Source organism: Haliotis rubra, unplaced genomic scaffold (assembly GCF_003918875.1).
Source record: "Haliotis rubra isolate DU_JTF1 unplaced genomic scaffold, ASM391887v1 Scf324, whole genome shotgun sequence".
In the NCBI taxonomy this organism is placed as follows: domain Eukaryota; kingdom Metazoa; phylum Mollusca; class Gastropoda; order Lepetellida; family Haliotidae; genus Haliotis; species Haliotis rubra.
The window spans coordinates 355,207-499,385 of record NW_025766996.1 but is presented as its reverse complement, the minus strand read 5'-3'; the positions used below and the strand labels follow the sequence as shown (position 1 = coordinate 499,385).

General features: G+C 40.1%; 1 protein-coding gene across 4 annotated transcripts; it reads left to right on the top strand.

Annotated features, from left to right (window-relative positions):
• The first annotated feature begins 72,787 nt into the window (after positions 1–72,787).
• Positions 72,788–139,727, top strand: LOC124283873 (probable nuclear hormone receptor HR3). Of its 4 annotated transcripts, XR_006900424.1 has the most exons (12): positions 72,788–72,925; positions 83,143–83,265; positions 112,204–112,289; positions 113,033–113,174; positions 114,886–115,054; positions 121,306–121,505; positions 123,347–123,468; positions 124,579–124,711; positions 125,725–125,832; positions 126,583–126,699; positions 129,941–131,506; positions 139,717–139,727. XR_006900424.1 is itself a non-coding variant. In XM_046719895.1 (11 exons), the coding sequence occupies exons 1-11, from the start codon at positions 72,907–72,909 to the stop codon at positions 130,198–130,200; spliced, it is 1,395 nt and encodes a 464-aa protein (XP_046575851.1). In that variant the 5' UTR covers positions 72,788–72,906; the 3' UTR covers positions 130,201–137,058. The 4 variants fall into 4 exon arrangements, 3 of the variants coding, with proteins under 3 accessions (XP_046575851.1, XP_046575850.1, XP_046575853.1); XM_046719895.1 differs by lacking the exon at positions 139,717–139,727 and having other exon boundaries at positions 114,886–114,970; positions 129,941–137,058; XM_046719894.1 differs by lacking the exon at positions 139,717–139,727 and having other exon boundaries at positions 129,941–137,058.
• The last annotated feature ends 4,452 nt before the right edge of the window (positions 139,728–144,179 follow it).

Here is a 144,179-nt window from a genome sequence, read left to right as displayed (position 1 = left end):
GGGCAGTGGGGTAGTCTAGTGGTTACAGCGTTCGCTCCTCACGCTGAAGACCAGGTTCGATTCCCCACATGGGTACAGTATATGAAGCCTATTTCTGGTGTCCCCCGCCGTGATGTTGCTGGGATATTGCAGAAAACCATACTCACTTACGAGCATCAATCTATGCAGTTGGGATACCATCACAAGTATCAACATGATCAGTGGGACTACATCATACATTAAGAAGTCACATGCAACCAAAAAATCAAACATAATTAAAACACAATTATCACTTCTTCATGACATATAATATGCATTTGCTGATTATGAAAAACAAATAAACAAAATTATGAGCGTATAATCGCAAATCAAAAGTGCAATATTTTGTACTTGGGTTTACCTCCCTCGAAACGAAGCAGCCGGATACCGAACCCAGTCAGAGCGGGTGGGTGTGCACTCAAGTGTAACGGCTGGTTCATTAGCAGATGCCGCCTTCACGGCTCATTGTGTGTGTATATATAGAGATGTTGGGTTTTGTAAATACATGCTCATTTTTTGCGTATAACATTTTGCAATCAACAGACATCATAACATGTCATGTGTTCAAGTATCACACCTGCCTGTCTGTGTAATTACATAATGTGACAGAGACCGAACTCGGGCCATAAATCAATGCGTTTTGTTTATGGTGTATAGCCTGATTGGTGTTAAGTTCAAATTGCATGTGGTCAGTGATCGCAGTTGTGTATTGAATATTGTCATTAGCAGACAGGCAGGCAGACACACAGGTGTCAATAAAAGAAGACATTGAGTTTTGTCTGTGACAACGACATATCTATATCACAGTTAGAAATTGTGTCAACGCTAAATAATGACATTGCTTTTAAGTTTAGAACTGAGAAAGTGACTCGGTAAGAAGAACGTGTGGTGAAATAGACAAATGAAATTATATAAACAGTTTATTTACTGTCATAACATATAAAAAGCTCGCGCCTGTGAGATATCAACAAAACATTATGAAAATAGCTCACACCAAAGCCTTCACCGAGTATTCACCAGACAGCCCGCTTCCAAGTTGCGCGAACCTATTTCACTGCGCACGTGCTATGAGCGCAGCCCAGCTGTTGAAACCCGTATTCCCCAGAAAAAGTCTGGGGAAAATTAGTGAAACGTTTGAACTCCGATTTCGCGCGTTTTTTTCATCGCGTTATTTTTCAACTTTATAAGTTGAATTTGCATTTTTGACGCTTTGTTTCGGTAAGTCCATACCGAAAGGTATCAGAATCTGCAAAGTTGTGTTTTACGTTGCATGTGACCTTTAAGAATACAAATTGTATTAAGAATAAGTCAAGTGAAACCATCAACAAACAATTTGTGAGTAACATCACTACTGATATCTCTAATGTGCTCCTTGATGCTGCTGGGTCTACTTATGGTGTTAAACGTAATAATGTTCATGTCCCATGGAAGGTTAAACATACTAAAAGCAAAAAAAGATGTTGGAGTAAAATTATGCGAAATCGCTTCTATAAAACAAAACGTAATTTTAACAAAATAGGTCGTTGTAAAATAGAACCAAATATAAACGTGCATCAAAATCTTATAAAAAGTGCATAGATAAACATATTAAAAAATATAAATGTAAGACAAGGACTATTTTACGTCACAATAAAACTTATGCTCCAAAGGATTACCGGAAAACTTTGAATAATGGTAAGAATAGTAAACAAGAAAAACAACCTGATCTGAACAACGTTCAAATTTTCAAAGAAATAAATGATCGGAATGATCAAAATTCATCACAAGATTTTGTTAACCATAATCCAATCGAGTCAGATTTCTTTAATTCAGATAATACGTGCGATGAAATAATTTCTTCAGTTAAAAAGCTAAAAACAAATAAAACGAGCTCTTTAAATATGACCTCGACGTGGTCCATACTGGTTAAACTCTTTAACTCATCTGGATTTATACCAGAGGATTGACTAATAGGAATGATTAAACCTTTTTACCAGAAAAAAGGTGGTAACTTAGATCAAACTCATGTCGTCCCATTACTATTTTTAGTTGTTTTGGTAAGCTGTTCACAAGTATTCTAAATGTTAGACTAACGAAATTTCATGGAATATGAAAATACCATAATACCCGCTCAAGCCGGTTTTCAGCAAGATTTTTCAACAATGGATAATATTTTCGTAATGTCATTATTACACGACATTCTCAAATGTGCAAAACAAAAACTATATTGTGTGTTTATTGACTTTCCTAAGGCATTTGATTCTGTTTGGAGAGCTGGTTTATGGCATAAAATGCTTAGTAACGGAGTTTCAGGCAGGTTTCTCACCCTTATCAAATATATGTACAAGGATATTAAATGAACAATGCTTGTAAACAACAAGATCTCGCCTTTTTTCCAAGTAACTCTAGTGTAAGTCAAGGAGAGAATCTATCCCCTCTGTTGTTCGCTTTCTTCATAAATGATATTGAATCCTACTCAGTAAACAATTGGGTCTCAGGGTATAAAACTACAGTACTTTTCAGATGTCTATGTATCTCTTTGGCTTCACCTTGTGATATTATTGTACGCCGATGATACAGTCCTGTTCGGTGATGATCCTCGTGATCTTTAAAAATCTCTCGATGCATTCTACTGTTACTGCAATGAATGGAAATCGTCTGTCAATTTTTCCAAAACTAAAGTTGCTGTGTTTGGTAGTGGTCCTGCGAAGTCATCTAAATTGAAACTTTACTGTGGTGATGAGCCTCTTGAGGTAGTAGACTCTCAATGTCCTCTTGGTATTTCCCCTCATCGTAATAGAAGATTTATTCATGCACTTAAAACATTTGTAAACGCGGGTACAAAGGCAATGTTTTCTCTTCCGAAAAAAATCACGTAACATAAACTTACCCCTTGACTGCATTCTACCATCTTTCGATGTAATGATAGAACCAGTTTTATTGTATGGATGGGGATTCGAAAACATCAACTAATTAAAAGAATCCATATAAAACTTATGATACTTGCTGCAGGTCTCCAGACGGAGAATTTGGTCGATGTATAGTAAATTAAACAAAATTTGTTTTTGGCATAAAATGGCAACACACACCCGCCAAGCCAAACTATCATATATATCTATATATTGTATCATGTTGCAAGTTATTAATGTATTTCCCTGAATTGAATTTGTAAGAAAGACACTAAATGACTGTGGTTTAACTAAAATATTTAATAATCCATTTCACTGTACAACTAAGTTTCTCTCTTTTAGATCGAGCAGATCCTCAAAGAGAAGTTTCTACAGAAATGACACACCTCCGTGATACAGAGCTCCAAATCTTCTTTTTATCGTATCTTAAAAACCAGTATAGAAGTTGAGAGGTATTTCTTTCTGCCAAAACATATCTGTTTCCCGATTTTAAGATTCAGAACAAGTAATAACCACCTCCCTATAGAAGTTGGCCGTTGGGCAAATGTTCCTAGAGAATATCGTCTTTGTAATTCATGTAACTCTCATGCAGTGGCAGATGAACTCCATTATCTGTTCTAATGCGAAACTTTACTACTGTATAGAGCAAACATATTTACCTTCTTACGTGAATTAACTTACTTTATGGAAAGTCGTCAAATTGTTCTCGTCTAAACAAACGCGTAATCTTAAAAATCTTGCTACGTACATTAATGTAATATTTAAGTCTACCAAGATACATTAACCTTTGGTTCTTTTTCGCTTTTATCTGCCATCTTGTCATGAATATATTTATATGACTATAGTAATATTGTATTCTCATGTACCACCGTTTGTGGTGTTTTGAGTAATAAATTGAATTGAATTGAATTGAAGGGTGGAGTTGACATGTGTGCAGATTGGTGAATCGTTTGATTGCATTTGATATCTTACAGTGGGATTTTATTGTCCCCCTGAGAGGGTATGTAAGACCACGTCTTTCAAAGTATGTTTAATCTCACCACATTTTTAATCATAGTATATATGTTCGTTTAAATTAATGTCTAAACTGTCAACAGCTGAGGGGATGATGTAAATCCAGCTAGGGTCCATGCAGGTAGCAAAAGTACTGTAACCCGTCCCCATCTACCTTCAGTTGTTGGCAACCTATAGCCCATTTTTATGTTGTATTGTTCTACTTAATAATATCGTTTTATGATAGCGTGCTAATTTTACTTTAATACATGTGATATACTAGCAGTTTTACTGTTCTTCGACAACAGACTTTTAATTTCTAATTGTATTGATCTATAACAATAAATTGTTCTCGTCACGATATAGCTGAAATATTGCCAATCTCACCCACTCACTACAATTGGATTTTGCAGTTGTTACATTTATTATAACTTACGTAATTCATCATGGCAAATATCAATTAAATGTATCCATAACAATGTAAAGTTATTTTGGAATCTCACAAAAATATTTTTTTAGGTCAATATTTGTAAAGTTCTGCATAAAACATTTTATCGGGAACTGTGTTAATGAATAAAGTATCTTGCAGTTGGAATTATCCAGGAGATAACTTTATGCGCAATGAAATTCCAAGTGTAATTCTAGAAAAATAAATGTAATGAATTAAATAATAATTTAATTATGTGGAAACAATGATGATTATATCCACACTTTGATTGATGCCAATATCTCTGAATAGGTGTCTCTCACAAATGTATTCTGTAATATGAGCTTGATTATCACAAACCCATTAAGCAGGGCTCCAGATAATTTTTCAACATCAGGAGTACGTACTCCTTATTTTTGCAATATAGGAGTACTGGAAAAACTTAAGAGTACATTTAGAGTACTGAATGGAATTTTGCGAATCTATAATCTTGTGTTTCGTTTCATATATGCACCACAACATTGCTACTCTTGTGTAAACAGGTCAATAAACAATAAAACAATACTTTTTCAGATAAATACGTCTGTAAATGATTCTAAAACAGTGCAGCAATGCAGTGGTGCGTATCTGCTACGTTTTCTAAATTATTTCCTACCGTATCGTGCATTTTTTTTATCCGTACATACGCCGATACGGCCTTTATCTGTACCCTGCATTAAGCATTTGTTTATGGTGCAGTATGTTCAGGTAAACATAACACATGCTTAATTTATCAATAATATCTTGATGTCAACATTGTAAGGAACTGTTTACATTTTTTAAGTATATCATACTTGGTCTCACATGTGTCATGCATTTTTTCAGTTGCAACAGATGCACATCTTTAAGAGGAGAAAGAAGGAGGAATGGATCACCACAATTACCATTGACATCAAGAGCAACACAAACTGAAACAGATCTTCAGATTTCTTTTAACATCTGGTGGTCAAGCAATTTACTTGAAGAAACAGCAAGTAATTGAAGTGTTGTATATACAGTTATAAAACATATTAAAGCTCTACACATCATCCTTTGGACACTTGCTTGAACAGGAAATACTTGTCATCAGCAAGGTGTTGTGAACTTCTTGTGACATCTTGGGACTCTCAGATAATTCAGTGAGAATTTAGATGAGTGACCATGAAAATATTCCAGTTCATACTGTTACAGTATTTTTTCAGGTTTAGCATCTGGGAAATGCAAAGAATGTTTGATATGTTATGAGTAATTATGTCTTTGGAATAAAATTGCAGAATAGTTCTTAAACTTGTTTATTGTTTTTTAAGTGTGGATAAAGCAAGCACAAATTGAATGGTTTGGAAGATTTCTGCTTTTAGCCATGATATTGATTTGACATTAAATATATAATGATGAATGTATGAGATTAGATTTTCAGTTGATATAGCAAAGGTTTCCAGGTGAGTGAGTTGGGTTTTACGCCACTTGTAGCAATATTCCAGCAACATCATGCTGGGGAGAGCAGAAATGGGCTTCACACTTTGCACCCATGTGGGGAATCGAACCCGGGCCTTCAGTGTGACAAGTCAACAGTTTAACCACTACGTTACCCTACTACCCCAGTTTCCATGAAAAAACATGTTTACCAATGAAAATTAAACTTAATCAAGGCATGTATTTCTACATGATATGGAATTTTTGTTGAAATATGAAATTCTTTGTTTTTATTTGCTGTAAGATTACAACACTGGTTCATAGCACAATAACCAGTACACCATTCTTTTCCAATATTTTAAAACATATTGGTCTAGCTGTAAAGTGGAAAATATGGAATGTCAGTTACCAACCTTGGCCTCAATGGCAGAATATTTGGAATATATAAGTTACTAAAAATGGATGTAAAACACTATGTTTCATGACAAGTAATCATACTCATGCTGCTATGAGCCAGTGTCTGCAGAATCTACAGTCATGACATAGTATATATGCACTTTTAGTTTCCCCATGTATTGGTCAGTATATTTTACAATACAGGAAATGACTTTGAGTGATTACTCCATATTTGAGTATATTTAGTCTTGCATTTTTGCCAATTTTGCTTACAGCACAGCAGAACCTCACCCCTGCATAACCAAGAACTAAGTAACACGCATGTACTGTAGATCATAGTACATAATTCACAACATCCAACCACCATAAAGTTTTTATATATCACCCCACTATAATAATGTTTACATAATTTGATAAATAATTGTTTCATGATGAATATTCATATGGCTGAAGGTTTTCACATTTTTGTTTTGAATATCTGACAGTAGTAACCGACATAATTGTAACCATGCCATCAAGGTTATTTTGTCGAGCTGTTGATTGATTTGTGACACTATGACTTCTTGTGTGAATAAAAACGTCACCATAAATGGCAAAGTTCATATATTTATATTTTCTTTAAAATAATGTTACAAGAACCGCTATTTATTCAATATATCATTATCAATATATTTACAGCATGGCAAAGAAACAATTTGACACATGCAGATCCCTGTCATCTATCCAAAGTAAAATTTATAATGCATTTTCTTTCACATTTGCAAAACAACAAACAATTTATTTCTTGTATCTTTGAGTCATTCTGTCACCTGAACTTGCATACAGTCATCCCTTAGACTTGGAAGAGAGTAAATTATATGTTAAGCCTACCAACTAGTTAACACATGCATTTTACATTGCATAAAGCCAATTGTCTCCATTGATTATATCTATTAAATAGTTCCTAACAAATATAAATATTGATATGTAAAAATTAGCTTTTAATTTGGAATAGTTACTGAAAATATTGCTGCAGCATAACAAATGTATTTAGAAAATAAATAACAAATTAAACAAACAAAAATATTCTAATTTGAAAATTACATACTTTAAATGAAAATGGAAATGACAGAGTCAATGTGGCCAAATATGAATAGAACATCAACTTGATAAAGTTGGTAACACGTGACTCTTTTATGAATAGCAGTATATTAATTAATAGTTTTATTAATTCAATAAATAAAGTTTACTCAAATACATTTTACGTTTATCATGTCATTGATTCCCGAAATATATTTTCTGACAAACACTGTCTGCGATACTGAATTAGTGAATAGAAACACGTTTAGCGATAGAACTGCACTGGTTGTAAAAATATATTATAGCTAAAGAAAGGTACTCATATGTTTTCGAATTGACTCATGGTTGTCGGTTGTCAGTAAGGAACCGATAATCCTTGAAGGAATAATAATACATGTATTTCGATCTTATCGTCCAAAATGATCCAATTATTCCGACTGTCACCAGCTGTGACAGCCAAGCATGGTAGTACACCTGGTCCGGTCTAGTAAGGTGATATTTGGCGGTCGCGCAATTTGGCACCAGAACTGGTTCTTGAGTATTCGCTTGTCACCGGAAATCTAGTAGGGGAAGAAGCACCTCGCGAGACTTAGGGCCCTATATTCCAGCTATATGACGGCGGTATGTAATTAATCGAGTCTGGACCAGACAATCCAGTGATCAACGTCATGAGCATCGATCTACGTAAATAGAATACGATGATATGAGTCAACCAAATCAGCGAGTCTGACCACCAGATCCCGTTAGACACCTCTTACGACACGCATGGTTTGCTGAAAACATATTTAAACCGGATCTTCACGGATCGTCTTAAGGTTACTGACACGGGTGTAACGAACGTTATAAGGCGCTATTGTGTTTAAAGGGACAAGCGCCGTGGGCGATCCGTGCTATAGGATTAACTCTTTTGTATGTTACATGTTGGAGACGGAAACAGGCGATTATGTAAAAAGAAGATCAATAGTGTTGGGAGAATGTGTACGGTGACGTTTATAGGCCCAGCAGGCGTGAGTCAGGGTGACTTCACTAGAAGCAGACTGTTTCCAATAAGAATTTTTAAAATTAAAACAATACAAAATACATATCTTGCCCGTGTACACAAAAACCTTCAGAAACAGAGATAATATTTTTTAATCTTGCTTTTCTTTCCCATTTTCTTTCTTTTCTTCTCTTTCCTCATTTGTATTGCTTAGTTAATGTTGAGACACTAACTCTCCAGAACACTGTCACAAAACAGTCTCAGCGCTACAATTATGTTAAATCCTAAAGATCGAGCATGGTTTTTCTTTGTAGGATTTCGTCACCACTCGCTCCTTTCCGTAATCCTCAAGCCTATCGATGAATGTTATGTGCGAAAATACGACAAACCAATCAGAACGCGCGTAAGGATTGAGGTACTTTGATAAAAACAGTACAGATTACTTAAATCGCTTTTGGCACTATGTGGTTGTTTAAAAAAATCATGAAAAAAAGATTTTGACAGTACAAAGACTAGAACATATCTCACAGAATAGCGTTGCCTAATTTCAAGTTTTTAATAAGGATACGGGCATGAGCGATTCGAGATTCAAATAAACACACCGGCGTTAGGGCTGGCCTATTTCCAATGAAGTGTTTTCTCCGCCGATTTGCGGGCATGCTTTGGATATTTGGAGATTTCACGGCTTGTTCCGGAATATTGAGTGAGTATGGTTTTACGCCGCTTTTAGAAATATGCCAATATTCCAGCAATATTACGGCAATATTCGGGGGAGACCAGAAATGGGCTTCACACATTGTACCCATGTGGCGAATCGAACCAGGGTCTTCGGCGTGACGGGCGAACGTTTAAGCACGAGGCTACCCCACCGCCCTGTTCCTGAATAACACGAGTTTTCACGAATGCCTTTGTAGCTCCCATGTTAAAGGGCGCCATTCGACTCATGATAGTATGCAGCTTGACAAAGGCTCTGTTGTTATTATCTCCATGTTACTACAATTACCAGGAACGGGACTACAGGACTGTTTTCTATTTCCTCTTCTTCATTTATTCGGATAGTTTTGTCAACTGCAGTGTTTGGAATTAATTTTTTATTTAGTTGCTTTTTATTTTGTGCATTTTTGCTTTCTTTTGTTTCTGTGTGTGGGGAGTGTGGGGTATAAACGGTTCTTCTTTAACGCAGAACCCAGCAATATTTTAGCTGTTGCAGTGATCGGTAGCTTGTTGCGTCTGGATCAACCAATCCAGTGATGGACATCATCTATCTTTCTTGTTTAATTTAAAGCTGCAGCCAGCAATATTCAAAGCTATATGACACTATCTAAGTCAAAACATTGATTACACAACAGTTTCGTTTACTGTTGACTGGGTCCCGTCCTATTGCGCAACTTAGTACAATAACCAGTCCAGAATTTTGAGACCAATTCATTTAACTGGATGCATAATTATTAATCAGTATTATTTGATACATCTAAGCACTTGTATATTGCACTACGCTCCTTCTAATCCTTGCAAACACGTCGTGCAGCGTGCTCTGTCGTACAGGGTGCTCTGACAAACGGAAACATGGAAATCGTGGAAATCTCAAAACGAGGCTCTCCCGCTAGAAAAGTTTGGCGGTTTGGTACGGACTTGATATTATATCAATCGCATTGTGCGTTATAGAACTACACTGTATAAGCGCAAAAAACAAATAACAGGTGTAACCAATGAGCCAGATGCATATTGTGAATCATTTTACGATCAAACAGGGGCAGTCTGTGACGTCTTAGTTAAGGTCATGCTGCCTACACCTCGCCATAAAATATAGAAATACGATGTTATTACAGTTTAAAATTAAACTTCATTGGTAAATACCATTTTCCTATGAAACAAGGAATTGGAATTCAGTGTAACCATATTTGTTTGTGATGTCTATTTTCACTTTCACGCGAGAAAATTCGGATCGGCTGAAAAGTAGGTCAATGTCTGAATAAGTTCATGAGACTCATGTTTCGGTTTGGTAAATAATTTCTAGTTACTATATGGCTGAAATAATGGCGATGCCATGGACAGTGTAAAACCACTCACTCACTGTACATAATCGCGTCTGGATCAGACAAACGGATCAACATCATGAGCAATTGGAATACAATGATATGCATCAGACCTGGATCACATTTACCACATTTCTGGTGTCCCCCTCCGTGATATTGCTGGAATATTGCTAAAAGCGGCGTAAAACTAAACTCAGTCAGTCACATTTACCATGGGCGCCGTACGATAATGTAGTCTACGATTTTCCGTACGACATTTTAGGCATCGTGGATGACCCCGGGCTACGGCGTTTGTGTTCACATTGTCTACGGGCATAGTGCTTTTCCTTGGGGACAGGTAGAGGCAAACCTGCACGGGGGCTGCACAGAAATCGTACGGAGAGGGTACGGAGATCGTGCGATTTCCGTGCAGTTTCCGCAGCTACTGCACGGACATCGTACGGAGCCCGGTTTACCATGTCCAACTGGTAGGGATTGTTAATGTATATACACATAGTAAAAATGATTGGTCCATCGCAAGGCTGTCGAACGGACATCGCAAGGCTGTCGCACGGACATCGCAAGGCTGCCGCACGGACGTCGCAAGGCTGCCGTGGAATCACTGCACAATGTCCGTGCGATTTCACGGGCACCGTACAGAGGCCGCACGGTGATCATGCGGTAATCGTGCGATGGTCGTGCGGATATTCCACGATCCTACGATCGCAGTACCCGTGCGATGCCACCTACGGGCTACTTCGCTGTTTGACGAAATCGTAGAGGTTACGTCGCCCGTAGAATCGTGCGATAACAGTTACAGATAACACGGCGACCGCCCGGAAATGGAGCAACGGGCGCTTTACGGGCGCCGTAGACCCATCGCAGGCCAAATGTGAGCCAGGCATAAGTCATCAAGATTGACCACCCGATCCCGTTAGTCGCCTCTTACGACAAGCATGGGTTACAGGGCTTCAGATGTCTGTTTTCACTACCCATTACTCCGTATCACAACATATAAAACGAAAAGAATCGGCATATTATCATGTGTGAAAATACAGAGTGAAGAACAAGATTAGGCATAGGTTTGTATATCTTGGCTAATCGACAATAAAAAGCTAAACCAGAAACTAAGGGCAAAAGAAAGTTATCACTTTTGCCTTGGCCAGTACGTTCTCCAGACACGAACCCCATCGAACATCTCTGGGATCATCTAGATCGTCAGCTGAGACAGCGTGTAGCACCTTCAGCGAACCATCAGGAACTGGAACAGACTCCGCCGACTGACGACGTCAATGAGGAGACGTGTGTTGGCGTGTTTGGATGCCCAGAGCGGTCACACTCGCTGTTGATGATGTGTCCCCTGACTCATTATGGGACTCTTAATGCACTCTCTGAATCAACTCTGATTTGTGTAATTTTCAGTTTTGACCCGTTTACTATTGCGGCAAGTGTAATGCAAGCATTACAATGAATTTGCAGTCAAATTATTGGAAAATGATTTCTCTTTGTAACATAATTATCATAAATCTCATATACGTTTTTGTTTCTATTTTTAGGTCAAAGTAAGTCGGTGAGAATTTCTTTTGAGCGGTAGTTTATATTACGAAAATAGTAAAAAAAGCGTTTCCACTGATTTTGAGTCACGTTGGGGATTTGTATAAGTTTTACATTGACCTTTTACTGTTATAAAACTGAGGCGACAGTTTAAAGAACACGAAAACACAACTATTATATATTATATGCAGAGATTACACTGGCTTCCCATATCAGATAGAATCCAATACAAACTCAACCTTCTTGTTTTCAAGTGTCTCAATAACCTAGCACCAAAGTATCTGTCTGACCTGATCACGAGATATCAGCCCAACCGAAGTCTCCGATCTGAAAATCTTGGTCTTCTTGTTGTCCCACACTTTAGGTCCAGTACCAGGTTTGGGGATCGATCATTTCAGGTGGCAGCACCAACTCTCTGTAATCAACTTCCACTGGAGTTAGGGACAATTAACAACCTGAAGATTTTCAAATCTAAACTGAAGACATACTGTTTTAAGAAAACATACAGAGTCTAACTTTTCATTCTCGAGTTGTTCGGAGAGCGCTACTGAGCAGTACTTTTGGACAGGAACTGGCGCTATATAAATGATTTGATGATGATGATGATGATGATGATGAACTGGCGCTATATAAATGATTTGATGATGATGATGATGATGATGATGATGATGATGAACTGGCGCTATATAAATGATTTGATGATGATGATGATGATGATGAACTGGCGCTATATAAATGATTTGATGATGATGATGATGATGATGATGAACTGGCGCTATATAAATGATTTTGATGATGATGATGATGATGATGATGATGATGATGAACTGGCGCTATATAAATGTTTTGATGATGATGATGATGATGATGAACTGGCGCTATATAAATGATTTGATGATGATGATGATGATGATGATGATGATGAACTGGCGCTATATAAATGATTTGATGATGATGATGATGATGGTGATGATGATGATGATGATGATGATGATGGTGATGATGATGATGATGATGATGATGATGATGATGATGATGATGATGATGATGATGATGATGAACTGGCGCTATATAAATGTTTTGATGATGATGATGATGATGGTGATGATGATGATGATGATGATGATGATGATGGTGATGATGACTGATGATGATGATATATGTAAATCGATCGGATGATTTGATGATGATGATGATGATGATGATGATGATGATGATGAATGATGATGATGATGATGATGAACTGGCGCTATATAAATGATTTGATGATGATGATGATGATGATGATGATGATGATGATGATGAACTGGCGCTATATGAATGATTTGATGATCATAATGATGATGATGATGATGGTGATGATGATGATGATGATGATGATGATGATGAACTGGCGCTATATGAATGATTTGATGATCATAATGATGATGATGATGATGATGATGATGATGATGATGATGAACTGGCGCTATATGAATGATTTGATGATCATAATGATGATGATGATGATGGTGATGATGATGATGATGATGATGATGATGATATACTTGGTTTGAAGTCATAAGCCAAGCAATTAACAACCGCCTCCGGGGTTAAACTGAAGCTGGCTAATTTATCATTCTAAATTTTAAATTAAATTTATTTAAACAATAACCCAAATTATATGTATATTAGTTTTCGAGTTAGATTGCAATTCATCGGTCCGCTTTTGAGCCAAACGGACTATAATCGATCTTTCTGACGAGGACATGAACGCCTTCAACTTAATCACAAAAACACCGATGGCCAAATGTATAGCAATGATAGTGATCGTTAACAAGCGGGGAAACAGTCGTATTAGTTTGGCATATAGACTGCGAAAATAGTACCCGAACAAGACACGAAAAACTCAATTTTCCCAGAACGTCAAAAAATCCAATTAAATAACAAACAACCGGCTCTAGAAGCGGACGTAAAATGCCTGCGAATCTTCGGTATGGCGTTGCTGGTTCGTCCTTGGCCGCCTTCAACCCATCCTCGATAATCTCAAGGGTATAGGCATACGTTATCATGGTGATGTATGGCAAGCCCATTTCACATTATGTAATTATCCATATTCGATATAGTTTAATTCGTATCTTCTATTCAATTCTAGATATCTCTATTTTCAATTTAAAACAATGGAAGATATCTTTAATTTCAACTAACAGGATCGGGTGGTCAGGTTTGCTGACTTGGTTGACACATCTCATCGTATCCCAGTTGCGTAGAACGATGCTCGTGCGGTTGATCACTGGCTTGTTTGGTCCAAACTCGAATATTTACAGAAAAAATAGCCGGGATATTGGTGATTGCCAACCAACCAACCAGCCCGTACACCTCTCTATGTAAGTGTAATATTCATAAGCTCGACGTTATAGTCTTATGATCCATAGAGCAACCAACCCATGTGGTCTTATAATCTACACAGCAACCAACCTACTGATCTTATAATCCATACAGCAACCAACCAATATCGTCTTATAATCTACACACCAACCTACCCACTGGTCCTATGATCCATACAGCACCAACATACTGGTCTCATAACCCATACAGCAACCAACCTACTGGTCTTATTATCTATACAGCAACCAACCTACTGCTTCCATGACCCATACAGCAACCAAACCATTAGTCTTGTAATCCATACAGCAACCAACCAACTGTTCCCATAATTCATACAGCAACCAACCAACTCGTCTCATAATCCATACAGCAACCAACCCACTCGTCTCATAATCCATACAGCAACCAACCCACTCGTCTCATAATCCATACAGCAACCAACCCACTCGTCTCATAATGCATACAGCAACCAACCCACTGGTCCCATAATCCATACGGCAACCAACCCAGCAATCCATAATCCATACAGCCCAACCCACTCGTCTCATAATCCATACAGGAACCAACCCACTCGTCTCATAATCCATACAGCAACCAACCCACTCGTCTCATAATCCATACAACAACCAACCCACTCGTCTCATAATCCATACAGCAACCAACCCACTGGTCTCTTATAATCAATACAGCAACCAAACCCATCAGCAAGCAACCATAATTCATACAGCAACCAACCCACTGGTCTCATAATCCATACAGCAACCAACCCAAATGGTACAGCAACCATAATCCATACAGTCAACCAACCCAATGGTCCCATAATCCATACAGCAACCAACCCAACTGGTCCCATAATCCATACAGCAACCAACCCACTGGTCTCATGATCCATACAGTAACCAACCCAATGGTCCCATAGTTCATACAGCAACCAACCCACTCGTCTCATGATCCATACAGCAACCAACCTACTGCTACCATGACCCATACAGCAACCAAACCATTAGTCTTGTAATCCATACAGCAACCAACCCACTGGTCTCATGATCCATACAGTAACCAACCCAATGGTCCGATAATTCATACAGCAACCAACCCACTCGTCTCATAATCCATACAGTAACCAACCCACTGGCCTCATGACCCATACAGCAACCAACCCACTGGTCCAATAATCCATACAGCAACCAACCCACTCGTCTCATAATCCATACAGCAACCAACCCACTGGTCTCATGATCCATACAGCAACCAACCCACTGGTCTCATGATCCATACAGCAACCAACCCACTCGTCTCATGATCCATACAGTAACCAACCTAATGGTCTCATAATCCATACAGCAACCAACCCAATGCTCTCATAATCCATAGAGCAAACAACCCACTGGTCTTATGATCCATACAGCAACCAACCCAATGGTATCATAATCAATACAGAAACCAACCCAATGGTATCATAATCCATACAGGAACTAACCCAATGGTATCATAATCCATACAACCCAATGGTATCATAATCCATACAGCAACCAACCCAATGGTATCATAATCCATACAGAAACCAACCCAATGGTATCATAATCCATACAGCAACCAACCCAATGGTATCATAATCCATACAGAAACCAACAATGGTATCATAATCCAACCAACAATGGTATCATAATCCATACAACAACCAACCCAATGGTATCATAATCCATACAACAACCAACCCAATGGTATCATAATCAATACAGCAACCAACCCAATGGTATCATAATCCATACAGCAACCAACCCAATGGTATCATAATCCATACAACAACCAACCCAATGGTATCATAATCCATACAGCAACCAACCTAATGGTATCATAATCCATACAGCAACCAACCCAATGGTATCATAATCCATACAGCAACCAACCCAATGGTATCATGATCCATACAGCAACCAACCCAATTGTATCATAATCCATACAGCAACCAACCCACTGGTTTCATAATCCATACAGCAACCAACCCAATGGTATCATGATCCATACAGCAACCAACCCAATGGTATCATAATCAATACAGGAACCAACCCAATGGTATCATAATCAATACAGCAACCAACCCAATGGTATCATAATCCATAAAACAAACCAACCCAATGGTATCATAATCCATACAACAACCAATCCACTGGTATCATAATCTATACAACAACCAACCCACTGGTATCATAATCTATACAGCAACCAACCCAATGATCTTATGATCCATACAGGAACCAAGTTATTAGTATCATGATCCAAACAGCAAAAAACCCAATGGTATAATAATTCACACAGCAACCAAGTTATTAGTATCATGATCCATACAGCAACCAACCCACTGGTCTCATGATCCATACAGCAACCAACCCAATGGTATCATAATCAATACAGGAACCAACCCAATGGTATCATAATCAATACAACAATCCACCCAATGGTATCATAATCAATACAAAAACCAACCCAATGGTATCATAATCAATACAACAATTAACCCAATGGTATCATAATCCATACAACAACCAAACGAATGGTATCATGATCCATACAGCAACCAACCCAATGGCATCATAATCAATACAGCAACCAACCCATGGTATCATAATTCATGCAACAACCAACCCAATGGTGATCCATAATACAACAATAACCCAATGGTATCATAATCAATATTGCACCAACCTAATAGATCAATATGATCCATACAGCAACCAACCCAATGGTATCATGGAATATTAGCAACTAAACCCAATGGTGGTCAATCCATACAACAGCAACCCATTGGTATCATAATCCATACAGCAACCAACCCAATGGTATCATAATCAATACAGCAACCAACCCAATGGTATCATAATCAACACAGCAACCAACCCAATGGTATCAATCCATACAACATGTAATGCAACATACATAATTCATCATAATCATACAAACCAACCCAATGGTATCGTCATAATCCATGGCAGCCAACTAACCTAATGGTATCATAATGGTATCATATCCAACAACATCAACCCCAATGGTATCATCCAATCCAATACATCGCAACATACCAGCAATGGTGGTCATGCAATCAATACAGCAATTAACCCAATGGTATCATGATCCATACAACAACCAACCCAATGGTATCATGATCCATACAACAACCACCTAATGGTATCATAATCAATGGCAGGAACCAAGTTATCAGTATCATGATCAACAGCAACCAACCCAATGGTATCATAATCAATCAATACAGTAACCAACCAATGGTATCATAATCGCATACGGCAACCAACCCAATGGTAATCATAATCCATACATGTAACCAATACTTATGGTATTATAATCCATAAGCAACAACCAGCCTAATGGTATCATAATCTCATACAACAACCAACCCACTGGTAATCATAATTCATACAATCAGCAGCAACCTAATGGTATTATAATCCATACAGCAACCAAGTCTAATGGTATCATAATCATGCAGCGACCAACCCAATGGTATCATGAACATGCAACAATGGTTATTATTAATGATCCATGCAATGGCATGGTATCGCGTTCATAGCCAATGGTATCATGATCCATACAGCAACCAATCAATGGTATCATAATCAATATTGTCATGATCTCAATGGTATCATAATCCACCCAATGGTATCATCATAATCCATACAACCAACCCAATGGTATCGTAATATTCGGTATCATAATCTATACAACAACCAACCTTATGATCCATACAGGAATAGTTATTAGTATCATGATCAATACAAGCAATTCAAATCATGATCCATACAACAACAAGATATTAGTATCATGATCCATGGTTCATGATCAATGACAGCAATACCAACCCAATGGTGTCATAATCCACAATCTAATGATCCATAGGAATGACCAGCAATGACCGACCAATGGTTTATCTCATAATCCATCTGGCAATGCTGCCATGTTACCAGCCCAATGGTATCATGATCCATATGGTCGATATTCAGTATCGTCATAATTACAATGCAACCCAGTAATATGACCCACTGGTATCATATCCATACAATGAACCAATGACCCCAATCAGTAATCTAATGGATGTATCCATGCTCATGATCCATGGAACCAAGACAATACACTAGTCCATACATGCAACCAACCCAATGTGAATTTGTCATGATCAATGCGGCAATATTGATATCATAGTCCATGCAATTCAGTAATACAAACAATAATGGCATGATCCATGCAACAACCAATAGCAACCAATGAATTAAATGCAACAACCAATGATGGTGTCATGGTCCGTACGGCAATGACCCCACGCAATAGTAACCCACTCGTTAATGGTAATCATAATCATACAGCAACCAACCCAATGGTATCATGATCCATAATTAGTTTCATGATCCATGCAATAATAACCAATGGTAATGAAATCAATGCAGGAACCAATAATGGTATCATAATGATCCATTATTAATATTAATGGATCTATGGTTCGTACAGTAACCAACCAATCATCTCATGATCCATGCAGCAACCAACAATGGTATCATGATCCATAGAAGTTATCCATGCAGCAAGCAATCTCATGATACAGCAATAAGCAATGGTATCATAATTCATACAACAACCTACCCAATGGTATCATAATCCATACAACAACCAACCCAATGGTATCATAATCCATACAACAACCAACCCAATGGTATCATGATCCATACAGCAACCATGTTATTAGTATCATGATCTATACAGCAACCAACGCAATTGTATCATGATCCATACAGCAACAAACCCAATGGTATCATAATCAATACAGGAACCAACCCAATGGTATCATGATCCATACAGCAATCAAGTTATTAGTTTCATGATCCATACAGCAACCAACCCAATGGTACCATGATCCATACAGCAACCAACCCAATGGTATCATAATCAATACAGGAACCAACCCAATGGTATCATAATCCATACAGTAACCAACCTAATGGTCCCATATCATACAGCAATCAACCCCACTCAACCAACCATGCAGCAACCTGCTTTTACCGTCATGCATACGGCAGCAAACCATCCATGCAGCAGCCAACCCACTGGTCTCATGATCATATGAAACCAACCCAATGGTATCATAATCAATACAGCAACCAACCGACTAGGCCGCACATAAGGCCATGGTCAATAATCCAACCAACCCACTCGGTCCAATGGTAAGTCCATCCAGTCAATACAGCAACCAACCCAATGGTATCATGATCCATACAGCAACCATATCCACTGGTCTCATGATCCATACAGCAACCAACCCACTCGTCTCATGATGATCCAACCTATTGGTCTCATAATCCATACAGCAACCAGCCCAATGCTCTCATAATCCATGGTATCAAACGATCCACTGGTCTTATGATTCATACAGCAACCAACCCAATGGTATCATAATCCATGCAACCAACCCAATCATCGTCATAATCAACTCATGACCCCAATGCAATCATCAACCATACAACCTTCAACACAATGGTATCATGATCCATACAGCAACCAACCCAATGGTATCATCAATCGTCTGTACAACCAACTCCAATGGTATTCATAATCCATAAAGCAACCAACCCAATGGGTAAACCTAATGGTCAGCAATGCCCAAGTAAATCAACCCACTCGTCCCAATGATGTCAATCCCATACAGCAACCAACCCATTAGTCTCACGATCTGTACAGCAATAGCCGTGGTATCATGATCCATACAGCAACCAATGCGGTATCATAACCAATGCAGGAACCAACCCAGTGGTCTCATGATCCATGCAGCAATCAACCCAATTAGTTTCATGATCCATACAGTAACCAACCCACTGGTCTTCATAATAGCATCCAACCCACTGGTATCATAATCCATACAGTAACCAACCCACTGGTCTCATAATCCATACAGTAACCAACCCACTGGCCTAGTTCATACATAATCCATACAGCAACCAACCCACTGGTCTCATAATCCATACAGCAACCAACCCACTGGTCTCATAATCCATACAGCAACCAACCCACTGGTCTCATAATCCATACAGCAACCAACCCACTGGTCTCATGATCCATACAGCAACCAACCCACTGGTCTCATAATCCATACAGCAACCAACCCACTGGTCTCATAATCCATACGGTAACCAGCCCACTGGTCCAACCCAATATCATACAGCAACCAACCCACTGGTCTCATAATCCATACAGTAACCAACCCACTGGTCTCATAATCCATACAGTAACCAACCCACTGGTCTCATAATCCATACAGCAACCAACCCACTGGTCTCATAATCCATACAGCAACCAACCCAATGGTCTGGGTCATAATCCATACAGCAACCAACCCAATGGTCTCATAATCCATACAGTAACCAACCCAATGGTATCATAATCCATACAGTAACCAACCCAATGGTCTCATAATCCATACAGTAACCAACCCAATGGTCTCATAATCCATACAGTAACCAACCCAATGGTCTCATAATCCATACAGTAACCAACCCAATGGTCTCATAATCCATACAGCAACCAACCCAATGGTCTCATAATCCATACAGTAACCAACCCACTGGTCTCATCATCCATACAGTAACCAACCCACTGGTCTCATAATCCATACAGGAACCAACCCACTGGTATCATAATCCATACAGCAACCAACCCAATGGTATCATAATCCATACAGCAACCAACCCAATGGTATCATAATCCATACAGTAACCAACCCACTGGTCTCATGATCCATACAGCAACCAACCCAATGGTCTCATAATCCATACAGTAACCAACCCACTGGCCTCATAATCCATACAGTAACCAACCCACTGGTCTCATAATCCATACAGTAACCAACCCACTGGTCTCATAATCCATACAGCAACCAACCCACTGGTATCATAATCCATACAGCAACCAACCCACTGGTATCATAATCCATACAGCAACCAACCCAATGGTATCATAATCCATACAGCAACCAACCCAATGGTATCATAATCCATACAGCAACCAACCCAATGGTATCATAATCCATACAGCAACCAACCCAATGGTATCATAATCCATACAGCAACCAACCCAATGGTATCATAATCCATACAGCAACCAACCCAATGGTATCATAATCAATACAGCAACCATCCCAATGGTATCATGATCCATACAGCAACCAACCTAATGGTCTCATGATCCATACACCCACCAACCCAATGATCTCATAATCGATACAGCAACTATCCCACTGGTATCATAATCCATACAGCAACCAACCCACTGGTCTCATAATCCATACAGCAACCAACCCAATGGTATCATAATCCATACAGCAACCAACCCAATGGTATCATAATCCATACAGCAACCAACCCACTGGTATCATAATCCATACAGCAACCAACCCAATGGTATCATAATCCATACAGCAACCAACCCAATGGTATCATAATCCATACAGCAACCAACCCAATGGTATCATGATCCATACAGCAACCAACCTAATGGTCTCATGATCCATACACCCACCAACCCAATGATCTCATAATCCATACAGCAACCAACCCAATGGTCCATACAGCAACCAACCCGCTGGCTATCATTAATAAGAAGAAATACGTTATTTTAAGCAAAGTATATTTATCTGATATATTCAAATTTAAGTGTCAAAAAGACTTTGTCCAGCCATTGAAACTTATAAAATAATCAATCATACAAAATAAAGCTCACAATACTTTTTTACAAAATTCAGATGCATCTGTGGTTTGACAAAGCTTTTGTGCTCAGCATAACAATACATATTTAGGTTCACTTAACTGCATGTTTCAATGATCGGCATATTTCTCTTTCCAATTAACTTTGGCCAAAATAGCCTGTTTCTGAAAAACCCACTCACGTGTGCGAGCGTTCAGTAATATAAGGGGCGGCGTGGTCCAGTGGTTAAAGCGTCCTTCGTCACGCCGAAGAACCGGGTTCGATTCCCCACATGGGTACAATGTGTGAAGCCCATTTCTGGTGTTCCCACCCTGTTATTGCTGGAATATTGCTAAAAGCGGCGTAAAGCCAAATTCACTCACTCAGTAATATAGGCGGCATGGTACGAAAGGCACAATCCATGAACGATGGTACCACAAGAGTTCTCTCCCTTTGGCCGTAACTTGTGCTTGTGATGCATTTATTTACATTGTTTCTCGTTTCACGGACTTGTGAAGTCACTGTGCCATGACGAACAGGACAAAGTTTTTGACAAAGTTGGCTGCAAGTTTATTTTCTAAAAGGTTGCTTTTAGGTATACAGTGTATTTTAAAATTCACAAAAGACGACCTAAACGTCTTTGAAAATAGCATGTTTCCAGAAATGCACACCGCCAAAGAACCCAACCACACTGATATAGTTTGTTATTTAACACCACATTCAGCAATATTCCAGCAATATGCATATATAATGGACTCTTGGTTTGACAACCCAGTGATCGATGTTGGAGTCTTGGATGACTCCTGTCCAACCGATCCACTTTGTTACCTCTTAAGGCCATCCGTATTTTTTAAGTGTTTCTCATCTACGACATCAGCCATCAAGAGACTGGGCCAAAAACAATAAATTAAAAGCCGTTTTTTCAAAAAAAAATCTGTAGATTCTTTGTATTAAATTACAAAATTTAGACCACTTCGTAAAAGTCTTTTTAATTAATTTATGATGTAGAGTCCATACGCTTTGCTTCAGAAACAAGGTTTTAGGTGTGTGTTTTTTCAAAAAGAATGTTTTTTTTGTGTGAGTGTGGAGGTTAAGTGTAGTTGATAGCTATCACATCAGGATATAAGTTTCCATAGCAGAGGGAAAATTTGAGAAAAGAAAACTTCTATTATTTTACTTTAGACTGAAAATTGATTGCGGACGGGAGATGGGAAACGCCAAAAATTATTGATAGGCTTACAACCAGTGTTGGTTGCTTGGCACCATTTCCAACCCAGAATCCATATTGGGTGCCAGACTACAAACTATACACATTTCGTGTTCGATATAAGCCTACGTGCGTCCTCTCCGTGTTCAGTATTAGCGTACGTGCGTCCTCTCCGTGTATATTAGAAGCGCTAGTATGTCCTATCCGTATCGTGGTAGTCTAGTAGTTAAGGCGTTCGATCGTCACTCAGAAGATCCGGGTTCGATTCCCTACATGGGTACAATGTGTGAAGCCCATTTCTGGTGTTCTGGTGATACCCGTGAAGGTCCGGGTTAGAATATTGATCTTCAGTAACCCATGCTTGTGGTAAGAGGCGGCTAACGGGATCAGGTGGTCAGACTCGCTGACGTGGTTGACACATGTCATCGGTTCCCAAATGCGCAGATCGATGCTCATGCTGTTGATCACTGGATTTTCTGGTCCAGACTCGATTATTTACAAACCGCCGCCATATAGGTGGAGTGAGTGAGTGAGTTTAGTTTTACGCCGCACTCAGCAATATTCCAGCTATATGGCGGCGGTCTGTAAATAATCGAGTTTCAGAGACTAGGCGTTAGTCTACACTTGTACCTGAGAGTATCATTGGTCTGACATTATGACGTTAAAGAACGAGCCTGTCATGGGCTGTCTGAGCCACGTGATGTGATATATCACACTTTAGGTAGAAGATTCTCCCAGTGTCAGGTAAACACACAACGCGCACTAATGTCTCTTGAAACAACACTTTAGTTCCACATTCCAGTCTTGCGCACACATTTGATCCATTTAAATCCTTTGACACCAGATCTCCACCCCGCCATGTTCTCCAAAGCAGTCCACAACGCGCATGTCCGAACCCCCTGTCCCAGACCGCAGCTTAGTATTACAAAACTGTTAACCCGCGTTTAATCGCTTCTAACGTCGAATCACCTCCACCACCACCGTCATCACATCGCCATCACTATCACCATCATCAACTCCATCACCGTCGTCATCGGGTCATCACATCACCATCACCACTTTCATCACCATCATCCCTGCCATTATCACCCCCCATCATCATCGACCCGTGAAGATCCGGGTTAGAATGAACCTTCAGCAACCCATGCTTGTCGTAAGAGGCAACTATCGGGATCGGGTGGTCAGACACTCTGACTTGGTTGACACATGTCATCGGTTCCCAATTGCGCAGATCGATGCTCATGCTGTTGATCACTGGATTGTCTGGTCCAGACTCGATTATTACCGACCGCCGCCATATGGCTGGAATATTGCTGAGTGCGGCGTAAAACTAAACTCACTCACTCACACTCACCCCTATCGCCATCGTCGTCACCACAATCATCCCCATCATCACCACCACCATCACCGCTAGCTCCGCCAATCACCCACTAAAGTTAAACCTATTCCATCATCAATATCTTTCCCTTCACCCCTACTTCTACCTTACCAAACCCACCCCGATACAACAGGCATAACCCAACCCCTACCCAACTCCCATCTTATCCCAACCCCTTTCAACACCCCAGAGTCTCAACAAAAATAAATAGTGAGTGAGTATGGTTTTACGCCGCTTTTAGCAATATTCCAGCAACGTCGCAGCGGGGGACACCAGAAATGGGCTTCACACATTGTACCCATGTGGGGAATCGAACCCAGGCCTTCGGCGTGACGAGCGAACGCTTTAACCACTAGGCTACCCCAACCGTCACAATAAAAAAATCAATAAAACAAAAACAAAACAACAAATCGATAATTCTCCACCGTACTGCTCAGCTCGCTTTCAAACATACAATCCCCCGTATTTGCTGTCTAAATGCAGGCCACACCCTCTATCCTGTACACCCCCCGTCCACGCACCCACCGGCCGAACCTCTCCACCCCCTGCGAACACCTCGCCCACCCCAAAAACTCAGCCACACCACACACAATAAAAGTACAAAAATGAAATATAATCTACAAAAATACACCATGGATTATTTTATCTGTTAGCGTCAGTCCCGACTGCCGTACAACCTGGTGCACACATTATAACTCACAGTACATCTGTCCGTGGTTGTTGTTACAATACAATACAATACAACACAATACAATAGATAGAATGTGCACTTATATTCAGAACAAAAAACCCAGATAAATTAATATTCTGTGCATCCAACCATAGAAATAATGGAAGAACGACAACAAGCTACAACAGTGCGACCATCACTCGTTGCGTAGCAATCGATTTTATTCCACTTTTTCATCCTAAAATCTCAAATTTCACATCTGCAAAATCGCATTCTAAACACTCGCTGTGCTGTCGGCTCGCTTGGGTATCCATTTCAGGGTGAGCCGCGGGTGACCTTGAGACAAGTGGAGGTCCTTCACCTTGCAATCACGTGATACTACAATGCTCTCGACAGCGAAACGAGAAGCGCGAGGAGTGGTGTATTGACTGAGAGAGTGGTTGTGCTTGGTGGTGGAAGATTTTGTTCATATTGAATGCCTGGATATCTAATATTTACACGGCTTGGAACTACAAGGGTAGTTTATGTATCCAATATACTCAGAACACTGAATAGGATTAATTGGATAGACTACGTTTATAACGAACCCGCTTGTGTCGAATTAACGGATATATCGAACTGGTGTTTAGTGGTCCAGGCCATGTTTATTTTAGTGGAAATGCTTGTAACGAAATACGGTTGTTACGAACTAAAATATGTGTTATAACCGTAGTTAAACCCTCACACATACACACACACACGCACGCACGCATACACGCGCATACACATTTGATGTGACGAATTTTCGGTTTATAGAAGTATAAACGTGGTCCCTGCGTACCATAATGAGTGAGTGAGCTTAGTTTTACGCCGCTTTGAGCAATATTCAACAATATCACGGCGGGGGACACCAGAAATGGGCTTCACACATTGTACCCTAGTCTGTCTCACAGTCCCTGAACCACATTATTTTCCCTACTGCCAAGCCCTCTCTGCAGTGCTAAAGCCCTAAACGAAGCAAGTCTAGATTTCCTCAGGTTCAGGTTCTGAATCTCTGGTCTCCCTAGGGCTCCTTTTCAATATTAATGGGCTTGTTTGTTACTATCAAAATTATATATATTCAGACACTAAGCCTTAGTCTAATTGTACCCATGTGTTGAATCAAACCCGGGTCTTCGGCGTGACGAGCGAACGCTTTAACCACTAGGCTACCCCACCACCCCTAGAAATAATGAAGTTGTTATCCATAAAGTGTGTCACTGTTGTACTTGCCAACTTCTAAAATGCAACTCAAAGAAGCTGAAGGTGTCTGTTTGGAAACCGTGATACGTGACGATTTAGTTGAATAAAAGGTTCATCCTACAGCAGCTAGGTGCGGCGGGATAGACCAGTGGTTGAAGCGTCCTTTGTTTAGAGAGTGCGACGTTTCTATACAGATTCCTGTACGTTGACAAGCACGAATGTAAAATGAGTGAGTGAGTGAGTGAGTTTAGTTTTACGCCACTTTTAGCAATATTCCAGCAATATCACGGCGGGGGACACCAGAATGGGCTTCACCGAATGTAAAATGAAGTGGAGGCGAAGCATATATACTGAATGTAACAAAGAAACTATATAATTAATAGGGATGCATCGATACATCGATACATCGATGCATCGATACTTTTTCTAAGACGATACAATTATCGATAAATTCAAAACTGTGTCGATATTTAGTTTTTAAAGTATCGGTTTAAATATGTTTATGTATCGTTTACATTTTGCAATTGTATCATGTTTTTTGCTGGTATGACAGTTATAAATGATTATTTTTCATGCACAAAGATGGGAAATTAGAACCTCGTTATTTTTGAGAATAAACAGTGTTGATCTTTTCATGGTCAATTATAAAATATTAAATATTAATGTTCAAAATGTAACTAAATTTACGCAATAATTAGGCGAAAATAGGTATCGTGATTTGTATCGCATCGTGACATGGGTATCGTGATACGTATCGATTCATGAAACTTGTGTATCGTGACATCCCTAAATTGATTAACATAACTGGCTTGGCAGTAGGTTGGTAAAACAGGTGAGTTGACAAAGGGAAAGACGTGGAAGCCAGAGATGTACAAATCAAAGGGGTAGTTTATAAAGGGGGAGATGTTTATACAGTTGATTGGGCTTGGTAGAGGAATGCATCAAAAGCGGGTGGAATGACGAGTCCTTGGTGTCAGTTGATGGTGGGCGTTTGTCGTTTAATTAGACCAACATCTAGTCTCTGAAATCAACACATTTTACAGAAAACAATTGGTCCTAAATTAGATTTATGATATAATAAAAAGGAGTCAGTATTTTCTTCATTTTCAGCCTGATTCTGTGGTATTCTAGACTTGCAAGGGCTGTAGTGGGCATGTTTGTTTCAGGGTCTGTATGACAGACTAGCGGTTGATGTGAAAATGTTGATGCTGAGTTTGGTTGTACGACGTTTTTAGCAATATTCCAGCAATATCACGGTAGCGGACACCAGAAATGGGCTTCACACACAGTACCCGTGTGGGGGAATCGAACCCGGGTCTTTGGCGTGACGAGCGAACGCTTTAACCACTAGGCTATCCCACCGCCACTGTGAATGGCTTCAGTAAGTTTGCTTTTGGTGAAGTCCGTTTGGTTGTTGGCAAGAATGGTGATGTCAGACCATTCTATTTGGTGATTGGGGTTTGATTTTTTGTGATCAGAGATGGATGATTTCCTGTCGGAATTGGTAACGGAAGACTGCTGTTCTTTCTTTCGGGTGTTTATGGTCGTGGTTTTACGAAGCGTTAGTCTACGATAGAATCGTAGAATCAACAGTCTACGATAGAATCGTAGAATCAACACCTGGAATCAAGTACACCCATCATCATACAACACATCAATATCGCTGCGTTGCGGGGTACAGTGTGTGAACCCCATTTCTAGTGCCCCCCTCAGCGATATTGCTGGAATATTGATAAAAGCGGCGTAGAACTAAACTCACTCACTCACTCGCTGCCTCGCATTTCAACCAAATCACAATTCAGTCCTTGTTCTATGCAGACTCTTTTGGAATATACTCATGCCAATAATGGTTGTCACCCCCCTCCCCACCCCAACCCACACACACACCTCACACCCCCACCCCCTCTGCAATTAAAACAATTGAAAAGGGTGACAGCCATTATTGGCATGAGTATATAATCCTACTGCGAGTATAACAGTCTGTCATACAGACCCTAACCCTAAGTAAATAGATCCAAGAAAGCCCACGCAAGTCTAGAAAATGTGGCAAGTTTAGATTTCCACAGCATAGGAATTATCAGGGCTTCTCTTCATTATATTTAATTTTTTTCACTTTGAGCTTTTTTCCTGTAAAATATGTTCATTTCAGAGTCTAGTTGTTAGTCTACGTGTATAATTGATGGTATTAAAACGATCGACGTGTTCACTTTTCTCCATCTCCGAGTATTCAGGGTATTTGATTTATAATCGGACGGGAAAATAATACTCTGCAACATGGAAGATGATTCGTCTTTCATAATGTATCCTGCTGAGTTTGCAAGGAAACTAGATAATATATATTTCCGTAACAACTATTGTCACAAAATGCGGGCGATAATTACAAACTGGCGTTGTAAAATGATCCCTAAACACGACTAGGAAGAGAATAAGACAGGCCGGCTTTGCCTGTATACAGAACGTGATTTACTACAGTTCTCCTACAGACAGGAGAAGACAGCAACAGGAGACTTCACTGTATCCAACCTGTAGCTGTCGGACAGAGTGGGGCCTGACCACGGCGTTGTAAATCGCCTACAGCTGGTGTAAGGTTCGGTCCACTAACATCGTCTTTTCTCCGTCTCTGCACTATAAATACTCAGTATAATGTTATCGCGAACACTCGCTCATGAAACCCAGGCTGTACAGTTTGGGGTACTGGAGTAGATCAGCTATTGTATAATGTTACAAGGAACACACTCGTTCTTGAAACACGAGACTTTTTAGTGCTCAAGTTTTTGGGTAGATCACATACTAAATCTCTTTCATTCTCTCTCTCTCTCACTTTGTCTGTCTCTCATTATCTCTTCCGCTCTCTCTCTCTCTCCCTCTTTCTCTCTCTATCTCTCTCATTATCTCTTCCGCTCTCTCGATCTTTCTCACTCACTCACACTCTTTCCCTCTCTCTCTCCCCCCTCTCTCTCTGTGCCTCCATGTCTATCTCTATCTCTCTCTCTTCTCTCTCTCTCTCTCTCTCTCTCTCTCTCTCTCTCTCTCTCTCTCTCTCTCTCTCTCTCTCTCTCTCTCTCTCTCTCTCTCTCTCTCTCAGATCTTGGGTCACAGTGCTGTAGTTTTGCGTAAATTATAAACCACCGTATTAAAATCGGTTGCCTTTTGTTATTAATTTCAGATTAAAACTGGGATATTGAGTGTGGTTTCGAGTATTTAAACATAAATGGTGAAAAGTTTTAAGATCTGTAAATTGTAAATTAATATCAATAAAATGTGTTTGTTGTTTAATGCCGAAGTGGGCGGTGGGTAGCCTGATGGTTAAAACGTTCGATCGTCACGCTGAAGACCGGGTTCGATTCCCACATGGGTACAATGTGTGAAGCCCATTGTGTCCCCGCCGTGATATTGCTGGAATATTGCTAAAAGCCGCGTAAAACAAAACTCACTCAGTAACTGAATGCCGAACTGAGTTGTATGACCGCGGTAATCTAATAATTGAATCTGTGCCAGACATTCCAGTGACTGACAGCATGAGCATCGATAAAAGATACAACTGGTTTTCGACCGGTTGGCGAGTCTGACAACCAGGTCCACTTGTCGCCTGTCACTAGCATGGACTGCGGTATGGACTGCATATATTTATAGTATATACTTCCTCGTAGAATTAAGGATGTAGAGGAATGTTCCTCAAACTTAAAAATCATCTCCTGTTTATCTTGACAGTAATTGAAAATATTTCAGGAAAAAGTTTTAAAATATGTTTACCAAACTGTATTTTTTTAGCTGGCTACATGTGAGCCCAGTCTAGGATTTCAACTTCCGCATATTTGGTTTCCGAAGGAATTGTCAGTTTCCGCTGGTGAATGTCAAGCAGACTCGCCTCCCGCATGTAACGCAACACGCCAAGGCTATACGCTGGGCTCCCGTCTATACAGTATGGCATTATCGACTGAAGGGGCGTAAACTCTTCCCGCAAATAATCAAAGAACCAGATTAAAAGCCGGTCATTGACTTCGTCCATTCAAGGCGTTAGACTTGCTTCAAGGCTCAAGGTTGCCCATTAATATAGAACGGTAAACAACCTATATCAGTTCCCGTGCCTACATTACGTTGGTGGTCACTGGAGGACATTTTTGTATGCATGGTGTCTGTGTCGGATTACTGCGGGTGCGTCGGGTCGGTTTTTGTAAACGTTTAACGGTCGATAAAGTCTACGTCAAGCAGTGACGAAACACTGATACAACACGCTCTTCGGATCGCCCCAACCCAGTGTAATTGCACCGACAAAAAGCGGCGATTTTAAATACAGCGGGCTTTTAACATAGCGTTTTTCGTTTCATTAAACGGATCTGGCCGATAACTGGTAACACTTGAGTCCGAAATAGAGCCGTGTGTAAGCATGGATAAAAACTATTTCTATTAAGGAACGATTGAATTTCTTTTTAAGTCCTCAAATCAACCAGCTTCAGTTCTGAGAAGAGATTGAGAATGGGATGCTTTAGCTGACGAGGGATGTGAATGAGGGGCTAGATCTGTTGAAGGGATGTGAATGTGATGCTAGATCTCAGAAGGGGTGTGAATGGGATGCTAGATCTCACAAGGGATGTGAATGGGATGCTAGATCTCACACGGGATGTGAATGGGATTCTAGATCTCAGAAGGGATGTGAATGGGATGCTCGATCTCAGAAGGGATGTGAATGAGATGCTAGATCTCAGAAGGGATGTGAATGGGATGCTAGATCTCAGAAGGGATGTAAATGGGATTCTAGATCTCAGAAGGGATGTGAATGAGATGCTAGATCCCAGAAGGGATGTGAATGAGATGCTAGATCTCCAGAGGGATGTGAATGGGATGCTAGATCTCAGAAGGGATGTGATTGAGATGCTAGATCTCAGAAGGGATGTGAATGTGATGCTAGATCTCGGAAGGGGTGTACATGGGCTGCTAGATCTCAGAAGGGATGTGAATGGGATTCTAGATCTCAGAAGGGATGTGAATGTGATGCTAGATCTCAGAAGGGATGCTACATCTCCAGGACAAGGAAATGGGATGCTGATCTCAGAAGGGATGTGTGATTTACTACAGTTCTCCTACAGACAGGAGAAGACAGCAACAGGAGACTTCCTGTATCCAACCTGTAGCTGTCGGACAGAGTGGGGGCCTGACCACGGCGTTGTAAATCGCCTACAGCTGGTGTAAGGTTCGGTCCACTAACATCGTCTTTTCTCCGTCTCTGCACTATAAATACTCAGTATAATGTTATCGCGAACAGTCGCTCATGAAACGCAGGCTGTACAGTTTGGGGTACTGGAGTAGATCAGCTATTGTATAATGTTACAAGGAACACACTCGTTCTTGAAACACGAGACTTTTTAGTGCTCAAGTTTTTGGGTAGATCACATACTAAATCTCTTTCATTCTCTCTCTCTCTCACTTTGTCTGTCTCTCATTATCTCTTCCGCTCTCTCTCTCTTTCTCTCTCTATCTCTCTCATTATCTCTTCTCTCTCGATCTTTCTCCTCACTCACACTCTTTCCTCTCTCTCTCCCCCCTCTCTCTCTGTGCCTCCATGTCTATCTCTATCTCTCCTCCCTCTCTCTCTCTCTCTCTCTCTCTCTCTCTCTCTCTCTCTCTCTCTCTCTCTCTCAGATCTTGGGTCACAGTGCTGTAGTTTTGCGTAAATTATAAACCACTGTATTAAAATCGGTTGCCTTTTGTTATTAATTTCAGATTAAAACTGGGATATTGAGTGTGGTTTCCGAGTATTTAAACATAAATGGTGAAAAGTTTTAAGATCTGTAAATTGTAAATTAATATCAATAAAATGTGTTTGTTGTTTAATGCCGAAGTGGGCGGTGGGGTTAAAACGTTCGATCGTCACGCTGAAGACCCGGGTTCGATTCCCCACATGTGTACAATGTGTGAAGCCCATTGTGTCCCCGCCGTTATATTGCTGGAATATTGCTAAAAGCCGCGTAAAACAAAACTCTCTCACTAACTGAATGCCGACCTGAGTTGTATGACCGCGGTAATCTAATAATTGAATCTGTGCCAGACATTCCAGTGACTGACATCATGAGCATCGATAAAAGATACAACTGTTTTCGACCGGTTGGCGAGTCTGACCACCACGTGCACTTGTCGCCTGTCACTAGCATGGACTGCGGTATGGACTGCATATATTTATAGTATATACTTCCTCGTAGAATCAAGGATGTAGAGGAATGTTCCTCAAACTTAAAAATCATCTCCTGTTTATATTGACAGTAATTGAAAATATTTCAGGAAAAAGTTTTAAAATATGTTTACCAAACTGTATTTTTTAGCTGGCTACATGTGAGCCCAGTCTAGGATTTCAACTTCCGCATATTTGGTTTCCGAAAGAGATGTCAGTTTCCGCTGGTGAATGTCAAGCAGACTCGCCTCCCGCATGTAACGCAACACGCCAAGGCTATACGCTGGGCTCCCGTCTATACAGTATGGCATTATCGACTGAAGGGGCGTAAACTCTTCCCGCAAATAATCAAAGAACCAGATTAAAAGTCGGTCATTGACTTCGTCCATTCAAGGCGTTAGACTTGCTTCAAGGCTCAAGGTTGCCCGTTAACATAGAACGGTAAACAACCTATATCAGTTCCCGTGCCTACATTACGTTGGTGGTCACTGGAGGACATTTTTGTATGAATGGTGTCTGTGTCGGATTACTGCGGGTGCGTCGGGTCGGATTTTGTAAACGTTTAACGGTCGATAAAGTCTACGTCAAGCAGTGACGAAACACTGATACAACACGCTCTTCGGATCGCCCCAACCCAGTGTAATTGCACCGACAAAAAGCGGCGATTTTAAATACAGCGGGCTTTTAACATAGCGTTTTTCGTTTCATTAAACGGATCTGGCCGATAACTGGTAACACTTGAGTCCGAAATAGAGCCGTGTGTAAGGATGGATAAAAACTATTTCTATTAAGGAACGATTGAATTTCTTTTTAAGTCCTCAAATCAACCAGTTTCAGTTCTGAGAAGAGATTGAGAATGGGATGCTTTAGCTGAGGAGGGATGTGAATGAGGGGCTAGATCTGTTGAAGGAATGTGAATGGGATGCTAGAGCTCTGAAGGGATGTGAAGGATGTGAATGCGATGCTAGATCACACAAGGGATGTGAATGGGATGCTAGATCTCACAAGGGATGTGAATGCGATGCTGAATCTCACAAGGGATGTGAATGGGGTGCTAGATCTCAGAAGGGATATGTGAATGGGATGCTAGATCTCAGAAGGGATGTGAATGCGATGCTGAATCTCACAAGGGATGTGAATGGGGTGCTAGATCTCAGAAGGGATGTGAATGGGGTGCTAGATCTCAGAAGGGATGCGAATGGGGTGCTAGATCTCAGAAGGGATGTGAACGGGGGGCTAGATCTCAAGAGGGGTGTGAATGTGATGCTAGATCTCAGAAGGGGTGTGAATGGGTTGCTAGATCTCAGAAGAGATGTGAATGGGTTGCTAGATCTCAGAAGGGATGTGAATGGGATGCTAGATCTCAGAAGGGATGCGAATGGGTTGCTAGATCTCAGAAGGGATGTGAATGGGATTCTAGATCTCAGAAGGGATGTGAATGCGATGCTAGATCTCACAAGGGATGTGAATGGGATTCTAGATCTCAGAAGGGATGTGAATGTGATGCTGGATCTCAGCAGGGATGTGAATCGGGTGCTAGATCTCAGAAGGGGTGTAAATGAGATGCTAGATCTCAGGTGGGATGTGATTAGGGTGCTAGAGCTGTGATGATTGACAGACATGGGATGCTGGATCTCAAGAGGGATGTGATTGGGGTGCTAGAGCTGTGATGATTGACAGACATGGGATGCTGGATCTCAAGAGGGATGTGATTGGGGTGCTAGAGCTGTGATGATTGACAGACATGGGATGCTGGATCTCAGGAGGGATGTGATTGGGGTGCTAGAGCTGTGATGATTGACAGACATGGGATGCTGGATCTCAGGAGGGATGTGATTTAGGTGCTAGAGCTGTGATGATTGACAGAACATGGGATGCTGGATCTCAAGAGGGATGTGATTAGGGTGCTAGAGCTGTGATGATTGACAGACATGGGATGCTGGATCTCAAGAGGGATGTGATTGGGGTGCTAGAGCTGTGATGATTGACAGACATGGGATGCTGGATCTCAGGAGGGATGTGATTGGGGTGCTAGAGCTGTGATGATTGACAGACATGGGATGCTGGATCTCAGGAGGGATGTGATTGGGGTGCTAGAGCTGTGATGATTGACAGACATGGGATGCTGGATCTCAAGAGGGATGTGATTGGGGTGCTAGAGCTGTGATGATTGACAGACATGGGATGCTGGATCTCAGGAGGGATGTGATTGGGGTGCTAGAGCTGTGATGATTGACAGACATGGGATGCTGGATCTCAGGAGGGATGTGATTTAGGTGCTAGAGCTGTGATGATTGACAGAAATGGGATGCTGGATCTCAGGAGGGATGTGATTGGGGTGCTAGAGCTGTGATGATTGACAGACATGGGATGCTGGATCTCAAGAGGGATGTGATTGGGGTGCTAGAGCTGTGATGATTGACAGACATGGGATGCTGGATCTCAGGAGGGATGTGATTGGGGTGCTAGAGCTGTGATGATTGACAGACATGGGATGCTGGATCTCAGGAGGGATCTGATTGGGGTGCTAGAGCTGTGATGATTGACAGACATGGGATGCTGGATCTCAGGAGGGATCTGATTGGGGTGCTAGAGCTGTGATGATTGACAGACATGGGATGCTGGAGTGGTGAAGTTCGTTTGTTTGATTGTTGTTTGACGACGCACACAGCACTATTCCAGCTATATGGCGGCATAGACCTGCGAACACGAGTAGGGGTGAAATGGGACGATTGTTTATAAACTATACGCTGAAAGAGAGGTTATGTTCTAGTCTCTGGAGTTTGAGAACCTCGCCGAGGAGACAGTTGCGGTGAAGAGCTTGTCATGTGTTGGGAGATAAGACCGTTGAAGTTTATCATACCGTGAGATAATGCCAACTGGCTTCCAGACAGTATAACCCATTGCCCTATCTGAAACAAGCTATTTTTTAAAGATTGTATACAGTTACGGCTTTATTTCTAATAGATAACGCGACACCTCCAAGTAGAACTAGCGCCTCGTGGTGTAGTGGTTAGAGCGTCCGCCCGGAGAGCGGAAGGTCGCGGGTTCGATTCCCGGCCGCGTCATACCCAAAGACGTTAAAATATGGTACTTATTGGTCCCTGCCTGGTGCTCGGCATTAATGGGTACAACAAGGACTGGTCGGCTCGGAGTCAGCATAATGTGTCTGAGTGGGGTATTCATGCTTCACTGCGGCATGGTATCTCAGTGGGCTAGCACTATAAAACCAGCTTCAGTCTGGGCTATAGAGATTACTAAACGAGTATCTGTCAGATACCATTTATCTTACAACTCGTTGTTTCAAAACGTATTTAACAAGCGAAAGCGAGTTAAATACGTTTCGAAACAACGAGTTGTAAGATAAATGGTATCTGACAGACACGAGTAGAGTAATCTGTTTCTTACACACCATAAAATCGCACCGTTTTATGGTCGAATACATTCAAATTTCATATTTTCTCATCGTAGCTGCGCAATAATTTACACAACGTTTATGGATGAGTGACGTCACCTGGCTTCCTAATCACTACTCATCCCCATGGTGACCCTCCACAAAAAAGTTTCTGCCACCTCCTCGCATCATAAAGGCAATAGTGATAATGAAAACTAGATAACATCACAGAAAGTTAATTAAACACTCTAAAACGATGATGTTACCGTGCAAATGTGGATGATTTTAATTCTTGCAAGCAAAAACTATTTCAGCATGGTGCGTCATCGTTATCGCTTGGTGGTTGTCGTCATCGGAAGACTGTTTCGGATATCTCTGCACATTTGTGATCTGTACTTGTGTACCAGTTTACGTTCAATGTTCTCCCATCGACCGGAGCCAAAACTATTGAGTGTGTGTAATTAGGTGCACCCAATGTGCTTGAATGTGACATTGCTGAGGTTACGTTCACTGTCAATGGGGGACTAGACTTCTTCGTCACATCCTTCTCGTTTTCCCGAGCCATAAACTGCCACTTGGAATGTAACGACATTTACGGAGTTGTCAGTATGAAATGTGAGTTGATTACATCCTGTATGTTATCAAGACATGAACTTTGCATTATCATGCGTCGGAGGAATCTTGAGCAATGACTTATGTGTAGATCAACCGTTCCTGTACATGTTCGATTGAATAGAAAGGACGTGTGCCGCCATTTGCACTCATGAAGCCTAGCAACGTTCCATGTTGTACATTGTGTTTTTGTTCTGATTGTCATGAGTGAATTTGAATCACATAGTAGCTCGAAGTTGGAAGTGGGTCTTCATCATACTGTATCAGTGAAAAATGTCATCTTCATCAATGCATCAAAGAAACGACGAGGCAAATCGATCTCACAATGGACAGGCACTGACGTTATCGTGTCAGGTATTTTTGCAAGACGATACATGACACTTGTCGCATCTCTCCAGTAAAAGTACCAATGTTGTACATTTTGAATATTCGAAGGGAATCCCGGTCTTAATTTCTAACGGCGATTTTCACATAATTGTTTACACGGGTATCATCATGCTGTTGATCACTGGATTGTCTGGTCCAGACTCGATTATTTACAGACCGCCGCCATATAGCTGGAATATTGCTGAGTGCGGCGTAAAACTAAAGTCACTCACTCACTCACACAGGTATCACTGATTGTTCGAGCCATTTTGAATTCATGACTGGAAATCTAAAGTGTTAATAAAAGGAATTATAAAATAAATAGATTCGTGTTATATTTATTCTAATTGTGTTTCATGGTATAAATACCTGTTTATGTTACAATCGTGAAAATAACAGGTAGGTGTAAAGAGGTAATTTTTTGCACGAGTAACAGGTTTCTGTTCGATTGAATCCCAAGTAACTTATCAATGAATTTTAATCAGGAAAGTAGTCCGTCATAACCTGACCCTAGGTCATCACCATGGAGTAGCCAATCACGGGATTAGAAATCGATCTCACACATATGTGTGATACCAGTTTTCTCACATGGGTTTTCTCACCCACAGGTGTGTAAGAAAGTACAAGCAGCCACACATACGCATGCACGTCGTCATATGAGCGAAATATTCTCAAGTGCGACGTTAAACCCCATGTCACCTCAGCTCGAAGTAGAACTGAATACTCTACGGTTTAATGACACGATTATGTAACTGAAGGAGCTGGGGTTTATAACGTACAGTACCGGGAAAAAGTAAATACACACGCGTTTGATTTGGGCTTAAATTAAATAAACAAGACATTTTTAGACTAACCTAGGTAGTTTATTTGAAACGGATGTGTTTTTGACAATTTTGCTGTGCTTGGGCGGCTGTTTTCGGCATCGTTATGTTTTGATTATATTTGTATTGTTTCGGTCAAATCCAATTTTCAAGTGTATAGTTGCTTTTGTCCGGCCTTTTAGATTACCATGCTGTCTATGATACCTGTCATTACACAACACATTTCTATCCTATGATATATAGGTACCGGTTCTGTCCGGGTCATTCCGTGCGGGATTGTCTGGATTTTGAATACTCTTAACCAACGCGTGACAACATGGTTACCCTTTCGGTAACATTTCGCTGCGCGAATGGGTGACGCTGTAAGGAGCTTTTAATGTTCCTGTAAAGGGAGACAACTCTCGCTGGCTGCAGGGTTACATTCAACGAAATGAGGCTTATATTTTCATTAGAACAAATCCTCTACGACGCTTATAGTTAAAACTGAACACAGTCAGAAACTAATAAGAAAGATATTAGCGCATATATGATGTTATCATTGAGCTACCGGGCGGAGGGGTAGCCTGGTGGAACAGCCAAGTAATCAACAAGGGTGTTTAATGACATTTCTATTTTTACACGTGCAACGCGCAAACCTGGTTGTTCTACCAGCAAGCGTCCCCCCTCGTATGAAATAGCGAAAAGTGACAACAAAATAATGATCGTTTGTCAAACAACTTTTCTATTCAGGTGTCCTAAACTATGACACAAATCTTCAGAGTTGGTCTGTCGATTTCAAGTGGTTGTGCAAAATGTGGTTTTGTTGCATTTATTAGATTTTGTGCTAGTGAGCAATTCGTCGGTCTCAAATGAAATCAAACGGACTGTAGTCGGGAACCAGACCGGAAGCGGGTAGTTGGACTATCGCTTACATCATTTCAACAGGAGAGTTATCGCCCTTCGGAACAAGACGATCGCCCATTTCAATCAAACATGGAACTCTACCGTGGTCTGTCACCGATCAACTAACTTATGTAATTGTTTAATTCCTTGTCCAATCAGACTCCACGTGTCCTAAATTATAGTCCAGTGGTAGACTAACGCTTAGTCTCTGAAGTCTTCAAGATATGTAATTTTGATAGTAACAAATGAACCCATTTAAATTGAAAAGGAGCACAAGTGAGATGGGAAATTCAGAACCTGAACCTGAGGAAATCTAGACTTGCTTCATTTAGGGCTTTAACATTGCAGGGAGGGCTAGGCAGTAGGGAAAATAATCTGGTTCAGGGACTGTCAGACTGTGACTACACTAAAGACTGCTTGTTGAAGTACGGATTCTGGATTAATTTCAGGCCGCACAATTAGTCGCGAACCAGACCGGAAGAGAGTAGTTGGACTGTCGCTTACATCATTTCAAAAGGAGAGTTATCGCCTTTCAGAACAAAAAGATATATCCATATATGGTCTCTGATCAAACATAGAATTCTATATCAGTCTGTCTGCCTATCAACTAACTTATGTAATTTTTTAATTCCTTCTTCAATCAGACGTGGATGACCGTACTGTAGTCGAGTGGTTAAGGCGCTCGTTAAACAGAGACCCAAAAGTCGATTCCCAAATGCATGGATTCTTGTAGTCTCTCGTACAGACCCTGAAGCAAATATATCCAAGAAAGCCCACACAAGTCTAGAAAATGTGGCAAGTCTAGATTTCCACAGCTTCAGGGCTCCTTTTCATTATATATATATTTTTTTACTATGAACTTTTTTCAGTAAAATATGTTGATTTCAGAGACTAGTTGTTAGTCTAGGATTCTTGTGTCCGGTGACATTATTTTCCTTCTACTTAAAACGCTGAATTGCGGGATTAGGGTTAGGAGGGGTGTGTCCATGTTCTGTCATGTATGCACGGTGTTCCTGTCCCATACCCTTCAGGTTACCCCAGGCACTTTATCCGTCTCCCGCTGGGCACGTGGTCAGTGGGTACGAGATCGCATGACCCGCGGCCATCTTGAGAGCGGTGGCGCATGAAATCCAGACTAAGACTGAGCGCCTATCTTTCATTGTACAAGATGAGCTTCTACCTGCGCGTTAGGGATTGTGTTTTATCTGTTCCGAGTAGGACCTTGACGGACGGAGACAAACGAGACGCAAATTATCCTCAAACAAGACAACTTCTGTCAGCATGGCGTCGGATGAATCAGCGCTGGCTCAGTGTACAAAATTCATGGCTTCGGATGTCGTTATCTAATGCGAAGTGATAGTTTAGGTGGACTGGTGATGTGTTTGAGTGCGTGCGTGCTCGTGTGCTTAGTGTCTTATGTTAGCAAATACTTTCCAGTTAGGGACCGTTCATAATTTATGGCTAGGCGGGGTGATGGGGATTATTATGGAGAAACATGTACAATGTGGATGACCCCCACCCCAAAAATAAATAAATAATAATAATAAAAATAAATAAATAAAATAAAATAATAATAATAATAAAAATATGTACAAAATAAGTGACCCCCCTGCATGTCATGTACAAAATCAATGACACCCTCCCATTCTCATAATTTCTAAGCATAATTTTAAACATATTTTTATGCACAAAATTGCTGACCCCCTGTATGTGTGTGTACAAAATTGCTGACCCCCTAGCTCCCCAGAACAAAATGGATGACCCCATTATTAAAGTCATTATCGCACGCACGCACACACACACACACACACACACACACTTGCCATAAATTATGAACGGTCCTTTAAAGCCTTCGTTGGTCACCCGAAGGCCTGGGTTCGATTCCCCACACCGGTACAATGTGTGAAGCCCATTTCTGGTGCCCCCCGTGTGATAGTACTGGAAGATTGCCTCAAACGGCGTAAATTAAACCCACTCATTGACTCTGTCTCTGATCGAATCCGACCGCCTCCGTGGTGTAGTGGTTAGAGCGTCCGCCCGGAGAGCGGAAGGTCGCGGGTTCGATCCCCGACCGCGTCATACCAAAAGACGTTAAAATACTTGTTGGTCCCTGCCTGGCGCTCGGCATTAATGGGTACAACAAGGACTGGTCGGCTCGGAGTCAGTATAATGTGTCTGAGTGGGGTATTCGTGCTTCACTGCGGCATGGTATCTCAGTGGGCTAGCACTATAAAACCAGCTGAAGTCTGGGCTAGTACAAGCAGCCGCACATACACATACACACGCATGCACGTCGTCATATGAGCGAAATATTCTCAAGCACGACGTAAAACCCAATTTCACCTCACCTCACCTCTGATCGAATCCAGAGCATAGCAGTGTGAACCTTTGTTTGTGTCTGATATCACCTTAGCTTCATGCTACAGGCCGCCAACTTCACAGAAGCTTAGCGTCAGACTATAACTTTACTGTAAAGTACCATTCCGTCAAAGTTCACGCTAATGATATCACATAAGCCGGGATATAGACTAACGCTTAGTCCTTGAATATATATAATTTTGACAGTACAAATAAACCCATTTACTGTAATCGTAGTTATTTTCGCGTGGGATTAATTTTCGCGCTTTCAGCGCAAAAAGATTGTGCGCCAATAATTATACCAAGCGAAATATTCATGGTGAAGTCATGGACTGTGAGACAGACTAAAGGAACAGGGATGCAATTTAGGTTTATTCTAATGTGGTTCAGATAGAGAACACTAAAGCAATTATTGTGGTTCAACTGTGACACAGACAAGACTACGAGATCAAACAATGTCAAGAAGTCCATTAGATGTTCGCCTAGAAAATAATGTCCTCATGGGACGTATACATATTTTGTTTCGACAAGGCAGTCATAACAGGGTGTAGCTGGACGATCACATGTCAACAAACGACTTTCGTAGTGGAAATAGCGAGATCGCACGAAACCTCATCGGTGACAGGTTAAATTGTTCCATGCATAAAAACTATCCGGCTAAAAGCCATAACCTTAGTTATGATTTTTAATATTTTACGTTTATAGAGCACAGCCTGAATAATGTTCAGGGAAATGACAGACAAAACTAGTAAATTAAAAAGGGGCCCTTGTGAGTTGGGAGAATCAGTCTGAACCTGCCTTAGCCTTAGCAGTAGGGAAATAATGTGGTTCAGGGACTGTGAGACAGACTACATTTAGGGCTTTACCATTGCAGAGAGGGCTAGAAAATAATGTGGTTCAGTGAATGTGGGACAGACTACACTGTGGCTTACATCGGCAACGACGCGACCATCACAACATCGCCAACTAAAGCTATTTCTGTTTCATTCACATCTTGACTCAATCTCATTCCGGACTTCAAGGGAATGTCCCGCGCTATAACGGGGCGTTATAGGGTTGATTGCTTCCAGTTCTTGACCAACACATATCAGGGATCAAGCAATCACTCCGGCCTATGTCAGGACAATCGTCTTATAGCTGCCTCGGCTGGAATTGGATATTTGTTGGAGTCCCACCGATAACTGTATGATCAGTTCAACACCGCGACAGGACGACGACGCTAAGGTACATGGACAGGTTTGTCTTTGTCTCAAGTGAGTGAGTGGGTTTGGTCGACACCGTCTTTAGCAGCATTCCAGCAATATCACGACACAAGAACTGAGTTTCCCACATTGTACCCATGTGGGGAATCGAACCCAGGTCTTTGTAGTACGGGCGAACGCTTTAACCACTACACTACCCCACCGCCCCAGTGTATCAAGACCGGCGCTAGCCCAATTATGAAACGAATACAAACAGTTAGGGACAAATATTTGTTTCGATGACTTTTTGACATTTTGCTCGGAGAGGAGCAAGCCAGTTATTACGATACATTGTTTTCATGAAAATCAGCATGTCCGGCTACTTAATAACTAACTAAGCAAACAAACAAATAGATAGAAAAATAAAATAAATAAACCCTGTAGCACTATTATCACATCTGACGTATTACTTTAAAATCGAAGCCCTCCGTGCCTCGCCTGAAATATATCCAAAACCCGCCCATGCAAATCTATAATAGACCGCAGGTCACACAGATCATCAAACTCATATAGATCATACACTGTAACCAAGTCTATAATATAAGGCAAATGTAGATTACTGTCATACATACATGAAACAAATAAACCCCAACAGTGAGAAGTCTATAATAATATTACAGCCATAAGAACATGAAACAAATGTAGTGAAAGTCTATAATTTTAGGCAAATGATCATTACAGCCATACAGAACATGAAACAAATAAACCCCCAATAGTGAAAGTCTATAATTTTAGGCAAATGATCATTACAGCCATACAGAACATGAAACAAATAAACCCCGAATAGTGAAAGTCTATAATTTTAGGCAAATGATCATTACAGCCATACAGAACATGAAACAAATACCCAAGCAAGTCTGTCATCTTTGGCAAGGCTAGACTGATGCGATTTCTGGAAATTTGAAACTAGAAAGTCTCTGGGCTCCTTTTTATTGCATTATATCAATGTGGTATAAAAACAATGTTTCTGCAAAAAATATAGCGCTAATATCCATCCTTCGGAAGGTTGCTCAAAAGCGCTGTTGGGTGTGGTAGGCTGCCGAGAATAAATGAATCATTAATTTTGATTTGAAAGTTCTCAGCTGCTTTTCTGATCGTAGAGACAGTGGTAGCTTGTTCCATAAAGATGGACCCCCAGATTGAAAAGACCTGTCTCCGAATGTCTTTGTCCGACCAACAACTGACTTTGACATATGTTGTGTTGATGATCTAAGGTTCCTTGGCGGCTGATATTCATGCACAAGATCAGATAGGTATACTGGCGCTTCTCCGTGCAAGGATTTGAACATTAATACAAGCATTTTGTACTGGATACGTTCTTTGATTGGCAGCCAATGTAATGCCATCAGAACAGGAGTGATATGTTCTGACTTCTTAGTTCGCGTCACGACTCTTGCAGCTGAGTTCTGGACCTTCCGTAGCTTCATCAGGAGGTATTCTGGAAGTCCGTGAAGAAGAGCAGTGCAGTAATCCAGTCGAGATGTAACATATGCTTGAATCAGTGTTGCTGCCGTTTTTCCTTGGTGATGTATTTCCTTATCAGTCCAATATTGCGGATGTGATGGTAGCCACTTTTGCACATGTTGTTCATGTGCTTCCCAAGACTCATGGTTGTATCGAAGACGACTCCTAGGTTGCGAGCATTTTCACATGGTTGCACGGAACAGTCTGCTATTTCCTATTTCATGGGAGGCAGTCTTCACAGCGTTGAACGGGAACACAGAACAAGCATTTCTGTTTTGTCTTGGTTTAATTTAAGGAAGTGAGTAGTCATCCATTCTTGGATATTTGCAATGCAATTTTCAATTGCAGCACGAGCAGAGTCCCAGGTTGTAGGTTGCAGAGGTTTAAAGCCGATGTAGAGCTGGATATCGTCCGCGTACAGGTGGAATTGTAGATCATGTTTCCGGGCTATATCTCCGAGTGGCGACGTATAGATTACAAAGAGAATGGGTCCGAGGACAGATCCCTGAGGTACTCCGAATCGAAGTAGTTCCTTTTTGTGAAAGTGTGCCGTTTATACATACAGATTGATGCCGGTCTGACAAATAGGACTGGATCCATTTCAGTGCAAGTCCAGTAACACATATCCTCTTTTCATGGATAGAGAGTGAGATCTTGTGATCCACGGTATCAATCGCAGCAGATAGGTCCAACAATACCAGAATGGCCCCACGAGTAGAATCTATGGAACACAGTAAGTCGTTCTGTACTAATGCAGTTTCGGTGCTATGGCCCTGTCGGTAAGCGGACTGCATTACCTCAAACAAACCATTGGAGTCCATGTCTTTGAGTCTTGAGGCAACATCCCGCTCCAGGAGTTTGGAGAGGTAAGACAAGTGAGACACTGGCCTGTAATTCTTCAACACCTCTGGGTCAAGGTGGCTTTTCTTAATGAGAGGAGAGGCCAGCTCTTCTTTCATTGACGATGGCACCACTCCTTCTGATAGTGACATGTTGACAGTGTGGGTCAACAGAGGAGCAGCCGAAACCAGGTATTCCTTCAGAAACCATGTTGGCACGGGATCGAGGGCGCATGACTTGCAAATACGTTGATTTGAAAGTATAGATCGTAGTCTATATCTCACCACCAGTAGATAAGAAACGGCCTTGTTTCCATATATAAAAAGATAGGATACACCCATGTTTGATAGTGTCTAGGATTAAAACAAACGAAAATTTGTATTCGATGGTGGTGTATTTGATATTGTGTCCTAGATTACCACATGCATTATATCAATCAGTATCTTGCTTGTTGCCGGACCACCTCTGTGGTGTAGTGGTTAGAGCGTCCGCCCGGAGAGCGGAAGGTCGCGGGTTCGATCCCCCGACCGCGTCATACCAAAAGACGTTAAAATATGGTACTTGTTGGTCCCTGCCTGGCGCTCGGCCTTAATAGGTACAACAAGGACTGGTTGGCTCGGAGTCAGTATAATGTGTCTGAGTGGGGTATTCATGCTTCACTGCCGCATGGTATGTCAGTGGGCTAGCACTATAAAACCAGCTTCAGTCTGGGCTAGTACAAGCAGCCGCACATACACACACACACACACGCGCATGCACGTCGTCATATGAGCGAAATATTCTCAAGTACGACGTAAAACCCAATTTCACCTCACCTCACCTCGTCACCTCACCTCACCTCACCTCACCTCACCAGTTACATTTATCCTGAGTGCAGGTGCTTGTATTAAGCAACATTTTATGAAATGTAAAATATATTTTGGTATAGTTTAATTAAACCATTTGACAATGATGGTGCTCTCAATAAACACGAGGTGGTGGTGTAGCCTAGTGGTTAAAGCGTTCGCTCATCACGCCGAAGACCCGGATTTCCCACATGGGTACAATGTGTGGAGCCTATTTCTGGTGTCCCCCGCCGTGATAATGCTGGAATATTACCAAAAGCGGCGTAAAACTACACTCACTCACATGCATTATATCAACTAGTATCCTACAGCAGGTGGCCCGGTGGGATAGCCTAGTGGTTAAAGCGTCACGCCGTTTCATTCCCCACATGGGTACAATGAGTGAAGCCCTTCTCTGGTGTCCCCCGCCGTGATGTTGCTGGAATGTTGATAACAGCGGCGTAAAAGCATACCCACTCACTCACGACAGCAACACTGGGGTCACAACGTCACGGTACACAGTAAGGATCAGAGAGAAACAGGTATTGTCAGGTGTATACTTAGTGCCCGCCAATAGTGCAAGCAGTTTTCGCATATATTAGGAAATTGCTGACATCTTCAATTGTTTTAAACAAATCGGTATTATATTTAGATATTAATAAGATTTAGATTTTTAACTTATCAGTAAATTGAAGAGATCTTTAAATGATTTCTGATATCCAAAGAAGAATTATTGATATTTTAAAATGTTACACTACTGAAATAAAGTAACTGTGCATTATTTGATGTTATACCATTTTTTTAATGCAAAATGATAATAACATGATTTGTTGTGTTTTCCTTAATCACTGTTTAACTGTTGACAGGGTGGTATCTTCCCATATGACAGACCGCTTAAAACAACACATTTTATGGTTGGTTGCATAAGGCTTAATTAACCTGTGCCCTTGATAATAATGGTATGTGCCCAGATAAAAAAGAAAACCTTAGGTATTAACTATAGTTTTATCAATTCATGTAATGAATTATGGGTTTTAAATTAAGACATATTGCATCAACATATATGTACATCAACATATATTTGCCAGATCACATTTACTTGTGAATATTATCAAAAACAATAATTTATACACATGTACCTATCAAACATATGAGACCAAACCGTAAGTCCCAAAACATCAAACTTTTAATCGCAGTATATTTGTTATTTTTTGTAATGGCTAAAACTTTTAATAATAAAGGGGGTGTAAATCCAAAACTCAGCATAATCGCCAGCATGTTATAAATTTATTGATTTTAATATTCACATAAATTAACTTGTTCTTGTCACGATATGGCTGAAATATTGCCGATGTGACGCTAAATATTAACTCACTCACTCACTCACTCACTCACTATGAGACCAAGCACCATATTATTTTACATCACATGTTTGTCAGTGCACAGATAACACTTATTAGAAAGTCACTTGAACATCATCATTTTCTCCTTTCACCTTGTTCTTGGCATACAGGTAGCCATCTTGAAGAGTGCTCGGAAAAAATCATGAGAAAAAAGTCATGGGAAAAATAATAAGTAATAAAAACATCCTGTTCTCCGGTTATTTGCAAAACTAATTTAACAACAACAGTTATAAAAACGTTCTATTCTCCAGTTATTTATACTTGTATAATACTTGAATAAATACATGAAAGGTTGAAGTTAGGTTCAAATGTGGTTCAGAGAAATTGATGATAATATTGTTATGACTTTTTGAATAAATACATTATCAATACTGATTATTTTTGAGCTTATGACTTATTTTTCTCCCAAAATCAATGAATTTTTTCCTATCACTCTTTTCCTACAACCTCTAGAAGCACCTGGGGCATGGGACATACTCTGCTCTTCTTAGGCCAGCCCATTAATTAAATAGGGGTGGACAGCATGGCTCAGCTAATTATTGTACTCATTGAGTCTGTCTTATGGGAGGTCTGTCTTTTGGGGAGTCTGTCTTTTGGGAGTGAACCGACAGGATAATATCGAAATCTGTATGATTTGCTGAAGCGTGAAGTTACGTCTCTGTCCTGCACGTGAGGCCTAATGATCTCATCCCTGTATCGCAGACCTGTCAGATTGCCATTGGCAATGACAAGTTGTGTCCGACCATGAGATGTGATGCTCCCCACACCATAGCGCTTCGCCACTAAACGGTCGATGTTGAACAACGCCCGCGTCAGTATACTGTTCACCGCGCAGTCTGTACACTCTTGCTCTGCCATCTGAGCTGTCCAGATCTCGACTCGTCAGTGAACAAAACACCATAACAATCTTGTTTGCTGTACCGTAGATGCTGTCTGCACCATGCAAGATGTGCCTGTTGGTGACGTTGTTACAAAATTAGACGTATTGCAGGCCGTCGGGATGTTGTGCTCCATCAGTCGGTTCCGTACAGTCCTGGAACTGACTGGACGTAAGCCAGGAATGGTCCGAGCCGAATACTGACAGTCTGGAATCGAATCTTTAGATGGGACAGCCAAATGTGGTTGTCTTGCTCACCTGACGCGTGGACGGCCGGTCCGAGGCAAATCTCTCGTGTTCCATTTATGTTGAAAACGTCTCCATAAAGATGAGATCGTGTTTCGATGGACACCAATATGTCTGGCCACTTCAGTTTGGGCCATTCTAGTCTCCAGCATGCCCACGGCGCGGAGACGCTGATTTTCTGTAAGCCGTGGCATGACGTACGCGCAAATTGACGCGTTTTCCACAACATTCAGAGAGAGAGATAGAGAATAATCAACGGTTCTTCAATTTTCAATATTGAGAGTGTGAACTTCAGGTGTCAAAAATGTAAGTCCATTGTGCTCGAAATGCTCGTGTCACGCGCGATATGTGACATCAAATTTCATGCAAAGTGCTTTGCTACATGTTTAGTTAGGGTTATTTTAATAAATTTTCAAATAACTTTTATTTCATGCAATTTTATGTCATGCACAGTTACTTTTTGCCGTTAGTATATTTCGTGATATTTCTAAATGTGTTTAAGATATTTTGAAATAATTCATACATATCAACACATACGCAACACATATATCACTTAAAGGTATTTTTAATTCAATAAAAGAGATTCTTTTCAAAATAATACTTATCACCTTTGGGAATAAAATCACCCATTCAAGATATCAATAAATAATTAATGATATCCGTATTTATTTGCCATATATTAGAATTAAATATCCTTCATTTCACTTCCTGAAAAAAATGTATTCTAATGCACATATAAATGATTATCTATATTTGATTCTTAAATTCCAAGTTTTCTCTAAATTAATTAAGTTATCTTGAAAACAATTGAAGATATTAGCATATCTCTTATCATACGGCAGTTTATGAAGTCAACTCTCGTTCAGTTGCTAAACATAGATAAAGAAATACAAACTGAGTTGAACCAAACACAGACATTGCCTCAGCTTCAACGGGGGCAAAAGCAAAAACACATTTTGTCTTGACTATGTTAGATTAAATACACATTCAGTTGAATTATTTTCTCGTCATTTAAATTTAAACCTATGGAAACAATGTTATATTTTGCCAGTATATTAATTACGTTTCCTCAAACTGAAGTGAAGGCTGTTCCAGTCTAATAAGTAGGGGACACAGGGTATCACTGAGAGGATTCGAACCTGACCGTCAGTGAAACAGGTCAACGCTCTAACAACCGAACTACTCTTGCTGTGTACCGTGTTCAATATATACATCCTGGTACACTACAATATTTCACATTTATCTGGGAGGTTTCAGGCAGGGTCGAGCAGTATCACTGAAGGGGTGGCAGATAGAAATATATTACCGAATTTATAACAAGAATAACGCCCCTCGATTTATTCTTATTTTATCCATAGTTTGTCTGTCCATCTATTTTATTACTTTGTAGATACTTTCAGTTTACTTTTAAGCTTTTCTGCCCCGTTCATAAAGGCACGGTTCCCAATTGCGCAGATCGATGCTCATGTTGATCACTGGATTGTCTGGTCCAGATTCGATTATTTACAGACCGCCGCCATATAGCTGGAATAGTGCTGAGTGCGGCGTAAAACTCAACTCACTCCCTCGCTCATAAAGGCCAAACGTGAGATATGCTCATCAAATAAAGAAAAGCTCGATGTTATTTATATACATAGTACCTTTATGAAAGATATTAGCGCGCATGCGTGATATCATTCAGAAATCTGATCATGCGTGTCTTTTGGGGGAGTCAGGTTTCGAGAGAAAGTACAGTTCAATATGCAAATCCAAAGTGTTCGGGTATTAGAAAAAAACAAACAAATAAAGTTATCATTTCCTAAAAGAAGGGGGAATGAATCTGGTCCAGACATTCCAGTGACCAACAAGTAACATATTTTAACGTCTTTTGGTATGACGCGGTCGGGGGATCGAACCCGCGATCTTCCGCTCTCCGAGCGGACGCTCTAACCTCTACACCATGGAGGCGGTCTTGATAGTATATGAATCATGACAGGGAAAATTCCCTGGATGACCGGGGATGGTCCAGGATAATTTTCATAACGTAGTGGTGATAAACACTGAACAAATGAGAGAGATCCGGGGTATCAATCATATACAGAATAGACGTAAAATTCACTGGATGACCGAGGATGGGAGCGCGTTAAAGTGACGCTTAGTCTTTGAAAACATATAATTTTGATGGAACCAAATATTTTCATTTTATTTAAAAGGACGAGGCACTCGATTCAAATGTAGACTTGCTTTATTTTGGGCTTCTGCGTTACAGAAAGGGCTGGCCGGTAGGGGAAATAATATGGTCCATGGACTGAGACAGACGAGGAGAGTGAGTGAGTTTAGTTTTAAGTGCTGCAATGTTCCAGCAATATCACGGCATGGGACACCAGAAATGGGCTTCACACATTGAACATAGTGTTGAATCGAACCCCGTCTTCGGCGTGATGAGCGAACGCTTTAACCACTAGGCTACCCCACGGCCCACAGATGAGGAGTGAGTGAGTGAGTTCAGATCGGCGATATTTCAGCCATATCGTGACGAGAACAATTAATTTATTATATTATAGATCAATAAAATTAGAACTTAAAAACCTGTTGACGAAGAACAGTGAAACTACTTGTGTCCACAATCGAGGACAGCGCGTATTAGGGGAAATACTGTAATACACTTGGACCAGTTGGTAAACTCTGATATCGCAGTCTTCGAGTTCCGAATGACAGGCCATGTCTTTCTCTGTGTTTATGGCAGCTCTCCAAACCGGGGACACGATGAAGTGGTTTTATTGATTCGCACACATCAAACGCTGCGATGATATATGATTATAGCCACGGCGTCATCTTTACAGGCCAGTCCAGCAGTATAACGGTTTCTTCGCGTCCGCACCCCGCCACGTTCTAAAGCCACCCTCACCCCTACCCATCCAATATATCTGGTCCTCAAAGCTCGTCCAAACCGTATAGGCAATCTATAAATAGCTACGCCGTTGCCACTCATCTCGCCAGGTGCGTTGTTTACATGGCAGATTACGAGATATAACGTGATAACCAAGCCGCACAGCAGTCACCTCCCTTTGTATGAACAGTAACGTTTTTGTATTTTTGTGGCAAATAGCAGTTACCTCCCTTGCATTGTTACTCCCGAAAAAGATACTCGCTTTCAGAAGAGAAATACAACATGTTTTCTTCCCGACACGGGCTGTGGGCTCAAGGATCGTCTTTCATTCTTGGGCAAATAAATCTGGGATTGGAAGACTTTCTGGGGACTAGTTGCCATTAGGACTGAAAGCGCTCAAATATAACCAGATACCATCGACAGGAGAGGCTCGCGGTGACTTAGGATTTGATTAAAGCCTTTGAGTGCGTGAGTGACTGACTGGCTGACAGGCTGACCGACTGACTGAGTAAGTGGGGTTAGTTTTACAGCGCTTTTTTGCAATATTCCAGAAATATTACGGCACAGGGCTTCTCATTGTACCCATGTTGGGTATCGAACCCGGGTCTTAGGCGTGACGAGCAAACGCTTTACCCACTAGGCTACCCCTCCGCCCTTTTGAAAACTCATGAAGTTTATTTTCAGATTCAGACATTCAGATTCAGACATTGATAAACGTGTTCCTGGTTTATGTTTGTAATAAACAGTTTACAAGATATTCCAATTTTACATTTCTACATAAATAGCCATCTTCCTGTTGTTGTGTAACGCCGCGCTATTTCAGCTATACGACGCCGGTCTGTAAATAATGGAGCCTGGTGGACTCGCAGGCCAGTGATTGATATCATTAGCATCGATCTAGGCAGTTAGGATACGACTTGCAACAATCAACACCTCCCGATCCCATTAGTCGTCTCTTACGACAAGCATGGTTTCCTCAAGGCGAGTTTCAACCCGGATCTTTACAGGTTTACATAAATATTCAGTTGGTTGTTTGGTTTGTTGTATAACGCTGCTTCAATATGAATATTCATAACCCATGCTTGTCGTAAGAGGCGACAAACGGAATCGGGTGTGGCTTCCTGACTTGGTTGATCTTATACTAGCCACATAAAGAAACTGTGCACACAGAAAATTCCTTCAGAATTGGAATACAACACAGAAAAGACGACATGATGTAGACACTTTATAAGCTGAAGTATCGGGCCTCAACAACATGTCAAAAGAACATGAACAATATCCGTAACGATGACGTCAGAAGTTCAAAATTGAGTCGGGGGTCACACGTCGAAGTCACAAAGTCAATAACGGGTATGACCATCATGCGCGTGAAGCACAGCAGTGCATCGACGACGCATAGAGGCTACCAAATTTTCCAAATGAAGGCCTGGGGAATGGTTTGGGACGTGGTCACTGCCGTCTGGAACCTGTGTCTGATATGAGTCACCCGAATCCATCTGTCCTGTCTTGGCGTCGTTACTCGGGGACGCCCAGAACGTGGGTGGTCGGCGACGTCATTACTGTTTCCCTAACGCCTGACCAATGCAGATATCGTGTTACGATGGCATTGGAAATGTGCTGCCACCTGTTGTTGGCTCATGCCTGCTCGAACCATTCCAATGGCTTCATGACGTTGAGCACATGTTAATCTTGGCATGATGTGCATGTGACTTTTCATGTGAATTTGTGAACGTTTGAATGACCAAAGATCAAGCTTTCGACAGTGACATCAATTTCTGAGTTTCACATGTTGTGTGCAGCTGCACAGGCTGCACGTGCAGTAACACATTGCAAGTCCATAGGCCACCATCAATGACGTCACGTCGCCTGGCACCTGCATGAGCGTTCGATAGTCTCCAATACTTGCTATGTTCACACCTTTATTTATGCATAAAGACGCTGTCTGCCTATCTTTATATTTTCTGTGTGCACAGTTTCTTTATTTGGCCAGTATATAAATCCCAATTGCGCAGATCAACGCTCATGATGTTGATCACTGGATTGTCTGGTCCAGACTCGATTATTTGCAGACCACCGCCATATAGCTGGATAATGCTGAGTGTGACGTTAAATAACAAGCAAACTGTACAACACAGCACATATATTTGATTCGCCATTCCAACATTGTAAAGAGACTTCGCACGACAATGAGAAAGATAAAAAACAGACACCATTTATAGTCGGTCTGGCACTGCGAGAAATGTCAGTGTGTATATTTACATATCAAGTGGCAACGAGTCAGGAATAATTGCAGTATTCAATAGTGATAATCACAATCAGCCGGCACGCATGCAGTGGGCATGATTGGGCATGGCTTCCAGGCGGCCCACGGCCGGGAGTAGACGGAAATACGGGGTGTTTTGGTGAGTGAGTTGGTTTCATGTCGATTAGAATTTGAGTTCTTTTACTGTTGACTGAGGGACTCAACCTGAGGTGATGCTGGTCTTTGACGGTTTTGTGACGCAAGTATGGCCCAGACAAACCTGGGATCGAACCCACGATCTCTGTATATACTCATGATGAAGTACGCACACTCACTCACTCACTCACTCGAGCCACGCCACGCCACGCCACGCCACGCCACGCCACGCCACGTCACGTCACGCTAAGCCACGCCATAACGTACCACCGCGCCGTGCCGCGCCGTGCATAGTCAATCACCATTGTGTCGAACTATAATTTGACGAACTTACGGTTGCTCAAAGTAACAAATTCCTTACCTTGTAATGGGGTGGTCAGGCTCACATGTCATCGGTTCCCAATTGCGCAGATCGATGCTCATGCTGTTGATCACTGGATTGTCTGGCCCAGACTCGATTATTTACAGACCGCCGCCATATAGCTGGAATATTGCTGAGTGCGGCGTAAAGCAAAACTCACTCACTCACTTACCTTGTAATCGTTTTCCGGCATTACATGTATTTCTTTGTATGCGCTGACTGTTACGTGCAGGTGTGCGCAAATGTGGGTGGTACGTACGTGTGTTATTTCCACGTGTGTGTTAAAAAAATACAGTTCAATAGATTATTTGTAATAATATAAGCAGAAAAAACGCATTTTGTTCTTCAAGAAGCATTCGCCATAGAATAAACATTAGCACGCACTATCTCATGACCTAAAAAAACGAGTAATTTTATTCAAAGAAATGCATTTTTGTTGCACCCAGAGTAACCTTCATTCAGGTGTCGGCCTTGACTCAAGCTTTGTATGCCCGTAACCCTCGCCCCTGCGTTTTTTTCATTCTCCCCCCACTCCCTTCGCACCTTCCCCGACTCCACATCTCAATACAATATAGCGCCTCAAGACCACAGAAAGTAAATATTTCTATATCAGCAATTTAAACAACGCGCAGGGTACATTCGTGCTATACCTGCTGGCGACACAATACGCCGATGTAAACCACTTAAGTCTGGGAATGTACCGTGATCCATTCACAAGTCACGCGTCATTGCGCTGTAATATAAGACCGCTCAGAGGGAGACGAGACATGATAGTTTGAGGAACGACAACATGGTTCTATCTTACACTGGGGGAAAATACTTTTTCCGGTCTTTTGGTTTGGCCTAAAATGAACAGAAAGAACAATTTTGTTTTGCTTTTTCGTGATTTTTGCTTTTATTTATTTATTTCTGTTGTTGCTTTTTAATCTCACGTAGGCGTAATATTATTTTATTATATTTCAAAACGTCTTTCACGATTGCACGCACGCACGCACGCACGCACGCACGCACACATGCCGACCTTTCCCAAACCCACAACAGACTTACACAACAAAATGCCTTATATAAAGCGTAATATATGCTTTATTTGGGATAAACCCATATCGAACCCATACTTTAGGAGTGACGCACCTAATCGTCAGCACACTCAACGATCTAACCCACTCAGCCACCGCCGCTTCCAGAAGAATGGAAGTGTGACAAGTGGTAGCAAAGATGTTTGTTCGATGTTTGACGCCGCACAACGGCCCTGTCAGCGGACTTGAATATTGTGTTTTCATCACCATAAGCATGCCAAACTTGCCTATCGAGAAGGCATTGAAAGTGCAGAGCACCGCTATTTCGTAAGCCAGCAATGTGTGGACATTCTGATAAACACGAGCAGGCCTTGCCACTCAGTCAATTAGCCTCTACTATGCCGTAACATTGCGCTTTGTGACGCAGAAAATGTTTGTGCCAGAGTCTGAAGTCATTATTGTCCCCAAAACTTTAAATAGGCTCACTCAGTTTATTTCTGCCGTGATGTCCGCAAATTATGCATTGCTGCACGTTACCGTTACGTTACCGAATGTTTGCTGACGTCGTGTACATTTCAGCAAGCGTAATGGTGCGTCGCTCAAATTTGAGATCAAGAGAACACGCATACGAAGAATCGAGACGGTAATACGGCTTGTCATAACCCCTGTGTGAGGGGTCCAACCAGAAATTATACCCATGTAGGGAATCGAACCCGGGTCTTCGGCGTGACGAGCGAAGACTGGGATAATCAGGTCAGTTAAAGTCCGAAGTTGACAAATTCAGTATAATCATATGAAATGCAATAGGTGGCATAGGTGTCAACGGCGGCTTAATTTGGGATCCGTGAAGATCCGGGTTAGAATTGATTTTCACCAACCCATGGACCCGTGAAGATCCGGGTTAGAATTGATCTTCAGCAACCCATGCTTGTCGTGAGAGGCGACTAATGGGATCGGCGGGTCAGTCTCGTTGACTTGGTTGACACATGTCATCGTATCCCAATTGCGTAGATCGATGCTCATGCTGTTGATCACTGGATTGTCTGGTCCAGACTAGATTATTTACAGACCGCCGCCATGTAGCTGGAATATTGCTGAGTGCGGCGTTAACTTAATTTTGGCTACATGCGGAATGTTTGAAACTAAATACAGCGCAGATATTTCTTAAATTTGAAATCACATATTCATCTTTTCGCACTGCCAACGAGATCAAATGATTAGCAGCTTCACAAGTTTCTGTAGACGGTGTACTAGTTCCTAACACTGGGTCTACATTGATGCTTTTCACTATCTCCTTACGACAGACCAAACCTGATTGGCAAATCGATTACGGCGGCGTACGGTCTAAAGTGATTAGGGCTGATTGGATTAGTTGATTTAATTCGCATGTAGACGTGGCAGCAGTCTGGACTGGTATGGTACTTGTGTCATCCTAAAGACGGTGGGGTAGCCTAGTGGTTAAGGTATTCGCTTGTCACGCCGAAGACGCGGGTTCGAGTCCCAACACAGATAATAATAATTCGTTTTAATAGCGCCTAGTATCCATCTCTCTAGTTGCTCACTGGCACTGATTATTATCAATACCACGGATGACCGAAGCTGTTAGGCGCTAGAAGGTTATAGTCACATGACTTATCCCACCGGGTACCCATTTTCTGCTGGGTGAAACAGAGGCAATTTTGAACACTCACTTGTGAGATCACATGCATCACATGTGCTTCGTTGTGGGGCAGGACTAAAGTCCTAGAAACGTTCAGGAGTCAAGCTGCCAAACAAGGTCACCCATCCAAGGACTCTCCGCGCCCAACGTTGCTTACCTTCAACTGATTTGTGATCTGAGCTCTATATGCACAGGACCACACGGCCACCATTGGTACAATGTGTGAAGTCCATTTCTGGGTCCACCGCCGTGATATTGCTGGAATATTGCTAGAAGCGGCGTAAAACTAAACTCACTCACTCACTTGTGTCATACATAGTATACCGATATACCACTTGCCATCGAGACTATCGAGATTCGGAAATATTCGACATAACACTACGCAGTCGTGTAGGCCAGAGGCCACATACCAATCGATAATCGATCTCCTATTTGGTCTGAGGGTGCCCGTCTCTCGGTTTTGGGCCTCTGTGTTGTTGCGTTCTTGAAATCTTGTAGACGGATCAAATGATATGGATTTCTAGAGGAAACTTGATACAATAACACAGACGACAAAAGAGTGATAGAACTGTATTTTGAGGACGCCGCATCAGTCTGATGAGTGAGTGAGTGTGTGATTGGTGGGTGGATGAGTGAGTGAGGGTTGTTACGGGTGCAAAATATTCGCAAAGAGCTTAAAGGTCACATGCAACCAAAAAATCAAACATAATTAAAACACAATTATCACTTCTTCATGACATATAATATGCATGGCTGATTATGAAAAAACAAATAAACAAAATTATAAGCGTATAATCGCAAATCAGAAGTGCAATATTTTGTACTTGGGTTTACCTCCCTCGAAACGAAGCAGCCGGGATACCGAACCCAGTCAGAACGGGTGGGTGTGCACTCAAGTGTAACGGCTGGCTCATTAGCAGATGCCGCCATTGTGTGTGTATATATAGAGATGTTGGGTTTTGTAAATACATGCTCATTTTTTGTGTATAACATTTTGCAATCAACAGACATCATAACATGTCATGTGTTCAAGTATCACACCTGCCTGTCTGTGTAATTACATAATGTGACAGAGACCGAACTCGGGCCATAAATCAATGCGTTTTGTTTATGGTGTATAGCCTGATTGGTGTTAAGTTCAAATTGCATGTGGTCAGTGATCGCAGTTGTGTATTGAATATTGTCATTAGCAGACAGGCAGGCAGACACACAGGTGTCAATAAAACAAGACATTGAGTTTTGTCTGTGACAGCGACATATCTATATCACAGTTAGAAATTGTGTCAACGCTATATAATGACATTGCGTTTAAGTATCGAACTGAGAAAGTGACTCGGTAAGAAGAACGTGTGGTGAAATAGACAAATGAAATTATATAAACAGTTTATTTACTGTCATAACATATAAAAAGTTCGCGCCTGTGAGATATCAACAAAACATTATGAAAATAGCTCACACCAAAGCCTTCACCGAGTATTCACCAGACAGCCCGCTTCCAAGTTGCGCGAACCTATTTCAATGCGCACGTGCTATGAGCGCAGCCCAGCTGTTGAAACCCGTATTCCCCAGAAAAGTCTGGGGAAAATTAGTGAAACGTTTGAACTCCGATTTCGCGCGGTTTTTTTCATCGCGTTATTTTTCAACTTTAAAAGTTGAATTTGCATTTTTGACGCTTTTTTTCGGTAAGTCCATACCGAAAGGTATCAGAATCTGCAAAGTTGTGTTTTACGTTGCATGTGACCTTTAATTAAGCACCCCTGTATATTTGCAATGATATGGTTTTAAAACGTACACAAACTTCTGGTTGTGACCACGATGGAAAAATATGAGGTTTTTTTTTGATCCTTTGACTCATAAGAAACGACAAAATGAGTGGAATCCATGTTGATTTTATGATGATAATTGCTCATTTAAAAAAAAAAACCCACTGATTTTCATATAAAAACATGTCTGTACAAGTATGGCCCTGGAATGTTTAATGCAGAATTTATTGGTGAATGTGAACATTAAAAATGGCATTTAGCGTGTGTTACACGATTCAAGGTCAATACCGAGTGCAACCTTCATATGACTGCGACAGCCAGCACTCTCCTCCTCATACCCCCTGTCAGCCTCCTGATCCTGAAGGGGCAGGCGACGCCATTCCTCGTGTAAAGTAGCTTCCAGTTGGACCAGGTACTGTACAGGAGGATCCGTAACGTCTAGAAAAGTTGCTGTAACCCGCGAATTACCGACTACCCTCGGTTATCCAGCGTTAATCATTCATTCAATCACGCAAAGTAATGGAGATATTTTGCGCTGGATAATCGAGGGTGGATGCGATCATGGCATGCGCAATTACAGATGACATGCGGATTATTTCACCTAAGACACCGCCTTTAAGATGCATCGCTTTCGCGTCTCGCCTCGAGAGTCGGATTCTCGTAATTTCACGCCTGAGATCTTGCTCATGGACGAGATTAGGCAAATATTCTGTCTCCGATCCAAATGTGACCTTGCAAACAAGATGCAATTTCAAGGTCGGAACAATCCTTCTTAATCGTGATTTGAGGGACGCCTATGAAACAGTGGGTGGGTAATGGATTCTGAAGTTGACTCACATAATATACCGTGTTATATAACACGACGTTCTGGAATTATTTTGGGAGAAAAGACCAACCTGCTCTGAGAAAATCTGTCTCAAGTGACACAGTGGAGCCCGCCACGTGACTTCGATGGCATTCACTCCCAAGCGACGAATAATTCGTCATTCTGAGTTTCGAGTATTTTCTTCTGTATATAATTAATGGGGCTAACGGTCTGTCTCACTGACTTGGTTGACGCGTCATCGTATCCCAACTGCATGCTGTTGATCACTGGATGGTCTGGTCCAGACTCGATTATTTACAGACCGCCGCCGTATAGCTGGAATCTTGCGGCATTAAACAACATACAAATAATCTATACATCATACTACTATTTGTTGTATACTACTCACACTTTGCTAAGGATCACAAAAATTCGCAACTTTTCTTAAACGTAGATTTACAATTTGAAATTGTATCCATTTAAAACTGGATAAATAATGATATGGTAACACATCTTTAGGAAAACAGCCACTTTAAGCTAACCGTATGCACTTGATACTTGAGTAACCATGAAAATGGTTTTCATGGCACCAATCAACCATTTTGCAAATCATGGCACGGGTCATTGATAAGTACACAACGCCAGGTTTTGGATCCACCAGACGAAATGATATACAGAAAACTTGGATCCATGCTTGCAATAGGATTAGATATTTAAACCAAATTTGACCCCACATCACAGCTTTCTGTTGAATCAATGATTTGATCCTTAGCAAAGTGTGAATAGTATGTTTTAGGAAAGATAATGTTTGTTTGTAGGTTCGGTTCTCGGTTAACGCTGCAGTGAGCAATAATCAAGCTCTATGTTTTAGTGACTGATATCAAATGACTATTTTTCACGGGGAAAAAATAAAAATAAGGAATTATAACGAATGACATTCCAACTGCACGTGTGTATGTAAACGACAGCTGGAAATAAGATAGAGCAATACTAAACGATGACCAACAAGTACCATATTTTAACGCCTTTGGTATGACGCGGTCGAAGATCGAACCCGCGACCTTCCGCTATCCGGGCGGACGCTCTAACCACTACACCACGGAGGTGGTCTCAAACCCGTGTAATACCATATTTATGAAACGAGTGAATGGTTTGGTATCTAACGAGCGAAGTTCACGAAGTTCACGAGTTTCATAAATATGGTATTACACGGGACATAGTTTAGTATTTTATTTATTACTCACCCAACATTAGCAAAATAATATCGAGCAAAGTACTTCTTTCCTAAGAATTCAACGAGTGTGATGACTCAGCTTTCCGCGAGTCAAGCAAGGCCTAATATACTAATGTGACAGAGGTATTAGTATTGTGACGTCATAACTGGAAACCATTATGACGTCATACATACGGCATCACGCGATGTTATTACACAATGTGTGAAATTATTAAACAGTGATATCTTCAGCGGGTGAGAAATAAGGCAGCATATTGTTCAGATGACGCAAGGTATTTGTGACGTCATGCACAGTGACGATTGTCTTCTCAACAATGTGGCGTCATAATGATTGCTTGTTTGTTGTTTAACGCCGCACTCAACAATATTCCAGCTATATGGCGGAGGTATGTAAACAATCGAGTCTGAACCAGACAATCTAGTGATAAACGTCATGAGCATCGATCTGCGCAATTGGGATACGATGACATGGGTCAACCAAGTCAGTCACCCGATCCCGTTAGTCGCCTCTTACGACAAGCATGGGTTGCAGAAAACCGCTTCTAAAACGGATCAAAAGGTCAATGACAAATAGTTGGAATAATGCGACAAGACACAACATTATCACAGAAACCCAGCACAGTGTTTGGGTTGGAACCGACCAAAATGCGGAAAGTTTTTAACACGCTGTTAGTTGGGTGGTTAGTTTTAGTCTCATACAGTCTGCGTCATTCTCTCTGTGTGTTTCTGTGCCTGTGTGAATGATTGAATGCAATATCACGCCACTTTTAGCAATATTCCAGCAATATCACGGCGGGGACACCAGAATGGGCTTCACACATTGTGCCCATGTGAGGAATCGAACCCGGGTCTTCGGTGTGATGAGCGAACGCTTTCACCTCCAGGCTACCCCACCGCCCCTCTGTGCCTGTGTGACCGCGTGAGTATGTGCGTGCGTGCGTGCGTGCGTGCGTATGTGTTCGTACGTAGGTACATGCGTGTGTTCATACTTAGCTGCATGTCTGTCTATCTGCCTGCGCGTGTGTAGATCTATATGTGTTGATAATTGTATTTATCATGTGCGTGAGTGTGTTCGTGCGTTAATTCGTACGTGCGTACATGCGAGTTTATAAACATACGCTGTACGCAGGGAACCACTACAAAATATGTTACACCACATTAAACGTCCTCAAGTATCTTTCTTTGGCATCCTGTGGGTGGTCTGACTTTACAGTTAGTGTCGACAACAAACCATACCTAACAGTAAAGCCTCCCCGGGGATAACAGTAAAACATTAACCAACACATAAACATACATATTATACATTTAATGAGAGTCAGTGCTCGCTGGTCTGGTCGCTCATGGTCTGGTTCCTGTACAGGTCAAGACAGTGGACATGAATGTCTCGTTAACAAATCTGTCCAGATTAACTCCAGATTAAGATTATCCAACAAATGAATTATTCCCTGAGTATAACAAACGAAAACAAAAAAATAAAATTGCAGGAGTAACGACTCTGCTTATATGCTTATAATAGGCTGAATGAATGAGTGAGTGAGTGAGTGGGTGGGTGATGTTTACGCCACTTTAGCAATATTCCAGCAATACCACGACGAGGGGCACGGGAATCGAACCCAGGCCTTCAGCGTGACGAACGCTTTAACCAATAGGCTACCCCACCGCCCCAGGGGTAACACAAACTATGTTTATTTGTTTTTGTTTTTCATGAAATTAAAAAATGAAATATTTAATATTTTTAAACTGATGTCTTATTAACCATCAGGCATCCTACTATACTTTGTGAAAGGTAATCTGTATCCATTTTTTGTAATATTGTACATTGCTAATAATAAAGACGTCTCGGATAGGAAATACATTTGCAACGCATGACCCCTGCCATGTTTAAAATGTTATTAATTTGTGAAAAAAACGTAAATGTGTGGATTTGCAGCGACAAGATGTGGAAGGTATCCAAATCAAATTACATTTTGAAAACTACAACCAAGTTCAAGCACTCTCTGAGTGCTAAGTGGCAGTGCTAATAGATCTCTGTTTGAATATATATTGGACAAAAATAGTTAGGGATATATGTAAATTTTGAAATTATGAATACTGATCTATTTATTTATTTACACACTGATAAAATATCAATCATAAAAATACCAATATCCCTAACTTATTTTGTCCAGTATAATATCGCTAACTCAATATTTCAAATTAAAATACAAAATAGAGGCTGTCCTCAGTATATATATGGTGTAGGGAGTAAACAAAAGAGGAAGAATTATAAACATATTCAAATATCGAAGTGTCTTTGTTTTCTCGAAGTAAAGGCTTGGTCTTTCGTATTCGTTTTATTCATTTATTTATCGGTTGTGTCGAACTAGGATACCTGGAAGAGCATACGTAGGTGTCACCTTCGACACAACCGCTTTAAACTGCATTTAAACAGCAAGAACACAGTCAATTCTTCTTGACTACAATTTCAGTCATGAAGAATTAATTTCTTTATGTTTTCATACTTATTTAAAAACACATGACAACGTTTTGACGATGAAGTTTGGCAGACGCTGTGGGGACGTTGTGACGACGTTATGACGACGCTGTGACGACGCTGTGACGACGTTATGACGACGCTGTGACGACGCTGTGACGACGTTATGACGACGTTATGACGACGCTGTGACGACGTTGTGACGACGTTATGACGACGCTGTGACCATTGAACTCATCGACACAAAGCGGAATATGTCCAGATTAACCAGTGGTCCGGATTAGTGAACAGTAGCTGGAGTTGCGTCCCCTCCACAGCTATATTAGTGAGTTGGGTTTAACACCGCTTTGAACAGTATTCCAGTAATTTTCGTGTGTCTGCTTCATGTGGGAGAAAAGCCCGTAGTAAGCCTTGAACACATGTCTATACATACTACCCATCAAAAGTTTAGACTCACAACAAAAAACAGTCCGTTTGAGTCAGAAACGGACCGATGAATTGCAAATTTTATCATTGTACAAAATTGCCACATAAATATAAATAGTACACATGTTTATCATTTACTAATACCCAACAGCTTTCTTATATTTGAAAATTTTCCGGACTCCACCAAAAATGTTCTTTAAGAAACTATCATTAAAATTTTGACACAGTTCACTATTTGTTACGAGGGAGGAGTGCAGAGAAAGGGACAGCCAGGTGTGCGAGAAAGGATGGAGACGGCACAGCACAGGCTAATGAATCAATAACTTGGTGGGCACTTGTGCACGTGCTTCTCTAACACCTGGCTGTCCCTTTCTCTGCACTCCTCCCTCGTAACAAATAGTGAACTGTGTCAAAATTTTAATGATAGTTGCTGTATAAAAAATTCGATCAAACAGAGGCTATACAACAGATAGTTTCTTAAAGAACTTTTTTGGTGGAGTCCGGAAAATTATCAAATATAAGAAAGCTGTTGGGTATTAGTAAATGATAAACATGTGTACTATTTATATGTATGTGGCAATTTTGTACAATGATAAAATTTGCAATTCATCGGTCCGTTTCTGACTCAAACGGACTGTAGTATAAATGTAGCCACTTACTTCAGTCAACTGTCCTTAACTAGATTTTGCAAATATTCCATACTGTTTAAAGGTACTGTTTACACTTGAACTGATGTATTGTAAAACAAATTCCTAACGTTGAAAAGATTATTGTCATGAGTTCAATAAATGATGAAACTCAGTGAAAATTGGCGAATTTTTAACAAATCTTTACACCAAAACGCAGCTGTTCACAAGCACGGTATTTGCACATGCTTTTCAGCAGTTTGAAGTATAATCCTCGTGCAATTCATCTGCTTAAGGTTTGCAGTTGGTCCCCCAAGTTAGTGGAGAAATTCATCTTCGATGTAACCATATATATATATGTATACATAACATATAGTGAGTGCTTTAAGTGAGTCTAAACTTTTAATGGGTATTATATAATATGTTGCACAAATGTTGGTGAATGAATGTAGTAATAATTGTCGAAAATCCCAAAATCAGCATTGACTGATTTCACTGTATTATAAACATTAACAATCGCTACATATGCATCAAATACCTTGGAACAAAAAATCATCAGATCTTTTTTGTATTAATGACGAAGTATATTTAAAACATTAATATTGTTTTGGGGTTTTTTTGCGGACAAATATTCATTACACGTGAATTCTTTAACTCGATATAATAAAAAAAACATCTTACCGGTCAGTTATATTGTGTATTATTAATGAAATATTTTTAAAATGTTTTTTGTTTATTATTATTAATTACACGTGTATGCACTGTCTCGAGACAAAGACAATCTACGTCTCGGAGTTTTCATATAGTGTGTCACAGTACAGCTCGTTTTACAATTACATTTGTTGTGTGGCTTCATGCATACACAAAGCGTCATTACATTTTCTGCTCGTGCATATGTATATAGCGACGTCTTTCTCGGTGCGGAGCCCTTGTTCTCTGTAAGGCATGTATATTATTTGCGAGAGTGCAATATAAAAAAATTCCGATGAAAGCTGCAAAGTTTAGTTTTTGATATATTTTTAAAATCTATGTTCTGTTTACAGGACAAAATTTGTTTCATAGCAAGGGTTACTACTGGGTAAAGGAAAGTAAATACTTCACAGAATGGATTTGATCAAACTGACTGACTGAGTTTAGTTTTACGCCGCTTTTAGCAATATTCCAGCAATATCACGGCGGGGGACACCAGAAATGGGCTTAACACATTGTGCCCATGTGGGGAATCGAACCCGGGTCTTCGGCGTGAGGAGCCAATGCTTTAACCACTAGGCTACCCCACCGCCCCGATTTGATCAAAACATTACATACGGTTGACTTCTTTGATGGGCATTTTAGAAGTTGACAACGACATTAGAATCTATGTCGAAACGTCGCCTTTCACGGAATAAAGAAGTTGTATATCCATAAAATTATCATCACTATTCATTACAAACGTAGCTTAAGATCCAAAAACGACTATGATACCGTAGGATGTATTCATTCATTCTAAACATTATGAATATTTTATAAATATTTCTTGTTTGTTTATTCACCGTATTTCGCCACTACAGAACATTGGTGTGTACTTTATTTTGTTTATTTTAAACTGCTAATCGAAAACCAAAAACATATTGTTCAAAGACAAATGTAATCATTATGTAACGCTAAAGAATCATATTTCGTTTTAGCATTTCTATAGCAGTTCTGTTTTGTTTGGGTAAATAAGCCTAATTTATAAGCATTGTAAACCCTCTGTTAGTCAGTGTAAAATACAGCACTTCTTTATAACACAATGGGACTTAAACAAAAGGCTGGCTTTGTCATTACCGTCATAATCATCTGAAGAATTCGGGCTAAGAAAAAGATATTTGATTTGTGATTTGTTTCTCATTTATTGCTTCTTTACGTTTTGTATATTTTTTATGCCTTCTTCAGTTATATCCCAGATATGTGGAGGCAGTCAGTGAATAATCGCGTCTGGACAACACAATCCAGTGATTGACATTGTATATCTCAGTCCATATTAAACTGCGACATTGTATATCTCAGTCCATATTAAACTGCGACATTGTATATCTCAGTCCATATTAAACTGCGACAGTATATATCTCAGTCCATATTAAACTGCGACATTGTATATCTCAGTCCATATTAAACTGCGACATGGTATATCTCAGTCCATATTAAACTGCGACATTGTATATCTCAGTCCATATTAAACTGCGACATTGTATATCTCAGTCCATATTAAACTGCGACATTGTATATCTCAGTCCATATTAAACTGCGACATTGTATATCTCAGTCCATATTAAACTGCGACATTGTATATCTCAGTCCATATTAAACTGCGACATTGTATATCTCAGTGAAGCAGTTTATAGATCTGCCGTACGCCCCGATGAGCGCACACGCACGCACGCACGCACGCACGCACGCACACATTTCAACCCCTGTGCAGGTAACTTGTCAACACAAGTCATCGTATCTGAATTGCGTTGATCAATGATCTCATGTCAGTCACCGGATTGTCTGGTCCTGAGTCGATTATCTACAGGCTGCCGTCATATAGCTGGAATATTGTACGGCGTTAAACAACACAAAAACCAAACCGCACATCTCAAATATACCAATAATCCTGAGCGTAACGAAAGTAATCCTAATTACCTACACTCTTCATGGGATATGCAATAAAGCGTGCACCCACTGAAAATATTCATTGTGAAACCTGTCATGATTCGAGACGTTGTAATTTCGACAGATACCCCAATGCCCGCAAAGTATCCTTGTCTGAAAAAGGTTGCATCATATTATCATTGCATTTTTGGGTAACTTGATTTCAATGACATCCTCCAAACACCGAGCACAATGGCTGTGCTTCCCCCCGTCGAATGTCAGACAATTCATTCAGGTCTTAATTAATCTTCCCTCCAATGAAATACGTCAGGGCATCGACTCATGCTATCATTCGTTCTATCCACGCACGAGTACGCTGTACAATCGGCTTCGCTCAAGTGAAACGGACCATGAATAATATATAGATGAACGTCAACAAACCCTACAGCGGTTGTCTCCCTTCGAATGTCTCGCACGAACCCTGAATGCGATGTATGTTTCGTCACGTTCCCGTTTGCCTATCACGTGTATTTTGCATTGTATATTTCAACAGCCTGAGGATGTTCTGTCACCAACAAAACATGTATAATGGGAAATCTATTAATAGATCGCCACTAACATCGCATTTCACAAAGCTAGCCGATTAAACGTGCATGTAGCCTCCCCGATGCGTCATTACAAGATGGACGGGCTTGTCAATCATTCATGAATGCTTCCTTCCAGCATACCACCGCCATTGTTGTCTTAAGAAATTGACAACTGCACGTGGTCGTTCGCGGTAAAGATTTGCTCAGTGGTGAGATTCTCCCTGTACAGATTAAAGCATTTGGACAAACACCTTGCATACAAATATTTACAGGTTTAGGAATAACGTGTTAAAATGGAACAAATACATAATTTTTAAGCATCATTTTATGGTGATTTCATCGTTATACGGTTTACGTTCCAAGTAAACATCATGCATTTTATACTTTTTTCTTAAATCATGATATTCCGAAAGATGGGGTGAATATTTCGTGGTGGGGATTTAGGGGTTGAAATTTTAAGGAATAAATAGACAGAGATTTTCATGTATCAAATGAAAATAATATTTATGTGTACATACACGAATAATCGAATGGAAAGCTGATTAAAGCCATTTGTGGTATATAGTGCATTAATGAATAAAATCATAATGAAGATAATTATAGAAAAATAATAATATTTTATTAATGTGAGACATGGTATATAAATAGTACATAATGGCATAATGAAACACTGGATGAAATATAGCATCCACACAAAGGGGCAACGAGACACAAAATGACCTTACTGCGTTCATTAAATAGTTAGTGGTATCGCTATTATAATATTAAAAGAATAAAAAATACATATACGTAAAACTCACTGATTATACCATGCACTATTTCCAACAGCATATCCGAGTTTAAGATCAGTTCAATAACTGGCATCGAAAATGTCCTAAAGATGGAATAGATGGCAAAGAAAATATAATATTTTCTCATAAAATATAATGGAGGACTGCAAAACAACAGAACAAAATGCATGGGTGAACAATAAAGAACTAAATTCGAAATCGGATATTTCCAATTAAAATCAGTTGACTTTATCAAGGAAACTTTTCCACTTACATTTGTAGCTCGGAAACAGTAAATTTAACACATCCATTTCGACGCATACATGCACCTTCTGCAATCATCAACTATAACAGTTACGAAGCGGCAAGGGGTGAGTGAGTTTAGTTTTACGCTGCTTTTAGCAATATTCCAGCAAGATCACGGCGGGGGACACCAGAAATGAGCTTCACACATTGTACCAACGGTGGGGAATCAAACCTGGGTCTTCGGCGTGACGAGCGAACACTCTAAGCACAAGGCTACCCCCCCGTCCCTAAAGCAGCAAGGGACCCGTGAAGGTCCGGGTTAGAATATTGATCTTCAGTAACCCATGCTTGTCGTAAGATGCGACTATAACTGGATCGGGTGGTCAGGCTCGTTGGCTTGCTTGACACATGTCATTGGTTCCCAATTGCGCACATCGATGCTCATGCTGTTGATCACTGGATTGTCTGGTCCAGACTCGATTATTTACAGACCGCCGCCATATGGCTGTAACATTGCTGAGTGCGGCGTAAAACTAAACTCACTCACTCACTAAAGCAGCAAGAGGGGTGGAGGTAGGGTCATTTTTAGCTGTGATGGCCACAGTTTAAACGCATCAGTGACTTTGCGATTATCGATCATCTTACTTGAACATACAGGGAAATGAATGAAATGTGACGAAATAATCTAACATAGTCTCTCAGCGAATATTACCATCCATCATTTATTTCTCGGTAATTCTGTAACGTAAGTACGTGTCCGCATGCAGTAATTACAATCAATGATTAATGAGCGCAGATTAATTGAGCTGTGAGTGTGAAGGGAGTGTTGGGCTTACTCCGCAGCAGTAATAGATCAAACGACACCAGCATATCGCCAAGATCGAAGATGACTGCAGCGTGATTCGGTATTTACTGTCCATGGAGTATACTGTAAATCTTCCAGTCCGTTCCTGGCTGCAGGCGTCTTTAGTCGACGGTATTTTCTTGTCGGTGGGGAAGCCTAGTGGTTAAAGCGTCTCCTAGTTCAGCGAAAGGCCAGGTTCGATGCCCAGTTGTGTGAAGTTTGTTTGTTTGTTGTTTAACGCCGCACTCAGCAATATCCCAGCTATATGGCCGCGGTCTGTACAAATATCGAGTCTGGACCAGACAATCTAGTGATCAACAGCATCAGCATCGACAAGGGGTATACCCAGCCGTATCAAGCGGCGTAAAACCATAGTCACTCACTTATTTCTTTGCGATATCGCCTCCGTGGTGTAGTGGTTAGAGCGTCCGCCAGGAGAGCGGAAGGTCGCGAGTTCGATCCCCGACCGCGTCATACCAAAAGACGTTAAAATATGGTACTTGTTGGTCCCTGCCTGGCGCTCGGCATTAATGGGTACAACAAGGACTGGTCGGCTCGGAGTCAGTATAATGTGTCTGAGTGGGGTATTCATGCTTCACTGCGGCATGGTATCTCAGTGGAGCTAGCACTATAAAACCAGCTTCAGTCAGGGCTAGTACAAGCAGCCGCACATACACATACACACGCATGCAATATGAGGGAAATATTCTCAAGCACGACGTTAAACCCAATTTCACCTCACATCACCTCATTTCTTTGCGAGGTGGAGTAAACTCGAGCATAGGGGCTTGTAATCCCAAAATAGCACAAATATTATACAGTAAAGAGGCTTTATACTTACAGTAAAGGGACTTTATATTGTGCTGAGACCCCGTAAGCGACAATAGCACACACACGCACGCACGCACACACGCATATATATATTTATCATTGATGCGAGCTTTGAGTTACAAGCCAATGCATGTGTACCCTAGTTGTTAAAGCGTTCGCCCGTCACGAAGATGAAGACATGAAGACATATGTGTAAAACCCATGTTCCACGTCGTGATATTGTTGGAACATTGCCATAAACAGAGTAAAATCAAATCACTTACTGAAGAATTCACCCACTCCCTTAAGACTCAGTTGTGTTGTGGGGGCGGTGGGGTAGCCTAATGGTTAAAGCGTTGGCTCGTCACGCCGAAGACCCGGGTTCGAATCCCCACATGGGCACAATGTGTGAAGCCCATTTCTGGTGTCCCCCGCCGTGATGTTGCTGGAATATTGCTAAAAGCGGCGTAAAACCAAACTCAGTCAGTCAGTTGTGTTGTGTGCTGTGTGGACTTGTGTACAAATCAACGACTTCAGAGACAGAGCTGAATTCAAATACAGAATAATCATGTCCTTAAACAACCTCAAAATGCAAAACAAACCTTTAACAGACTCTCTGACACAGTAGTGTTATAACGGGTATTGTATATCTATTGTCAAACCTCGTCAATCCGAACAGAACCGCTTCGAACAAAAATGTCCGGATTAACAGGTGTTCTGATTAACCAGACATGGTATATTGAGGGTTGATCCATCGTGAATAAGTGACGTTTCCAAGAGTCATTTCCACCGCCCGATTGGCGAGTTTCCAGTTTAAAGAGGGTCCAATGTTCAAAGTAGAACACGAAAAGCAATGAAAACACATCTTGGCACGGTATAGATGCTCATACAAAACCCGACTGCGAAAACCAATCGATGCTGTGTAAGTCAACGTCAAACTACGAATCAAGCCCACAGGCTTAAACATATACACACATTTACTGCCGTCCAGATATACACCATAACGCTCTATGGACAGTGACGTAACCACGCCCCCCTCCTCCGCACAACCGGCAAACATCAAAGGCTGTCATTGACACGAGGTCAGCTTGAGCCGTGTCTTTGGGTCAGTGGAACAAACTAGCTCATTTTGGGGTCATCGACGGGGAATTCTCTTTCTAACTATTTTTGGGTCACTTTGGGTGTTTCCTGGGAATCTCGGTCACATGAAATGATTTGCTTACGAGCCACGTGTGATGCGGGGCTAGTTGACTGGCCCAGGCTCCTCCAGACGCGCAGTCTGTTATTTACTGTTGTACAATTACGTAACCAAGTTAACAGATGAATGAAATCGCCAATATTTCCAAGTGGGCGGGGAATTCCAGGAAAAGCCAGGTGAGGGATGTAAAGCATATATCATTCCTACCAATATCGTTTTATATAATATTCATTTTTCAGGGTTATAAATAGCATCAGTAACACAATGCGTGAAGTCAGGCATAACCTACATAGCGTTGATCAATATTTAATAATGCGATATTTGGAGGAAAAAGCTACATTATGTGAGGTTACAAGTTACAGTTGTATTGTAGCATTCAGTTAGGCTGTACGTTTCACCACACAATACATTAAAAAATATTACTAGCTTTGCAGCAGAATAAAATATAACTCGTAATGATATCACAGGATATACACAAATTCTACCATACTATGTCCTATTCAATGAGAAACTGTTAATTTACAATAAATCACGCCGATCTGAATTATGTTTTAATTTATAAACAGATTGGAATGGACTTTAGATAACGGGTAACAAGGATAAAGACTATTCCACTTATCGCCAGTATGGCAGGGTGATACAAATGTATAAGGTGATGATACAAATATATAAAGTGATGATACAAATATATAAGGTGATTACAGAAATATATAAGGTGATGATACAAATATCTAAGGTGATGATACAAATATCTAAATATACAAATATAAGGTGATGATACAAACATATAAGGTGATGATACAAACATATAAGGTGATGATACAAACATATAAGGTGATGATACAAACATATAAGGTGATGATACAAACATATAAGGTGATGATACAAATATATAAGGTGATGATACAAACATATAAGGTGATGATACAAATATATAAGGTGATGATACAAACATATAAGGTGATGATACAAATATATAAGGCGATGATAAAATATATAAGGTGATGATAGAAATATATTAGGCGATGATACAAACATATAAGGTGATGATACAAATATATAAGGGGATGATACAAAATATATAAGGTGATGATACAAACATATAAGGTGATGATACAAATATATAAATTGATGATACAAATATATAAGGTGATGATACAAACATATAAGGTGATGATACAAATATATAAATTGATGATACAAATATATTAGGTGATGGTACAAATATATAAGTTCCTGATACAACTACATAAGGCAAAAATATATCAGGCGAAGATACAAATATATAAGGCGATGATACAAATATGTAAGTTGATGATACAAATTCATAAGGTAATTAGTTAGGATCTTTGTTGTGTTCATTTCTAGTACTTGAGAAGGCGCAGCCCAGTGTTACAGCTAGTCAAACTGTGCAACTGGGCAACATGGTGACTTTGGAGAATGTGTGAATACGTTATCTTGTGAATCTATCTAGCCACTTGCTGGCTATCATTAATACCGGTACTACGCGGACATGACTACATCTTGAGCACTGACTGCTGATTTAACGTTCTGTACAAAGAGAAAATATTCCCATTTATAGTACCAAATTGAACCACCCGATGAAAATTGTTGGGATAGTATTTTTAATTATGCCATAAATATATATATATATATATATTTTTTTCTGAGAGAGAGAGAGAGAGAGAGAGAGAGAGAGAGAGAGAGAGAGAGAGAGAGAGAGAGAGAGAGAGAGAGAGAGAGAGAGAGACCTAAGAAAATTTTAAGTTTGTTGTGTTACATATGCCTGTTACATGGCCTGTTCAAAGCGAACTCCCCAGTTCTGTGAGGTTTACCGTTAGGCCTCAAAGCGACATGCAAAAGATATGTCTAAATACATAGCACATGCGGATGTCTCAAATATCAATGTCGTAGCTGAAGAAGAAAAATGCAACTGCAGCCGTTGAGAGATCGGGTTTACACATTTTTTCTCAACTTCGTAAAAAATTAAATGCCTCTCCATGCCAGGGGAAACCTCGCTCCTCGCGCCCTCTAGCGAGTAAGACCTTAAAAGTAGGTCGGGCAACCCTGTGTTCCTACGCATATTTGACCTAATATAGTGCGTGGTATTTTCTTCACGACAACACGTGAATCAGCTACTGCACATGACACACGTATTAGGTGTACAACGTATAGATTGTACTCGATATCTTTTCATGTTTTTAAGCGTTGACATTCCAGAATCAAAACATAAGCGTATGTACTTTTCGCTGTTGGAGTGAAGCGGTCTCCCAGCTAACAAGTAGTGCGAGTTATTTTTATCTTCAACCTGATGTTGGTGTTTTGAGTCTAAATATTCCTTTAGTACGGGGAGATTCAAGAAAAATTTACGAATGCTGAGTTAAAAGAATGTCAACTAATATGAAAGGTAAGTTCTTTAAGCGATCGCCTAGATATTTGCAACTTCAGAAAGTCAACAAGTTGTCGTTTAGTCTGCCTACGTGTTGGGGAAAATGGCGCTAAAATGCATGCGATATTTCGAGCCACCGGCCAGTTTGCATTGCATTTTGACGACAACTGGGCAATGCTCTTACAGTGACAATATTGCATATATCTCAAAGAATGACCACTATTTGCAGATTTCATACACGCCTGTCCATATTGAGAATCAAGGGGATTTATTTGCCTCAAAACGAGGAACTTGCATCTGGAGCTTGGCAGTGGTTGTAGTATTTCTGACACACCCCCAATTCGCAACAAACGGCAAAATGAACGACTCAAATGTGACATTTATTCTGACGCTTGTGTATTAAATCAGACTTCAACATAAGCTTCAGTTGTGTCCGTAACTTTCCAGCTCTCCACAGCACCCCTATTCAGCTACATAATCTCTCACCTCGCTTTATTTACATAGATAGAAGTAGGGGTTTGAACTTTGATTTCAACCTCACTGGGCGATGCCAAATTCATTCAGGGGGGAGGACAGTGTTCATATCGGTTGTTGAGGTTTCTAATGACACGTACAGTTCGCTATACATTTGGTCAGATATTTATTCCGAATACAGGTTTCCACTAGATGATGTGTCTATCTCCGTGTGTGGAGATTAAACATGTGGTCGACAGATAGTGGAGATACCGCAAGCAATGAGGCAGCTGTCACGTGACCAGATAAGCTCTATGGTCTGTTTCAACAAATGAGGAATTGTGCTATGCGTTTTGAAATTTGTCATTTCTATAAATGTTTTTTGAAAGCAGATATTTTTTGCAGAGATTGAAATAAGTTTCCCTTGTTTAGGCAGGTTAAATGAGTGAGATTTTTAATCCAGGCATATCACTTCCATTTTTGTGGAAGCCACCGGCTGAGCGGTCTAGGCATCTGACTTTGTGTGCTGGCGATTAGGTGGCTGAGGGTGTGGGTTCGAATCCCGGATGGGACTCAACCCCAAAAGTACTAGAATAAGTACTTTACTAAGAAAGTGTAATCCCAAATATAACATACGTTACATATGACTGTTTGATTCATATTTCACATCAGAAACTGACATATCTATTTTCTATTATATTAGTGACATTGGAAGTAGACTGTTGGTGTTGATTAATGACTGTTTTTCATCAACAGCTGTTTTCTGTGTCATATGTGAAATAGTTAAATTGTTTGAGATATTGGCAATTGTGGATTATATTGATTCTGATTTTTTAAATGATATTTCAAATCCATCTGTAATGTATTTTTTATAGGTTGGTGTGCATGTCAAAGTAAGTTTACAAGTTTTGTAGTTGCCGTGGTTCTGTGAAAATTACATTAGAAAGTGACACAAGATGTCAATTCTCTTATCTATTGTTAAATATAGTTCTGTTAACATTGTAAATGGGTATTGGAATAAATAGCTGGGCATAGTGAACACTTAATGTGTTCGGGCGATGGGGTAGCCTAGTGGTTGAAGCGATCACTGGTTTGATGCCCACATTGATACAATGTGTGAAGCCCATTTGTGGCATCCCCGCTCTGATGTTGCTGGAATATTGCTAAAAGCGGCGTAAAACTGAACTCACTTACTCCCTGTTAAAATGTTTTTACACCAATGTAATCATGTAACGGGCTACATGGATATATTGTATCCCAAGTCTTGTATCAGGTTATGATACTATATGTTGTATCTTAACATCATTCCTGACTACTGTTGACAGTGCTGCAGGTGAAATAACTTGCCTCCAGTCATTATCATTGGAGACAAGAAGAGGGTATTGATGTCCTCTTGTCAAGGAATCCCCCAAGGAGACAAGCAGGGTTCTACATGACACGTGATTCCTGCGTATTTGACGCAACGATTTTGTAAAAAGACTCTCAAAATATTATCATACGAGTCAAGCTTGACGCAAGGTTTATGAGTAACCCTCACAATTCAGTTCAGAGTCAATAAAATCGATCTGATAAGCAAACAATGATAGTCTTCGTTAATTTAGATATTTCTTTCAATTCATGTTAATAACTGTATGTTACAGTGAATAAATCACAAGCCTGATTATTTGTTCAGTATACTGGAGTTTGTTATGACTGAACTGTGAAAAATATACTATTTATTAACTAACATATAAATGACAATGCAACACAAAACAATAAAATCTTTGCCTTTAGATATACACACATAAATATTACGCTAAAATTTTAATGACTCCCAAATATTGAAAATGACTCCCCAAAATACATACTGTGGGTCACCATGACTCTCTTTTTTCAAAGTCTCTGTAAAACCCTGGACAAGTACTGATTGGGTACTTAGAAGATCATGGGACACCCAGCATCCCATGCTTCACATGTGACTTTAAGGGAGATAACTCCATCAGTTCCTGCTCTGTTTATAGCATATAACAATCTCATAGAGTTATGATCTAAGTATTGCATATTCCTAAGAATTGATGGCATCACAGTTATATACTACTCAAAAGATGTTGAGGATCACAATTTTCTCTCAGTCATGCAGTTACTTTTTCGTGCAAACCCGTGAAGGTCCGGGTTACAATATTGATCTTCAGTAACCCATGCTTGTCGTAAGACTAAGAGGCGACTAGCGGGATCAGGTGGTCAGGTTTGCTGACTTGGTTGACATCGGTTTCCAATTGCGCAGATCAATGCTCATGCTGTTGATCACTGGATTGTCTGGTCCAGACTCGACACAGGAATAGACGCTGCCAGACCACTATAGCAGGAATATTGCTCACTCACTCACTTAACCTGATCCTCAGTGAACTTGCTGTTTTGTTTTTGTTTGTTTGTTGTTTAACTCTGCGATATGGAGGCAGTTAAAACATCCGGGTGAGAATTGGTAAACTGGGTTAGAATTGGTCTTCAGTAACCCATGCTTGTCGTAAGAGGCGACTAACAGGATCGAGTGGTCAGGCTTGCTGACTTGGTTGACAGTAGTGGTGGTCCGATTAATTGAAATAATCGAAGATTGGTTGCAGTGACTAAACGACCAAGCAATCGAACATGTTTTCTCGTAATCGAACACGACCAATCTTGGAACACATGTTTGCATTAACAATATTTTTCACAAAGCTGGTTTTGTCTGTGTCATTAAATTTACATTTCATAAGCACCACAAGCTCGTTCCAAGTCATGATTGAATTTATCTTAAAGAATCCAGGAAACATGTGTTCCTAACATACTAATCATCATTTAAATATGCAAAAATAACAGGAACATTTGATAAATGACACTAACCAATTATTTTCGATGATTGATCGGTTGTAATGGACAAATCATCAATGATTGACTAGTTGGTTATTAGATTTTGAATCCCAATTCCCAACACTCGATGTTGAAGTTGATCACTGTTCACATGTCACTACCAAATAACTGGAATATTGCTGAGTGAGGCTTTAAAACAAGATCGATGTCTCATGATGTTGATCACAAAACAATGATCACCAGATGGACATAGCTGAACCCCCAAAAACATTTAAATATATTTTTGAAAATTGTTGTACAGATTTGTCTATCGGTGAACTGGTGTGTTTTTATGAATTTGGATTTTAAAAAACACTGAAAAGCGTTGTATATTTGTTCTCTCACTTTACTGAAGGTATCCAATGACAGTGAATCAAATGTAGCGTGTAAATAGATAAACTCCATTTGCGATTTACATGAGCCTGGAGGAATATTTGGTCTGATGACTTTGTCTACAGAGAAACCTTTTTATTATTTCTTAGGGGCAGTGGGGTAACCTAGTGGTTGAAGCGTTCTTTTGTCACGCCAAAGACCAGTTTCGATTCCCCACCACACCTTATAACATTAAAAGGCAGTTGGGTAGCCCAGTGGTAAAAGCATTTGCTTATAATGCCGAAGACTTGGGTTTGACATCCTACATGGATACAATGTGTGAAGCCCATTTCTGGTGTCCCCTGTCATGATATTGCTGGAATATTGCTAAAAGCAGCGTAACACCATACTCACTCGATATAATTTCTTAATTTGCACAACGTTAAATTCATTGAATCAGGTGTTTCTGATAGTCGTCAGGTGAGAAAAATGACTTCCTGACTTTTTAATCATTATGAAATACGAATGAGTTGGTTACATCCCATGCTTACAAATGAGCATCGCTGGTGACATCAAGTTGTTTCATGGTATTGCAGAACACAGTTGTAATTCAAAGTATTGATTTATTATCATGGTTAATTAATCCTGTGGTGAAAAAATTAATTAGTTTCAATGGGATCAATTAGACAGACAAGACATCCTTACCTTATAATGAAGGTGTTTTGCCTTATAGCGAGGAAGTATTAATGAAGAATTAATGTGAAAGAATACACGGCTTTCAATGTATTTTTCTGGAGACAAAGTCATGAGTACGTTCTCATGAATTTATCGTCCTTGACGTCACATTCAGATGTTGTTAGTGTCAGTAAATTTGGAATATAAAATTTTATGAATATTGATCCTAATTTTAAAATTCACAAAAGTTCGCATTTAAGGTTGCCATTATCATGATGGACTGTAATAAGGCATAAATTTCAATTTTAAACACAATGGTTCAGCCTTGTTCTTGTGGAGTGAGTGAGTAAGTTTAGCTTTATGCCGCTTTTAGCAATATTCCAGCAATATCACAGCGGAAGACACCAGTTATGGGCTTCACACATTGTACACATGTAGGGAATCAAACCTGGGGTTCAGCGTGATGAGCAAACACTTTATCCACTAGGCTAACCCACTGCCCCTGTCATGTGTAGAATTGAATTCATTAATTGCTTCTGTAGGTAAGTTATGTGTATACCTCATACATGTGATACAAGATGATTAAATGATTTATCAATATGTCATGATACTTTTGAGTCGAAACAACTAAACCAAAATTTCTATTCATTGACACCTGTACATTCCATTTTACATCAATACAAAATGTGAAAGAAATATTTAGAACATTGTTGAAGACCAAACCCTGCATATAACCAGTGTTAATATTTCGATTAATTGATACACTCAGAAATATTCAAGTTATATGACAGAGGTTTGTTAATATACGAGTCTGGTCCTGACAATCCAGTGATCAACATCACGAGCATCGATCGTTGTGACAACCAAGTCAGCAAGCCAGACCACCTTTGTTTTACAATATTGTAGTATGGGGCTTTCTTCCCCATCTACCCGTGACGGTCTGGGTTAGAATATTGATCCTCAGTAACCCATGCCATGCATGTCGTCAGGCTTGAAGAGGTAACTCCCAACGGGATGGTGGTCAGGCTTGCTGGCTTGGTTGACACATGTCATCGGTTCCCAGTTGTGCAGATCGATGCTCATGCTGTTGATCACTGGATTATCTGGTCCAGACTTGATTATTTCCAGACCGCAACCATATAGCTAGTATATAGCAGAGTGTGATTGGCGTAAAACTAAACTCCCTCACTCTTCCCCATCACTTCAGATATTCCCCTTCCTTGTGAAATACCCACTCAGCTCATTCTTATCTGGAGCTCTGGGTACAATGTATGAAGCCCATTTCTGGTGTCCCCCACCATAATATTGCTGGAATATTGCTAAAAGCGGCATAAAACTAAACTCACTCACTCACTCATTTATACCTGGCCTGAAGACCCATCTGTTTAATAATCACTGACAAGTGTTCATCTATTTTGTGTATGCGCTCAGAACATGCCCTGTGTAGTGTGGAGTTAGTGCCCTGTGTAGTGTGGAGTTAGTGCCCTGTGTAGTGTGGAGTTAGTGCCCTGTGTAGTGTGGAGTTAGTGCCCTGTGTAGTGTGGAGTTAGTGCCCTGTGTAGTGTGGAGTTAGTGCCCTGTGTAGTGTGGAGTTAGTGCCCTGTGTAGTGTGGAGTTAGTGCCCTGTGTTGTGTGGAGTTAGTGCCCTGTGTAGTGTGGAGTTAGTGCCCTGTGTAGTGTGGAGTTAGTGCCCTGTGTAGTGTGGAGTTAGTGCCCTGAGTATAATTGTTGTTATTGTATTAAAACAATTGTTAAAATTTCTCTGCAATACAAAAAAATGGGACTGTCAAAAACAAATATCACAACATGTTTTCCCTAATTTTTGCACAAAGGGTGCCTAGTCAGGAATCCTGAATGATCCCAGGGTGATATTGCTATACATAGTATATGGCCTTGTCGACAGGTAAATAAAAGTCACTGTGCCCTGGGATGAGTGATTAGGACGCCGGTACTATCATAGTACTGTTCTGTTTTGCTCTGGAAAATTTATAATCGGAAACGTTTTTTGTTTAACGCCGCACTCGGCAATATTCCAGTCAGATGCCGCTGGTCTGTAAACAATCAAGTCTGGACCAGACAATCCAGTGATCAACATCATGAGTATCGATCAACGCAATTAGGATACGATGGCGTGTAAATCAACCAGTGATAAACATCACAAGCATCAATCCATGCAGTGGACTTGTGTAAACCTAGTTAGCCTGATCACTCTAATCCGTTAGTTGCCTCTTACTAGTGGTGGTCCGATTAATTGAAATAATCGAAGATTGGTCGTAGTGACTAAACGACCAAGCAATCGATCATAATTTCTCATAATCGAACGCAAACAATTCTGGAACACTTGTTTTCATTAAAAGTATTTTTCACTGGGTTGGTTTTGTCTGTTACATTTCATAAGCACTACAAGATCGTTCCAAGTCCTGATTGAATTTATCTTAAAGACTCTAAGAAATTTATGTTCCTAACATATTAGTCATCCTTTAAAGATGTGAAATTTTGCCAAAAAAACCCCAAAGAACTACGTTTTTTTCCGTATTTTTTGTGTATTGACAAATTTCATAAATGATGCTAACCAATTATTTTCGATGATTGATCGGTGGTAATGAACCAATCATCAATTATGAGATTTTAACCAATTCCCAACACTACCTCTTACGACAAGCATGGGTTGCTGAAGACCAGTTCTAACACAGATTTTCATGGGTCATAATTGGATACAGGGTTTTTTGCTTTTAATAATTGTATATGATATACAGTGCACCATGGTTATAATGCCCCTGGTTATAATGCCACCCTGGATATAATGCCATGTTTTTGCCAGAACGGATTTCCTGCCTATATAATACCCTGGTTATAATGCCAAACTGGATATAGTGCCATTTGCCAATGTTTTTTGGAACAAAAGAAATTTTCCCCTGGTTATAATGCCAATTACACTGGCTGCATGTAGTATACATACCTTAATTGGTTAACTGACATGACTCAAATTTATTGACCAAACTCATTAATGCTTCATGTGGTCATGTAATCCCAGATAGGATAACACATGTGACAATACACTTCCTGCCACCTATTACAAGTCACCAGTCATGTAGTCATGTAATCCCTAGGATAACGCTGGTACTTCCTGCCAGTCTATAACAAGTCACCTGCAGCCCCTACGCGCTGGTATTATCCAGTCATTCAAGGATCATTGCAGGAGACATCAGCTCAATTACCTTGTTGATTACACGGGTCCTCTAACTGTCCTACCTAGTTCAGGGGTGGAAATAACTTTTAAATTGCTAGTGAACTCCGGTACAGTGGCACGTGTAAAATCACTTGCCCTGATCATTTTTCCACTATACCGACCGTTTTCTTGTTGATTTTTTAAATAAACAACATTATTAACATTGGAAAGTCAACTGGACACCGGTATAGCGTGATATACAAATTTGCTTGCCCGACAAAAAAGCACTGGACTCGGACGTCGGGCAATGTGTTATTTTCACCCCTGTGGTTATAATGCCACCCTGGATATAATGCCATATTTTCTTTGGACAAACAGTGGCATTATGAGGCCCCCAAAAAGTATATGTCCGTTTCCTAGAACATGCTTTTTAAAAATAGGGTAGGTGGGTTGATTTTATCTTCTTTTTTAAAACTTTTTTTTTATCCCCCGCTGCGCGTTTAGCGTTGGAATATCTTAAGAACCGTTGACTGGATTCTTTTCATATTTGGTACCTAGGTTCATCACAGTAAAAGAAAGGTCCCAGTCAGGTTTGGTGACCTTGACCTTCATTTCAAGGTCACAAAGGGACTTTAACGTTTTACCCTTGTCAGCGAGATATCTCAAGAACCGTTCACTGGATTTTCTTCATATTCAACACCAAGCTTTATCTAGGGAAGGCGTAGGGCCCAGTCGATTTTGGTGACATTCACATAACTTTCAAGGTCACGGCGATACTTTGAAGACTTCAGCATGTTAACCTGCATGTAAAGATTGTCAGCGAGATATCTCAAGAACCATTCACTGGACTTTCTTCATATTTGACACCAAGCTTCATCTAGGGAGGTCCAAGTTCCAGTCGATTTTGGTGACCTTCACATAATTTTCAAGGTCACGGCAACACTTTGACGATTTCAGCATGTCAACTGCGTGTTAAGATTGTCAGCGAGATATCTCAAGAACAGTTCACTGGATTTTCTTCATCGACTTTCAAGACTTCCCTTGAATGTTTTTCAATAAGCCATTTCTTTATTACTATTTTTGCATATTTCATACACTAAGACATTCATGTCAAGGTCAAAGTGAGTCTTGAAAATATTTGTGCGTTTGAATAACTACAGAGCAAGATATCAAGAGAGGTAGACTGGTCATGTATTTGTGGACATTTAACTCCATCTTAAATTACGACCTTCACTTTCATTACTTTTTAAGTTTGATTTGATCATTTGCGGCGGGGGATTATGTCACCTTAGTGACAATGCTTGTTTTAGTAGCACCAGGTGGGCAAATGAGAATGTCTTCAAGGATACCATTTTGTGTTGTTACAATGCCTTGTGATGAAACATTGAAAGATTTCTATATCAAATCATTATTCATGTTATTTATTTGCAGATTTTGTCAGTGAGATCCCATTATGCCAATTCAATGCAATCCATTTTATCCCTACTTACACTGAAATACATGACAATATTTTTGTTCAAGAAGTGGAATCTCAGCTGATTTTCTCCCGAGCATTAGTATATATTTTTCATCTATTCTGTACATTTGTACTGGACACATTTCTATGTTGCGTAAAACCGTGACATGCGATATGAACGATACTCATGATCGGAAGAATGAATTCATTTTGAGTGCAACTTGTGTGTAATGGTAGAGCAACAACAGACAGCGTAATTTGTTTTCGCCTTCAAAGCACGTTTGATTATGTGTGTGATTCTGTTCAAGGCACATATTTAATGACAATGTTTTAACGTCCTTGTGACCAATATTTCCATTGGCAATACACAAATACTGTATCACTAAACTACTTTTATGAACTTTATATTGCCAAGATTGAAAATTAGCTTTCTATGAATGTTAATATTTATTTACCGTTGTAATACTGGTGAATAACAATTCCATTGTTTGTTTCTTTTGCTTGCAGATACCGAACAGAAGTGATATTTTATAATACCTGGATACTGTTTGAAACAAAAGTGCTTTTAAAGACTTTCTGTTACTCATTAAAAAGCTAGTTGGTTGATACTTGCATTTACCAATTTTAGTGTGAATTTCTTTTGCTTGCAGATCAGAACAGAACTGATATTTTTTATACCGTTTGACACAAAACTGTTTTTAAAGACTTTTTGTTGCTCAGATTGAAAAGCAAGTTGGCTAACACATGCATTTATCAGTTCAAATGTGCCTTTCTTTGTTTGCATATCACAACAGTTCCGACATTTTCAATACCAGGACACTGTTTGACACAAAACTGCTTTCAAAGACCTTCTGTTGCTCATTTTGTAAAGCATATTGGTTAACACTTGCATTTATCAGTTCTAGTGTACCTTTCTTTTGCTTGCATACATCAATGCAGAACTGATATTTTTAATACGTGGATACTGTTTGACACAAAACTGCTTTTTAGGAATTTTTGTTGTTCATTGGAAAGCATTTATAATTGAGTTTACCAAATCCAGTGTGCCTTTTTTGCCCCATGTTGAGATGGTACCAACAGTATTAAGACCAATATTCATTCAGTTCCCAGGTGATATTTAATGACAATCTGAAGCTTTGGGTGTTGATGTGCCAAATATCTAAATTAACAGTACTCTCTGTACAGTGTTGCAATAAACTGCCTTAAAGACTACATATCGCCCACTTCAAGAATCATCTGTCTATGAATGTTCCCATTGGTCAATACTTCTGCTTACCAATTCCAATGTTCCTTTTTTGCCCCCAGATATCGAGACAATACCGACTACAGTCCCAGAAGGCACCCCATTACCCATAGAAGCACAGTCAGTCGAAAACTTTGGTTCCTGGGTTCCCACTCCAAGTAAATCATCATCGTCAGGCCGATTTGGTAAGGGATGTTTCTAAACTCGTATTGCAGGGATGTTTAAAAATCTAAACCTTATTTGAAATAAGTCTTTGTTAGTCAGACAATCACTTAACTTTCCATTTGACCTTGACATTCCTAAATTTGACCTTGACTTACCTGATACTTTGACCTTGACCTACCTGACAGTTTGACCTTCACACATGTCGAAAAAGGGGTCCTGATAGTTTGCTTCTGTCGTATTTAATTTAAGCCTGCATACCTGTTTCTTTAACCCATTCAACATCGCAGGCCGAATAATCGGCCATAAGGTTATGAGTCCCCAGACACCGGAGGCCGATTAATGGCCAGGCAGTAGTCACGTCAAAATGAGACATTATTTTAGGAACCTACCTGACTTATGATTCATATTTTAAATCTATCACATTTCACAATGTCTGAAAACACTTATTAAATTTCAATGGATCATATATTATCGTCAGAAATAAAATTAAAAACTATTTTTCGCAATGTTATTGAAAACAACTATTCTCGGGACACATGCTTTGGCAGCGGGTCCACAATAACATTGTCAAAGAGCAAAGTAACGATGTTTCGAGGAAATCATTAAATAAAGTGAATAAACTAATGAATAAAATCAACAATAACATTCATAAAAGTTGTCAAACGTACATATAAAATTACTATTTCCATCTTTTTGTGCGATCATGTTATATAAGTCAAGTCACTGACAAGTGACATCTCGGCTTTCGCCGTCTCAATCTTCACGCTTGGACGCGATGTTTAATGCGAAAATATATGCATGAAACAATTTTGTCAATTTTAGCACGATACGTCCAATAAGTTCCATAATTTACGTATAGGTAGCGATTTCTTGCTTAATATGTTCAGAATAGCATTATTTTACCCAAAACATTCGTCTAAATCTAAAGGTTTTCTACGTGTACGAGGACAGTATCCATTGCCATAATATGATTGGCTGCCTTAGGTCACATGTCTGATTTTGACCAATCATGACCCTTATAGCAGACTGGCGAAAATGCATCATTAGAAACCAATCTTTATCCAATAAAATCGCTTCTTACAACTGTGAAAATACTCTCAACAAGGGTACAGTGATGTTGTTGATGTTCAGAGCTTTCAAACGATACCCCCCATCAAACGATTCGCCTCCCATGTTATTCATACGAAGCTTCGAAAACGGAGGTATTTTCCATTGTTGTGTCATGTTACCGAGCGGAAAACCACTGATATCGTGAAATAGGCGACCATACATATTTTTTAAGAAATCTTTTTATGATAATTTTCTGATTGCGTAAAAATAAATACATAAAAGAAAAAGTCACGGGGATGTTATGACATGTCACAAATGGAAAATAATCGCCATAGTTTTTGCTTCTTTCGTGGTTTATCTGGACATTATAAATGTAAGCTTGCAGTTTCATTAAAAATAAATTTAAGTTGTAGTTGTATTATTTGAATGATATGATAAAAATAAATTTAATATTTATCAACAGTAGGATTAGATCTCTTAAATGGTGTATGAGATGTAGTAGCAATAACGTTTTACAAGCTTATAATTTCCTTCATAAACATAGGCTTCATGTATGACCTTAGAGTCTCTGGGAGCTCGTTGTCATGGCAGTAAAAGCTTCTGGTTGACTGGTGTTGAAAGAGTTAACCTGTAAAGTAGTACAGATGTTGGGGTTCCGGCATCAGTCTCAATACATCATGATATAGTTTTATGCAGAGTGATACGGTACTCTCAACATCTGTACCATCTTTATTATGAGGCGGGGCAGTGGGGTAGCCTAATGGTTAAAGCGTTGGCTCGTCACGCCGAAGACCCGGGTTCGAATCCCCACATGGGTACAATGTTTGAAGCCCATTTCTGGTGTCCCCCGCCGTGATGTTGCTGGAATATTGCTAAAAGCGGCGTAAAACCAAACTCAGTCAGTCAGTATTATGAGGCATACCTTGACGTCCATACACAATCGTAAATGTTAAGGAAGATATGTCCATTGTTTAACTTATTTGCACTGGGTGTTTGATTTGAAGAATAGGTCCACAGTACCCAAGACTTGTCTTTGGCGTCCACTAATAAGATTGGGTGGTGACACGTTACTAGGGCTGCATCGATTCACCCAGACCTTGATTTGATTTGATTTTCGATATTGGACCCTCGATTCGATCCTTTTCGATTCAATTCTTCGTACAAGTAAAAACATTAGATTTCATTTGTCTGTCAGGGTCAGCTTTTTAAGCGTGAAATCCGTTGTCAACTTGGCGATGTCTACCAACAACAATTCTCATTGGATAATTAGCTTGGCGTCAACCAGTCGCGTTTTTGCCTTATTTCAGCTATCGTCCAAACACAATCGTAAATGTTAAGGAAGATATGTCCATTGTTTAACTTATTTGCACTGGGTGTTTGATTTGAAGAATAGGTCCACAGTACCCAAGACTTGTCTTTGGGGTCCACTAATAAGATTGGGTGGTGATACGTTACTAGGGCTGCATCGATTAACCCAGACCTCGATTTGATTTGATTTGATTTTCGATATTGGACCCTCGATTTGATCCTTTTCGATTCAATTCTTCATACAAGTAAAAACATTAGATTTCATTTATCTGTCAGGGTCAGCTTTTTAAGCGTGAAATCCGTTGTCAACTTGGCGATGTCTACCAACAACAATTCTCATTGGATAATTAGCTTGGCGTCAACCAGTCGAGTTTCGCCTTATTTCAGCTCTCAAAACAGCTCGAGTTGGAGTCAACATTACGTTGTGGCTGTGTAGAAATAGGTATTCAAATATCAAATCGAAATAGTGATAATGGTTATCGAAAATCGATACAAAGGTGTCAGATGCGATTTTCGATGAATCGAACCGAATCGTTGCAGCCCCTACACGTTACCCTGGCAACATGGAGCCTGATTCTTATTTATTATTGGTTCGTCCATCCTCAACATTACATGTTATCTTGCTGTAATGCTAGAGCTGAACTGTCTGACTGTCGTGGCATGTAAAAACTTTCAGACTGGCTCAAAATTAAGGAAGGATGCTGATATCAGAGATGCCAACCTCTACGATTTTTTCGTAGTCACTACAAATTTTAGCCTCAAACTACGCCAATATGATTGCACTAGATATTCCATGATATTTGAAGAAAATTAATTAAAATTCTGATATATTAACAAAAACATATATTTTCATCGATTAAATACATTTTCGCCAAAAAGAGACAAGATGAAACATAATGCAGATAATTTGGAAATCTGCTGTTGGAGGTATGTGAAATTAAAGCTTCACTCTTGACTAGTGTCATATTATCTTTCTCAGAGTCCATCATGATATTAAGTATTTTGTTGACTACAAAACTTTATGGTCAAACTACGAATTTTGATCCTTGAAAGTACTATTTGCAACACTTTGGGATTGGCATCTCTGCAATATATGGATGAACAACTTCTTTGCTGCAGCGAGAGTAAAGAAGATGTTCATCCATAGATTGTTTTCCTTCCTTACTCCCACATGGGTACAATGTGTGAAGCCCATTTCTGGTGTCCCCAGAAATTTGATGAAGTACCCGAAACTGATATTGCTGGAATATTGCTAAAAGCGGCTGAGTTTGTTATGGTATCCCATGAAACCAAAAACAGTCAGTCAGTCAGTCCTTCCTTACTATAGTCTGTTTGCAGTGAAAACGTACCGATGAATTTCACTTTAAACAAAAACGTAAATCAAATAAAGTGAAAACACTTGATGGTGGAACATGTCACAGGTGTTGTCCTGAAAACGGGTTTAATTCTTAGAAAACTCACTTCATTTACTGAAAAGTCATGACTGAATATTTCTTGAAGAATCTGGGAGGTTTATGTTCATGATGTATTAGCCATCACTTTAAGTAGCAAGCTGCATCATTTTACATTGGATGTGCAATTTGCGCAATATCTAAGTGAAACAACAAAACAAGGAAGAACCATGTTATGCTTATCTGCAATAACAACATCAACAGGAAGATTTTAAAAATAATGTTAACCCATTTTTTTCGATGATTGCTCGTTGGTAAAAAAACAGTCATCAATTGTAAGATTTCAACCAATTCCCAACACTATTCATTACTGCTCCAACCTCTAAAAGCCGCTCAAAGACTAGTTTGTTTGTGTTTTTGAAGTGTTTTTTGATAGATACAGGAGAATACTTTTATAATGAATACGGATATAGCGAACTGACGGCTATAGCAAACTGTTTTAAAAGTCCTGAATAAACCTTATATTATCATATAAAAAAGTGAATAGCGAACTATGGATATAACAAACTAATTTCAGTGGTCCCTTGGAGTTCGTTATAAAGGTATTTTACTGTACTAGAATTTTTGACAAATATTGAAGATTTGAATTGAAGAGGCTGGAAAATTACTTCCTGTGTCAGAAGACGTCCAACAGACCCTGTTCTCAAGACAAATGTCAATTGTTTACCTAATAGTACCTACCATTCAGGACAAGGATCAAATCAAAATGTGCTGATTTCGTGATATGAAGTGTCGCTGTTGTGATTCATGGTGTTACAATATATTCCTAAATCACAGGGCACGGTGGGGTAGACTAGTGGTTGAAGTGTTCGCTTGTCACGCTGAAGGCCTGGGTTTGATTCCCCACATGGGTACAATGTTAGAAGCCCATTTCTGGTGTCTCCTTCTGTGATATTGCTGGAATATTGCTAAAAGCGGCATAAAACCAAACTCACTCATCTAAATCATATAGTCACACAGACACCTAGGCAACTTTCATTTTTTGAAATTATTTTCAATGAAGTAATTATCATCCTTTTTCCTTAAAACAGACATAAAGAGATGACTTTTATCATTTAGCAAAACTAATGTTTAAACAAGTTAGCTATTTCTTCCTGTGTTTAATATTTTATTAACAACGGGGAGAGTTCTATAGATATACAGCTTCTTTATTATTAAGATGAGCGATGTTTATCAAGCAAGTGATGGATACAAAAGAAGTTGTATATCCATAGAACTCTCCCCGTTGTTCATCACACTGACTTCTAAATGCCACTCAAAGAAGAATTTTTTATTGTTACTTATTGAAGGTGTGTATGATTTCTTGACGAGCCCTTTGAATAGGCCACAAAACAAGTCAAATGAAAACTTTGGATTCTTAATCAGAAATATTTGTCTGTCATCCATGCAGTACACAGGGACTGGGATAGAGAACTTTTGACAGTGGGCCATTTTTCAGGATTATTAGCCATTTTCTGAATTTAGAATGGGCACCTCCCTTGTATCAATAGTAAAACCTTTTTATTCTAATGTGCAAAATGGCCCATGGCCTCTGCCTTCCCAATCCTGAGTACAGAAAATGTCCAAGTCTTCATCGACAAATCTCTCTTGCTGTTGATGTGTAAGACATTGGGGTAAAAACAGGGAATTCATATTCTGCTGTCTGTCGATTTAGCGCTAGTTGCAGACCTTTAATAGGTTAATGTGTTAAAAAAGTGAACAGTTGTTAATTGTGGTGCTTGGATTACCCAAATCAGATTGGCAGTTCGATATTATCAGAGCTCTCGGTGCACATAGAACTGGCCAGCCCGTAAAACAATGGTTGCCGATTCCGAGGTCTGCGTGGTGACCATTCACCACTGGCATTGATTACTCATCAGGATTGTCAGTCACAAGAAATTACTACATTGATTCCAGTACCGCTGAGAACCGGGCTGGCGGAGCACTGGGCTTGAAGCACGCTATGGCTGGGTACCAATCACTCACAGTGTGGCACTGTTGGGGGGATTCTTTGGATAGTTGTTGGTGTCTCTGAACCTCTGTTGGGATCTCTGTAGACCTTTGTTTTGTTCCCTGTTGTTGGGTTCATAGTGGACTGTTGTTCAGATCTCTGTGGGGTTCGTAGTGGACTGTGGTTCAGGTCTCTGAGGACCTCTGTTGGGATCTCTGTAGACCTGTGTATTGTTCCCTGTTCTTGGGTTCATAGTGGACTGTTGTTCAGATCTCTGTGAACTGTTGTTCAGATCTTTGTGGACTGTTGTTCAGATCTTTGTGGACTGTTGTTCAGATCTTTGTGGACTGGACTGTTCAGATCTTTGTGGACTGTTCAGATCTGTTCTTGGGGACTGTTCAGATCTCAGTGGACTGTTGTTCAGATCTTTGTGGACTGTTGTTCAGATCTTTGTGGACTGTTCAGATCTTTGTGGACTGTTGTTCAGATCTTTGTGGACTGTTCAGTTCTTTGTGGACTGTTGTTCAGATCTTTGTGGACTGTTCAGATCTTTGTGGACTGTTGTTCAGATCTCTTTGTGGACTGTTCAGATCTTTGTGGACTGTTGTTCAGATCTTTGTGGACTGTTCAGATCTTTGTGGACTGTTGTTCAGATCTTTGTGGACTGTTGTTAAGACTTCTGTGGACTGTTGTTCAGATCTTTGTGGACTGTTGTTCAGATCTTTGTAGACTGTTGTTCAGATCTCTGTGGACTGTTGTTAAGACCTCTGTGGACTGTTGTTCAGATCTTTGTGGACTGTTCAGATCTTTGTGGACTGTTCAGATCTTTGTGGACTGTTGTTCAGACCTCTGTGGACTGTTGCTCAGATCTTTGTGGACTGTTCAGATCTTTGTGGACTGTTGTTCAGATCTTTGTGGACTGTTGTTAAGACCTCTGTGGACTGTTGTTCAGATCTTTGTGGACTGTTGTTCAGATCTTTGTAGACTGTTGTTCAGATCTCTGTGGACTGTTGTTAAGACCTCTGTGGACTGTTGTTCAGGTCTTTGTGGACTGTTCAGATCTTTGTGGACTGTTCAGATCTTTGTGGACTGTTGTTCAGATCTTTGTGGACTGTTGTTAAGACCTCTGTGGACTGTTGTTCAGATCTTTGTGGACTGTTCAGATCTTTGTGGACTGTTCAGATCTTTGTGGACTGTTGTTCAGATCTTTGTGGACTGTTGTTAAGACCTCTGTGGACTGTTGTTCAGATCTTTGTGGACTGTTGTTAAGATCTCTGTGGACTGTTGTTAAGACCCTGTGGACTGTTGTTCAGATCTTTGTGGACTGTTGTTCAGATCTTTGTGGACTGTTGTTCAGATCTTTGTGGACTGTTGTTAAGACCTCTGTGGACTGTTGTTCAGATCTTTGTGGTGTTCAGATCTTTGTGGACTGTTGTTCAGATCTTTGTGGACTGTTGTTAAGACCTCAGTGGACTGTTGTTAAGACATCTGTGGACTGTTGATCAGATCTTTGTGGACTGTTGTTAAGACCTCTGTGGACTGTTCAGATCTCTGTGGACTCAGATCTTTGTGGACTCTGTTCAGATCTACTGTTTTAAGACCTCTGTGGACTGTTGTTCAGATCTTTGTGGACTGTTGTTCAGATCTCTGTGGACTGTTCAGATCTTTGTAGACTGTTGTTAAGACCTCTGTGGACCGTTGTTCAGATTTGTGTCAGACTGTTGTTCAGATCTCTGTGGACTGTTTCAGATCTCTGTCTGCTGTTGTTTAAGACCTCTGTGGACCGTTGTTCAGATTTGTGTGGACTGTTGTTCAGATCTTTGTCTGACTGTTGTTCAGATCTGTTGTGGACTGTTGTTCAGATCTCTGTCTACTGTTGTTTGGACCTCTGGACTGTTGTTCAGATTTGTGTCTACTGTTGTTCAGATCTCTGTGGACTGTTCAGATCTCTGTCTGCTGTTGTTTAAATCTCTGTGGACTGTTGTTCAGATTTGTGTCTACTGTTGTTCAGATCTCTGTAGACTGTTCAGATCTCTGTCTACTGTTGTTTAAACCTCTGGACCGTTGTTCAGATTTGTGTCTACTGTTGTTCAGATCTCTGTAGACTGTTCAGATCTCTGTCTGCTGTTGTTTAAACCTCTGGACTGTTGTTCAGATTTGTGTCTGCTGTTGTTCAGATCTCTGTAGACTGTTCTACCACTGATCTCTGTCTACTTTGTTGGGTCTGCTTTTTAAAACCTCTGGACTGTTGTTTAGAGTTTGTGTCTACTGTTGTTCAGATCTCTTTGGACTGTTCTGAACTCTGTCTACTGTTGTTTAAACCTCTGGACCGTTGTTCAGATTTGTGTCTACTGTTGTTGCCCACTGTTGTTTCTCTGTGGACTGTTGTGAACTCTGTGTTTGCTGTTTGATTCTGGACTGTTCAGATCTCTGTGGACTATTGAGATCTCTGTGGACTGTTCAGATCTCTGTGGACTATTGGGATCTCTGTGGACTATTGGGATCTCTGTGGACTATTGGGATCTCTGTGGACTATTGAGATCTCTGTACTATTGGGATCTCTGTGGACTATTGGGATCTCTGTGGACTATTGGGATCTCTGTGGGATCTCTGGACTATTGGGATCTCTGTGGACTATTGGGATCTCTGTGGACTATTGGGATCTCTGTGGGATCTCTGGACTATTGGGATCTCTGTGGACTATTGAGATCTCTGTGTACTATTGGGATCTCTGTGGACTATTGAGATCTCTGTACTATTGGGATCTCTGTGGACTGCTGTTGGATTCAGAGTGGACTGTTAATTTTTATTCAAGCATTGGTTAATGTTATTTCATCATTTCATGAACTGTTTTGCACCTTTCATGATAATTGATCATACCCTTTTTAGTTTCTAAATCACAGGATTATTTAGTAATTCATACCATCCTTTTAAAACAAGTCCATGTTTTCCTTCTTCGTGTGGGATATGGGGTAGCCAAATGGTTAAAGTGTTTGCTGGTCACGCTGAATACCCGGGTTTGATTCCCCACATGGGTACAATGTGTGAAGCCCATTTCTGGTGTCCCCAGCTGTGATATTGCAGGAATGTTGCTAAAAGCGACATAAAACCATACTCACTGACACACTCCTCGATTTCAATTTTTGAAAGGACATCTATCTCCAGCTTCATAAAATATTCATTTTGTGAATTGCTGAAAGATACTGTTTCTGAGTGTGTCCTTCAGGCACCAGGAACGTCATAACTCAAATGCATTGTAAGAAGAGGAGTAAGCTCCCTTGGCTTATTTTGCGTCTGCCTTGAGGGAGTTATTTGGCAATACTATAATATCATACCAAGACACCTTATCGGTTGGTTTTTCTCCAGATGTGAGTTATAGTCTTTCTGTTTAGGACAGACCAGTACATTTGGCTGATCAATAAGACAGTTGCATGATGAAAAATGTTCAGCAGGTTCTGAGTTCTCCAAGGAAGGGTATTAGTGGGGATAAATAGCATTGCGATTTTTTCATGATTTTATAACATTCTAAAATGCGACTAGTCTCTATTGCTGGCTAAAATTATCAATAATTGGAAATATCGTCGATAGAAAAGATTATTAATGATTATCAATATGAAAATTGTGTCATCGATGATAGTGTACATTAACTTTTGTGATAGAAGAAAGTTTTATTTTTTTAATACAATATATAAACTTTGGTCTCTATTCATGGGCTGAGTCAACCAAGTCAGCGAGTTTGACTATCCAATTTTGTTAGTTGCCACTTACGACAAGCATGGGTTATTGAAGACCAATTGCATCGTCTTAAAACATTATCGATGTATCGATGGATCGTGGCATCCCTAGTTACCAGTGCTGTCATCTTTCCTACTTGTAATACGTATCATATCTATAGAAGCCAGATTCTAGTTACATATGTGGTACTCGACCGCCTCCGCGGTGTAGTGGTTAGAGCATCCGCCCGGAGAGCGGATGGTCGTGGGTTCAATCCCCAACCAAAAGGCGTTAAAATATGGTACTTGTTGGTCCCTGCCTGGCGCTCGGCCGTAATGGGTTGTACTGGTCGGCTCGGAGTCGGTACAATGTGTCTGAGTGGGGTATTCATGCTTCACTGTGGCATGGTACCTCAGTGAGCTAGCACTATAAAACCAGCTTAAGTCTGAGCTAGTATGCATGCACGTCGTCATATGAGCGAAATATTCTCAAGCACGACGTTAAACCCAATTTCACCTCACATTGGTACTCAATATTTGGGACCAGTAAAATGCCTCCCATGTTATAATAACTGAAACTAGCCACCGACTTTAAGCAAATTCTGAATGCTCAGGTAAGCTCAGAAATATTCATCCTCATAATATGATCTAAAATCGACTATAAATAATGCTGGCAGCTAAGTTCGGACAATTTGGCTAAGATCGGACTGGACTAAAGCAACATCAAGCCCCCTGGCAATCACTGTGTATTATTTTTTCCTGTTTTAAGTCCCCTATCAAGGATTAAGGCTTATTATGGACTGGTAGTTAATTGATTTATCTGTTAAATTGTTAATGCTAGTTCAGATGATTATCTGCAGTTCACTGGTTGCCCTGAAAAGCGAGACTGTTGAACTTAATGAAATGTGCAGGAGGACATTGTGTCCGAATTTCCTGTCTGTCCTTACAACTTACAGTATGGTAATATATGCTGTTAATGCTGGTTCACCCTTTGCACCTTTACAAATAAGCTGATGAATCTCTTCATGCATCCCATTTCTGACAAGCCTCCTCATTATAACGCAGCCTGCTTTAACGCAGTGTCGTTGTACAAAACAACCTTAGCGCTAAGACTACCTTAAGTCTATGTTAAGGTATGGGAGTTCGGTCACCTTAGTGCTAAGATCGCTTTCTACAACGGCACCCAGGCATTTAAAACCTGTAGTGGTACCTCCATTCAGAGAGAGTATGTACCCCTTTATAAAGCAAAAGTGGTATTATGAGGGCTGACAATGAACGTACTTAAGCGTTAAGTCATGAGTACCTTCACTGTTTATCGTAGTTCTGTAGGCTTACATTGTTCGATACGTTGGTATGCGGTGTAGTTGTTAACCCATGTCCTCATTATACCACCAAGTTGGTATACAGTTGATTCGTGCATGTACCCTGGTTGGATTGTGGGGGTTTGTGGGTAGGGCACCACCCTCAATATAAGAAGGTAGTTCGTGTTTGAAATGGTTGTCAGTGCCCTTTTACTATTTTCATTGGAGTGTAACGTTTATTGTCAGTATTGTCGGCTAACATTTTGGTTATGAAACATGCTCAGCGGTGTCCACATTAAAGGAAGTTTTGCGGTCATTGACATTTTCTCCTATTGTATCTCAAGGAGAAGCCATTGGTCATGACAGACTAGCTTACAGATCATTTCAAACTAACAGCTGAATAACTATAACTAGTAGGTCCGCATAATCGGCTTTATCCTCATTGGGAATGAATTATTAATGATTATAAATATGAAATTAATATTGTTGAGCTTATTTAAGTGAGTGAGTGAGTATGGTTTAACGCTGCTTTTAGCAATATTGCAGCAACATCACGGCGGGAGACACCAGAAATGGGCTTCACACATTGTACCCATGTGGGGAATCAAACCCAGGTCTTTGGTGTGACGAGCCAACGCTTTAACCACTAGGCTACCCCACCGCCCCGTATTTAAGTTATTGTGATGAAGTCAAGTTTTGATTTACATGCACAATACAGAAAGTTACGACTTTAATCAAGGCTCGCTTCTTGTTTATGTTCAGAAGGCTGTTTTTGTTTGTTTGTTTGTTGTTTAACGCAGCACTCAGCAATATTCCAGCTATATGGCGGCGGTCTGTAAAACATTGAGTCTGGACCAGACAATCCAGTGATGAACATCATGAGTATTGATCTACGCAATTCTGACCTCCCGATCCTGTTGGTCACTTCCTACGACAAGCGTGGGTTGGTGAAGATTAATTCTAATCCCAATCTTAATTAGTGGCATATTATCTTTCTCAGAATCCATCATTATTTTAAGTATTTAGTTGACTACTATAGTACTAAATTTGTGGTCAAACTACTAATTTTGATCCTTGAAACGTGATACGTATCATATCTATAGAAGCCAGATTCTAGTTACATATGTGGTACTCGACCACCTCCGTAGTGTAGTGGTTCGAACATCCTTGAACCGGGCGAGCAGAAGGTCATATGTGGTGGTTCAATCCCGAAGGTCGTTCGCCATACCAAAAAGACGTTAAAATATGGTACTTGTTGGTCCCTGCCTGGCGCTCGGGCTTAATGGGTACAACAAGGACTGGTCGGCTCGGAGTCAGTATAATGTGTCTGAGTGGGGTATTCATGCTTCACTGCGGCATGGTATCTCAGTGAGCTAGCACTATAAAACCAGCTTAAGTCTGGGCTAGTACAAGCAGCCTCACATACACATACACACACGTGCACTTCGTCATATGAGCGAAATATTCTCAAGCACGACGTTACACCCAATTTCACCTCACCTCACTGGTGACACAGGCATTGTCTATGTCAGGAAGTATCCTCTTACCCAATGGATCTGTTCAACATGGAAGTATTCCTTTAAAAGGTGTTTAATATTTCCTCACATTGTTCCAACCTTAGTCGCAGGTTGTATGACGAGTTTAGGGGAAACTGAAATGTACTCACTTTATATCTGTTTTATTCAGTTAAAATTTATAGCATAATTTCAGCATTAAGATTTATTCAGAATTATAAGCTTGAATGCGACAAGTCGATGAAGACTACCGTCAATGAAGTTTCGCTTGCCTTAAGCACAGTTAAGTTGTCACGGGCCAGCAGACTAATGTTAATTTAAAGGGTTGCTTGACTTTTAAGTTTGCTTCTGTGCGATTTGAATATAGGAACCCACTAAATCTAAGGTTTTGACATAAAAGTTATGACAAGGACCTCTTGACATGCATGCTGTATTTTCAACAGTGCATATCCATGAAGATCTGGTTGGAATTGGTCTTCAGTAACTCATGTTTGTCGTAAGCGGTGACTAACGGGATCGGGTGGTCAGGCTCGCTGACTTGGTTGTTACATGTCATCATATCCAATTATGTAGAACGATGCTTATGCTGTTGATCACTGGATTGTCCGGTTCATACTCGATTATTTACAAACCGTTGCTATATAGCTGGAATATTGCCAAGTGCGGTGTTAAACAATAAACCAACCAACTATAATTAGCACTCTGATCAAATATGGAAATAAGTACATGTCAATCAAGGACAAATTTATTATGGAGAATATTTTGAGCAAGTGCTTAAGAGTGTTCAAAATTATGAAGGTGAGGTAGATAGCTTCATATACAGTAGAGCAGACGTGAAGATTCTAGGACCCCTACAGTAGAGCAGATGCAAAGATTCTAGGACCCCTACAGTAGAACAGACACAAAGATTCTAGGACCCCTACAGTAGAACAGACACAAAGATTCTAGGACCTACTACAGTAGAGCAGACGCAAAGATTCTAGGACCCATACAGTAGAGCAGACGCAAAGATTCTAGGACCCCTACAGTAGAACAGACACAAAGATTCTAGGACCCCTACAGTACAGACACAGAATTCAGACTACAGTAGAAGCTTAAAGATTCTAGGACCCATACAGTACAGTAGGACCCCTACAGTAGAACAGACACAAAGATTCTAGGACCCATACACAGTAGGACCCATACAGTAGAGCAGACGCAAAGATTCTAGGACCCATCCAGTAGAACAGACACAAAGATTCTAGGACCATTACAGTTGAACAGACATCAAGATTCTAGGACCTCCACAGTAGAGCAGATGCTAAGATTCTAGGACCCCTACAGTAGAGTAGACATCAAGATTCTAGGACCCATCCAGTAGAACAGACGTCAAGATTCTAGGACCCATACAGTAGAGCAGATTCTAGGACCCCTGTTAATTTTGTAACACAATTCCTGTGATGTTCACCACAGTGTTTTGAAGTAAATAGGTCTTGGTGTCCTCGATATTTTTTCTCTGTTATTATCTATTGTTTTTTTTATCTGTATCCTTAAATCGTAGTTTCAACATCAGGGTGAAGGCCAAGACCCAATGACGGGGCTCCCCATGTGTGATCTCGGCAACATATTTCTGTCACCATACCTGTAAACTTAACGAACTACCCACTACCTTTCCACCGCAGGTAGTAAGTCCACCTGTCAGCACCAGGAGCAGCCCAGGCGTGATGATGTTGACACTCTGCCTGTTTTCTTTACTTAGTAACACAATCAGCCTCGGAGTCGTAGGGATACAGGCAGTGGCGGTGCCCTCTTGTCAGACCTCACTGAGCCTATTCATATTGGCTACCAAGTACAGTGTTCTGCAGTAGGGAACAGTGGTTTTAGAGCTAGTTGACGACCCTTTTTTTTGCAAGATTTTGAGTGTGCACAAAAGGTATTGAAAGTAGCATTCTGAGCAAACATTGACAGTTGCAAAAAGTGAAACACTGTTTTATAACTTTTACAAGGCTTGAAAAGGCTTTCAATTTTAAAGTTTTCCTTGAAAAGGCTTTGAATTAGCATTCGACTTGAAAAGGCCTTAAATTGGCATTTATCTTGAAAGGCCTTGAATTTTAGAGTATGTTGTGAAAGGCGTTAAGTGAGCATTTACCTTGTAAAGGCCTTGACTTTTAGAGTTGGTTTTGAAAGGCCTTGAGTCATAGAGATCAATAGTCTAACTAGAGATCAGTCATTGATTGAAAAATATTCTGGAATCAAATATGTGTAAAATTGTAGGGGAAAAAACATTGTTTGTCACTTATGATTGGTGGCCCGTGAAGGTCTGGGTTAGAATGAACCTTCAGTATCCCATGCTTGTCGCAAGAGGCGACTGACGGGATCGGGTGGTCAGGCTCGCTGGCTTGGTTGACAGGTGTCATCGTATCCCAATTGCGCAGATCGATGCTGATGCTGATCACTGGATTGTCTGGTCCAGACTCGATTATTTACAGACTGCTGCCATATAGCTGCAATATTGCTGAGTGCAGAGTAAAACTAAACTCACTCACTCACTTTTCATTGTTGACACATATATGCAGGAATTATTAACATAAACTGCGTTCTGAACGTAATTTAATAGACCATGAATAAAGATGTAATATTGAGTATTGTGTGTGTGAATAAAAACTTATCACAATACATTTATGTAAGGTATTATCCATGGCACAATTTTCATGAAAAATTGTCAATAATTCTTCCCATTGACGATATTTCAAACTATTGCTTTTTTAACCAGCTCTAATTTCAGAGTTTGTACTGAAAAGCTTTGAATTGATATTGTCCTTGGAAAAACTTTAAATTGGCATTGACCTTTAAAAGGCCATGGAATGGCATTGGAATGAAAATACTTTGAATTGGCTTTGACCTTGAAATGGTCTTGAATTGGCATATGCTTTGGAAAGGCCCTGAATTACAACTTATTTAACTACTTATATATGAAATGCAAACATGCTGTGATTGTATCCCATAATGCAGCATGATAACAAGTGATTTTGCATACCCTGTTTGTTTGTTTACTATTGATAGGGACCCATGAAGATCCAGGTTAGAATTGATCTTCAGTAACCCATGCTTGTCGTAAAAGGACACTAACAGGATCAGGTGGTCAGGCTCGCTGACTTGGTTGACACATGTCATCGGTTCCCAACTGCCTAGATCGATGCTTATGCAGCTGATCACTGGATTGTCTGGTCCAGACTCGATTATTTACATGTGGCTGGAATATGAGTGTGGCATAAAAAAACTCACTCACTCACTATTATTAATATGATTGTGATCTACAGTCATATTTGCCTTCAGCTGAAAAAGTCATGAAAAGGCCTTGAATTTATTGAGGACAAATATGTTCCAACCCAGTGATGTCTGTGTTCTCAAGGGGTGTTTATCTAACAGATATGGGGACATTCTACCAGGTTTCAGTGATCAGACTGAGTGAGTGAGTTGGGTTTTATGCTGATATTCCAGTAATATCACGGCATTGGATGCCAGAAATGGGCATGACACTTTGTACCCATGAAGGAATCGAACCTGGGCCTTCGGTGTGACAGATGAACGCTGAACCACTAGGCCACCCCACCGCCCTTAAGGGATCACATATAACTATGTGCAGGGGTTACTAGTGTGGCGATGAACTCTTTGGTCTACATTTTTTTAATGCATGGTGGGCGAGCTGGCTAAGGCGCCAAGCTAGTGATCCAGCGGGCATGAGGTGCCGGGCTCGAGCCCACCTGTGACCGGGTGTAAAAACCTTGCAGTCAACTTTATGCCACATGAATACGTGCAAACACCTTGTTGTGGGTACAGCAACGTGCAGTAAACTTGGACAAAGTACTGTTCCTGCAAAGAAATTAGTGGAATTTGGTTAAGAATGGCACTAATACATGCTCGATCACTCACTCACTATAGACATCCGGGGTGGCGGGGTAGCCTAGTGGTGGAAGCATTCACTCACCACGTCAAAGACCCGGGTTCAGTTCCCTACATGGGTACAATGTGTGAAGCCCATGTCTGGTGTCCCCCGCCGTGATGTCGCTGGAATACTGCTAAAAGCGGCATGAACCTCACTCACTCTCACTATGGGCATTCCATTCTGTTGAGTAAGTTTTTACCAAGACCTTTTTTTAAAAAAGTTTTGGAGCGGCAGGGTAGCCTAGTGGTTAAAGCATTTTGCTTGTCACACCGAAGGTCCGGGTTTGATTCCCCACCTGGGTACAATGTGTGAAGGCCATTTCTGGTGTCCCCCCGCCAAGATATTGCTGGAATATTTCTAAAAGTGGCGTAAAACCATACTCACTCACTGACTTAAAAAAGTTTTACGTTTGGCTGTACCAACTGTCGCAGAAACTCGCAAGAGTGTTATACTTGTCTGAGTTACATTTGTCCACACTAAGAGCACTTACCAGGCTTTATTGAGTAGTAGGGACGGTGGTAGACAGAATGCTTAGTCTCTGAATATATATATGATTTTGATAGTAACAAACAAGCCCATTTAAATTGAAAAGGAGCCTCAGGGAGACCAGAGATTCAGAACCTGAGGAAATCTAGACTTGCTTTATTTAGGGCTTTAGCACTGCAGAGAGGGCTTGGCAGTAGGGAAAATAATGTCGTTCAGGGACTGTGAGACGGACTAGTGTTTTCTCTGCTGTAGAATTTATGCCTCGGATGCCTGCATTTGATCGTTGAAGTAATAGGAGTACACAAGCTGTAACAGCTACTCCTGATATTAACTCTGTGTATATATTGCATTTTGAATGTAATGATACCTGTTTATACGCAAGCAACTCAAAATTTATTGTGATTTGGTTTATGTACTTTACACCCCGTTATTTATGCTGATATGTATCTCAGTGTGACTGATCTTTTTATAACTGTACTTATATGTTGCCAATGATGCTTGCATCCCTTTGTCAGAATGGACTGGTCCATAATTCTGTCTGGTGGTCTTCGTGCTAAGCTCCTCATAAATTGCAACTTATATAAGGTTCTTATATTTAAACTTTGAAACACAACAAATGAAGACAGATCCTTGTTCCTCTCACTCCCAATGTTTTTTTCTGATGAAATTAATATTTTGAGGAAATAAAAAAAAATATATTAATTAATAAAAAAGTATTTGAAATTGGATTATTTTATGTGGTTAAAATTTTCAAGCTACGAACTAGGCCAGATTTATGTGTATATATTTCTTGATTTTTTTTAAAAAAAGCTAGTAGGTTGAATAAACTGTGTGGAAAATGTCAAGCAATGTTAAAGCAATGTATTAAACACTGTTAGGGCTGTATTTTGAACACTGTTAGGGCTGTATTTTGAACACTGTTAGGGCTGTGTTTTGAACACTGTTAGGGCTGTATTCTGAACACTGTCAGGGCTGTATTTTGAACACTGTTAGGGCTGTATTTTGAACACTGTTAGGGCTGTATTTTGAACACTGTTAGGGCTGTATTTTGAACACTGTTAGGGCTGTATTTTGAACACTTTTAAGGCTGTGTTTTGAACACTTTTAAGGCTGTGTTTAAAACACTGTTAGGTCTATGTTTTGAACACTATAAGGGCTGTTTTGAACACTATTAGGGCTGTGTTTTGAACACTGTTAGGGCTCTGTTTTGAAAACTATAAGGGCTGTTTTGAAAACTATATTAAGGGCTGTGTTTTGAACACTGTTAGGGCTGTTTTTTCAACAGTCTCCGGGTAGTATTTTGAACACTACAAGGGCTGTGTTTTCAACACTTCAGGGTAGTATTTGGAACACTGTTAGAGCTGTGTTTTGAACACCGAAAGGGCTATGTTGTGGACAGTGACGTTGGTATATTATCCCACAAGGTAATCCACTATAATCCAGTTTGGTTGGAAGGGATTCCTGTTCAGATCCGTCACAGCTGGTCCGAGTGACCACAACAGGCTTACGCCAGACTAAATTACTGCTCGTGTTCAGCGCTCGTTAAGAATAACATCAACTAATTATTGGTAGGAATAGCTGCCTTGTTACTTGCGATTACTAGTCCTCAATCAGGAATCTATCCTGAATTCGATTACTTTAGTTCAGCGGAGTTTTACATCACATCAGCATTATTTCAGCCATTGAGTTTAGTTTTACAGCACATCAGCGTTATTTCAGCCATTGAGTTTAGTTTTACATCTCATCAGCATTATTTCAGCCATTGAGTTTAGTTTTACATCGCATCAGCATTATTTCAGCCATTGAGTTTAGTTTTACAGCACATCAGCATTATTTCAGCCATTGAGTTTAGTTTTACATCACATCAGCATTATTTCAGCCATTGAGTTTAGTTTTACATCACATCAGCATTATTTCAGACATTGAGTTTAGTTTTACATTGCAGCAGCATTATTTCCGCCATTGAGTTTAGTTTTACAGCACATCAGCGTTATTTCAGCCATTGAGTTTAGTTTTACATCACATCAGCATTATTTCAGCCATTGAGTTTAGTTTTACATCTCATCAGCATTATTTCAGCCATTGAGTTTAGTTTTACATCACATCAGCATTATTTCAGCCATTGAGTTTAGTTTTACATCACATCAGCATTATTTCAGCCATTGAGTTTAGTTTTACATCTCATCAGCATTATTTCAGCCATTGAGTTTAGTTTTACATCACATCAGCATTATTTCAGCCATTGAGTTTAGTTTTACAGCACATCAGCGTTATTTCAGCCATTGAGTTTAGTTTTACATCACATCAGCATTATTTCAGCCATTGAGTTTAGTTTTACATCTCATCAGCATTATTTCAGCCATTGAGTTTAGTTTTACATCAGCCGCATCAGCATTATTTCAGCCATTGAGTTTAGTTTTACATCTCATCAGCATTATTTCAGCCATTGAGTTTAGTTTTACTTCTCATCAGCATTATTTCAGCCATTGAGTTTAGTTTTTACATCACATCAGCATTATTTCAGCCATTGAGTTTAGTTTTACATCACATCAGCATTATTTCAGACATTGAGTTTAGTTTTACATTGCAGCAGCATTATTTCCGCCATTGAGTTTAGTTTTACAGCACATCAGCGTTATTTCAGCCATTGAGTTTAGTTTTACATCACATCAGCATTATTTCAGCCATTGAGTTTAGTTTTACATCACATCAGCGTTATTTCAGCCATTGAGTTTAGTTTTACATCACATCAGCATTATTTCAGCCATTGAGTTTAGTTTTACATCACATCAGCATTATTTCAGCCATTGAGTTTAGTTTTACATCACATCAGCATTATTTCAGCCATTGAGTTTAGTTTTACATCACAGCATTATTTCAGCCATTGAGTTTAGTTTTACATCTCATCAGCATTATTTCAGCCATTGAGTTTAGTTTTACTTCTCATCAGCATTATTTCAGCCATTGAGTTTAGTTTTACATCACATCAGCATTATTTCAGCCATTGAGTTTAGTTTTACAGCACATCAGCATTATTTCAGCCATTGAGTTTAGTTTTACATTGCATCAGCATTATTTCAGCCATTGAGTTTAGTTTTTTAGCATTATTTCAGCCATTGAGTTTAGCATCAGCATTATTTCAGCCATTGAGTTTAGTTTTACATCACATCAGCATTATTTCAGCCATTGAGTTTAGTTTTACATCTCATCAGCATTATTTCAGCCATTGAGTTTAGTTTTACATCACATCAGCATTATTTCAGCCATTGAGTTTAGTTTTACATCACATCAGCATTATTTCAGCCATTGAGTTTAGTTTTTACATCAGATCAGCATTATTTTCAGCCATTGAGTTTAGTTTTACATCGCATCAGCATTATTTCAGCCATTGAGTTTAGTTTTACATCATCAGCATTATTTCAGCCATTGAGTTTAGTTTTACATCATCGCACATCAGCATTATTTCAGCCATTGAGTTTAGTTTTACAGCACATCAGCATTATTTCAGCCATTGAGTTTAGTTTTATATCACATCAGCATTATTTCAGCCATTGAGTTTAGTTTTACATCGCATCAGCATTATTTCAGCCATTGAGTTTAGTTTTACATCACATCAGCATTATTTCAGCCATTGAGTTTAGTTTTACATCACATCAGCGTTATTTCAGCCATTGAGTTTAGTTTTACATCACATCAGCATTATTTCAGCCATTGAGTTTAGCAAGAGCAGAGGTGGCCTAGTAGATAAGGTGCTTCTGTACTAGGGCTGTGCAATATAACCGGTTTACCGGTATTTACCGGTTCAGACATGAAAACGATATGTATTGCGATACACTGATCGAAAACCGGTATTTTGACGTCGTAACACTCGGAAATCTTCAGATATTTCCTTGTTTCATTTGTGCCAAATATTATTCACCTTTTTATTTTATCATGATTAAAATTTGTTATTAAAGCTTAATCAAGCGTAGTGATTTTGTTGTGTTTTGGCTCTATAAATCAAGCAGTAACTCGATTATAAGTAGTTTTTTGTTTAAAAGTACTTAATGCAATATATTGCAATGCATATCGCAATACATGCTTTCGCATCCCAATATATCGCAATATGAATATTCTCTGCAATACCCACCCCTATTCTGTACCGAGCTCTGTTCACAAGGTATCGCAGAAATTTAGATTGTGACATTTAATCCAGTTTATTGTTGAATGACTCGTATTTATGGTGATTGGAGGTTCGCTAGAGGTGTAATGGTGATTGGATGTCTGCTAGAGGTGTAATGATACAAGAAGTATCCTGATAAAGTGGGGGTGTAGCGTCATTTGTCTTCTGATACAGTGCTTATATTTCTTATGATCTTCCTTTTAGCCATTGAATCACAACCCTGAGTCATTTGTTTCAATTTTTCTGATAGCAAAGATGTGATATTGTAGAGATAAACACATAAGGTTGGGGAACCATGCAGATGCTACAGAATCTTCATTAACTGCTTCTTGAAATGCAACAAAAATCTGCATAAACTGATTCTTGATATGATACCAAAATTTGCATAAACTGGTTCTTGGAATGTTTCAGAAATCTGCATAAAATTGGTTCTTGAAAAACTACAGAAATCTTCATTAACTGGTTCTTGACAGTCTGTTATTATTCACATGTTTTTACATCAACATAACTTGCAATGAATCATGTATTCCGATGGTAAATAACTAAGGTGCGTGTCATATTCATGCGGACACAAATGTTTCAAACAATGTTAAAAGCAGTTTAACCACATTCTGTCGTAAATTTGGAAATTTCTAAATTTTGAAATTAGGCTAAATTTAACAATTGAATCCTCATATTATGCATTGTTACAAATTCAATTAATCATAGTTAAATCTACAGGTAACCCAGTTTTATTTGAAAAAAAACACCCTGTGTTTATTCACTTTCTCCACTCACTTACTCACTCACTCAGCCATCCCATGACATAACTATACAATAAACATGGGAAAAACTGGACAGTTGCAAAAATAATCCACCATCAAAACATTTCTACACAGAACTCCGCTCATCATGTCAGTGTATTGACTGGGTATCTTCCCTCCCAACACTAATGGACAGTACTGACCGCACCATGACCTATCGTTGCTATTATTGGCTAGTTTGTATAGCTGCCTGACCATTTGCTGCTGGGCAGTATGGCTCAATATTGTGCTTCATGGAGTGAGATAAATTTGATTTTGCAATAGAGACAGTGTTGAATGATTTCTCGCTCCTTCAGTGCTTCTCCGTGTTTAAATTACGAAATAACCATAATCTTCATAATTATCTGTTACATTGAATATTCTTCGTACGTTCCTGTTTGTGCATTTTAACATTGTGTATTTGCTTTAGCCAGTCTGTTATTTATATTTGTTTAGAAAGTTTCATTTATACTTTTAATTATTACCTTTGATACTTGTGCAAGTGTATGTTTGCTTCTGACAGAGATGATGATATTGAAATAGCAGTTGACTTGTAATCTGGGAATTTGGCCCCCAGTCTGTACATTGTAGCTGGTAAAATTGGATTGGCATCTTTTGAAAACGATGCTAGGTTTGAATGAACATTTTATTTACTTTTTTGCCGACCCATGAAGATCGGAATTAGAATTGGTCTTCAGCAATCCATGCTTGTTGTAAGAGGCGACTAATGGGATCGGGTGGTCAGGCTTGCTGAATTGGTTCACACATGTCATTGTATCCCAATTGCATAGATCGATGCTCATGCTGTTGATCACTGGATTGTCTGGTCCAGACTGATTATTTACAGACCGCTGCTATATTTAAGTACCTCGCCTCACCTCATCTCACCTCATTACACCTCAAAACTCGCCACGCCACTCCTCACCACCCCTCACCTCACCTCACCTCACCTCACCATCACCACCCCTCACCCCACACCTCACCTCACCACACCACACCATCACACCTCACCACACCACACCACACCACACCACACCACACCACACCACACCACACCACACCACACCACACCACACCACCTGACAGCTACAGCAAGTCACTAATTGTTTTTCTTAACGGTCACTGTATGGCCTTCACCACAGATTGGACTTGACGGATGGGAGAGTTGTTTGTCGGTGATGTTGGCAGGGATGTAGACTGCTGTTACTGTAGAAGCAGGCTTGATGTATGTGCTGTAATTAGATCATGCTACAAATACCATGTGGTACGACTACCGCACAAATAGTGTCATGAAAAACAGGTCAGAAGTTACGTTCCAGGAGTCGGGATCGTACTTGGTGGAACAATTCACAACCAGTTCGCATGGAAGGATCACAATAGCTACAATGGAGGAAATCTGTTTTTGACCTAGCACTCGTCATGTGCCAAAACATGTCCACTTGTCACTTGACATTATTTACAACTGATTGTAAGTGTTGATATGTGGTTGCACATGAGTCAACTCGTGCCAGACCTGGCTTTAGACCAATGGCTGATGATTGAGGTAGAAACATGCATTGTGGGAAACAGAAGCAGAAATGTCTTTGGGCCCAGATGACTGAGTTAAATTTGGGTGGAAAGTGTCTGATATTTTATCAGGGGCAGTTTAAGTTAGAGAAAAATTTGTTTTTTTAATTCAAATTGGATGAAGTATGCTGATTATTAGTGATCCAAAAGGGATCAATTAAGCTCATGCCCTGCCTTAGCTTACTATAGTCTGTTTGCAGTGAAAACGTACTGATGAATTTCACTTTAAACAAAAAAGTTAATCAAATAATGTGAAATTAAGATTGCGAATCCTCATAACTTTACCTTGCCAATTGAACATTAAAATCTCAGAATGTTATTCAACTTAGGATAAAAGTTGTTTAACAAACGATCATAGTTTCAAATCGCCAGAAATGGGCTTCACACATTGTACCCAAGTGGGGAATCGAACACGGGTCCTCGGTGTGACGAGTGAATGCTTTAACCACTAGGCTACCCCACCTCGTCTATAAAACAGTGAGTGACTGTAGTTTTACGCCGCTTTTAGCAATATTACAGCAACATCACAGCAACAATCGCTATTCCCAAACCCTTGTTAGTTGTATTAGGGCTGTATCGAATCCACTATGAGGCGAATATATTGCATATCGTGAATATTTGGTAACAGATACAAATATTAGATAACAAATTCAATAACAACAGTTCATGTATTGTTGAACATATTCCATGAAACAATAACAAAGAGTGATGGCTATTATTGTGCCTGTCTGGGATATATTCTGTTTCGAGAGAATTCATGAATATTAAATTCTATTGTATATGAATAATGATCATTGATAATAATAAAAATAATAATGAAGGGATATGGTTCGATACACTCAAAACACAATGAATCATTACAGCCCTACTGTGTATCATTGGTTAAGTTTAAATGCTTACAGTGAGTGAGTGAGTTTAGTGTATCCTGCTTTTAGCAATATTCCAGCAATATCACGGCGGGGAACACCAGAAATGAGCAACACACATTGTACCCATGTAGGGAATCGAACCCAGGTCATTGGCATGACGAGTGAACGCATTAACCACTAGGCTACCGCATTGCCCCTCAGTGAGCGAGTAAGTTTAGTTTTACGCCGCTTTTAGCAACATTCCAGCAATATCAAGGCAGGGGACACCAGAAATCGGCTTCACACATTGTACCCATGTGGGGAATCGAACCCAGGTCTTCAGCATGATGAGCAAACGCTTTAATCACTGGGCTACCCAGTTGCCTGTAATGTTTATAACCTGTGGTAGTATTGATCTTGAATTGCTTATACAATGTATGACTATGTTTTCAATATATTCAATTTCATATCTGATAATCGTAACAGTTGGCAATTATGAATCATAAATCAACTTTCAGTTAGGCCATGTGATTTAATCCTGCGTTTGTCAGATTGAACACAAATGTTATGGCATGTCACTGAGAAAATAATCACTTGATGTTTCGTTCACTTAAAGTTCTCACCATCATGGTGACTTCAAAATCCAAGGACGTATTTTTCTGTGAGGAGTTGTCTCCCTTGGTCCGATCAGGACACATAATCACAATAATCACAGATTATTACTACTTTGAGCCTTCATCTGGGTATATCAATATCTAACATCGGTATCACTTTTGGCATCCTAAACTAGTTGGTTGGTTTGTTGTTTAAACCAACAAATTGGTTCAAATGGTAAAATTGAATTGTCATCGTTTGAATATGATATTAGGTTTGAATGAACATTTTAGTTTTATTTTGTAATGACCTGTGAAGATCTGAGTTAGAATTGGTCTCCAGCAATCCATGCTAATGGGATCAGGTGTTCAGGCATGCTGACTTGGTTGATACATAATGGCGTATACTAAGTGCATAGATCGATGCTCATTCTGTTGATCACTGGATTGTCTGGTCCAGACTCGATTATTTACAGACTGTCACCATATAGCAGGAATATTACTGAGTGAGGCATAAAACTAAACGCACTCACGTTGTGAAAATTGATGTAGGGGTAGCCCAGTGGTTAAAACATTTACTTGTCACGCCGAAGGCCCATGTTCGATTCCCCACATGGGTACAATGTGTGAAGCCCATTTCTGGTGTCTCCTCTTCCCCCCCCCCTGATATTGCTGGAATATTGTAAAACCACACTCACTCAGTTGTTTCTGAGTGAGTGAGTAAGTTTAGTTTTATGCCGTTGGCACATTGCTAAAAGTATTGTAAAACCACTCACTCACTCACTTTAATGTTTTTAAGATAATAGGAACAAAATGCTGAATCAGTAAAACAAATAATGAGTTTATCATGGCCTTAATTTTCAGCCAGTGTTTATCACAACCCAGGATCTTGTTGCATGGAAATTAAATAATGACACACTGACACGTGTGACGGTTGTCTGTCACCAGCCATCTGTGACCACCAACAATGTTGTGACAGTTTCCACAGTTCCTGCGTCATACATATACTGGTACAAGCTGTAACAATAGCCGCTGACCAGCGTCGTAGTGCTCGCCCATTGTTCTTGGAGGGGTCAGGGTATACAAATTCCTGGCAGGTCACACACGGCATCTGTTTACAGATTAATATGTGTTACATAACAAATTCTTCATTAAGTATCCTGGATCAGTATTACCGCTGACATTTCATATATATATATTATGTGTGCAAGTCCTGTGGCCCTGCTTTTCCTATATATACTGAGGGAAACAAATAAGGGAACATCACTTCATGGCAGGGTGATCATTTACTTATTCTCAGATATCTTCCCACAGCACAATACAAAGCTAGTGATGAAAACTGGAAAATATTAAGGGAACAGTGATTTCCAGTCAGCCTTTATTTGTTTCTTTGGGGCAGTAGGGTAGCCTAGTGGTTAAAGCGTTGGCTCGTCACGCCGAAGACCCGGGTTCGAATCCCCACATGGGTACAATGTGTGAAGCCCATTTCTGGTGTCCCCCGCTCTGATGTTGCTGGAATATATTGCTAAAAGCGGCGTAAAACCAAACTCAGTCAGTCAGTATTTGTTTCTCTCTGTATATTGTCACAGGGTAGTAACTGATGCACACACAAACACGAATACACACGCGTGCATGCATATGTGTTGAAGAAAGTGAGTGAGTGAGTCAGGTTTTACACCACCTGTAGCAATATTCCTGCAATATCATGGCGACACCAGAAATGGGCTTCATACATTGTGAAAACCCAAGACCTTTTGGCACTCAATGACTCTTTGTTTGTTGTTTAATGCTGCATTCAGCAATATTCCAGCTGGATGTCAGTGGCCTGTAAATGATAAAGCTTGGACCACACAATCCAGTGATCAACAGCATGAGCATCGATTTTACGCAAGTGATATTCAATCACATGTTTCAAACAAGTCAGCGAGCCTGACCACCCGATACTGTTACTCGCCTGTTATGACAAGCATGGGTTACTGAAGATCAATTCTAACCCGGACCTTCACAGGTATACGAGATTTTCCTGAATTGACAGTGGTGTTACCTGTTCACTTTGGTATTACTACAGGTGTACGTGTGTAAGGTGCTGAAAAACTTAGACACATCATCAGGGTGAACCGTAGCAATAGAAATTGAACCAAAGCACAAAGCAATGAGCAAAAAATTATTCAATTTTTTATAAAAGTATGAACAATGTCCAGAAGATATCTAACTTTCATTTTTTCACAAGTTCTTTACTTCTGGACAAGTTTAGCTATATAATCCAATGGTTAAAGTTTGCTGTTAACCATTTGAGTGAGTGAGTGAGATTAGTTTTACGCCGCACTAAGCAATATTCCAGCCATATGGCGGTGGTCTGTAAATAATCCAGTGGTCAACAGCATGAGCATCGGTCTACGCAATTGGGACAGGATGACGTGTCAGCCTTTTCAGCGAGTCTGACCACCCGATCCAGTTACCATGGTTACTGAAGACTAGTTCTAGCCTGTATCTTCATGAGTCGTTGACCATTTGATTTTTACTTGCATTGGTCTTTGTATCAGCTGGTTGTCTGCAATAACAAGTTTTCTTTCTCGTCATTCCTACCTTCTTTTCCCAAGACCTTAATCTTTGAATTCGTTGATTTAGAACCGAGGAATTTTTTAAAATTGAAATTCTGAAAATTGTGTGATTGTTAATAGCTATAGCAGTGGGAGGTTTAATCGATGTGTTGTGAACGGAACTCCGGACATTGTAAACATTCTTGCGGAAAACACTTTTTCTCTTTGAAGTTGCTTTTGATATGAAGTGAAGTGTGTCATACTCGTTCAGTGGCTTAATGTAATTGAGTTAAGCTATTTGGTTATCTCATTTGACAAATAAGTCCTGTAGTTAGCCTCGAGGTGGTTATAATTATGTGGACAGACGCAACTTGAGATTTGGCATTGGGCTGAGGTGTGAAGATTTAGGTCAGAATTGATGTTTAGCAGTTCCTGCTTGTCATAAGCAGCAACTAACAGGGTCAGGTGGTCAGTCTCGCTGACTTTGTGGATGCATGTGATAGGTGTGGTGAGGTGAGGTGAATTTGGGTTTAATGTCGTGCTCGAGAATATTTTGCTCATATGACGACGTGCATGTGTGTGTATGTGCGGCTGCTTGTACTAGCCCCGACTTAAGCTGCTTTTATAATGCTAGCCCACTGAGATACCATGCCGCAGTGAAGCATGAATACCCCACTCAGACACATTATACTGACTCCGAGCCGACCAGTCCTTGTTGTACCCATTAATGCCGAGCACCAGGCAGGGACCAACAAGTACCATATTTTAATGTGTTTTGGTATGACACGGTTGGGGATTGAACCATGCGATAAGAAAACCCAGAGGGGGAGTTAAGGTTGCATATATAATTTGGGTGAATTTTTAATTTGGAAATTTGAAAAGTGGAATGGGTAGCTGATATGTATAGATCAATGTTTTTGATGTCAGTCATTTGATTGTTTGGTCCAGACTCTAATAGTTTCTGTTAGCTGTTGTGAGTGATTTTAGTTTTACGCCTCTTTTAGCAATATTCCAGCAATATTACGGCAGAGGACACAATGTGGGGAATCGAACCTTGGTCTTCGCCGTGATGAGCGAACACTTTAACCACTAGGCTACCCCACAGCTCTTTCAGTCAGCTGTAAAGCTGGAACATAGCAGAGTGCACTTTTAATCAACAACATACAAACTGGGGTAGACATAAATGTTGTAATGTTTGGAAGAACTCATATGCTGCAGTGGTCCTGATGCTTTCGTTAGACATTAATAGGTTGATGGGCAATCGCTGAGTGTCTTCGATTTCATTGTGAGAAAAACCTAGTCCGGACTGGGCAGACAAGCAGAGCAGACGGAGACAGACTTGGCTGAGATAGACAGACATTGCAGATGCTGACAGAGATGAACACAGCCGAGTCGGACATACATGACAGATGCCGACGGAATTGGCAGATACAGATGGACATGACAGGTGCAGACGGACTCGGCAGAGGCAAACAGAGATGGAAGATGTAGACAGAGACGGAAGAAGCAGACGGAGACAGCAGATACAGACAGACATGGTAGACACACAGAGAGATGGACACAGAAGAGACAGACATGACAGGTGCAGACGGACTCGGCAGAGGCAAACAGAGATGGAAGATGTAGACAGAGACGGAAGAAGCAGACGGAGACAGCAGATACAGACAGACATTGTTGACAGCAAAAACACTAATAGTAATAGAAGGTAAATTTTGGTTTGATTGTGTTCAAGTTCCATTTTATAGTTGCAAAATCTTCCCAAATTAATAATCCTTTTTCTATTTTGCAGCCCAGATTGAGGTTATCCCGTGCAAGGTGTGCGGGGACAAGTCATCGGGCGTTCATTATGGCGTTATCACATGTGAAGGCTGTAAGGTATGTCCAAATTAACCCCCACTCACTACCCCATCTCCAACCACTCACAACCATCTCCAACCACTCACAACCATCTCCAACCACTCACAACCATCTCCAACCACTCACAACCATCTCCAACCACTCACAACCATCTCCAACCACTCACAACCATCTCCAACCACTCACAACCATCTCCAACCACTCCAACCACTCACAACCATCTCCAACCACTCACAACCATCTCCAACCACCACCTCCAACCACTCACAACTACACCACTCTCAACAACTCACAACAATCTCCAACCACTCACCTCACCTCGCCTCGCCTCACCTCACCTCACCTCACCTCACGATATTCCAGGCAGTGATCGAAATAACGGCCTGCCCGAGGCTGGCAACTTTCATCTTGGGCTACCTGAAAAAATCTCCACCAGCCCGATTGTCTGGCTGATCGATCCATAATTATCATGTCATGTATTGATAATAAAGGTCATGAAAGGGGGGTTGTAAGTTTAACAGGCTCTTTTTAAATGTCACAGACAGGGGATGTGGTGACTGTGAGTACTCCATGCTTGTTGTTTATAATTTGCTGAATTACACATTTAAAACAATGATACTTGTTTGTTCTTGTGAAACAATTGCAATATAGGAGTCAAAAGTGCAGGGGCAGGCAACTTTCAAGACGGGCAGACAACATTTATTGGTCATCTGCCTGACTACCTGATCGAGTTTGAAAATATTTTCAATCACTGGTTCCAGGGTTTCTTCCGGAGGAGTCAGTCCGGTCCAGTTAACTACCAATGTCCTCGAAACAAGAACTGTGTAATAGACAGGGTCAACCGGAACCGGTGCCAGTACTGTCGACTACAGAAGTGTATAGCACTGGGCATGTCCAGAGATGGTGAGTTGTCATGGCGATGAAGATGCAACAAAGGTAGTAACTTAGCAACAACTAGGAAACAAAGTAGATTGGGTGGTCATGTACACTGACTTGGGTGATGTATGTCATCTTATCCCAGTTGGGGCACTTGGATAGTATAGTGGTTAAAGCGTTCGCTCGTCGCGCCAAAGACCTGGGTTTGATTCCTCACATGGGTACAATATGTGAACCCCGTTTCTGGCGTCTCCGCCGTGATATTGCTGGAATATTGCTAAAAGTGGTGTAAAACTAAGCTCACTCACTCACTCAATCTTACATTGAACGATGCTCATACTGTCAGTCACTGGATTTAAGAACACCTGGGGATTATGGGTAATACTATGAGTTTCAAAGGGACCAAGTCCTCAAAGCTATCACAGTGTTACGACTATCGTAAGGCTATGTTAAAGTACTTGAGTTCCGATCATCGCAGTGTTACGACTGTCGTAAGGCTATGTTAAAGTACTTGAGTTCCGATCATCGCAGTGTTACGACTATGTAAGGCTATGTTAAAGTACTTGAGTTCCGATCATCGCAGTGTTACGACTATCGTAAGGCTATGTTAAATTACTTGAGTTCCGATCATCGCAGTGTTACGACTATCGTAAGGCTATGTTAAAGTACTTGAGTTCCGATCATCGCAGTGTTACGACTATCGTAAGGCTATGTTAAAGTACTTGAGTTCCGATCATCGCAGTGTTACGACTATCGTAAGGCTATGTTAAAGTACTTGAGTTCCGATCATCGCAGTGTTACGACTACCGTAAGGCTATGTTCAAGTTACTTGAGTTCCGATCATCGCAGAGCTACGATCATCTTTAGAGTGAGTTATAATATTACGTCGCACAGCATTATTTCAGCCATATAGCAACCGCTCTTTAGAAACAATACCTGTCATAATACATGAGTAAGTGGATTGGGTGGTCAGGTTTGCTGACTTGGTTGATGCTAGTGTTGGGAATTGGTTGAAGTCTCACAATTGATGATTGCTTCATTACCAAAGAACAATCATCGAAAAAAAAAAATTGGTTAGTGTCATTTTTCAGATTTTCCTATCCAGGTTGTTATTGCATATATGTATAACATGATGCAACTTGCTACTTTAAAGTGATGACTAATAATATCATGAACATAAACTTCCTGGAGTCTTCAAGAAATATTTAGTCTTGCCTTTTCAGTTAGTGAAGACTTGAGCAAGTTTTCAGGCCCTGACAAAGACTAAAACAGTAGTTCCAAAATCGTTTGTGTTCGATTATGAGAAAATGTCATTGATTGCTTGGTCGTTTGGTCATTGCGACCAATCTTCGATTATTTCAATTAATTGGGGGCGGTGGGGTAGCCTAGTGGTTAAAGCTTTGGCTCGTCACGCCTAAGACGCGGGTTCAAATCCCCACATGGGTACAATGTGTGAAGCCCATTTCTGGTGTCCCCCGCCGTGATGTTGCTGGAATATTGCTAAAAGCGGCGTAAAACCAAACTCAGTCAGTCAGTTCAATTAATCAGACCCCCACTAGTTGATGCATGTCATCGTACCCAAATTTCATGGGTCGATGCTCATGCAGCAATCACTGTATTGTCTGATCCAGACATGAATTTTTGTCATTTAAAATATAACTGAGAATGGCAATAAACACTAAAGAAATATAAATTAATTCATGACAATTTGCAAGCTGACTGTATTAATTAATTCCAGCTGTGAAGTTTGGTCGAATGTCAAAGAAACAGAGAGAGAAAGTTGAAGATGAAGCTAATATGGTGAAACAAGGGCGTCTGAATGGGTATGATGGTCTTCAAACTCCATTTCCAACAAACAACAACATTAACAACATCAACAACAACAACAACAATCATCAGTTTGTGACGTAAGCTTCTCGAGTTTGTTTGCCGCAGGTAACAATTGGTGATAAATGGAATTCTGCATTTTGTGTATAGCCGTGAATTTAAAGGGGTTCTCCTTGCAGGGATTAATGCTTGTGTAAGCAGTGTGTTAAAATCTGTATCACGCTAGCTGAGCCACTTGTTGGAAGTGCATGGGGCTTTCATGAGTTAGCCTTGTTAAGATACAGCATAGAGGAGACCTCTTTATTTCATGCTAACTTGTGATAAGCTGGTTCTTATATGATAAGTAGATGCCTAGAAAAAATCAACCGAGGAAAGAATTACAGCTTTCAGCACTGCTCAAATCTCGTGACAGATTTTCTTTGGTGAAAATTTTAAACAGTTTTGAGAAACATCATCTAGCTAATGCTAGAGTCTATTCAGTTTGTTTTTTAATTCTGATGCTCATTTTGTTTCACAAACTTTCCCATTTTCGAAGACCAATTTCCTTCCAGTGTAAGGAAACTATTTTCTTGACAAAATGTTTTCTTGTAAAACAGTTTAAAATCATGATGATGTACCCAGTTTATTATTGTTACTTTCTCGAAGCATAATATCTCACTAAACCAGCATTAAATTAATTTTTGAATATAAAATGCAGAATTCTTATGAATGCTAATGAGTCTGCCACTGTTTATAAGAATTGTTTTGTTGCTAGTAGTATCAGTAATATTATACCCTGGACAGGCTGTAATCTCTCATGTGATAAAGGAATGGACTTTAATGGTTTTCTGGTGGCACTGTACTGCCTTTAGCTAACCTCTTGCACCTACTGCAACATATATGGGCTTTTACACGAATATGGGCTTATTGAGAGATTACAGTGCGTCTTTTACAAAGACTTTCTGTCAAACGATCAGTGGCAGTTCTCATTGATGCTTGTGAGGTAGATCGTAATGCATATCTACAGAAGTATCTATTGTCAATTACGATATGTTGTTTAAAGAATACCGTATTTTATTTTGAGTCAAGTCTTTTCATTTTAATTCTTTTCATTTTTGGGATAGTTTGGAAATGGAAGTAAATGACATTTAATGTAATTACATGGAAATATATTTTGAAAAATGGGAAAATGCCTGAAAATTTCAGTTGGTTCTTAAGCAGTGATGAACTTCTAGTGTAAATGGGCTTTCGATGCGGAAACGTTAGTACTTGGTGTCAGAAATAAGAATATTGATGATGTTTGGGCCGAGATTTTTATGTTGTTCTGTGGATTGTGTGGTTCAGATTTGATCATTTACAGGCAGTCCAGTCTTGAATATATACTGGATATATGTAAATTTTGAAATTATGAATAATGATCTATTTATTCACTGACACACTGATAAAATATCAATCATAAAAATTCCAATATCCCTAACTTATTTTGACCAGTTTATTAAGGCTGTAGTCATATGGCTGGATTATTACTGAGTACGACATTAAACAAAATCAACAGAAATTATACCTCGAGATAGGTTTGGGCTTGTAGATAGTCATCAGGTCTGAAGAGATTATTTTCGGTAATTTCATTGCCTCATACTGACAATTCAGTCTTTGTTTAGTGCCAAAGTTTTCATGGCAACAAAAATATGCATTATGATGTACTTCATGCTTCTTATATCTTAGTTTGCTGTACCATTGATTCTTCACGTGTGTGTTTCTTGTAGAATATAGATGCTGAACATTCCAGACATTTGTCCGTGTCCGGAATTTACAAAGTCCTGGGTGATTCCAGGAATCAGTTCTTAGTATGCTATTATAGTCTAACAAACCTGACCGCCTCAGTGGTGTAGTGGTTAGAGTGTCCGCTGGGAGAGCGGAAGGTCGCTGGTTCAATCCCCCGCCGCGCCATACCAAAAGACGTTAAAATATGGTACTTATTGGTCTCTGCCTGGCCCTCGGCATTAATGGGTAGAACAAGGACTGATGGGCTCGGCGTCAGTATAATGTGTCTTAGTGGGATATTCATGCTTCACTGTGGCATGGTATCTCAGTGGGCTAGCACTATAAAACCAGCTTAAGTCTGGGCTAGTACAAGCAGCCACACATACACACGCATGCACGTCGTCATATGAGTGAAATATTCTTAAGTGCGACGTTAAACCCCATTTCACCTAACCTCTGACAAACGTACTGAAGTGAGGAGAATGTGTCACAACACAGGTCCTGTGTCTTAAACTGAATTATGAAATGCTGAGGGTGAATCTGAGTCAGTATCAGTCCTTCGTACAACATGATTGTCATACGACGGGACTAAAATGAGGATCGGGTGTCACAGTATAGATACTGGTCCTGTCCCAAACTGAATGTATAAATTCCCTGGGTGAATTGAGATCAGTATCTGTCCATAGTATGCCTTGACGGCCAGACCAAATTACGGATCAGGGTGCCGTTGTACAAAGCCATCTTAAGGCCAAGGTGATCGTAACTCCCATACCGTAAGATAGACTTACGACTGTTGTAGCACTAAGGTTGTTTTGTACAATGGCATCCAGGGCCCCGTTTCACAAAGCTCTCGTAACTTTCCTCGTAGCATTCGAAGTTCCTGTGTTATAGTATGGGAAGTACGAATGCTACGAGAAAAGTTATGAGATCTTAGGCTTACGAGAGGTTTGTGAAACGGGGCCCTGGACCACATGACCAACTATTGCCCACGCCCACTTGCTCAAAGTGATCTTAGTGCTACGACCATCTTAAGAGTATGGTACTTACGATCATTGTAGCGCTAAGAATGTTTCGTACAAGTGGGCCCAGGCGAGACAGTACAGGGGACATGACGTACAGGGGCTGTTGCTGTGTCCGCAATTGAGTTCACATCAGTTTCATAGCCAGACTTTTTTTAGTGAAAAAGAAATATCATCATAATAATAGTAATAAATTCATGTATTTTGCATAGAATTCAATTCTCCAAATGAATGTTTAAGGCGGTCCCTCTATTATTTCCTTGGTCAATATATCAGTTTGTACTCTATTTTCATTCTCAACTCCCTGTGAGGCGTTAGGTAAACTGTAACATCCCATCCTACCGGGTACCCACTTACTGCTTGGTGAACAGTTATAGTTGTAACAAATTGTGTAAATGTAGTGTAGTGTATTAAAGGCACAGTAAAATAGCAATGGCTTGAGAAGACATCTAATAGGGGTAACGTCAAGTAGATGGACCCATGAAATCAAACACACGGACCCGTGAAATCAAACACATGGACCCAGTGAAATCAAACACATGGACCCATGAAATCCGACACATGGACCCATGAAATCCGACACATGGACCCATTAAGTCCGACATATGGACCCATGGAGTCCCATGGACACACATGGACCCGACAGATGGACCCATGGAGTCTGACACATGGACCCATGAAATCAAACACATGGACCCATTAAGTCCGACATATGGACCCATGGAGTCCGACACATGGACCCCAGATGGACATGGAGTCCGACACATGGAGTCTGACACATGGACCCATGACGTCTGACATACTGACCCATGAAATCAAACACATGGACCCATGACGTCCGACACATGTACCCATGGAGTCTGACAAATGGACCCATGAAGTCCAACACATGGACCCATGAAATCAAACACATGGACCCAATAAGTCTGACATATGGACCCACATGACCCATCAAACACATGGACCCATGAAGTTCGACACATGGACCCATGAAATCAAACACATGGACCCCTAAGTGTACATAACATGGAAATAACTAACCCATTGTCCCGGCGTCTGAGTCCAGTGGTCGGGCAAGCAAATTCTGACACATGGACATTCCAATGAATGTTGTTTATTTCAAAACACCAGTGGATTGGCTGGTAAGTCCGAAACATTATGGACTTTTTTACATGTGCCCTGTACGAATTACACTCTAGCAATTGTACTTAAAAGTTAAACACATGAATGGACCCATGAAGTCATGAGGTAAACACAGACCCATCAATTAAGTAAGACAAGTACATGGACGCCATTACAATACCAAAATAGTTTGTATGGCGTCTAACATTTATTTCCGCCATGCGTCCCATCATGCACGAATCAAAACATATGGACCAAGATTTGACTTGGCGCCTTTGAAGTCGACAGTAGGAATCACATGCAGTACACGATAGCAATTGTTCGATTGGCTAAAAACTACACTTCCTATTTATATCCAACCATCACACGGTCGCCAGTTATCTGTCTTCAAATACAAATACATGGTTGGAAAAGTGATCGATGAATCGTCTCCAGACAAACCACATACCAATAACTTCACACAAAAACATGTCATATTCAAAATTCTCAGGCAATATGATGTGTAGTTGCACTCAAGAAGTCAAAGCCAACTCTGGAAAAAGTATATCATGCTTTAATGTGATCAGATAATGAAACACTGTATGGCACTGACATGAATATAATACAAATTGGAGTGATTGTGTTTATTGTGCATTTGTAGTAGTCATGTGCAAATTTGGTAAAAATGAAGCAGGTGAGCTTCAGAGGTACAATGACAGGTAAGGATGTAATATTATAGGTTCTTGTTTCATGAATCTACGGTGAAGTTTCAGTAGCCTGAGTTTGCGTGCAAGACCCAATGAAGCCCATTTCTGGTGTTCCCCCACTGTGATGTTGATGGAGTATTGCAAAAACATATCACTTTTGTCACAAAAGATTAGGAAAATTACCTGATTTCACATGGGACTAGAGATCAATTCATGATATTGCTGGCGTGCAAGTGCGGGCCCTGAGCCAACTCTGGAAAAAGTATATCACCAGTTTGGAAATCCTGTATTACAGACATGTATGACCAGGAATTACATGTGCCATAAAAATGTGAGCTTCACAGCAATGTAAGGATGTACATATTATTTCCAGGTGAAGTTTACAGTTTTGCAGCAATCACCTGGCTGCAAAGCCATATTTTTGAAAGATTAGGTTGCAGCCATATCGCCTGGTGTTACAGCCATATCACCAGGTGTTACAGCCATATCACCTGGCATTACAGCCATATCTCCTGTGTTACAGCCATATCACCTGGTGTTACAGCCATATCACCTGGTGTTACAGCCATATCTCCTGGTGTTACAGCCATATCACCTGGTGTTACAGCCATATCACCTGGTGTTACAGCCATATCTCCTGGTGTTACAGCCATATCTCCAGGTGTTACAGCCATATCACCTGGTGTTACAGCCATATCACCTGGTGTTACAGCCATATCTCCAGGTGTTACAGCCATATCACCTGGTGTTACAGCCATATCACCTGGTGTTACAGCATATCACCTACAGCCATATGTGTTACAGCCATATCACCTGTTACAGCCATATCTCCTGGTGTTACAGCCATATCACCTGGTGTTACAGCCATATCACCTGGCATTACAGCCATATCTCCAGGTGTTACAGCCATATCACCTGGGGTTACAGCCATATCTACCTATCTGTATACAGCCATATCTCCTGGTGTTACCTGGTGTTACAGCCATATATCACCTGGTGTTACAGCCATATCACCTGGGGTTACAGCCATATCTCCTGGTGTTACAGCCATATCTCCAGGTGTTACAGCCATATCTCCTGGTGTTACAGCCATATCTCCTGGTGTTACAGCCATATCACCTGGTGTTACAGCCATATCTCCTGGTGTTACAGCCATATCACCTGGTGTTACAGCCATATCACCTGGGTTACAGCCATATCTCCAGGTGTTACAGCCATATCACCTGGGGTTACAGCCATATCTCCTGGTGTTACAGCCATATCTCCTGGTGTTACAGCCATATCACCTGGCATTACAGCCATATCTCCAGGTGTTACAGCCATATCTCCAGGTGTTACAGCCATATCACCTGGTGTTACAGCCATATCTCCTGGTGTTACAGCCATATCAGCCATATCTCCTGGTGTTACAGCCATATCACCTGGGTACAGCCATATCACCAGGCATTACAGCCATATCTCCTGGGGTTACAGCCATATCACCTGGGGTTACAGCCATATCTCCTGGTGTTACAGCCATATCACCTGGGGTCACAGCCATATCACCTGGTGTTACAGCCATATCTCCTGGTGTTACAGCCATATCACCTGGGCCATATCACCTGGGGTTACAGCCATATCTCCTGGTGTTACAGCCATATCACCTGGGGTTACAGCCATATCTCCAGGTGTTACAGCCATATCACCTGGCGTTATAACAGCCATATCACCAGGCGTTACAGCGTTATTAGTGGTTAGTATGACATGTTGATTGTGTTACAGGTTATCGAGTCCCCAGTACGGGTATCAGAGCAACGGCTACACCTACGCAACAATATCCGACCCACAGCCCGCACAGCAGGAGTTCCCAACATGTACAAACAACGGCAGCTTTACTTCCACTACCACCACCACCACCACCACTACCACCACGCCACCACATCCAGTCGCTCTGCTCCGAGCCATAGACCTCATGGACCCCGGTAAGTACCTGGCACTGTTTGTTTTATGTTGCATAGTTTAGGAAGTACCTTGTCATCATGGACCGGACAAGTACCCAGTCGGGTCATGGACCCAGTCGGGCCAGGACCCAGGCAGTACCTGTCTAGTCATGGACCTGGAAGGTACCTGTCTAATTATGGATCACTGTAAGTACCTGTCTAGTCATGGACACTGGCAAGTACCTGTCTAGTCCTGGGTCACGGCAAGTACCTGTCTAGTCATGGACCCAGGCAAGTACCTGTCTAATTCCTGGGTCACGCAAGTACCTGTCTAGTCATGGACACCAGGAAGGCACCTGTCTAGTTATGGATCACGGTAAGTACCTGTCTAGTCATGGACACAGGCAAGCCATACCTGTCTAGTCCTGGGGACACTGGCATACCTGTCTACAGTCCTGGGTCAGCCATAATTTCCTGTGCGGCAATCTTGTCATGGACCCAGGCAGAGGCCACTAACTGGGATCACGGTGGTACCTGTTTAGGTGTTACAGCTGACTTGGCTGGCCACTGTCTGTCATCGGTTCCTGGCAAGTGCCTGATCGATGCTCCATGCTGTTGAGTCACCTGGATTGTCTGGGACCCAGACTCGACCCCTGTCTAGTCAGCCATACAGCTGGAGTACCTGCTGAGTCCTGGTAAGTTCCCAACGGCAAGTACCTGTCACTAGTCACTGGGTCACGGCAAGTACCTGTCTAGTTCTGGACCCCTGGCAAGCCCCTGTCCTAGTCATGGACCCTGGCAAGTACCTGTCTAGTCATGGACCCAGGCAAGTACCTGTCTAGTCATGGACCCTGGAAAGTACCTGTCTAGTTATGGATCACTGTAAGTACCTGTCTAGTCATGGACCCAGGCAAGCCCCTGTCTAGTCATGGACACTGGCAAGTACCTGTCTAGTCATGGACCCAGTGAAGCTCATGGTGAGGTTTTGGTCATGATGGACCAAGGTGAGTTCGTTATCTTGTCATGTGCTCTGGTGAATTATTGGCTTTGTCATGGACTCTGGAGAGCTCCTGGTCTAGTCATGGACTCTGGAGAGCTCCTGGTCTAGTCATGGACTCTGGAGAGCTCCTGGTCTAGTCATGGACTCTGGAGAGCTCCTGGTCTAGTCATGGACTTTGGAGAGCTCCTGGTCTAGTCATGGACTCTGGAGAGCTCCTGGTCTAGTCATGGACTCCTGGAGAGCTCCTGGTCTAGTCATGGACTCTGGAGAGCTCCTGGTCTAGTCATGGCTCCTGGAGAGCTCCTGGTCTAGTCATGGACTCTGGAGAGCTCCTGGTCTAGTCATGGACTCTGGAGCTCCTCATGGGACTCTGGAGAGCTCCTGGTCTAGTCATGGCTCCTGGAGAGCTCCTGGTCTAGTCATGGACTCTGGAGAGCTCCTGGTCTAGTCATGGACTCTGGAGAGCTCCTGGTCTAGTCATGGACTCCTGGAGAGCTCCTGGTCTAGTCATGGACTCCTGGAAGAGCTCCTGGTCAAGTCATGGACTCCTGGAGAGCTCCTGGTCTAGTCATGGACTCTGGAGAGCTCCTGGTCTAGTCATGCCCGCAAATAATTTAGGTTTGACAAATGACGTAGTTTATCATCAAATTGGAATTCATCGTTTATTTTTACGAGTCAATTAATAATGGTTTATTATCCTGAAATATGACGAATATCTTCATATACATGTCTACATTTCAACCCGACTGTCGGGCATGTGAATTTGAGAATCTGGCAGTCCGTGTTAAAAATAACCTGTCCCGGCAATCGGGCAGGCAGGTATTTCAAACACTGGTACCATACCCTCGCCACTTTCATTAATCTGTGTATGTATGTGTCGCAGTATCATTTGGCAAGGCGGTGATGGAGGCCCACATGAGGACATGTTTATACAACAATGACCAAATAGAGACCCTGAAACAGAGACCAGCAACAGCAGAACAGGTGGTCGCCTACAAGAGTATGGTGAGTAGACGAGACCCTGCCTTGAGTAGACGAGACCCTGCCTTGAGTAGATGAGACCCTGCCCTGAGTAGACACGACCCTGCTCTGAGTATATGAGACCCTACTTTGAGTAGACGAGAACCCTGTCTTGAGTAGATGAGACCCTTCCCTTAGTATTTGAGACCCTGCCTTGAGTAGATGCCTTGAGACAGAATGCCTTGAGGGTAGATGAGACCCTGCTCTAGCAACAGAATGTTCAGTAACTATTCAGGGTAGATGAGACCCTGCTCTGTAGCAACAGAACGTTCTGTAACTATTCAGGGTAGATGAGACCCTGCTCTGTAGCAACAGAACGTTCAGTAACTATTCAGGGTAGATGAGACCCTGTCCTGTAGCAACAGAATGTTCAGTAACTATTCAGGGTAGATGAGACCCTGCTCTGTAGCAACAGAATGTTCAGTAACTGTTAAGGGGAGATGAGGCTCTGCCCTGGAAGTTCCTTTTGCATGAGGGAGCAAAGAATTTAATGAACCAAACCTAAGTATTGAGAAGCCAACTTTTCCTTCCCCACAAACAATATGCTTTGCCCTGTCCCTACATGACAGTTATCCCATGAAATCTTGGTTAGAACCGGTATCCAGCAACCCAGTCTTGTCTAAACAGGTGACTTGGTTGACACATGTCATCGTATCCCAATTGCATAGATCAATGCTCATGCTGTCGATCATTGGATTGCGTGGCCCAGACTCGATTATGTACAGACCGCCGCCATATAGCTGGAATATTGCTGAGTGTGGCGTTAAACAAGACTAGTCGGGTTAAATGAGTCCCTGCCCAGAAAAGAAGGACCAGTGAATGTTTCCCAGACAATCATGTTTGACAACCCACAATTTTATCCAGGCAGACGCATCTCTTAGTGTATGTCACACAAGGGTTTTTAATTGTAACCTAATTGCAATGGGGTAGCCTATTGGTTAAAGTGTTTGCCCATCATGCCAAAGATCCAGGTTCGATTTCCCACATTGGTACAATGCATGAAGCCCATTTCTGGTGTCCCCTGCCGTGATATTGCTGGAATATTGCTAAAAGCGGCATAAAACTCTACTCACTCACTAACTATAACTGCTTCAGACTCATCGCCAGCTGTGGATCGAGATGGCCGAGAAGATCACGCTTGCGGTACAACAGATAATTGAGTTTGCCAAGATGGTCCCTGGTTTCATGGATCTGTCCCAGGACGACCAGATCATGCTGTTGAAAGCAGGTAAGAATTCTGTGACTTCCAGACAGATTGTCCGCAGCTGGAGTCTACTAAAATTCTATTTGGACAAGTAAACTCAGCTTGTCCATATGCTGGATCCGTGAAGATCCGTGTTAGAACTGATCTTCAGTAACCCATGCTTGTCATAAGAAGCAACAAACGGTATTGGATGGTCAGGCTCTTACGACAAGCATAGTCGCCTTTATGGCAAGCATGGTTTGCTGAAGACCTATTCTACCTCGGATCTTCACGGGTCCAGAAATGATAAAGATCCGAGAAGTTTTCACTTGGATGAAACCCACCGGTACAGGACTGACAATCAGTCCTAATCTGGATGTATCAGGGATCACAAGCTTCTGGCCGTTGGGGCGGTGGGGTAGCCCAGTGGTTAAAGCGTTTGCTTGTCACGCCAAAGACCCGGGTTCGATTCCCCACATGGGTACAATGTGTGAAACCCATTTCTGGTGTCCCCCGACGTGATATTGCTGGAATATTGTTAAAAGTTGCGTAAAACCCAATCCACTTCTGGTAGCTAAAGGGACATAACTCTGTTGTATGACTGGTCCACCCATGCTCTAATTAACCCGTCCAAACATGGCATAGCGGGATGGTAGTCACCATTATGTGACAAGACAGATTGTGGGTCATTGACTACATCAATGTGAGTTTAGTTTTATGCCGCACTCAGCAATATTCCAGCTATATGGCGGCGGTCTGTAAATAATCGAGTCTGGACCAGACAATCCAGTGATCAACATCATGAACATTGATCTGTGCAATTGGGAACCGATGACATGTGTCAACCAAGTCAGCGATCTTGACCACCCGATCGTTAGTCGCCTCTTATGACAAGCATAGTCGCCTTTTGTGACAAGCATGGGTTGCTGAAGACCTATTCTACCCCGGATCTTCATGGGGAGTTTTGGAAAGAAATATGGATGTTTTAAGGGGGAACCAAATTTCCATCGTAACTTAACTGTTTCAGGATATTGGAGACATTTTCTGTTTGATTTCAGGGAGTTTTGAGCTGGCTCTGATGCAGGTGTGTCGTGTGTACGATAGTGCATCCGATAGCGTTATATTCGGCAATAACTTCGTACCTTTAGATGCCTTTTCAGTTCTCAGTAAGTATACATTCATAGGCCTTTGAAAAGCCTGAAATTCATTTTGTCTTGAAAGTTCTGTATATAGTTTTTGCTTTAAAAATAGTCTTTGAAAATCACAGAATTTAGGAACATGCATTAAAAACGCCTAATGCAACACACATACATTTTTTATCCCTCTTTTTTTTTGTATAATTTCCCATGAATATCAAGTATAATAGAATGGCCAGGTGTTTTATGAAAGAGGAGGTGGGGTAGTCCAGCGGTTAAAGTGTTTGCTTGTCACACCGAAGACCCAGGTTCGATTCCCACATGGGTACAATATATGAAGCCCATTTCTGGTGTCCCCCTGTCGTGCTATTGCTGGACTATCGTTAACAGTTGCATAAATTCCACTCACTCAGTCACTATAAAAGTATATTTAATCCACTTTCTGGTGTATTCGCCTCATAGTGTTTTCATTGCAGCCCTTATACACGGGTTTTTAAATTACTCCGCTTGTCTGGGAATAACGATTGTTGCTGTGATGTTGCTGTAATATTGCTAAAAGCGGCGTAAAAGTACAGTCTCTCACTGTTTTATAGACAAGGTGGGGTAGCCTAGTGGTTAAAGCATTCACTTGTCACACTGAAGTCCCGGGTTCGATTCCCCACATGGGTACAATGTGTGAAACCCCGTCTGGTGTCCCCCGTCGTGATGTTGCTGGAATATTGCTAAAAGCGGCGGCGTAAAACTAAAGTCACTCACTGTTTTGTAATTTGTTTGTTGCAGGTGCAGAAGAGTCAATACTGATGAGGAGCATCTTTGAATTTGTAAAGATTATTCAAGACCTGAAAATAACAGACAGCGAGCTGGCTCTCCTCAGTGCTCTGATTTTAATAAGTTCAGGTGAGTTAGAACACACTGAGTTCTGTTTGGGGAAACAGGCTGCCTCAGAGACAGCCCTTAATCTTAAACACCCAGAGGGATTTCTTGTTAGAATTGGCAGGTTATTCTTGTCCTGGGTGACTTCATGGAATTGTTGTCTAGTAGTGATGTTCCGCTGATCAAAAATAATCGAATCGATCGAAAGAAGGATTAAAAATTATTATCGATTGTAAAAAACATATTTTCGATTAATCGGAATTTGTTGTTATTGTATAACACCCTTGAATGAAGTAAACTAACCATCAAATTTGACGAATATTCACAAACAAACATGCATAAAGCTATGCACGTTGTAAAATTTTAATCACTTTTATTGTTTAATTACAATTCCAGTGTCTTTCTTGCATGCGTGCCTTTCATTGCAGGACAGCATTAGTTATAAAAAAAACATTAATTAGAAAAAAACTACGGAAAAACCCTTAAAATTGGTGATTACGTTAAAAATGTATATATTTCAATTATAATCGATAATCGGTCACCACAATCCCCCGATAATCGATAGTGGATTTGTTTTCCGATTCCCAACACTAGTTGTCTGACTTTGCGCAAACCATTTGGTTACTTGGCACAAAGCGTTTGATTACTTGGTGCAAAGCATTTCAGGGTGCGATTTCGCTATTTACAGCATGCACTGGTGCGTGTTCAAAATGGCTGGTGCAGGTTGCCGTTAGTAACAGGTTGCACCTGGTGCAGCTAACAATAAATCCTCCAACATCTTTCCAGATAGTATTCCCAACGCTGGTTGGCAGTGGTTTTGCAACATTGCCAACAGCGTTGAGCCAACGTCCGAATGCTATCTGGGTTATAGCTGATGTGTGTTTTAATTGGGAAGTAAGTGACTGGAAGTAATACATTTCTCTACACGTGACTTGTTACTAGTGTTGGGAATTGGTTGCAGTATCACAATTGATAATGGGTTCATTACCAACGAGCAATCATTGAATAAAATTGTTTAGCGTCATTTTTCAGATTTTCAGACATTACTCAGGTTGTTAATGCAGATAAGTACAACATGGTCATCTGTTTTGTTTTTCTTTATTTAGAAACTGTGCATATTGTATTTGCATATTTCACATCCAATTTAAAATGTTGCAAATTGCTACTTTAAGTGATGACTAATATATCATGAACATAAACTTCCTGGAGTCTTCAAGAAATATTCAGTCATGACCTTTCAGTAAGTGAAGTGAAGTTTCTAAGAATTTAACACGTTTTCAGACCCTGACAACTTCTAAGATATGTTCCATCGTCAAGTGTTGCTTACACTTAAACAGTAGTTCAAAAATCGTTTGTGTTCGCTTATTAGAAGATGTGATTGATTGCTTGGTCATTTGGTCACTGCGACCACTCTTCGATTATTTCAATTAATCGGACCACCACTACTTGTTACAAGCAGAAACATTTGTGTACTCATAAATCAGTTATGTAGAAGTAATCATATAAATGAGATTTATAAATAAAGGAAATGCAAAACTGAAACAGAATCATTCATCATTTATCATGATGGGGTCAGGTTCTGTTGAATGTATCTGATACTGAGTACTTGTTATTAAAATTGCTAAACAAGAATTTGTGTTATTTTAAGAACCAGGGACATTATTTAATAATGCAATCAAAATTTTGATGGTGCAGCCAAGCCTATAAGCCAGTTTGCACTTGAAGTAGGTATTGAAAAAAAAAGAAAATTCACACCCTGCATTTGGTTCCTTGGTTCTGTATGTATTCCTGCTTATATTTTGAATCACAGGTTTGTCTGGTCCAGACTCAATGTTTTACAGGCTGCTGGCTGCTGTCATTTTGCTGGAATATTGCGGAGTGCAACGCTCGTCAAAAAATTGCTGGAATATTGCGGAGTGCAACACTCGTCAAAAATTGCAAGACTGCTGTTGTATAACATGAATATTTTATTTATATACAAAACGTGGAAACCTGATGAGTAAGATTTGAAGCTACTCGCCAAAATTGTTTACTTATCAGGTATTTTACTTATCAAAACTTATCAAAACCTGCAAATGACAACCATATGTATGTATATGTATACAGCAGAATAACAGACAACATTTGTAAGTAATTACAAACTTATCAGGGCTGGCCTCCAGTTGTCAGTGTATTGTCAACTGCATGACGCCAGCGAGCTGTAAGTAGGATGTTTGTTTAACTGGAGACTGACATGTGCCCCTCATGTCGGATTATGCGGTAATCACAAATTTAGTTATTGATCTCTTTAGTGAAGTAATTTACTTCCTGGGACCGTGAGAAGACGTTTAGTTAAGCGGTATTGTTTACTTATCCGAGTTTAGTTAACCGGACTCTAATAGTGATAATTAATGAAGAAATTTACCGGGACCAAAGAATAGTGTTTACTTATCAGGTCTGTTTAGTTAAGCAGTCTTTACTTAGGTGGTTTCCACTGTACATCTCTGGCTTCCTGTAAATCTAGTATATATAATGTTTTTACATCTGTCTTTAATAACCTTAAGAAGGGGCAAGAAGTAGCCCAGAAATGTTGTGTTATACAATAAAGAAGAAGTTGCCATCCATATATTTGTCTTATATATTCACCAACTTCTAAATGCCTCTCAAGAAACTTCCATGAATATTGATGAGTTTGGCATCACGCAACATACTCTTATCGCCTTTATGTAGCTGGAATGTTTTTCATAAGGAATATATCTATAATGTATTAGGAATGCGTCTTTACGTCTTGTTTTGTTTCAAGCTTATTGATTTTGTGGAAATGATTGGATTATCCTCAGTGTTCACGAATGGTGTTTCAAAGTAACAGGACATTGGGTCCTGTAAGTTTCAGATGTCTGTCTGACCCATTGAAAATGCACAGGACCCATGGAATAAAATTATACACACATTTCAGATTTAATATTTCTTATAATTGACATTGAAATTATTAACAAACATAAGATTTATAAACAGCAAACAAGTGTCTCATGTCACATAAAACAACTTCGGTCAAAGTCATTGTGAAATATACAGTCAGACACTGGGGCCGGCAGGTTGTAGACTTCTGTCTGACCGTTGGCGAATCTGCCGGATTTGTCAGAGGGTCAGACGCTATTCGTGAACACTGTATCCTGATTGCTTTTTGTCCATTTGGACTGATTTGTTGTCAGTCTGCTGTTTTCACTTTCTGTGGAATTGTTTCTTTTTGGAGGAACAGTTTAATATTTATCGTTTCTATTTTCAGATCGACCAGGTTTGAAAGACACAACTGATATCCAAAAACTACATGAAAAAATTTTGACAGCTCTGAAATTAGAAATTGGCGCCAACCACCACGATGATCATGAATTGCTTTCGAAGTTGTTGACACAAACCCCCATTTTGCGGACATTTTCTCTACACCATATTCGTGCTCTCAATAGGTTTCGAGAGACTGCTGCTGATGTAGAGTTCCCTGCCCTTCACAAAGAACTCTTCTCTGTGGAGACCATAGAATCATCATGAGAGAACTTCAGATTCTAGGGATGTGTTAATTTTTCAAAGATTCTGGTTGGATGATTTGTGTGACCTGACACTCCCTCTTCCATAAATGGAATCTGCCAAAGCTGAGGCTGGAAGAGTTCATCCATGATTTCAAGGGGTGTTGGATAGAACATAATGAAATACATTTGATTGTTCCAGAATTCTGGGAATGGAAGAGAATTTTCCGCATGTGCTTTGACAGAGGTCAGAGGTTGTTGCAATGTGATTATTCAAAGTTGTTTTTCTTCCTTTTTTTTTTTTTCAAAATGAATAGCGTTTTACCACCATCATAGTGTATATTACATAATTCCTCCATGCATGTTGTGTGCTGTACCTATCACACGTTTCACATATATCGCCACCGTATCACACGTGTGAGTGGACAATACGAGCAGCACGGAGTCCTATAGATCTAGATCTTGTATAATCGGGTTATATATACTGTATAGTTCTATATTCATCCATTATCATCCTACGAGAGTTACCATTATGTAGGTTAGTGTCTAATTCTGAAAATTTGAATATCGGTCAAATTCCAGAATCGCTCCTTATGATTGAAACATTTCAGAAATCACCAGCGATTCCTCACATGTGTTACGTCTAATTATCCCTTACCTCAATCTTGAATGGATCCGTTACCAAATCTGTTCTTTTCATTGTAAACTTTATTCACTCCTCATTGTAATATCTTATTTTCCCGCGCTGTTAAAAGACAGTTTCAGTGAGTTGTAGAGTGGTTGGAATGCAACCATTGCAGATTTTTGTAAAAATCAAGTTTCTGTTGAATATGTGCTTCAGAAATAGTAAAAATTCTTCAGCTGAAGGTTTGTGTGGGTCTGTATTTTTTTATAATTTACAACGTTCGACATATTAAGAGCCTAAGCCAGGAGAAAATGAGTGTCTTATTTCAGCTGATCCTGGTATGTTGGTTCGGGTTGTTCTTTCAATTTTTAAAATAATTGTTTTGTCAAAATGGTAATTTGCAGTATTTGGGGTATAAGCGTTTTTAGAATGACATTGTTGAAGATTAAAAGTGATGACTTTCTATCTATAGTGAACTGTAATTAAATTAAAATATTGAAATATTATGGTGAAACTTGAAAAACACCCGAAATTTAATGATGATTATTCAGATAAAGGTCAAACAGGAAATTTGAAATATATATTCTTTTTTGCACCTAAAGCCATAATGAACATTTAAAAACTCGGATTTCTCTGATCTCTCTCTGTTTTGAAGACTTATAAGAAGACAGGTTCAAGGTTGAGTATCCATAAAGTGGAAAGGGCAGTTAGGGTGTTTGATCGTCACGCTGGTTACCCAGGTTTGATTCCCTATATGGGTATCATGGAAAACCTGTCTATGGGTCATCCACCATGATATTGCTGAAATATTTTGAAGGTCATCCACCATGATATTGCTGAAATATTTTGAAGGTCATCCACCATGATATTGCTGAAATATTTTGGAAATGGTAACAAAACCCAAATTAACTGAAATCATATGATTATTGGCAAAGGGCATTTAATGTGTCGAAAACGGTAGTGCATTTACAACATATACGTTTTTAAGTATGCAATTAGAGTATCTGTTTGGAACCTGATTGAAAATTTGCCTAGCTTTGTGCTGAGAAAAGTACAACAGGCCTTTTATTTTTTATTAGTTGGATTTTAAAAATTACCTAAATTTAATAATAGTAATAATAGATTTATATAGCGCCTAGTATCCCTCAAAAGGTCCTCACTGGCACCTCACTACTTTCAATGTAAATAGTTGTGAAAAAGAAGTAAATAATTACATAACTTACACATTAGGTCTGACAGTACTAGCGTCCAAACGATAAACGATTATTTGGGGATTTTTTGGCCTGAAGACTGAAGAATATTATAATACTATTCACCAATTTTTGTGACCAGTGGTAATAACATCTCATTTTTATTAATAATTTTTTTTTAATTTCAACTGATCTTAACATTTAATTGTAGAAATATTTTGGGTCAATAGTAATTATATTTTTGTCGAATTTCAGTTGTAATTCTTTTGTCACAAGATCTTGTAAACCAGCTAAAGGAGCATATGAGGCCTGATGTACCAGAGTTCATTAGATGAGACCATTCTTGTCAAGTTTGTAGCATGTTTAAGCTTTGTCCTTAATGCAATGTTGATGCAGAGTACAAAATCTTGATGGCAGGCATTTCGAAGGCAGCACCACCCTAAGCGTACAAGATTGGGGCAGTCAGGAACGAGCACTAAAACCTTTTATGCCTTACAGTCGAAAAACGTACATTGCTGTGTTTTGTTGTGTGTGTTTTTCCAGAAAATACATGACCAATTTTTCGGGGAGTGAAATTTATATATATATATATCGGTTTTAATGATTATTTTGTTAAAACTATTTCTGAAAATGTCTGTGCTTTATTTCAGTACAGAAGAGGATATTTCAGATGATTTGATTGGTTGATTTGATTGGTTGATATCCCACAATGCAGTGCATATTTACGTAAGGGGAATAATAATCCAAATCTTACTGAGAGAATAATGATTTCGTGATTTGACCTTGACACATTTACGTTTGTAATTTCCAACAATTATGATAATCTTAACAAGCCCATGATCTCAAATAGCGTTGATTAATGACACAATTTGAGATTGGATTTTGAATTTATGACATGAAATATGAAGACTTTACGGTTGAAGTTGTTGTGTTGATGTAAAATAGCAGGAACTGACTGTTCACCTGTCCGTGCCATTTTATTATCGTGTATGATATGTTCATATTTCACACCCGATTTCATAGGCATTTACATTTTCTTTGACCTACGAAGTTGATCTTCACAAAAAGAGTATTTTATGATCAGTTTTAATATGTACAGTGTCCTGTAAAATGTCAAGGCTTTTGACTTCCTTGTTTCATACAAGTTATATGAAGTGTCTCAGACAGTTACCTCCCTTTGTTTATTGATTTTCACATTTTGTGACTTTTTTCCAGTATATTTACCTCACTCATATTTACTAGTTTTGTGTGAAATTTTATGGAAATGAGCTAAAACATGAAATGAAACAGATCAGGCTGTTAGTTTATTTATGAACAAGGGGAGGTAACTCTTATAAGGTAATCAATCTCAATGTGTTTTAATAGGATGGAAATCCATCCAGCCATGCATTTGTTAAATATGGTAATTACCCAAGATTGATTATCTTATAAGACACTTTTATTGTTTATAATTATGACAGTTAAACAGATATATTGAAGTTTGTATTGTACATGGTACTCGTCTATACAAGAGCTCTTCAACTTGCTGTACATAGCTCACTTTGTACAAACAGTCTACCTTAAATCTGTTATTCAAAGTTTTGCCAAGTGGTTGGAATAAGCATCACTGTTGTCTCCATGGAGACGTCTCGATGGTGGTTAACATGTTATGAATTTGTGAAGTCATGGAATCATATTTATGGCAGCATGAAACACTGACTTGTCTGGAGACTCCGCGAACTTGTTGGTTTGAAAATTTCCCAGTTTTTATTAAATGACAATGTGGATTAAGGCCAGATCAATTTTGATTTTGGATGTTCATGTAAGTGACACTATTTTGCATTTAACTGTGCTTCTAATTATGGTGACAATATTAAGATTCCGATAAAAATTATTTTTGAAACTATCATTTGGTCTTTTGGTTATCATAAAGCCTCACATTTCTGATGTCCCCACAGTGATATTTTTTTGAAAATGCAAAAAGTAAGTTAAAACTATCCTTTAAAAAAAATATTGAATGAAATTAGTTTTGAACACAGTAACATCTTTCAAACAAATGAAATGTTTCAAACAAATTATGAATTGATATACATTTTTATAACTTTTTAATATATTTCAAATTGTTTGGTAAGCTCACTTTTAGAAACAAATAAATTGTTCTGGCCTTATGAGCACTTTTCAAGCCATAACAAAGTGTTTAGAATCGTTTTCACAATGTGTCAATCATAAGAAATGTTAAAGCAGGTTCTTCATTTCTATGCCCTGGCAAGAATGAAACGGTCATGTTTGAGATGATCTGATTGGCTGGCAGCTAGCTTGGGAGAGTCCATCCTGAACTATACGTGGTGGCACCACCTTATCCAATTTGTATATAATCACTTGAATAAGCAGTTATATCAGGGAATACAGAGTAGACCTCAGGGCGGCTACATCGTCTTTAGCTGGAGAGACAAACTAGCTTTCCCCACATCAACAGACTGGTGGGTTACTCTCAGAGGCGAGGGGTGCATTTTAGTCAAAAAATACATCTACAGATTTATCTTTAGCTCTGATCCGATACATCCCTGCATGAAGATCTGGTCGGTTACTATCAGAGGGGGTGGGGTGGGGTGCGTTTTAATCTTTAAAAAATGGACATCTACAATACACTTATCTTTTGCTCTGATCCGATACCTCCCTGTCTGAAGATCTGATGACTTCTGGGCACATGTGCCCAGAAACATAAGGTGCCACAATTTGCTGTGCAGAGTTGTGTCCCTTGGGCACACCAGGAAACTTGGTTGATTTTGAATCCTGGTTACCACCCATCGTGTGTTTCTAGGTTTTGCCGGCCATACCTGTACTTGTGGTCTTCCAGAGATGCCAACCTCTACGATTTTATCGTAGTCGCTATGAATTTTAGCCGCAAACTATGCCAATACGATTGCACTAGAAATTCTACTATATTTGAAGAAAATTGATTAATATTCAGATATATAGACAAAAACGTATATTATCGTTGATTAAATACATTTCGCCAAACAGAGATGACAAGAAGAAATGTAATGCTGATAATTTGGAAATCTGCTGTTGGAGGTATGTGAAATTAAAGCTATACTCAGCCTGTTTCTGGTGTCCTCCGCCATAATATTACTGGAATATTGCCAAAAGCGGAGTAAAACTGAACTCACTCACTCACCCTGAGTGAAGGTTTGGTTCTTTGGCCAATCAGATGTCTGCTTTCTGAAGCAGTTACCATTTCTTTGCCATTAGAATCCGTAAATTCAGTTTACGAAAACGACATCACATTCGACACCGAAGGGGTGCTTCTCCCATTAGGGTTTAAGTCTATGCTTTCAGCAACAGAGTGTATAAAGGATCCACGAAAAGATAATAGCATGGGCTTTGTTATTTACATTTGGAACCGGTCAGTCAAGTCCGTCTTTTTATGTAGATCTTCAAGAGGAGAGGTATCAGATCAGAGTGAAAGATGTAAATGAGATTGAATCAATCCTTGTTATATTTTCAGTAACCTTGTCAGTTTTTTCTACTTACATGATGCCCCTTGCATATGTTTGAGTAACAGGCCAATCTGGAAGGGGCTCTTTCAGCCAGTTCATGGTAGGAGATATAGCCAGAGGTAGCTGCAAATGTATTTGATAGAAAACTGTTGCAGACTGGAGCAGGTGCTTGTGACTCCATCTTTGACAGCCTGTTTAAGTGGTAGAGTACATGGCTATGGCATTAAATCAGGCGAAAGAGCCCCTTTAAATTTGCCATGGCAACAGATGTTAAATTTAGCATGGTGCAGACTTGATGGAGACGGGTTGTCATGGTTACCTTTAATAAAAAAAATTAAACTTTGATTGTAGTTAGTTGTTGGGAATATTTTGACAGTGTTTTAACCAAACTTCATCAGTCTGAACCTGTTCTTTATATAGGATAGACATTTGTTACCATGGCAACGATCCTTGCACTCTCAAGAACCAGATTTAAGGCTTTAATTTAAGGCTCTGTAGATTACATGAACTTGGGTATCCAGCACATCAACCGTATTTTGTTTTGGGAAAATTAAGCGTGATTGTCCTGGATATTGTAAACAGTACTTGGATACAATCCATCTGACGAATTCCTCAGATTTTTATGTTTTACTGTTTATCTATAGATGAAAGATACTATGTAAATTCATTTTAAAATCATGGCTTTGATGATAATTATTTTATTTCAAGAACTTCTTGTCAGTGCAAGGGTCAAAGTTCATCAACTATTGCAGACTTTTATAAGAGTGTTCTGGTGTAGCTGACAATTTTTCGTCCTCCATTACAACACTGTTGCTTGGCTGTCTAATTTTTGTTTTATAATGGTAGTACAGGAATCCTTGATCTTGAAGGATCATTTTTGAAATATCCACCCACTGCACTCATTAATCGCTTGTCTTTCATACACCCAAAACAGTGGTGAAGTTGCTTTTTCATTATTTGATAGGCGGTTATGATGGGAGTTACCTGCCCTTGCCTTTATTTTTAATTTGGTTTTAGTGGGATTTAGAGTTACCTAGCCTTGCTTATGTGTGAAAATTGGGTTTGGTGGGATTTAGAGTTACCTGCCCTTGCCTGTATTTTTAACTTGGTTTGGATGGGATTTAGAGTTACCTGCTCTTGCCTTATTGGAAAATTGGTTGATGTGGGGTTTTGAGTTACCTGTTCTTGCTTTATTTGATAGTTGGTTTACCTGCCCTTGCCTTTGTTTGAATTTTGGGATTTCTGTTGGAGCCGACTGCCTTCAGACAAAAGCCATTCAGAATATACAGTAATACTAGTTTATTCTTGCTCGCCCAACTGCTGTAATCTTTATTGATTTGAAAAAGGAAAATCAATGGCCACAAAACATCTGTTACACATAAGCAGAAATACTGCTCACTGTGCGGAGTTGCCTCCCTTTGGTTCACTAGAAACAAGTTGGCTCGAGGGTTTGTCATCACCATCACAGGTTCCAAGGGTTTCACCATGGGGCTAATTGCCCAACACCTGCATCTCTTTGGATTTCCTCCTCAAAGCTGGTGTACCATGATATAACTAGAATATTATTCAAGACTGCATTAAGCCCAAAACATTCACGACTGCTGACATAGAGCTGGAGGTGAGGTGAAATTGGGTTTAACGTCGTGCTTGAGAATATTTCGCTCATATGACGACGTGCATGTGTGTGTATGTGTATGTGCGGCTGCTTGTACTAGCCCAGACTGAAGCTGGTTTTATATTGCTAGCCCACTGAGATACCATGCCGCAGTGAAGCATGAATACTCCACTCAGACACATTATACTGACTCCGAGCCGATCAGTCCTTCTTGTACCCGTTGATGCCGAGAGCCAGGCAGGGACCAACAAGTACCATATTTTAACGTCTTTTTGGTATGACGCGGTCGGGGATCGAACCCGCGACCTTCCGCTCTCCGGGCTGCTCCACCACGGAGGCGGTCCATAGAGCTGGAATATTGCTGAGGCAGCGTTAATCACCAATCCAAACATTCACTTTCCCCAGCTGAACAAACATCTTAAGATAAGGTATTGAGCTCTAGAAACTAAGTTTTTCATTAAAGTTTCGGCTTCCTGAATAACTGGTCAGCAATAACTCCACAACAAATGTATTTATGTCTCAATTTTGAATGACCCAGTGATAACAGATTTTCATTATCATTATTATGCTCATAGAAATGAATAAGGGAACACATGAAAGTACAAGTGTTGCTTTATTCTTTTCCAGGTTTGTTCACAAGGTGTGTATTGCACTGTGAGTGAAATTAAATAAATAAATAAAGAAGCACTTGTACTTTCATGTGTTCCATTTTTCATTTCTATGAGTATATTATTGCTGAACCAAGCCTATTGATTATAAAAATTATTGTTGTCAATCACTGAATATGGGAAATATGTGGCATCAGTTCCGGTAGACTTTTAGGACTTGGGGTTAGCCTTGTGGTAAAAGCATTCGCCCAGCCTGTGAAAGACCCTTGTTCAATCCCCCATGTGGGTGTGTGAAGCCCATTTCTGGTGTCCCCTACCGCGATCTTGCTAGAATATTGCTGAAAGTCATCCTCTCTATCACTAGACTTTTAAGTCTGTTCTTAAATGTCTGATTCTGGTGTTCACCATCATGATATTGCTGGTATATTGCTAAAAGCGGCGTAAAACTAACTCTCACTCACTTAATTATCTGACAGTTTCTCTCCCCTCCCTTAATTGTAGTGCAGCAGTGTTTTGCATGGAGGACGATCATCATCATCATCATCATCATCATCATCATCATAGCTGCCTATCTCATTGTTGTCATGTGACTAGTGTTCAGAAACTCACTTCCGCCTAGCGAGAAATATGTTCAACTTCAAGTGCTCAAAAAGACAAATTATGATTATATTTAGAGAAAGCTTCTTACAAATTTGTTCGAAATTGATTTTAGTTCTCAAACAGCACTGATTCACAAGAGATATTTGTTTTGTCAGATTCGTTCTACTGTGCATTTCCAACAGGGAGTATATACCTTGCACCCCTATTGTTGTAATGGCACGGTCCGTTATTAGTTGGTCCGTTTACAGTATGGTGCAACATTCATGTACACTTAGACTCCATAACCAGAGTTAGCATTGTACATACCGGAGCTTATTATTGTACAAAATTAGCCTTACTTAATCACCAGTGTAATTCTGTCATCATAGCCCATAACCTGTAAACTGGCCAGTTCACAGCATCCAGTATCCTGTGCCCAGTGACCGCTGGGAAAGAAATATTACCAGGATCCAATTATGTTACAGTTTGTTTGATTTGTTGGATAGAAAACTGTAAAACTTGATCTCAAATTTCATGTGTGTAACCCCTACCCAGATCATCCTCGATAGTCAAGGGAATATTCCTTTGCAGTAAGCTTACAACCCTGGATGCACAATAGTCTCATAGTGACTCTATAATAATACATTTGTAAAGCGCCTACAATCCACCTTACAGATGCTCAGTGGCGCTAATTTTAAGATTAAATTTTAATTTAATAAATTTTAAGGTTTTTTTTAAATTTAAAATTCATTTTGACAAAGTATAAAGTATGTAGTGAATTTGTCTTTCATAGAAATGTTTGGAAACAATCACAATATTTGTTGATTAGTAAAAATTTTCATTTAAAGTTTATGACTTGTTTTTATCTCCTGAACCGGGGGATTTTCTTTTAAAATATTAAATTTTGTTTAATTCAATGTTAAATTCAAATTCTATTAAATTTGAAGGCATTTTAAATGCTTTTTCATGTAATTATATTTGTGTTAATTTCTCTTTGTGTTTTTCATCAAGACAGTACGTTCCCACACAAATCACTTGTATCTGTTGTATCCAGGGTTGTGGTTGCCATGGAAATGGTTCCTGGATTTTGAGGGCATTACACAGATGGCCATTCTGTTTCCGAATTCTTTTACTGCCATAAATGTTGTTTTGGTTATTTTAGCGGATTTCTGTGACGGTGGTTCCGTATCATTACAAAGAGCAAGGCCTCATCCATTGTGATTGTCTTATCACATAAATATATATATAGATATACAATATATATATATACGTACAGTGTACAGTGGTTGATATATACCTGTATATCTTGTTGTGTACAGATGCGATCAGACGAAACGGACACAGCACTTGTCCGTTGCTGTCGCTCCACTTTCATGTTTTAGGAGTCAATAAATTTTGTCTATGCAGATTTCAGCTTTGTTGTTCCTAGAAATCCAAAGGGGCAGTGGGGTAGCCTAGGGGTTAAAGCGTTGGCCGCGTTGTCGTAAGAGGCAACTAACAGGATCGAGTGGTCAGGCTCGCTGACTTGGTTGATATGTCATCGTATCCCAATTGCGTAGATAGATGCTCATGCTGTTGATCACTGGATTGTCTGGTCCAGACTTGATTATTTACAGACTGCCACCATATATCTGGTACGTTTTTGAGTGCGGTATTAAACAAACAAATAAACCAGTCACCTTACAAAATGTGGGTTTGCAGGTTATGTTTGAAAGTCTCAAAGTTTAGTGTACTCTTAAATCATGAAAGTTACGACTGATCAGGGGTGACTCAATATCACGTGCTGGAAGAAGCTCTAGAAGAAAACACACAAGAAATCATACACAAGTATTTATTGTGGAAGAATGGAAGCAAATATTTGGAGACAAAAGCCTGAAAATCTCAGGTGAAATGACAAGGCACTCTCTTACTTCAATGACTTCTAAGTGTACGAACAGTGGAGCAGAAGTCAGCATGTCTGCTTTAAAAAATTATTCTTTCATAGTACTGTAGTTAATTCGAAGGGAATGAGTTAGAGAATATGGTTTTACGCCACTTTTAGCAATATTCCAGCAATATGGCGGGGGACACCAGCAATGGGCTTCACACACTGTGCCCATGTGGGGAATCGAACCCGGGTTTCGCCGTGATGGGCGAACGCTTTAACCACTAGGCTACCCCACCCCCCAATCGGAGGGTGTATTGCTGGTATCTTGCATCACAATACATATCATGATACAGACTGACAACAGCCACAGTTATTACTAAGAAATATTAGGAATTGATGAAACCCCTCAAAAACAACTAAAACATTTCTTGCTTCATACATTTTTACAGATTATTATCTCAAATCTGGTTGTAACTGAAATATGGTTATCTGACATTTCTAGTAGTATATACTGCACAAAACAAATTAAGGAACTAGGAGGATGTGGGTTGCAATTCCACCAGCCTTATATTAACTTTTTTATATAAATAAATTGGGTGTTCTCTGATGTAATATCATGAATATATTCAAGATGCCCATCTTACTAAGATTTAACCAATACTAGACATTTGGTTAATATTGATAATTAATATGAATGGCAATAAAAAATTCATAACGTCAGACCAAATTATTTACTTGTTTAAGGAACCAACGAGTTGATATTTTTCTAAAATACATACCGGTTGATGCATTTAAAAAATACATACACAACTTATGTTCCTGCCAGAAAAATACACAATAAAATTCACCCCAATGTTTTATTCAAGTTTTTCAAGGAAGCGAAGTCACTATCATAGTCAATATGAAAGCTGTGTAGCCATTGGTTATTTCTCTATCAACAGCCAATCATGTTTCTTGAGGCCTGTTTAGGCTGCAAATCAAAAATATCAACATTGATGTTGAATCATGTTCCCATATATTTTGATGGTTCACACTATTATTTCTTTTTCATTATGTGAAGATATTTTAGGGTAACAGTTGTGAAAGGTCTGTTAACATTGTCAAGGAGTTTAACTCTCTGACTCGTGATGACTCTGTCCTGTGTTCTCGACAAAGTGAACATCGGAAGTATTCAGATAGAATCACGTGACACATAACCATCCTATTCAGATCTGTGAAGGGGCGGTGGGGTAGCCTAGTGGCTAAAGCGTTGGCTCATCACGCCGAAGACCCGGGTTCGAATCATCACATGGGTACAATGTGTGAAGCCCATTTCTGGTGTCCCCCGCCGTGATGTTGCTGGAATATTGCTAAAAGCGGAGTAAAACCAAACTCAGTCAGTCAGATCCGTGAAGATCCGGATACGATCAGTCTGCAGTCTGCAGGAGTGCATGACCTTGGTCTGAATAGATGCATGAGTTGATGACCAGGATCGGGTGGTCCCTGAATAGATGCATGTCATCTTATGCCAACTGCATGGACCGATGCTCATGACATCAATCACTGGATTGCCTGGGGCTCTTGACAAAGAGAACATGAAACATGTTTAGATAGAATTTAGGTGACAGACATCAGTCCAAGGCAGACCTGTGAAGATCTGGGTTAAAATTGGTCTTCAGCAACCCATATTTGTCTAAGAGTTGATGAACAGGATCGGGTGGTCCCTTAATGTATGTCATCCTATCGCAACTTCATGGACCGATGCTCATGACATTGATCACTGGATTGTCTGGTGCTCTCGACAAAGAAAACATGAAATGTGTCCAGATATAATCACATAATACAAAACCATGAAGATGAAGGTACAAGTGGATCTTCAGTAACCCATGCTTGTCTTAACAGTCGACTAACGGGATCGGGTGGTAAGGCTCGCTGACTTGGTTGACACATGTCATCGTTTCCAATTGCCTAGATCGATGCTCCTGCTGTTGATCACTGGATTGTTTGATCCAAAGTCAATTATTTACAGACCGACACCATATAGCTCGAATATTGCTGAGTGTGGCGCTACATGTCTAGAAGGTTTGAAATGGTCTTCATCAACCTATGCTTGTTGTAAGGGTCAGCTAACAGGATCGGGTGTCAGGGCTCGAATTAGTGCTTTGTTACTTGCACTAGTGCAACCCAACATTACAAAGTGCAACGTAGTTATTAGTCTAACTTGCACCAGGTGCAAGTCACATTTTGAGTGGGTAATCTTCTGAATGAAACATCTAAAGAATTGCATCTACATATTGCAATAAAAGCAGTGCAACCTGAATTGGCTGGTGCAACCAGGTTTTTATCTTAGGTTGCACCTGGTGCAAGTAGGTTAACATCTCTTAAATTGAGCCCTGGGTGTTCAGGCTCGCTGCTAGTTTGATACTTGTCATCATATTCCAGTTACATAGACATGACACATGATATCAATCTTTATATTAACTAGTCAAGACTCATTTATTTACACTCCACCATTTTATAGCTGGCATATTGCTGTCAACAAAACAATCCTATGCTTCACGGCATGTTCCAAAATTCTAGAAACTTCCCTTGAACACTTCAACAAATTCCCTTCACTTCAGACATTTTATCAACAATTTTCCATTAAACAAGTAATAACTTGGTTTGGTCTATATTTTCATCCCCCCAATATGTTTACACTAATATCAACTTCAGTTTTTATGAAAATCCAAGAAAATGTTCCTGCAACTTCCTCCAGAACAGGTAGACAATGGCGATGTGCAATAGCCTTAACCAGTGAAAACTATATCACTTCATTCAGTGATTTGGGATTTTTTGCCAAGACCAGACCAATTTTATTTCTTGTTTTATGGATTTTTGTCCTCAGAAAACCTAAAGGCAGGAGGGAAAAAATATATTTTAAAAAATCACCAGTCAAAGTAATATATCTTTTAAATGCTAAAAGTATTTTACTTTTGGAAATTTATTAAGTGTATATGGGGCAAAATAACAATCTAAAAATTGTTTGTGTAAGTTTACATTTTTGGCCAATAACAATAGAATTTTATTGTTTGAGCAGGGAAAATTGATTTTTATTTTTTTGTTCTTATTCTTGCAAAAATATGACCAGGTGGATCTGTAAAACAAGAAATAAAATTGGTCTGGCCCAAGGTTCAAATAAATAACAGACATGAGAAATTAACACTGTTCAATATATTTATGTACAATAGTAGGGAGGAATAACAGGAATGTCAGTGGAAGACGTCAGCTGTTCAAGCGAGATCCTGAAGAAATGACTCGGTACTGGCAGATAATATATTCACACAGACTCTAAGTTGAAATCTACGACATAGTTACAAAGTTCTTAAGACATCAACCACTTTGGTCAAACTTCTACTTGCATCAACAAACAAGTCATAATCAGGGCAAATCGGGATTCAAAGCCATGGTTGTAGGATCCTGTCACATCTAAGGGACATAACTCTCCACAGCAAAATCTAGTGTATTTCATGACTGGGCCATCTGGACACAGTTTCAGATAATAAATATGAGGATTTTACAAATGTAAAATTTACATGTAATCCCAGAATTTGAGACTCGTTCCAGAAAGTGATCTTAAAGCTACAATTATCAACCATGTTAAAGTATTGGAGTTAGGACATTTATACAGCCTTGCTCTAAGGCTGTACTGAATGAGCCCATGGATGTATAGTAATTCAATCCTCCAGAAAGGCAAGTCTAGATAAGCAGACAGTGCAGTCTATGATCACAGTCTGTTAGAGGAATATTTATATTTTTTAGAAATTATCATTTAAACTACAGTCGAGCACCGTTGTCTCCATATTCATGGGACCAGGAAAAAATATCGAGTTATCCGAACTTCGAGACATCCGACAAGGGCATATCATCAAATATCATTATGAAAGAAAACAAAATGCTTCTCAGTATGTTTTGATTCGAAACTATGATCTGTTATCGTAACAGTGAGTACTTCCTAATTAATTCCTTCTTAATTAATTCTAATTAAATAACAAACAAGTGACACCTTCAACTCAATTAGCC

Bases quoted from the DNA above. Each gene is read 5' to 3' on its own strand.
- LOC124283873 (XM_046719894.1), top strand. The intron at 83,266-112,203 runs GTAAGGGATGTT...TCTATTTTGCAG, and splicing joins ATCATCGTCAGGCCGATTTG to CCCAGATTGAGGTTATCCCG. The intron at 123,469-124,578 runs GTGAGTAGACGA...TAACTGCTTCAG, and splicing joins TGGTCGCCTACAAGAGTATG to ACTCATCGCCAGCTGTGGAT.